This window comes from Panicum hallii, chromosome 3 (assembly GCF_002211085.1).
Source record: "Panicum hallii strain FIL2 chromosome 3, PHallii_v3.1, whole genome shotgun sequence".
Taxonomy (NCBI): domain Eukaryota; kingdom Viridiplantae; phylum Streptophyta; class Magnoliopsida; order Poales; family Poaceae; genus Panicum; species Panicum hallii.
The window spans coordinates 52149321-52280796 of record NC_038044.1 but is presented as its reverse complement, the minus strand read 5'-3'; the positions used below and the strand labels follow the sequence as shown (position 1 = coordinate 52280796).

Genomic DNA, 131476 nt, shown 5'->3' with positions numbered 1-131476 from the left:
CGATGGCTATCAGACTAACTAGTGGGGTTAGGCCAAGCCGTTGCCCATACAACGGTCAAGTGGTTTGCACGACAGGAAGCTAGGTGAGATGTCACAACAACTCGGTCCTTAGGGGTGACAGGACGGACATCTCCCTTCCACGCTCAACCACACAGGTACGAGCACACCATCGGCAATTCACACAGAAATGCCATCCATCCCGTCGGACTCACTTTTCAAAACCACACTTTATCCTTTCCCACACACACGCATTTTCTTTATAATTCAGGCGGTCCAAGTATGGGTATTTCAAGCAAGGGTGGCTATCCTACCGGTTTCCAGCACGCAAAACCATGCAATTTTATAAAATAGGCCACTGGGTTGTGTTTATAAAACTAGGGCAGAAACATGCATCAAAGGGCGGAATTGAACTTGCCATCGTCAAATCCTTGCGGGAAGTCCTGATCGAAACACTGTCCTTCAGGTTCGGGGTCGCAGAACTGGTCCTCAGTTGCTTGGTCGCAGTCGGGAGCCTCGTCGTTCACTCCGTGTCCTACGACGCAAACAAAACAGACACACGATCAAGCGAAGGAACTAAAAGCTTTTATCGTTGAGCTTGAATCGGAAATAATTTAGTTACGGAGTTAGGGATGATATCTTTAGGTGGTTTCTTAATGGCATGACTAAAACTATACTAGAAAGGGCGTGGTAAAATTTCGGGTCGATCGGAGGTCGTTTCGCACATAAAATGACGAGGTAAAGGAAGGTCTATGGGTTAAACAGGGTTACCGGGGCTTATTCGTAAGTTTCCCTAAAAAGGGAAGGGCTTATTTGTAAATCCTAGAAATGTTAGGGGGCAGTGAAAAGTGTGAGGGGCCTATTTGGAAATAAAATTACATAGTGGGGGGACTTAGTTTGAAAGAAATAAAATAACAGGGGCTTTTCTGCAATGCATACAAGGGGAGGGGCTCTTAACTAAATGGAAAGGAAGGGGGGGGCTAAGGGCAAAATTGCCCCTTCTTCTTCCTCCCCTCACCCGTGAAACAGAGGAGGGAGGGGGAGCTCGGGCCGGCCCCAAATCCGGCGGCCTAGGGCTCAATCGCGGCCAGGGAGTGGGGGAAGAGGGAGAGGGGGAGGAGGGGGGCCCATTCCCGGCCTCACCTCGGGCGGGGTTGCGCGAGGCGGCGGGCCGGCGTGGGGCAGGCGGCGGCGGCCGTGCGGCTCGGCGGGGGCAGCGGTGGAGCGCGGGGGAGAGGCAGGGGCGGCGGTGGAGGCCTGTGGGGGATGAGAGGCCGCGGCCGGCCTACTTATAGGCGGCCGAGCGGCACGGGGAGGCGGTGACCGGCGGGCGGCTCCACGGGCGGCCATTAATGGCGCCCGTGGCTTGCGGCGGGGCACGGCCGTGCACAGCCGTGCACGTGGGGGGGGGCCGGGCGGCGGTGTGCGGGCACAGGGGCGGCACGGCGGGCGAGGTGGGGTGCAGCGGCGGGCGGCGCGTCGCCACGGCTCGGCCGTGCGCGGTCGGCACGGCGGGCGGCGCGGCACGCGGTGCACGCGCACGCGCGCGCGTGGGTACGGGCAGCCGGGCACAGGGCGGGGCCAGCGCGCGGGGAGGGGGTTCGGGCATGCGCTTGCGCGTGGGGGGGCCGTGGTGCTCGGCCAGGGGGGGGAGGCGTGCGGCCTCGGGGCAGGGAAAGCCAGGAAAGAGAGAAGGAAGAAGAGGAAAAGAAAGAAGAAAGGAAAAGAAGGAAAAGGAAAAGAGAAAGAAAAGAAATGGGAGAGGGAGGAAAAAGAAAAGGAGAGAGAAAAAGAAAAGAGAGGAGGCGCGTGTCGGCGCCGGTCGCGGCGGCGACCGCGGCCGGTCGGCCACGCGCGCGCGGAATCCGCGCTTTGCGCGGGAAGTGACTTGCGCCGGCGCTATTCGCGGCGGTGACCGCGCGCGGACGGCAGACCTCCGGGCGGCGCGGAATGGAACAGCGATACGGTCAGGGGTTAGGGCTAGGGTTTAACGACGAGTGGTTTTTAATCGAAACCTTCTAACGCGTGATTTGACTTGGTAAATTTTTAGGGCGTCACACCTGGGAATGACATCGACACTTATTTCAGTCCTTTGGTTGACGATATGAAGTTGCTGTGGTGTAAAGGAGTGGAGGTCTGGGATGAGTACAAGCGTGAGTACTTTCAGCTTCGAGCCATTTTGTTCGCAACTATCAGTGACTCTCCAGCAGCACAGAACTTGTCCGGACAGAGCAAGAAAGTAGGTTGCGGGTGCCCACATTGTTTGAGAGAGACAGACTCTGAGTACTTGAGTGAGTCAAAAAAAATAGTGTACATAGGACATAGACGCTACCTTGGAATGAAACACCCGTTTCAGAACATGTGTGATCACTTCAACGGTAAGGCCGAGAAGAGGCGTCCTCCACTGCATTTCTCAGGTCATGATGTCTATGAAATGGTTAAGAATGTCCATGTTGTCCTCGGTAAGCGGAAAGGAGAGAAGAAAGGCAAGAAGGGCAAGAAGGTCGTTGTTGAAGAAGATGACATGTGGAAGAAGCAGTCGATTTTCTGGGAGCTACCGTATTGGAAGGACTTAGACGTCCGTCATTCTATTGATGTGATGCACGTGGAGAAGAATGTCTGCGAGAGCCTTCTCGGCACATTGCTTAACATGGACAGAAAAACGAAAGATCACGCACATGCACGAGCTGATCTGAAGAAAATGAAAATTAGAGAAGAGTTGTGGCTCAATGATGACTCCGTTAAAGGAATGGAGCTGGCCACATCATGCATCACCCTTTCAAAGAATGAGAAGAAGGAGTTTTGCGAGTTCTTGAAAAGTGTGAAAGTTCCAACTGGCTACTCAACCAAACGTCTCGAAGCTTGTATCAATGCCTGATCTAAAGCTATCTCCCCGCATAAAGTCTCATGATTACCATGTATTGCTGACACAGATGATTGCCGTAGGAATTCGGAATATCCTACCGGTCAATGCTCGGGAGGCTATTATGAACCTTTGCTTTTTCTTTAATGCAATTGGTCAAAAGGTTCTAAGTGAAGAAGATCTTGAGTCATTGGAAAAGAAGCACTATGAAACTTTGTGCGTTCTTGAGATGTATTTTTCACCTGCCTTTTTCGATATCAGCCTTCATTTCACGGGCCATCTTATCAAGGAGATAAAGCTACTTGGTCCTGTGTTCCTTCACCAGATGTATGCGTACGAGAGATTCAACGGCATCTTGAAGTCACTAGTAAGAAATCGAGCTTTCCCCGAGGGCAGCATGGTACAAGGATATTGTACAGAGGAAGCCATTGAGTGGGCCCTAAACTACGCTGACCCGAGTAACCCGATTGGTGTTCCCAAGTCTCCTCATGAGGGGAGGCTCACAGGCACGGGGACGATCGGGAAGAAGGCTATAATTCCAGATCGAGATTTATTTCATAGGGCTCATTTCCACGTGTTGCAACAAATGGACATTGTGCCTGAGTACTTTGATGAGCATAAGGAGCTGTTGCTTAGAGAGAATCCTCTACACAGTGAATCATGGTTAGCAAAGGAACACATGAACAAATTCTGTGGTTGGCTCCGGAATCGAATTTCACGATCAGATACTCCTATAAGTGAACAACTCAAAAGGTTGGCTCTTGGTCCTATATTCACCGTTATGACATACCAAGGGTATGACATAAATGGATACACGTTCTACACCGTACGACAAGATAAGAAAAGCATGTATCAGAATAGTGGTGTACATGTTGATGCTTACGATGTTAACGGAGAGGACAAAACCGCGTACTATGGTCAAATACAAGAGATATGGGAGCTTGACTTTCACGGTTTTAAAATTGCTCTTTTCCGTTGCAATTGGGTTGATGCAAATAGAGGTGTACAAAAAGACAAGTACGGGTTCGTTAGTGTCGATCTTAGCCGTCACGGATACAAGACGGACCCTTTCGTCCTCGCACAACATGTGGCTCAAGTGTTCTATGTTTCTGACACAACAAACAAAAGACTCAAGGTGGTTATACCTGGAAAACGGCGAATCGTCGGTGTTGAGAATGCAGTCGAGGAGGAAGAGTTTGATCAGTTTGATGAGATACTTCCTTTCGCCACCTCAATGATCAAGCCAAGAATACCATCGGCCAACGAAACTCCCTACTTGCGCAACGACCATAAATAAAAAGTCAAGAATTTCAAAAAACCAAGGGAACAACGGAAAGTAGCAAAATGATTGGGCACACAATGTATATTAATTGTTCCTTTGTCAAGTATGGGAATTGTGTGACTTTAATTGTTCCTTTGTGAAATATGGTAATTGTGTGACTTTAATTGTGCCTTTGTGAGATATGATAATGTGTGAATATTTGTGAAATACGAATTCAGTTCTATAACTGAATTTTCAGTTCCAGAACTGAACCATTCAGTTCTGGAACTGAACAAATACAGGCAACCAGCACGGGGCATGAAAGGCGAGACGCGCGTTACCTACGGCGCGTCGCTCATATAACAATGTGCGACGAGCCGTAGGTAACGCGCGTCGCGCATTCCCCATGGTGGGGGCATATCTGCAATTATTTTTTCTGTTCTAAGGGGGTCCGGGCAAAATCTAGGGGGTCCGGGCAAAACCTAGAGGGTCCGGGCGGAACCCAGGGATCCTGGGGTCCATGATGTAAAAAACACTTGTGCCTAAAAAGAGAAAACAAAAAAAAGTTACCCGGGGGTAGTTGGGGTCCGGGGCCACCGGGCTCAACCCGCAGGGTACCACGAACAGATTGAACGGGTTCGACCCGCAGGGAGCCCTCGGGGCCCAGACCCACACCGCCAGCATGGGCAAAGAGACGAAACAGTGGCTCAAAGGTACATGTATCGTAATTTCGAAACGGCAAGGACCGCCCAAGCTTATAAGCTGGACGCACTCGCCTTGCATTGGCGAGGTGGGACAAAATCCCCTCCCCACGCGCGCCTGATCAGGCAACCAGCTCGGGGGCATCAAAGGCGAGACGCGCGTTACCTACGGCGCGTCGCGCATATCACAATGCGCGACGAGCCGTAGGTAACGCGTGTCGCGCATGGAGATGCGCGACGCGCCTTAGGTAAAGCACGTCGCGCATTTAGAACGCGCCCCTCGGCCTTCTTGGGACTTAGGTCATATTTTCGAATCGAAACCGCCGTCCTCTCGCGCCGCCCGTCGTCGAATCGCCAAATTTTCACACCCGTTCTCTGCTCCCCGCCGCCGCCGTCCTCTCGCGCCGCCCGTCGTCCTTGAGCCACACCGTCACTCCCTCGCGGCCGTCGCCCCCGGCCCCGCAGCGCCGCTCCGCGCTCTCGACGCCCCCCGGGCCCGAGCTCCCGTCCCCGCGAGTGCCGATGCCGTCGAGCCTTCCCCGAGCCATCGCGCCGTCGTCCCCGGCCCCGCGGCGCCACCCCATGCCACCGTAGCGTCGTCCATTGCCGCCGTAGGTGAGCTTTCCCCCTTTCTAATTAGTCAGTGTTCATACCCTATATACGGATGTATGAGGCAAGAAACATCTTCCATGGACACACATAATGTGCAAACTGCTCCAGGCATTGTAGCTTCTTGTGGTTGCAGGACAAGATCATATTTATGTTAAATCAACTTAACCAGCGAGGCAGCAACAATATGTTTTGCTACAAAGAATTCAAAACAAATCAAATTATCAAGAGCAAAAAGAGACCAACCTAGCCAAATTTAAAAAAAAGAGCGGTTAATGACCAAAGATTAAGTCATATATTTCAAAAAATGGAGATTACTTTGCGAGAATATGTATCACTAAAGCATTAAGCATGTCTAGGCCTAGGTATGGGATTCATGCGGTTACTCTATGGTTGTATCTGATTCGGAGCGGTTACTCTATGGTTGTATCTGATTTTTTTTCTTTCTCGTGTACACGATGTCCAGTGGTCCGGACAGTGTGCAGCAAGCTGCAGGCGGTGAGGACAGTGTGCAGCAACCTATAGATGATAGAGCATCATCAGGACGGCCGTCACGGTCACAGTCAGGAGCTAGCACGTCTGGTGCTGGCAGAAAGAAAAGGTCACAGACAACGTGGCCATCAGATGTGAAAAGTTGTGGCCGGGTCAATTCTGAGGCAGCAGCCGAAGACCCGTCAATCTTGGTGAGATTAGGACGGGTTTGTGGCCTCGCTGCCCGGCAAAGGGTGCCACTCACCTTGGAACATTTCGATGACTTGTCTTGGGATGACAAAAAGAGAATCTTCGAAAACGATATTCAACCCTATGTTGAATATCCGATAGAGTTGCACGATAAGGCTACGAAGCATGCTATGAAGATCATCTCTAAAGCCTAGAGGAGCTACAAGAACAAGTAAAGTGTTGTCACTTACTATTGTCATTTACTAACATTTTTTCATTATCTACTGTCACTTATGCAGATTTATTGTTTTGTCGGGCAGGCTTTTAAAGTGTTGGAAGAAGAAAGAGAACCCTTTTGACAAGTATGCGGAGTTGACCAAAGAAGCCTGGGACGAGCTTGTTCAAAAGTGGAATACTCCCGAGTTCCAACAGTCAAGTGAGTATTTTCGGGGTCTCCGAGCGCGGAACGAGCTTGACCACCACCTTGGCTCAGCGGGATATGCTGGAAAGCAACGCAAGTGGGAGCAGGAGGATGAGATGCTGGCAGAGAGGGGCATTAAGAATCCCTATGAATCATTTGAGGGACGGCTGGCACCATTTATGCGTGCTAGGTCAAAGCTCACGGAGGATGGCAATATCAATTTCTACAGCACGAGCGTTGAGGAAGTTTCTCAAAGGGCTTTGATGGAGAGCAGCCAAGGTTCAAATAAAGGAGTGAGGGAGTTTGATGCGCTCACCAGGGTTTTGGGAACCCGTGAGCAACGGGGTCGTGTCCGTGGTGTATCCAGTCAGTTGACCTGGAAGGAGGGGTTCCCTGAACACAAAGGCAGATACCGGAAGCGGACTCGAGACTCCTCATCAAAGGTTGACATAGATGAGATCAAAAAGCAGGTGAAGATGGAGATGTTTGGAGAGCTGAAGACCATCTTCGAGTCTCAGGGATTGTCATTCCCTGATTTGCCGGCGAGTAGGATGAGTGAAGAGAGAAGGGACAGCTTCGCTTCTACTGCAGCGGGTGCTTCTCAGAGTAGAGGGACAGAGAGGCCATCAGTGCCTACATCAGTGGAGCCGGATACGATAGATGGCTTGGCTCGTCCGACCCGATGCAGTCTTCTCGTGCAGCTGGTCGGAGATTCATCTCGATTGGAGGTCGGGAAAGGGCTTGTGTATCCCGGTATGTCCCAGCTTGAAGGTATCCAGGTCAGTGCATTGGTCTTTGCCTCTCTTTTCTTTTCTCCTATTTCTTTTTGTTTTTTTATTTTGGTTTGTACAACTTGCTTGAGATTTAAAGGCTTTGTTGTTGTTGTTGTTGCAGGTTAGGGCTGATTGTGCTGTGGTCAAGATTGACTTACTACATGAGTTTGCTAAGAATATCAAGCTGGATGTGCCACCAGATGACATGACGACCACTTTGCGGGATGCAGTTGCGAGAAGGGTTAAGTGGCGGAGAGCTGGTATTGATATTGATCCAGCAGATGCAGATTCAGTACCGACCACTGAACCTCAGCCACAGAGTTTTGCAGTGCCACCGACGTTTTCTGAGCCATGGCCACAGCTGCCGGATACATGGGAAGCGTTACCGGATCCGCATCCTCCTGTCCCTACTCAGCCTCAGATTACCCCCCCTCCACCTATTCCGACAGAACCAGCTACCGCTCCCAAGAAACCAAGCAAGGCTAATCCTGTGAGGAAGAAGCAGAGTAGGCCGATGGCGACGAAGCGGGAGATCTCAGAGGGTAAGAAAAAGGTGGAGCGGATAAAACACCCGGTTACAGGGGCTTACACTTCTGAGAATCCAAAGTACAGGGTTGGAATGTCCTTGCTTAGTGTCCCTGAGCTTCGGACAGCAGGTCAATATTGTGTGGACCTGCACAACTACTACATGCGCAATGTCAATGAAGCCCAGGAAATCATTGTGTCATACGAAGAGCGGTACTTTCTGCAGCTTGAGGGCAGTGGTAACATCTTTATTGTTGCCTTCTGCGATTTGTTCGACCTTTTCAACCTCGACGCTTTGGATCTTTCTCTCATTTGGTGCTTTGCATTGTAAGTCGATTAAGACTTGTTTCCATTTCAATGCATTTGATATACGTTCAACAATTTAAGTCGTTTCTATTTCAATTCATATGGATCGTGTAGGCACATGCAACAAGAGACAAGGCGTCGAACCGGAAAGAAGTGTGGGTACATTGACCCACAGATGATGACGGTGACAGTAATGAATTTAGATAGAGATAGCTTGGTCAGGTACGCACATGCAACAGTTAAACTTGTTTTCATTTCAACTTGTAGCCACATGTAGTCACTTGTTTCCATTTAACACATGTAACCGCTTGTTTCCATTTCAACTTGGTTAGGTACATGGTGAAGTGCATGCGAGTACATGCTGACAAGGAGCACATTGTGGTGCCGTACAACCCAGGCAACCATTGGGTTACACTCATCATCAATGTCAAGAGCAAGCAAGTCTTCTACCTTGACTCGAGCATTCCATCAGATGAGTCGGGCGCGCCTCAGATACGTGATTATTCTCTAGTCATCTGAATCCTTGACGAGTAAGTTTGTTGTTTGCTTTAGTTTTTTATCATTTGCCCATTTCAGAAGCATTTGTAATATAACATCCGGATGTCTGTATTTAGGTCTCTTGACAGGCATCTTAGTGCCGAAAAAGGATACAAAGAGCAACGTCAAGTTGCGTTTACACATCACACCGCGTGGACGGTAACTACTATAACTAAATCGCTTTACTATTACGATGTTTTCTTGGTTCTAAGTGTCGCAAAATACTAATTTCTATCTATCTTTGACATGTAGTGCACACGGCAACCCTCGGGTAACTCATGTGGGTTCTATGTTTGCCACAACATGCTTCTAGTTGCAGAGAAACCGGATTTCACGGTAAGAATTCTCACGTGTTCTAATTAAGTATATCTGTCTTCATCTTGTATTCTAACTGCTTGTAATTATATTTCGAAGGACGAAGATGATTATTTCAATCATACGATGCTTGGTAACGTGAAGGATATCCGAGAGAGGCTAGCAGGGTTCCTCACGATGGAGGTGATCAACCCAAAGGGGGAGTTCCATTTATCATAGCACGGCAGGCGACATTGAGCTAGATTGAGACTTGCTTTCCATGTCTTCTATTGTTCTTATCGAGTACATGGTGAAGTGCATGCGAGTACATGCTGACAAGGAGCACATTGTTGTGCCGTACAACCTAGGCAACCATTGGGTTACACTCATCATCAATGTCAAGAGCAAGCAAGTCTTCTACCTTGACTCGAGCATTCCATCAGATGAGTCGGGAAAGCCTCAAATACGTGATTATTCTCTAGTCATCTGAATCCTTGACGAGTAAGTTTGTTGTTTGCTTTAGTTTTTTGTCATTTGCCCATTTCACAATCATTTTTAATATAACATCCGGATGTCTGTGTTTAGGTCTCTTGACAGGCATCTTAGGGCCGAAGAAGGATACAAAGAGCAACGTCAAGTTGCGTTTACACATCACACCGCGTGGACGGTAACTACTATAACTAAATCGTTATACTATTACGATGTTTTCTTGGTTCTAAGTGTCGCAAAATGCTAATTTCTATCTATCTTTGACATGTAGTGCACACGGTAACCCTCGGGTAACTCATGTGGGTTCTATGTTTGGCACAACATGCTTCTAATTGCAGCGGAACCGGATTTCATGGTAAGAATTCTCACGTGTTTTAATTAAGTATATCTGTCTTCATCTTGTATTCTAACTGCTTGTAATAATATTTCGAAGGACGAAGATGATTATTTCAATCATACGACGCTTGGTAACGTGAAGGATATCCGAGAGAGGCTAGCGGGGTTCCTCACGATGGAGGTGATCAACCCAAAGGGGGAGTTCCATTTATCATAGCACGGCAGGCGACATTGAGGTAGATTGAGAGACTTGCTTTGCATGTACTCTATTGTTCTTATCGATCATTGTTGTTTTGAGTTAGGTTAGCCTTGTTTTGAGTTTTGGACGAGGCTAATTGATTGTACATGTGTTATATAATACTATCTTTGCTTGTGTGTATCGCAATGTGTGAATTGTATGGATGCGTGCGATGATTGCGGTGAATTCTGTGAATTGAAATCTTTTGCAGGTATTTGATTGCAGCTGCCAAATCCTGGCTAGTTCCAGGATGAAGCTGGGGAAAAAAAGGCCCCTGTTGGGGGTAGACTAATGCAAGACGCGCCTCGCTTAGGGCGCGACTCTCATTTGGCTCCCAGGAGCGCCTGTGTGAAGCCAAGGCGAGACGAGCCGTAAGTGAGGCGCGTCTTTCATCTGCTTCTAATGCGAGACCCGCCTAGTCTAGAGCGCGTCTCGTATTTGGCTCCCAAGGGCGCCTGTGTGAAGCCAAGGCGAGACGCGCCGTAAGTGAGGCGCGTCTCTCATCTGTGACTAATGCGAGACCCGCCTAGCCTAGAGCACGTCTCGCATTTGGCTCCCAGGGAAGCCTGTTTGAATCCAAGGCGAGACGCGCCGTAAGAGAGGCGTGTCTCTCATCTTTGACTAATGCGAGACGCGCCTAGCCTAGAGTGCGTCTTGCATTTGGCTCCTAGGGAAGCCTGTGTGAAGCCAAGGTGAGACGCGCCGTAAGTGAGGCGCGTCTTGCATTTTGGTAATCTGAGACGTGTGTGAGGCGCGTCTCAGATTATTTTTTAATCTGCGACGCGGTAATGCGGGACGCGACCCCTGCTTGTCTAGCATTTTGCTTAGGGCGCGTCTCAGATTAGGGCTTCTGGTGTAGTGGATCCCGGGCAGCACTTAATTGCCTCCACGTTCAATGAACCATGACAAACCTTGCGAAATCACGAGATACAGCCATTACTAGTAACTCATCACGCACCAAAATTGCCCTTACTTTCCGAACAGCCTTTCCCCACCGACGTGTACCGGCTGCGCCCCTCCGACAAACCCAGCAGGGAGCTCAGCTCAGCTCAGCTCTGCCCTGCCAGGAAGGACCTCAGCTTTGGGGCCATGTGCTGGAAGCATTGAGCGTTGAGATCCATCTTGCTACCCTTGTACACGAGCGAGTACAGAATCGAAACGTTTTGCTCTGCTCCTCCGTGCAGACGGGCCCATCTTCTCCTTTCTGCTCCCGGTCTTTCCCTACGCGGTACGGGCAACTTTCTCTCGACACCGATGGTTGGTTCATCAAAGCTTTCATCCAAAGCGCGTACGGTAAGCATCTATCATCGTTCATGAAAGGTGGTGTTCAAAGCGCCGTGTCACGTTGCATTCGAGTGAGGCAAGGCAGGGCTCGTAGGAGCAAAGACTTGACAGAGATGACAGAGAGAGACATCCGGGTAGCGCGGATGGCGACATGAAGAAAACAAGAACGACCCAAGAAACAAGTCGACAAACAAAGAAAACTTGTATGAGGTGGTTCGAGACTGATGAGAAGCAAGAAGGTTCTATCTTAGTACATCCGAGTTACAGTACCACTACTGACTACTACCAAGCGACTTGCCACTTTCCTAAACCCCATGCCATGACAAAGATGCTGCAACCCACACGCAGTTGCACACGCATCCCGTTGAGGTCGGAAGATCAATGCCATTTCTTGGCAACTGGCATGGCAAGCAAACAAGAACAGAGCACAGCTACTACTACTACTACTAGTTTAATCATAACCAGCGCTCCAGCTGATTCCATACGCCATCGCTCTGGGTGTTCGTCTTTCATTCGGGGCGACGCCATTGGTGTTTCTTCAGGTTCAGGCGACGCAGTTGAAGCCGCCCAAGCAACCCATCCAGAGGCTCCTCGCCGCCCTCTTCTGCAAAGCAGAAAAACAGCATGAGAATTCTAGCAACTGTTTTGCAAGAAGAAAGAAGATTGTCCTGAACAAAGACATGAGCTTTCGTTAGCAGTCGCTGTGTGCTCACCCGTCTCGGCCGGCTGGAGACGGCGGTGTCGTCCGGCGGCGGCACCCGGTACAGGTCGGCGTCGACGGGCCTCACCACCCTGCGGGCGGCGCCCTTGGCCGGCGCCGCCACGGCGCGGGACGCCCTCGCCCTTGCCTCCGTCGCCGGTACGCCCCCGTTCCCGGCGCCGTTGCTGTAGTTGCAGCACGCCGGCAGCTTCTGCTCAGCCGGCGCCGGGGCCGTCACCGGCCTCCGCGCCTTCTTGGGCGCCGGCGGCCTGCGCGGGGGCGGCGAGTACCGGAACCAGGCGTCGCTGCAGGCCTCCGGCTCCGCCGCCGCGTACCACCAGGCGGAGTCCCCCGCCGCCGCGGGGGCGCCGGAGTACGGCAGCTGCGGCTCCTCCGGGGACGAGGAGTAGTAGTAGTAATTCCACTCCCCGAACGCCGGCACGTGCCGCCGCCTCGCCTTGTGCTCCATGGCTTCTCTGCTCCGGTCTCTCTCACAAGCACACGCCGCCGCAGGCAAACGAGAAGTAGCTAGAAGCCGATGAAAGCTTGGGGTGTCTGATGCTAAGCTAGCAGCAGCAGAGAAGCTATGGCGGTGGCGGTGGCGGTGGCGGTGGTGCCGTGGTGGTGGGAGAAGGCCAGTGGCTGGATGCGCGTATATCTATAGTATCAGGAACCGGAGGAAGAAGCTGCTCCGGTCTGGAGACCAGCTTGGAGGAGAAGGGAGTGGGAAAAAGGAATGAGGGAGGGAGGCAGTGGTGGCTGGCTTCGGCAGTACTCCTCGCAGGGCCGCCGCGCTCGGGCTCGGCTCGCCAGCGAGCGACCGGCAAGGAGGAAAGGAAACAGTGGCGCGGCAGGGACGGGGTTTGACGGGGACGCGTTTATGAGGGAGGGGTGCATGGGGGCTCGGGTCTATCCTCCTGCGGGCAATTCATGGAAGCCTGTGGCCTGTGGGTGCGGGCCTCGTGTACCGCCCCGGCATGCCTCTGCGCAGCAGCAATGGCGCTGCCGCGGGCGCAGGCTTTCCGGCGGGGGCCCTGCCGGTGCCCTTGCGGCGGTGCCGGTGGCATGTATGATTTGGGCATGAGTGGGGGCTGATTACTACTAGGAGCACTAGCTAATAAAGCGATTAAACAATGCGCCGTCGCCTCCTACGCATGCGTGCAGACCCTCTTCCTCTTGGCACTGATTGATTTGAATCCCTTGCTCACGAATGTCTACGGCGCAGCTACCCAGGCTAGGATCAGTGGCTTCACTGGCTTGCTTGGCAAGGAAAAGAAACACTAATCTTTTTGAAAACTAGAAGAAATACTAATCCCTAATCCTCTTGAAAAGAGGAGGAAATACCTGTACAACTTTTTGATGCTGTAGGACTGGACTCCTGTGCTAACTTGACACCTGCATTTTGGAGTGGCATGGTGGTGAGTACCACAGCCAACTCCAAGACGAGTGGGCCAAGATAAAAAGGGTTTGAAATCAAAGGTGAAGATTTTGCCAATGCAAAAGTTGACATTTGGTGCTGGTAACCTGGTACTCGTATAAATCTTTTGTTTTTTGAAAAGAAAGCAGTGGCCGAGAAAAAAAAAGCAGGTTGCTGTTGACTTCGTCACGAGGAGCGGTCATAAACTACTGACCGGGTGGGGCCCGGGCAGAGGGCGCATCGGGACGCTACCCGCTCCACCGGGCGCGTGACGGGCCCGAGGAGCAAAACGGTTGGCCGAAGCCCGCGCGTCAGAAACGCAAATGGGGAGCAGTGGTAGACGGTGGTCCGCTGATCAGTCGGCCAATTTACTCCTGCTGCTGCTAGTAATTGCTGTTGGAGGGAGAGGAATTGGGCGTCTACGAGTAGTGATCAGCAGGGACAAACACGAAAAGGCGTCGCAGGACGCGCAACAGGGCAGGAGGAGGGGAGGACGCCACGCGCCGCTACAGTGGGCCGGCGGTGGACCAGCGGTTTTTAATCGCGACGAGATGGAGCAGGGCAGGCGCGAGCCCAGGGCAATAAACGCGGCCCATCCCATTCTCCTCATCTCTCGTGGTGGTCGTGGGAGAGGAGGAGGAGGAGGAAATGCGTGGCTCGGTCAGCTCGGCTCGCCGTCGATCGTGGGGGCATCAATGGCCGGCCGGCCGCCCCGGCGCTGCGACCGCAACAGCCAGAGCTGCGCTGACGTGACGGTGATGGCCGGCCCAGCGGCTGCGCGCAGCGAATGCGAGCCGCAGGCATCGCCATGCCGCGCGCACAGTGCACAGTGCAGCGCGCGGCTCGGCTCGCGTCGCGTCGCGTGTACCGGTCATCGGCGACGACCACCGCTCTCTCTCTCTCTCTCTCTCTCCAGCCGATTGATGGCCCTGGCAATGGCAATGTGGGCATGCATCCGCTGCCAATCTGCCTCGCGCGCATTGAACACCGGCCTGCCTGTCAGTGTCAGGGGGGCTCGATGCTCACACTGCATCGGGCTTGGAGAGGCTAGAAGCAGTAGCATCTCCCAGTGCTAGAAGAAGACGCATTCACTCACCCCCAATGACCACGCGCGCAGCACGGCGGCACGGGGGCCTTGTCCTCTAGCTGCTGCCTGCTCAGCTTCGCACTTGGTTGCATTGACGAGCACTCGAGCAAAAAGGGGACGCAGGGATGGGTCCGCAAAGCCGGCGGGCGGCGAGCACGGCCGCGGGCGAAACGGGGAACGAAGACTGCGTAGAGTAGAGTACGAGACCGACCGAGACGCGCGGCTAAGCTGCGAGCAGATAGATGATGGTGCCTTGCGTACGTGCATGCTAAACTATGCTGCTAGTGAAAAGTTCCTGTTTTTACCGCCCCTCAAGTAGTGTTCACTCGAGTGTTGTGCCACCCGAAACAACTTGGTTTCTCTTCTGCCGCTCCTTTGTTCGTGATGATTTCTCTCGTGACGTTAGGGTCAGCAGGTCAATGCAAGTAAAGGGCCTCCTTCCCTCCGTGACGTTTCCGATGGCTTTGAGATTGGTGATCAGATGTATTGTATTGTATTGTATTGTATTGTATGGTCCTTTTTTAATAAGAGTTGCTAATCGGTTGGGTTTTTTTCCGGAGTGTCAGTCAAACTACTGGATCTTCTGGGTGCTGAGAGTCTGCAAAACCTTATGCTGGCCCAGTTGCATGAGGCACATTAGCAGCTTCACCCTACTGTTTTTAAACTACCTTCCTTCCATATTGTTTTCTCCCAAGTGTGACGTATGACATAGATCGAGCAAGAGAGTCGCACGCAGAGAGGACCAGCTGCTGTGTACTTGTGTCAGATCTTTTTTTTCCTCATCGTGACATTTCTTTTTGTCATCTATGTTTTTTTAACTAATTTTTTGTTGTTGTATATATTATTTTATTCTCATATTTCTATAGATCGATTTTGTGACTGCTCTTGACCTTATTTAATAATACATGTTCTACTTAGGACCTAGGTGAGAATCAAGTTTGCAATAACTATATCGTTTTAGTTGGTTTGTCTATTTATTTGATTGAGCTGAATAAGTGCATTCGTTTTTAATTGCACTCACTTGGCTCGTAAAGTTTTTTCTTAGAACTCTCACTGTTCTGTGTACAAGAGAGTCCTGAAATTTATATTGCTACATTTCCAAAAATACCACTGAAATTTTCGTTCTCTTCTTCTATCTTGAGACGAACCTATTAGAGATGCACTAGCGCTAGCCATGCATCGTCTTGTGTGCCGTGGTTTCTGTTCCGCACAAAAAAAAAAGATTCAGCACACGAAAGGAAGAATCGTTTTTAGATTAGTGGGGAAAGTAGGAAATTAAGAATCAAAATCAGTAGGGCGATTATATATAATGCCTACTAGAAAAAAGCAGAAACACGATCTGGAAGTGATCCTTTCCGTGACCGTTTTGCATGTTTCCTAGTAACTCTAAGGAGAACCGAAACCAATTCACGCGTCCAAATGGGACGTATGCAACAAGGAATTAGTCAGCTACTGTCAGACCTGGGGTCACCGAGCTGGGCACATAACGTAGTTTAAAGAGGTCTAAGAGATTAAATCCGTCTTATCTCTTATTCATTTTGTTTATCTCTTATTTATCTCTTTTAAATAGGAGATAGAGCTAACCAACACGGAGGGGATCTACTCGAAAATATGTTCTGGTATGATCCCTCAGCAGAGGTTGGTTAGCATCTTTGTAACTCTGGCCTCTCGGGTATATAAGGGAGGTCAGGGACCCCTCTTAAAACAGAAGATCACTAGATCATTCTACATCAAAGGCAATACAAACGACCATACAGGACGTAGAGTGTTATGCTTCTTGCTGCCCGAACCTGTCTAAGCTTTATGTTCCTTGCACCTTCGAGTTCCTGATCTCGGCGTCCCTTAACCCAAAACTTACCACCTTGGGTATATCCCACGGTGGGCAGCCGGTTAAACACCGACAGCTAGCGCGCCAGATAAGGGAGCGTGTCGAAAATCCACCGGTGAGCTCGATGGCATCTTTCAATTTCATCAGGTCAGGGTACGACATTCGTTTTTGGCTCGTGGGTTTGCATCGCAGATGGTGCGGGCAACTTTCGGCGATTCCTCGTCGACATGAGGCCAAAAACCTTCGCTGCGGATCCTCGCAGCGGCCTCGACAAGTTCGTCGACGAGCTCGACAACTTGCCGCTCCGTACTTCCGCAGCACAGATCGAGATGGAGTCTGCTCCGGGCTCGACTTCTTCTGGTGTTGCGACAACTTCCCCTGGTTTGGACTTGTTCCAATTTAGGGATCCGCATGGCCGATCTCAACTCAGGTTATCATCAGATCGCGCTCAAGGAGGAGGACCAAATCAAGACTGCTTTCATCACCCCGTACGGGACTTACGCCTACAAAACAATGTCCTTTGGGTTGAAGAATGCAGGAGCAACCTATCAGCGTGCGATCCAGATGTGTTTCGCGGATCAGCTGCACCGGAATGTTGAGGCTTATGTGGATGACATCGTCATCAAGACCAGGGCATCCAGCGACTTAATTGCAGATTTGGAGGAAACATTCAGCAGTCTGCGCAGATTCCGGTGGAAACTCAATCCCACCAAGTGCGTCTTTGGAGTGCCTTCAGGGAAATTGCTCGGGTTCATCGTTAGCAACCGGGGCATTGAAGCCAATCCTGTAAAGATCACGGCCATCACTGATATGGAGGCTCCGGCCACAATCAAGGATGTGCAGAAGTTAACAGGTTTTATGGCGGCCCTGAACAGGTTCATCTCCCGACTCGGGGAGAGAGGACTACCTTTCTTCAAGCTCCTGAAACGCCAGGATAAGTTCCAATGGACGGAGGAGGCTGAGCGGGCCTTGCAGGATCTGAAACATTATCTTCAGTCACCTCCGATCCTTACAGCACCGTTGCCAGGGGAGGATCTACTACTTTACATCGCGGCAACATCTCATGTTGTCAGCAGTGCTATTGCAGTCGAGCGAGGCGAGGAAGGCCATGCGTTTGGAGTGCAGAGGCTTGTCTACTTCGTCAGCGAAGTCCTCTCCGAATCTAAGGTACGGTATCCAGCAGTTCAAAAGCTCTTGTATGCAATCTTAATCACATCAAGAAAGCTACGCCATTTCTTCGACGAGTACAAGATCACTGTGATCACGGACTTCCCGCTGGCGGATATTCTTCATAATCAAGATACCACGGGGCGCATATCCAAGTGGGCAGTGGAACTGGAGGCTTTGTCAATCGACTTCAAGCCACGCACTGCAATCAAGTCACAGGCTCTAGTCGACTTCATGGCTGAATGGAGGGAGAATCAAGTCCCAACCCCAGTGGACAAGACAGAGCACTGGACCATGTATTTTGATGGGTCCCTCAAGCTCGACGGCGGCGGCGCCGGTGTTCTGCTTATTTCTCCACGAGGTGAACAATTGAAATATGTCCTTCAGATCCTGTGGGCGGTATCCAACAATGAAGCCGAGTATGAAGCCTTGCTTCACGGTCTTCATTTGGCGATATCACTAGGGATCAAGTGCCTACTTGTATATGGCGACTCTCTTCTTTTTGTTCATCAGGTCAACAAGAAATGAGACTGTAACAAGGAGACAATGGAGGCTTATGTACAGGAAATGAGCAAATTGGAAAGCAATTTTTCCGGCCTGGAGGTTCATCATGTATTGCGGGAGCACAATGTTGCCGCAGATATCCTATCCAAACTGGGGTCCACGCACGCCCAGGTCCCGTCGGGAGTCTTCGTCCAGGAGCTCAAGCAGCCATCCATCAAGTCTTCTCCGCAGGTAACCATCGACGTGGGTCCCCAACAACCCGATCGAGAGGTTATGGTGCTCTAAGAGGATTGGCGAGAGGCTTTTATCGACTTCATTTGAGATCAACGGCTACCAGCGGGAATCGACGCCAAGAGCGCAGAGGCGGCACGCGTCTTATGAAGAAGCAAGGGCTTCGTCCTGGTCGACAGCAAGCTCTATCGGCGTGGCGCTCGGTCAGGAGTTCTCATGAAGTGCGTCACAAAGGAAGATGGTTACGACATACTGCGGGAGATCCACGAAGGCGTCTGCGGCAACCATGCGGCTTCAAGAACGCTGGTGGGGAAAGCATACAGGGCCGGTTTCTGGTGGCCCACCGCAGTGACCGATGCGGAGGATCTCGTGCGCAGGTGCCAAAATTGTCAATTCTTCGGCAAACAGACGCATGTTCCAGCTCACAGCCTCATCACCATACCGCCATCCTGGCCTTTTGCCTGTTGGAGTCTTGACATGATCGGGCCCTTTACGATGGCGCCAGGCGGTTTCACCCATGTTCTGGTGGCTATCGACAAGTTTACTAAGTGGATCGAGTACAAGCCGATAGCCAAGCTCATGCCAGATCGGGTCGTCGACTTCATCTCAGATATTTTGCATCGTTTCGGCTTCCCCAACACCATCATCACGGACTTGGGATCAAACTTCATGGCGAACCAGTTCTGGGAGTTCTGCGAGAATGCTTGCATCGAAGTTAAATATGTCTCAGTCGCACACCCAAGGGCCAATGGACAAGTCAAAAGGGCGAACGGCTTGATAATTGACGGTCTCAAGAAGAGATTATATGATGAAAACAGCAAAAAGGGAGGCAAGTGGGTACATGAGTTGCCGCTTGTCGTCTGGGGGCTTCGGACCCAACCGTCCAAAGCCATAGGGCAAACGCCTTTCTTCCTCGTATACGGATCTAAGGCTATTTTACCAGCCGACATCATGTGGAAGTCTGTGGAAGTTAGAGCTCGATTCTGTGGAAGAAGTCCGCTGCACCGCTCTCGTTCAGTCAGCCCGATACTTGCAGGGGATCCGTCGATATCATGATCGCAACGTCAGGGAGCGGTCGTTCAGCATTGGTGATTTGGTTTTGCGTCGCATTCAGGACGAATCCGGCTTGCACAAGCTCAACTCAAGATGGGAAGGACCGTTGGTCGTCAAGCAGGTCACCCGACCAGGGTCATATCGACTACAATGTCCCGAGGGGTATGACATCCCGAATTCCTGGAACATTCAGAACATGCGCAAGTTCTACCCATAAGAAAATGCCCGGTGATGTCCCAATCCCCGGGGGCGTGGAAGATCTCTTTTCCTCGAAACAATTTGGAGGCTGTATGCCACAATGTTCGGGTTATACTCTCCTTCACAGGCGCACGATGGCCGTTGTCACGTGAAAACATTTGTGTGCATCGACTACTTGTCGTGAATGATACGAAGGTTATGGCCACATTCATAACTTATCGACTTCATCTCTCGACGGAAACCTCCGCCCCGATCAAATCTGCTCCATGTCAGTTTTCGCCGCGACCCTGGATGGTCGCACGCGACAGCAGTCACATTTTCCCAACACAATCGATCCGTTCGACTGGTTCATACCCAGGTTGTTGGATAAGCTCATATAAGGAGCTACCTCGACTACATCCTGTGTACCAGAGTAGTCTCGGTTCTGCCAAGAGCACGGCACAACAGCGGCGATGCCCGCATTTGCTCCCAACAAGTCCGATCTGTCCGTCCGGATCCCACTTAACTTGCGGAGCACGCCCATATAAGGAGCGACCCTGACTACGTCCAGAGTCAATGCACTCGGAGTAGTTTTGCCTTAAAACCTGGCAATTGTGTGATGATGCTCGCGTTCTTTTCTAACAGTTTTAGACCCACGAGTTCGGGTTGTGGACAACTTGTTAGATAAGTTTCTACAGGAGCTACGGCTACCTTCAGGGTCGTTGCATCCAGGGTAGCATCTACTACTTACGCCTTGTAAGCTTGGATATCAATTCAGCACAGGCACATACACAAGTAGAGACATCAAAGGAAACCATATATACAAGGGAGTGAATACTTGTTTTCAGTACCCTAATCCTGCATTACACTTTGAACTATGTGTTCTGATACAGGTTGGGCCTCTAGGAGGCATCTGTCGAATTGCTCCTCGGTGCAGTCCGCCACCATGCCTTGAGCAAATATCTCCAGCTTCGCGCTCGGCAAGAAGGACTTCACGATTGCGAGGGCATTGTTGACGCACGTGACAGGTGCCTCGAAAAGGAACTTCATCACTTTCTTCGGGGCCTCACGGAGACGCTCTAGCAGGGGCTGGGGGTTCGCTTCGCCTTCTTCTGGTGGGTCCACCATGTCCACCAGCTTCCGGGCGGCCCCCTGATGCTCTCGAGTTCTTCGCCCAGCGTCTTGATTCGCTGAAGGCTATCGACGAACTGTTGCTCAGTGTCACCGATCACCTTCTGCAGCCTCTCGACGTCATCTGTACAGCGATAGAGCAGGTTCTTCACGTCAGTAAGTAGCTCTTCTTTACTGATTAAATTTCTCCTAAGCTCTATGGTGGAAAGCTTTTCAGAACCTAGGGTGAGTCATACAGAGCAAAATACCCGAGGGAGGCAACGGTTTACCTTGGTGCGCCTTCTTTTGCTCCCTGAGCTGCTCCTTATGCGCCTCGAGCTCCTTCTTCTGTTCCTCGAATTGTTGCTGGAGCTCGGCGTTGACTTTCTCAAGATGTACATTCTCCATCTTCTCGTCGTCAAGGCGCTTCCTCAGGGCATCGAGTTCCTTGCGGTCGCGGGCAAGGGTCTTCAATTCTTCTGCCTGCTTCCGGGAGCAGGCGATCACACTCTACATAAAAAGGGAAAAGCCAGATTAGCAACTCGACTTAGCCACTGTCAGAAAATGCTCTCAGGACTTACCATGGTAAAGTCATACGCCTTCTTGAGGATATCGACATTGTCATCCGTCAGTAGCAGGTCGTCTGTCAGGTCGGTGGCAACGGCTTCCTGACTACCCGATCCGGCCAGCAGTAGCTCATCGGGTCTCCCGGAGGTTCCCACGGCTTCTTCAGTAGTCAGCTGCTGGGCACCTGCAATCACAAGTGCTCTCAGCATACAGCATGCGGATCCCGGTAGCTAGCCGGGGCGGTCAGACACTCACCTGCGCCATCTGTTGGAGCGGCGTCAGGGGCCTCGACCTATTTCTTGCCACCGGCCCCGGCCTCGACTTGTTGGAGCTCGGGAGGCGGCAGGTCGGGCAGCGCGGTGTCGGCCCCGGGGGCTGGCTCCGTGGGCGTCGACCCTTCGAGGGCCGATGCCTCGGGGGCTAACACAGCGGCGACTGGCCCAGCACTTGATGATTCCTCCCGGGTCGAAGACCCGGGGGCTGGGGCAGTCGAAGTTGGCGTCAGCTAGAGGTCCGCGGCACTTGCAGCACTAATAAAGTCGAAGTTAGTCAACACATAAGCCGAAAGATCAAATCATTTGCAGTGCAACAAGAGGCAGACTTACAGTACAGATTTTTTCTTAATGGCTCTCTTCATCCGCACGGCCTGACGCGGCGTCTCCCTTGCCGGCGGCGGGGTTTCACCGGCTTGTGGCGCGGTCCCCGCCACGGCGATGGTGACAGCGGCGGCAGTCGCCGGGCTCGCCCTTTCTCCTTCGGGCTTGGCCCGGGCGGAGGATGCGGAAGGACTATAGGTGGATGTTATACGTACAACTCAGCATCAAGGTAACACATTACAACAAACAAGTAGGCTCTTACCCGGTGGACTCGAGTTCCTGCGCCTTGCGCTTGCGCACCAGTCGATGGCCTTGCGGCACCGGCGGCAAAGCGCCGGTCAACTCCACGCTCTGTTCGGAGGAGTTGTCCCGGCGCGTTTCTCCTTCTGTTCCTTCTCCAGCCTGTGAGCTCACGCCTTCGGTGGACTCGCTGCTGCCTTGAGCTGCAGCAAGGCGAGCACTCTTGGCTTTAGCGGCAGCAGAGGGGAGGAGGTGGTCCGGTCGGGGGACGTCAGGTCGCGGCGGGTAGCTGCGGTACACCTCCGTGTGTCCCTGCAGAGAGTTCTTCGGTTACGTAACGAAGCAAAAGCGGTTATCTTCAGCAAAAAGAAGTCGAATACTTACTGGTTTGGGCGGATTCCGTGCGGAAAACAATGTGGGCACGTATGGCACGGCGTCCATGTCTAGCAGCACCCGCTGAACTCGCTGCAGCGCGACTTCATCCGGCAAATCCTCTGCGCACATGCGAGAAGGATCAGCGGGTCCTGTGTACTCGAATCCCAGGCGATGTCGCTGCTGGATGGGTTGGACGCGACGTTTGTAAAGTGCGAACATGACGGAGGCGCCGGTCACTCCCTCCTTCTTCTGTGCCTCAATGACGCCCAGCAGCTCTTTGACTTGGTCCATCTCCCCGCCGGAGGGTTCAAGGTTCCATTCTCCCCTGATTACAGGTGGTCTGTTCGACTTCGTTGGCAGATGGGGAGCATGGTTTTCGATGTAAAACCAATGGTTTTTCCATCCAGGAAGGTTGGAGGGGAATTTGTATGTGAGGTATTTGTCACCGGCCCGCTGACGCAGTTGGATGCCGGCGCCCCCTACAACGGAAAGGTTCTTGGAGGTGGGCTGTGGTTTGATACGGAAGAGGAAGTGGAAAAGATCCCGGAAAGGTTCTTGGAGGTGGGCTGTGGTTTGATACGGAAGAGGAAGCGGAAAAGATCCCAGTGGGGTTCGATTCCAAGAAAAGCCTCGTAGTAATAGATGAAAATTGAAATGTGGCAAATAGAATTTGGGTTGAGATGGTGAAGTTCAAGCCCGTAGTAATACAGAAGGCCTCGAAAGAAGGAACAAGAGGGGAGGGCCAATCCCCGTTCGGCAAAATGGAGAAATGTGACGATTTCGTCAACATTTTCCATGGGAAAAGGTTCACGGTAAGAGGGGCGCCAATTGACAAGGGTCTTTTCTTGCAGCAACCCCTCGGAAACTAGGTTCTTAAGGTAGTTGAGGGAGCACTTACTGTGTGACCACTCTGCGGTTGAAGGCTGCGCCTCCTCCATCTTCTTCTCTTCGATCTCTGCTTTCTTGGGCGCCATCTCCGATACGCTGGCCACGAGATGCTCGGGGGCTGCGGGGAGAGTGGCGGGGAGGTTGGAGCGGGAGGATCTCCTCGGGGGGATGGCAGCGGCGCTTGGCTCAGATTGGGGATTTTGGTGGCTTTTGGCGGAATGCGAATTGAAAGCGCGGTTTTTTCCTACTGTTGTCGCGGGGTTAAATAACCAGCGGGGTGGGGAAAAGTTACTGTTTCGAAATTCAGGAGTCACTTCCGAGAATATTCCGAAGTCGAGGGGTCGTTTGGTGGATTGTTTGGATTAAATATTTGATTAACCATTTTTTCAAGGTTTGTTAGCCCGAAAAAAGGGGTTTTTGAATTTATAATCTAATACCCATCATCTGGACCATCATTTTGGTAATTTCGCAAGTTGTCATTTTTTGTCTGCATGCCATGGTTGTTGGATCCTTATCTCCAAATTTTGTGGGATTTGGATTCAAGGCTCGGGGGCTGCGGGATACGTGGCATCGACTACTTATTTTCACATTTTTTGAAGGATAAGCAGGATTGCAGATTAATGGGACCCTTAGCCTGATTCCCTGATTCAACCTAAGGCTCGGGGGCTACTCCGTATGGAGTGCGATTTTTTCAATCGCACACCATAGTAGAAATAAAATTCGGGGCATGAGCACCTCATAGCTTCGATGCAGCCAGGCATGTACTCGAAGAAGGTTTTAAAGATGAAGCTTCAGAAGAAGTCGAAGACTGCTTCGAAAGTACTCAATAAGCCTGCAGTACTCAGCTACGAAGAGCTCAGGGGCTTGTCAGACCCGGGGCCACCGGGCTGGGCACATAACGTAGTTTAAAGAGGTCTAAGAGATTAAGTCCGTCTTATCTCTTATTCATTTTGTTTATCTCTTGTTTATCTCGTTTAAATAGGAGATAGAGCTAACCAACACGGAGGGGATCTACTCGAAGATATGTTCTGGTATGATCCCTCAGCGGAGGTTGGTTAGCATCTTTGTAACTCTGGCCTCTCGGGTATATAAGGGAGGTCAGGGACCCCTCTCAAAACAGAAGATCACTAGGTCATTCTACATCGAAGGCAATACAAACCACCATACAGGACGTAGGGTGTTACGCTTCTTGCGGCCTGAACCTGTCTAAGCTTTGTGTTCCTTACACCTTCGAGTTCCTGATCTCGGCGTCCCTTAACCCAAAACTTACCACCTTGGGTATATCCCACGGTGGGCAGCCGGTTAAACACCGACAGCTACTAATGAACTCTCAAAAAACGCCTACATAGAAACAAGTTTCAAGTTTTGAAGCGCCCCCCCCATCAGGGAAGACTTAAAAGTGTCACTTTATCAGTCCCAGGAGGCTGATAACACTTTTATTACATCAGATGGTACATCACCGTACAACTCTTCGCGGTAATGGGCAGTGAAGCGCCACTATCGCGAGGATTACAACAAAAACCCATACTACTACACTAACTACAAACAGGGGATCATCAGAGTCTTGCGCCATGCGGAGCTCCAACGGTGACCTCACCCACAGGCAAGACTGGGTGCAGGACGGGACCCTACTCGTCGTTCTCGGGATATAGTCGGGATCCTCCACTGTAACGTAAGAACGGGGTGAGTACAAACGTACTCAGCAAGTCCAATCACACCCACGGGGGGGGGGGGGTTATAACAGGATTAAATGCACAGGATAATCCAAGGATAAAGTTACGGTTCTTTTGCGGAAACACAATTATATGTAAGGGTTCGTTTTTCAAAAACAAGTTTTCGAGTGTCTAAGAACTCACGATGTTGATCCACACGGATCCCAGTTTCCATCCGCTACCGGACTCCCCGTCCGTCGTAGCACACGGCACCATTGCCGAATACTTTCCAAACAACTCACACCAGTTCAACCCTTCCCAAGAAGAAACACTAGTTATGTGACCACACCGTAAACTTGCCCAATACCGTGGGCACGGCTATTCGAATAGATTTTTAACTCTGCAGAGGTGTGCAACTTTGCCCACAGGCGGGGTACCACATCACGAACACCTTAGTGCCGGTGCAGATCCCATCGAAGCCCTTACCCACCTTAGCTAGACCTGACTAGCCACCACGGGTTCTATCTAGGGGTCATTCGACCTGTCACTGAGGTTTAATCGGGGCATAAGTCACACAGAGCTTATCCCGTCCCCTTGATCACCCGTTGCTCCCAGCTCTCCGATGGCTATCAGACTAACTAGTGGGGTTAGGCCAAGCCGTTGCCCATACAACGGTCAAGTGGTTTGCACGACAGGAAGCTAGGTGAGATGTCACAACAACTCGGTCCTTAGGGGTGACAGGACGGACATCTCCCTTCCACGCTCAACCACACAGGTACGAGCACACCAACGGCAATTCACACAGAAATGCCATCCGTCCTGTCGGACTCACTTTTCAAAACCACACTTTATCCCTCCCACACACACGCATTTTCTTTATAATCCAGGCGGTCCAAGTATGGGTATTTCAAGCAAGGGTGGCTATCCTACCAGGTTTCTAGCACGCAAAACCATGCAATTTTATAAAATAGGCCACTGGGTTGTGTTTATAAAACTAGGACAGAAACATGCATCAAAGGGCGGAATTGAACTTGCCATCGTCAAACTCTTGCGAGAAGTCCTGATCGAAGCACTGTCCTTCGGGTTCGGGGTCGCAGTACTGGTCCTCAGTTGCTTGGTCGCGGTCGGGAACCTCGTCGTTCACTCCGTGTCCTACGACGCAAACAAACAGACACACAATCAAGCGAAAGAACTAAAGCTTTTACCGATAGGCTTGAATCGGAAATAATTTAGTTACGGAGTTAGGGGTGGTATCTCTAGGTGGTTTCTTAATGGCATGGCTAAAACTATACTAGAAAGGGTGTGGTAAAGTTTCGGATCAATCGGAGGTTGTTTCGCACATAAATGACGAGCCAAAGATGGTTTCAGTGGTTAAACAGGGGTTCGAGGCTTGTTCGTAAATATCCAGAAAGAGTGTGGACCTATTTGTAAATTCTAGAAATATTAGGGGGGCAGTGAAAAGTGTGAGGGGCCTATTTGGAAATAAAATACATAGTGGGGGGGGACTTAGTTTGAAAGAATAAAATAACAGGGGCTTTTCTGCAATGCATACAAGGGTGGAGGGGCTCTTAACTAAATGGAAAGGAAGGGGGGGGCTAAGGGCAAATTGCCCCTTCTTCTTCCTCCCTCACCCGTGAAACAGAGGAGGGAGGGGGAGCTCGGGCCGGCCCCAAATCCGGCGGCCTAGGCTCGGGCGGCTCGGGCACATGGGGGAAAAGGGAGAGGGGAGCGAGGGGGTCCGTTCCTACCCTCTCCTTGGGCGGGGGCGGCGCGTAGCGGCGGGCCGGCGTGGGGCAGGCGGCGGCGGCCGTGCGGCTCGGGTGGCGGCGGTCTGGGCGCGGGAGAGGAGGTAGGCAGGGGCGGCGCAGCTTGTGGGGAGCGGGGGGCTGCGGCCGGGCCTATTATAGGCGGCCGGCAGTAGGGGAGGCGGTGGCCGGCGGGCGGCTCCACGGGCGGCCATTAATGGCGCCCGTGGGCTTGCGGCGGGGCACGGCCGTGCACAGCCGTGCACGTGGGGGGGGGGGGGCCGGGCGGCGGTGTGCAGCACAGAGGGGGGGGCGCGAGCGGCGAGGCGGCACAGGGGAGGCGCGGGCGGCGAGGCGGCACAGCGGGCGGCGGCGTGTGCGCCACGGCGGCCGTGCGGCCGCGCGCGTGCGCCAGCGACGGGCGGCACGGCGGCGGCGCGGCACGTGGTGCACGCGCGGGTACGGGCGGCCGGGCACTGGCGCGCGCGAGGGGAGGGGGGGCCGGTGGCCGGCGCGGCGGGTGCGGCCGGCACGCGCGCGGGAGCAGGGGCTCGGGAGCAGAGACAGGGGAAAGAGAGGGGAGAAGAAAAGAAGAGGGAAAAAGAAAAGAAAGAGGGGAAAAAAGAAAAAGGAAGAAGGGAGAGGGAAAGAAAGGAAGAGAGAGAGGTTGGGAACAAGAAAGAAAAGAAAAGAAAGAATGGGAGGGAGAGAAGGAGAGAGAGGGGGAAGGGCGTGTCGGCGCCGGTCGCGGCGGCAACCGCGGCCGGTCGGCCACGCGCGCGCAGGGATTCGCGCGCGGCACGAGGAGCGCCGGCGCAATTGCGGCAGCGGTCGCGGCCGGTCGGCCACGCGTGCGGGATTCGCGCGCCGCGCGAGAAAGGTCTTGTGCCGGCGCAAATTGTGGGAAGCGGTCGCGCGTGATCGTCGTGACACGATAGCGAGGGTCGAGGCGGTGCGCGTGGGGGAAGCCGTGCGTTGTGTGGCACAGGGCGGGGGACGTAACGCGCGCGTGTGCAAAGGGGGTCAGGTGTTACGGTGAATCCATTTTTAATCGGAACCTTTAACGCGTAGCTTAGGCTTGAAATTCTTAGGGCGTTACAAACCTACCCCACTTAAATGAATCTCGTCCTCGAGATTCGGCTGGCTTCTAAACAGATGGGGAAATTCTTTCTTTAGGGCCTCCTCGCGCTCCCAGGTTGCTTCCTCTACTCCGTGTCTGCTCCATTGAACCCTGCATATCTGCACCTCAGAGTTTCTTGTCCTCCTAGTGACAGTGTCCAGAATTTTGACCGGCACTTCCTGGTACCGGCAGATCCGGTTGCAGGTCTATTGTTTCCACCGGCACGTGTTCTCCCTCGGGTACTCTCAGACACCTTCTTAATTGCGAGACATGAAATACTGGGTGTATATCCGACATTTCTTCTGGTAACTCCAGTCGGTACGCCACGGCTCCGACTTTCTTTAGAACTCGATACGGCCCAATGTATCGAGGGGCTAATTTTCCTTGTACCTGAAATCTTCGTGTCCCTCGAATGGGTGAGACTTTGAGATAGACAAAATCTCCCGGATTGAAACTTATTTCCCGTCTCTTCTTGTCTGCGTAGCTCTTTTGTCGGGACTGAGCCGCTTTCAATTTCTCGCGGATTTCCGCTACTTTCTCCTCTGCTTCTTTTATGAGTGCGGGCCCTACTAGCGCACGTTCTCCAACTTCCGACCACATTAAGGGAGTTTTGCACTTTCTCCCATAGAGAGCTTCGAATGGCGACATGCCCAGGCTGGCTTGGTAACTATTGTTGTACGAGAATTCCGCATAGGGCAGACTCTGTTCCCAATCATTTCCATAAGTCAGGACACATGCTCTCAGCATATCTTCCATAATTTGATTTACCCTCTCGGTTTGACCGTCAGTCTGTGGATGATATGCGGAACTGAAATCTAACTTGGTGCCCATGGCTTGATGCAAGCTTTTCCAGAACCTAGAGGTAAATTGGGTCCCTCTATCTGAGACAATTCTGCTAGGCACTCCGTGTAACTTTACTATGTTTTCCACATAAAGTTTTGCCAGCTTTTCTCCGCCATAAGTGGTCCTTACGGGTATGAAATGTGCCGATTTAGTGAGTCGATCCACAATTACCCATATGGAATCGTGTCCCTTCTGTGTTCGGGGCAGTCCCACTACAAAGTCCATCCCTATCTCATCCCACTTCCACATCGGAATAGGTAAGGGTTGCAATAATCCTGCCGGCTTTTGATGCTCGGCCTTTATCCTTTGACAAGTGTCACAATGAGCCACGAATCTTGCAATATCCGCCTTCATTCCGTTCCACCAATATTTTGCTTTATGTCCATATACATTTTGGTGGATCCCGGGTGGATAGAGTAGGCCGAGTTGTGGGCTTCGTCCATGATCAATTTCCGGAAATCTTCATTCTGGGGTACGCAAATCCTATTCTCGTACCATAACGTTCCTTTATCGTCTACCCTGAAGCCCGGTGCTTTGTTTTCTCCAGTTTGTTTGCAAATTTTTACTAACTCTCGATCCGAGCTTTGGGCTTGTCTAATCTTATCTTCTAATGTCGATTGGACATTTAGCACCTGGCTGGAACCTCGAGGAACGATGTGCACATTTAATCGTGCCATTTCCTCGCATAGGTGGTCATCCTTGGGTCCATAGGGTTTCCGGCTTAAGGCGTCGGCTACAACATTTGCCTTTCCAGGGTGGTAATGGATCTCTAAATTGTAGTCCTTAACCAACTCCAACCATCTCCTCTGCCTTAGGTTCAAATCCGGTTGGGTGAAGATATATTTTAAACTCTTATGGTCGGTGTAAATCTCACACTTATTTCCAATCAAGTAATGTCTCCAAATCTTAAGGGCATGCACCACGGCTGCAAGTTCCAAATCATGGGTCGGATAGTTCTGCTCATGGGTCCGGAGTTGGCGGGAAGCATATGCAACAACTTTCCCATCCTGCATCAGCACGCACCCTAACCCTTGTCGGGATGCGTCACAATAAATGACAAAGTCCCGATGGTTGTCCGGTAGGGTCAGCACTGGGGCGGTTGTCAACCTTTGCTTCAGTTCTTGAAAACTTCTTTCACAATTTTCCGTCCAGGCGAACTTCCTCTCCTTCTTAAGAAGTTCCGTCATGGGTCGGGCTATTTTGGAGAATCCCTCAATAAATCTCCGATAGTACCCAGCTAATCCAAGGAAGCTCCTGATTTCACTAACGTTAGTTGGCTGCTGCCAATTGGACACGGCTTCTACCTTCTCTGGGTCCACTGCTACGCCCTCCGCGGTCAGGATGTGACCAAGGAAAGCTACTCTCTCCAGCCAGAATTCGCACTTGCTGAACTTGGCATATAACCTATGTGCCCTCAGCTTTTCCAATACTACCCGCAGATGTTGCTCATGTTCCTGAATACTCTTAGAGTAATGTCGTCGATAAAAACTACGACAAACTTATCCAGCTCGTCCATAAATACTTTGTTCATGAGGTTCATAAAATAGGCAGGGGCATTGGTTAGTCCGAAGGACATTACAGTGAACTCAAACTGCCCGTAGCGGGTGACAAAAGCTGTTTTAGGGATGTCACTTTCTCTAATCTTGAGCTGGAAGTACCCTGACCTTAAATCGATCTTGGAAAAGTACTTGGCCCCCTTTAGCTGATCGAACAGGTCATCAATCCTGGGAAGAGGGTACTTGTTCTTAATGGTAACCTCATTCAGTGCTCGGTAGTCTACGCACAACCTCATGCTCCCATCTTTCTTCTTGACAAACAGTACTGGGGCTCCCCATGGCGACGAGCTTGGTCTGATGAAGCCAATCCTCTGCAGTTCTTCTAGTTGTTTCTTCAATTCTATCAATTCAGAGGCTGCCATCCTGTAGGGTCTTTTGGCTATAGGGAGGTTCCAGGGATGAGGTCAATGACAAATTCTATATCCCTATCCGGTGGCATCCCGGGAAGCTCTTCGGGGAATACGTCTGGGTATTCGTTTACTACCGGAACTTCTTCTAAGGGCTTGGCTTCCATGCTAAACACCATTGGGTCAAACTTACTGTCTCGGGTATGACAGATCACTTGTATTCCTTCGGGGTTTGTTAGGTGTACTACTTGTCAGTGCAGCCTATGAGACCATTGTGTCGGCTTAACCAATCCATCCCAAGGATCACGTCTATTCCCCCAGGCTTAAGTACTACCAAATCTGCTAGAAAGTCTACCCCACTTAAATTGATCCTTACCCGGGGACAACCTAATTGACAATTGATGTCGCCTCCAGGCGTCCGGGTTAATAGGGGCGTTTTTAGTAGTACTGTAGGTATTTTGTGTTTCTCCACATAGCTCGAGGATATAAACGAGTGTGATGCTCCAGAATCAAATAATACTGTCGCCAGAGCCGAGTTGACTAGGTACTCACCGAGCACTACTCCTTGGGCCTCTTGGGCCTCCTGCGCATCGATGTGATTGACGCGGGCTCGTCCAAACGATTGCTGCTTCACCTGCTGGCTGTTGTCGTTGTTGCGGACGGGCACTCGGTTGGCACCGGTCAGGGCTGGTCTGGGCCCATTCACCGTGTTGGAGAAGGCTGACGTGGCCGGCTTATTCTTGGCGTAGGGGCAATTGGCGATAAAGTGCCCCGTCTCACGGCAGTTGAAACAGGCCCTAACATTGTTGTTGTCGGAGGCGGCCAGACTGGTGTTTCTCTGCGGGGCCCTCATGGTGTTCTGACTCTTGGGCTGTGCTTCAGAGGCTCGTGACCCGGTCACTTGGGACTGAGTCCTATACTGCATTGGGGCCTGGGATCTTGGTGCAGTGTAGTTGGAGTTCCTCGGCTTTTGGAAGCGGTCCTGCTGGCGAGCCTTACTTTCCAAGAATTTGCGTTTATTGTCCTTTCTTTCTTCGGCCTTGGCCCTTTCTGTGAGGATGGCCTTGTTCATCAGGGTGTTGAAGTCTGGATAGATCTGGGGAGTAAGCAAGGTCCGGAGCTCTGGGCTTAACCCCTTCTTGAACATGTCTTGCTTTTTATCATCGTCGTTCACCTCTTCCGGCGCATATCGGGCCAATTCTATGAACCGGTGGGTGTATTCTTCCACCGTCATACTCCCTTGTTGTAGTGCGCGGAATTCATCCGCCTTGCGTTTCATGGTGGCAGAAGGGATGTGGTAGTGGCGGAACTCCCTTACAAATTCTCCCCAGGTGATGGTGGAGGCATCTTCGGCTGCGGCACAATAGTTTTCCCACCAGGATAATACCGTTCCGGTGAGCTGGTGGGCTGCCAGTAGGACTTTATCCCGGTCCTGGCATTCGAATGGTTCGAGCTTCCTCTGAATTACTCGCAACCAGTCGTCAGCATCCAACGGGTTGCAGGATCCGGCGAAGGTAGGTGGCTTGGTCCTTAAGAAGGCCGTCAGCTTGTCGTTCATATTCTGCCCTCGTGGCTGCCGGTTAATGAGGGCATTTGCCAGTGTCTCCAGAATGAGGGTTTGGTTATGGATTATCTGCGCCAGGTCTCCGAGGGGTGGAGGTGGTGGTAGTTGTTCTCCTTCTTGACTTCCCCCTCGGTTCTGGCTTACTTCTTGTTCCCCTTGGGGAAGATCTTGTTCAACAGGATGTGCTCTGACACTAGCGGCTACGGGGTTCCGGCCGCGGGAGGCCCTCGCGATGTTCCGGGGAGTCACCTGTTGATTGGGTAAATTGGGGTCACGGTTATGTGATGTTTAAGTTGTTTAATTCGTATATATAAGGCAGAATCTACCTTCTGCCGATATCTATATAATTAAGCAGCACACAACACATCAGCACCCGACATCACAAGTAACAATCACCAAGTATTTTATTAAGCAGGGAGGGTACAACCTAGGGGTAGGACTAAGTCTCGTGCTACTCGGCCAGGGTCTGGCAAAAGGGCACGTCTTAAACAGAAAGGCTGGGGCATCACTGGGATGGCGTCGATCATTCTACTTGCGTGGTGTGTCTTCTTCCAGGGCGGACAGGGTGAGAGGTTCTCGCTCGCTGTCTTCTGGGTTCCCATCGGTCAGGGGTTGCATTGCCGCATCCCCTTCGTCGGTGGCGGCAGAACTTCCAGGATTCTCGGGTGGGGCTCGTGTGCTCCCAAAGAGTGATCCCCACCCTATGACGGGTGTCCCCAGTAAAACATGGTCTTCCCCTATCGCCGGGACGGGTGTTCCACTTTGGGTCCAATCTTGCATACGCCGGTCTCGGGCCTGCCTGAGGCTTTCTTGGGCGACAGCTTCGCTACTGACCGCGGCTGCGGCTCTTGCCTCGGCATGGGCGGCTCGGATCTGCTGTATCCTCACCGCGAGCTCTGCTTGCTCGGCTCGATGGGTCTGTTCCCTTAGGAGGTTGGCTTGCTCATCAAAGAGTTGGTCCAGGGCGGCTAGGTAAGTGGCCACTTGGTACAGGGGGCCTTCTTCGTGGCGTCGTCGCTCCAGGTTTCTCATGCGTGCTTCCCAGACTGGGGTTCTGATGGCCGGCGGAAAGAACTTCGCTGGTGTAGGGGCGAGGTGTTCTTCAAAAATCCGGCACAAGTAACGGAGTGCTTTTCTGATGGCCAGGGGGTAGGTATCTTGGTGTCTAAATCCTGTGGCGGTCGCTCGCCAAGGCTGGATGTCGGGGTAGCGGTTGCTCCTGGCGATGACCAGGATCACCCTGCAGCGGAGGGTACCATGGTGCTCGTACTCTCGGCTGTAGTACCTTGGGCGCTCCGTAACGCCAAGGTCTTCCAGGGTGTTGATCAAGAGGCTGGGGAATCCAGGCGCAGCTTGGCAATCGCCCTGGGTCCATCCTTCCTCAGCCATCTGAAACAGAAGTAGGGTAAACAACCTGGTACAGGTGCAAAAGCGAGTAGATGATATTTATTATTACAACAAAGGTGGTACAGTTTTCATGGATACGTGGTCACTAAGGTAGGGTTTTTGCTAGGGGTGCTAATCCTATCATGGGGATTCTTCCTCGGTCCTGATAGAGCGCTTCTTTATTGGAAGGAACCGATCCATCTCGTTTTCGGTCTGAGTACCCTTATCCCAGTGGGTCTCCATGGGTTCTTCTTCTTCTTCTTCGATCCATCCACCTATCCCGTTGCGGTTCTCGTATTCTTGCATTTGGGCTTGGAGGGCGGCTAAGGAATACTCGGCGCTTGCGGCTCTTGTCCGTTGTTCCTCCAGCTCCTGGGTTAACTTTTCAACCCCATGGATTAGCTGCTTCAGTTGTGCTGCCTGTTCGCGGTAGAGTGCATCCAAGCCAGTGAGGTAGATGGACAGGTGGGAAACCGTATCTTCGAGATCCTCTTCTTCTCGTCCAAGGCCCCTCATTCGGGCAATCCAAGTGCGTCCTCGTCCCTCAGCGGGTGGGAAAAACCCCATAGTAGTCCGCTGAAGATGGTGCCTGTAGAGCACACGCAGCCGTCGCAGGGCTTTGCGGGCGGCCTTTCGATAGGTGTCGGGGAAGCGAAAGCCAGTGGTGGAGATGAACCAAGGGTCCACATCAGGGTAGCGGGTGCTTTTCTCCACAAAAACCATTATGTCGCACCGAAGGGTGCCTCCGGCGATGTACTCACGGTAGGCATACTCCGGTGGTTCCATAACCCCGACGCGTTCCAGGCTGAGCAATAGCAACTTGGGGAGGCCGGGCTCTGCGTGGCAGACTCCGCTAGCCCATCCATTGCCAGCCATCTGGAACAAGGCAAAAACCAGTGGTGAGTGTTTGTGCAGAAAATTTCTGAATCGGGATAAGTTCTAGGGCCTGAAAAGGGGTCTCGCTCCTAGGGTCACGTCCTACGGCCAGCCTACGGCTCTGATACCACCTGAAGCGCCCCCCCCCATCAGGGAAGACTTAAAAGTGTCACTTTATCAGTCCCAGGAGGCTGATAACACTTTTATTACATCAGATGGTACATCACCGTACAACTCTTCGCGGTAATGGGCAGTGAAGCGCCACTATCGCGAGGATTACAACAAAAACCCATACTACTACACTAACTACAAACAGGGGATCATCAGAGTCTTGCGCCATGCGGAGCTCCAACGGTGACCTCACCCACAGGCAAGACTGGGTGCAGGACGGGACCCTACTCGTCGTTCTCGGGGATATAGTCGGGATCCTCCACTGTAACGTAAGAACGGGGTGAGTACAAACGTACTCAGCAAGTCCAATCACACCCACGGGGGGGGGGGGGGGTTATAACAGGATTAAATGCACAGGATAATCCAAGGATAAAGTTACGGTTCTTTTGCGGAAACACAATTATATGTAAGGGTTCGTTTTTAAAAGCATTTTTCAAAAACAAGTTTTCGAGTGTCTAAGAACTCACGATGTTGATCCACACGGATCCCAGTTTCCATCCGCTACCGGACTCCCCGTCCGTCGTAGCACACGGCACCATTGCCGAATACTTTCCAAACAACTCACACCAGTTCAACCCTTCCCAAGAAGAAACACTAGTTATGTGACCACACCGTAACTTGCCCAATACCGTGGGCACGGCTATTCGAATAGATTTTTAACTCTGCAGAGGTGTGCAACTTTGCCCACAGGCGGGGTACCACATCACGAACACCTTAGTGCCGGTGCAGATCCCATCGAAGCCCTTACCCACCTTAGCTAGACCTGACTAGCCACCACGGGTTCTATCTAGGGGTCATTCGACCTGTCACTGAGGTTTAATCGGGGCATAAGTCACACAGAGCTTATCCCGTCCCCTTGATCACCCGTTGCTCCCAGCTCTCCCGATGGCTATCAGACTAACTAGTGGGGTTAGGCCAAGCCGTTGCCCATACAACGGTCAAGTGGTTTGCACGACAGGAAGCTAGGTGAGATGTCACAACAACTCGGTCCTTAGGGGTGACAGGACGGACATCTCCCTTCCACGCTCAACCACACAGGTACGAGCACACCAACGGCAATTCACACAGAAATGCCATCCGTCCTGTCGGACTCACTTTTCAAAACCACACTTTATCCCTCCCCACACACACGCATTTTCTTTATAATCCAGGCGGTCCAAGTATGGGTATTTCAAGCAAGGGTGGCTATCCTACCAGGTTTCTAGCACGCAAAACCATGCAATTTTATAAAATAGGCCACTGGGTTGTGTTTATAAAACTAGGACAGAAACATGCATCAAAGGGCGGAATTGAACTTGCCATCGTCAAACTCTTGCGAGAAGTCCTGATCGAAGCACTGTCCTTCGGGTTCGGGGTCGCAGTACTGGTCCTCAGTTGCTTGGTCGCGGTCGGGAACCTCGTCGTTCACTCCGTGTCCTACGACGCAAACAAACAGACACACAATCAAGCGAAAGAACTAAAAGCTTTTACCGATAGGCTTGAATCGGAAATAATTTAGTTACGGAGTTAGGGGTGGTATCTCTAGGTGGTTTCTTAATGGCATGGCTAAAACTATACTAGAAAGGGTGTGGTAAAGTTTCGGATCAATCGGAGGTTGTTTCGCACATAAAATGACGAGCCAAAGATGGTTTCAGTGGTTAAACAGGGGTTCGAGGGCTTGTTCGTAAATATCCAGAAAGAGTGTGGACCTATTTGTAAATTCTAGAAATATTAGGGGGGCAGTGAAAAGTGTGAGGGGCCTATTTGGAAATAAAATTACATAGTGGGGGGGGACTTAGTTTGAAAGAAATAAAATAACAGGGGCTTTTCTGCAATGCATACAAGGGTGGAGGGGCTCTTAACTAAATGGAAAGGAAGGGGGGGGCTAAGGGCAAAATTGCCCCTTCTTCTTCCTCCCCTCACCCGTGAAACAGAGGAGGGAGGGGGAGCTCGGGCCGGCCCCAAATCCGGCGGCCTAGGGCTCGGGCGGCTCGGGCACATGGGGGAAAAGGGAGAGGGGAGCGAGGGGGTCCCGTTCCTACCCTCTCCTTGGGCGGGGGCGGCGCGTAGCGGCGGGCCGGCGTGGGGCAGGCGGCGGCGGCCGTGCGGCTCGGGTGGCGGCGGTCTGGGCGCGGGAGAGGAGGTAGGCAGGGGCGGCGCAGCTTGTGGGGAGCGGGGGGCTGCGGCCGGGCCTATTTATAGGCGGCCGGCAGTAGGGGGAGGCGGTGGCCGGCGGGCGGCTCCACGGGCGGCCATTAATGGCGCCCGTGGCTTGCGGCGGGGCACGGCCGTGCACAGCCGTGCACGTGGGGGGGGGGGCCGGGCGGCGGTGTGCAGCACAGAGGGGGGGGCGCGAGCGGCGAGGCGGCACAGGGGAGGCGCGGGCGGCGAGGCGGCACAGCGGGCGGCGGCGTGTGCGCCACGGCGGCCGTGCGGCCGCGCGCGTGCGCCAGCGACGGGCGGCACGGCGGGCGGCGCGGCACGTGGTGCACGCGCGGGTACGGGCGGCCGGGCACTGGCGCGCGCGAGGGGAGGGGGGCCGGTGGCCGGCGCGGCGGGTGCGGCCGGGCATGCGCGCGGGAGCAGGGGCTCGGGAGCAGAGACAGGGGAAAGAGAGGGGAGAAGAAAAGAAGAGGGAAAAAGAAAAGAAAGAGGGGAAAAAAGAAAAAGGAAGAAGGGAGAGGGGAAAGAAAGGAAGAGAGAGAGGTTGGGAACAAGAAAAGAAAAGAAAAGAAAGAATGGGAGGGAGAGAAAGGAGAGAGAGGGGGAAGGGCGTGTCGGCGCCGGTCGCGGCGGCAACCGCGGCCGGTCGGCCACGCGCGCGCGGGGATTCGCGCGCGGCACGAGGAGCGCCGGCGCAATTGCGGCAGCGGTCGCGGCCGGTCGGCCACGCGTGCGGGATTCGCGCGCCGCGCGAGAAAGGTCTTGTGCCGGCGCAAATTGTGGGAAGCGGTCGCGCGTGATCGTCGTGACACGATAGCGAGGGTCGAGGCGGTGCGCGTGGGGGAAGCCGTGCGTTGTGTGGCACAGGGCGGGGGACGTAACGCGCGCGTGTGCAAAGGGGGTCAGGGTGTTACGGTGAATCCATTTTTAATCGGAACCTTTAACGCGTAGCTTAGGCTTGAAATTCTTAGGGCGTTACAAGTTTGAACCAAATCTTGACAGCCCTGTGTGTGTCTTTTTGATATTTGTAAAAGAAAAAACTCAAACCCGGTCGAGACCCCATTGTGCAATGTTTAACAAAGGGTATGCCTTGCTCCGAAAGCTGATCGGTCAATGTTGTAATTTGTAAGCCCCATCACTATTGTACGACTGCTATAGGTGCAGGCAAGATTGAATGCGGACAATAGTAAGTTCAAGGTTTCTTGGTGTTCTTCCGGTACTTCAAGTGTAATTTTGGTCTTGTCGAAGGACTAGAAAGCACATGAGACCATGCGGGTGCCGCTCTCCCAGGCGACTAGGAGGGCGACGCTCGCCGCCGCCCACTTCCCCCCTCCACGCCGCCGCCGGTGACCGTCTGGGCGGAAGCGGTGGCCTACGGCTGACCTGGCCGCCTCCTTCCGAGTTGGGGAAGGGGTGGGGGAGCTCGCCACCTCCCCCTCGCTCTCTCTTCCCCCCACCTCCCTCCCCCGTCCTCCAAACCTGGCTGCTTTTTGATGCTCACAGCCGGCCGTCAAAGCCGAATCAGGCCTCCCTCTCACCGAATCTGGAGCCCCCCGAACCGGATCTGGCTGTCCCCGACCGTCTTCGGCGGGCACCGTTGGGGAGGGGGGCGCCGCTACCCTCACGTCGGCTCGCCTGCTCGTGGTGCACGGCCGCCACCGCCACCGCGGCCCTCGCACCGGGCTATCTCACGGCGGCCCTTCCTCTCCATCCCGCCTGCTGGGTTGGGGGTGTGGGTGGTTTGGGGTGTGTCTTGGGTGCGCCGCCGCCTCCCTAGTGGCCGGTTCTGCGCATTCGGGTGTGCGTGCTGCGCCTCCTCCGGTGATCCCTCGCCCCCTTCTGCCGCTTGGTGGGTTGGTGGCGTGGTCTTGGCGCGCCCTTGCGGTCGTGCCCTTGGGGGGGGGGATTGTGGCGCTCCGATGGATCCTTCTGCTCTGGGGTGGGAGTGGTGGGGCGAAGGCGAAAGCCTAGGGACTGCTTGCAGGCCAATGATGGCGACGCCCTCGGGCGCCGTTTACGTTATTGATGGCGTTATTTTTTTCCACTTCCCTCCTCTCCGGTGTGCTTTTTCAGGTGAAAAGCTTTACAACATTGGTCGGACAACGAAGGCGCCTATGGTGTCGCTCCCTCCTTTGAGGCGATCTTGGAAGCTCTACTAGTTGCCGATGGATTCGATTCACCTAATCCTGGTGGTGGTCGTCACCTCCTCTCAGGGAGATCCTGCTTTTGTGCCTGCCTTCACCATTTTTCATCCACCTCATCCGGATTGTGTAGGTCATCGTGTGGCGGATGCTTTGCCGCCTCTCTTCACTGGCGGATGCTTTGCTGTTGTCGTTGTACTGGTTGTTGATCGTTTCGGGCGGATACTTTGCGGCCTTAGTTTGTTGGTCAGGTGGATGCTTTGCCACCTTCAAGTTTGGAGACCCTTGCATCCCTGACGTTGGTGCATCGTTTAGCAGGTTCATTTGTCTGGTCACGTCTAGGTTTGTCTGTTCGCGTGTGTCCCCTCCTACGTTGCTCTTGTCGTTCTTGTTTTGGTGTTGGGATCGTCTGTCACTTGCTTTGTGATGCTTTGTAACCGCTTTAATAGCCTTGCGTGTTAAGGTTTGTATCGGTCGTATTGCTTTTCTCTTAGGCCCCGTTTGGATCGCTTTATTTTAAGGAATTAGAATCTACTTAACAGAGTAGGCTATTTGTCTAGGAATGTGGCATTCCACAACTTTCCAAAATAGATATATATATAAGCTTATCTTAAATTCACGGGATGGGAGATAGAAATTGATTATGTATATCCTCATGTTATGTTTATAAGTACAACTTATAGCACACTCTTCGATTTGCTTCTCTATAATAGAAGTGCACTACATAAGTATCTCTCCGATATGGCCAACAATAATATACAAATATATTACACATACAACTATATTAGCTTAATTAATTTATATCTAAATTATGATTATTAGAATGGAATTCAATTCCAAGGATCCAAACAATGTCTTAATGAAATACGTGCTTAGGTACGTTCGCGATTTTTTTTTATTTTGTCAACATCATTTTAATTTTGTAATTCTACTTTTTTACTTTTCACAAATCAATACGATTTTGCCATTAATATTTGCGGATTTAACTTTATTTTAATCGTTAACTAGGTAAAATTGTATTGACGTGCGAACAGTAAGAGGTAAAATGATAAAATTAAGAAAACGAGAGTAGAACCCCAATTACAGTTCAGAGTTAGGACAAACCAAAAGATAGGGTCATTAACGCAGGAAAGCAGCTTCTTGCGAGGAAGTGCCCTTGCTCGTGAATCATAAATGGCGGCAACAGTGCCGACGCGACGGCACAGCCTCGCGCGCCACAACGAACGCACGCGCAGGCCCTCGCCATGCCGAGCACAGTGGCTTCGCGCGAGCACGGCCGCGCCTGCTGCCTGCACGCGCGGTCACGTACCTACTCCCGCCATGGCACGCCGCAGCGGCGCGGCCGGTCGTCATGGACCTCATGGCATGGGCGTCGACGAGCAGCGAAAGGTGGCGCGCCGCGCGTCAAGGCGAGTTGCTGCAGCTCACTGCGTGGCACAGTGCAGCGCGGTCGGCCGCGGTTGATTTTAAGGCCCTGTGGGCTGTGGCCACCTGCCAATCTGCCCCGGCCCCGCGTGCTGCTCGTCCGACCCGCGCATGCATGCACAGGTACAGCGACTGTGGCGCGCGTCAGGGGGTGCTGAGGGCTCGGCAGCTCTTGCTCGGGCTCGGGGGAGCTAAGCAGCAGTAACTGTGTCCCGACCCGAAGCCCCCACCGTCCTCTGGCTGACGACGGGGCCGGGGTGGCTTGTCTCGTAGCTGTAATGGCGTTGGTGCGTGAGAGGCTCTCGCCGTGGGCGTGCCTGCAATGCACTCTATCTCAATGCAAGGCCGCGCAGGCGGAGGAGCAAAACGAAGGGTGCAGGGGATCGGAACGGGACCATGGGCCATGGGGTGGGCGAACGGCCTGGCACGGCACCACTCTTATCTCCACGCAAGCTGCCAAGCTGTTGTGTGTAACACGAGAGAGTGAAGAGACCTGCGTCGCTGCGTGGTCTCGTTACTTTAAAGGAGCTTCGATCGGACAGTAGCCGAAGGAAGGAAAGGTAGGTCGTAGGTGCCAATGCGGCTCTGTTCCGTCAGTGGGCCATCACTGCGTGCCACGCACTGATGGCGTATCCCTTTCACGGGCGCTCGTACCATCGATCAGCGAAAAACGCATGGCCTGCTGGTTCTCGGGCGCGCGTGCTACGGTAATCGGTACGAGTCCGTCAGCTGCAACTAAATACTGATCAGAAGCAAGCAGATGATCCCAATCAGTAGAAGCCTCAACGCGGCAGCTCGCATGGCGCACTGCTGCTGGGGGGCCTGCTAGCTGCGTGCGATGCACATGCATGCGCGCTGACACTGCTCGACGCGCACCGCGCTGCCACTATCTAGAACTGAAACACGCTGCACGCACGCTCCTGGCCCGCGTGCAGCCAACCGTGTGGCACGCGCCGCCGCCGCCGGCATGGATGCGCAAGTGATGATGCCGAAGAGTCGGAGCACTACACGTTCACGGGATTCGCCAAGAACGAACTTGCAAGTTTATTTTTGTCATCAGCCGCGCAAACACCACATGCGTGACAGCACGTTCGATTGATTCCGTAATTTTACAAATGCTCGAAGTGATATAAAGACTTCGAAATTACACATTCAGTAGCTTGATCTCAGATGAGCGTGAAGCACCAGCACCAACGAAAAAGGCAAACAAAAGTTTTCAAATAAAGAAGACAAAAGGGCAGCAAAGAAGAGTTCTGAGAAAATAACACACGACGGAATGCTGCTACTGCTACCACTAGTACTCCAGGTTATATGCCAAGGGTAGTCTTGATCTCTCGTCCGCTTCAGGCGATGCAGCCGAGGCCTCCCAGGCAACCCATCCACAGGCTCCTCGCCGCTCTCTTCTGCACGCATCAATTTTCAGTTAGACATGACCACATGACATCGATCGTTGCAAAGAAGAGTACTACTTGCTTCGGTACGAGCACGTACCTGCCGCGGGCGGCGGGTGGAAACGACGAACTCCGGCGACGTCACCTGGTACAGGTCCTCGTCCACGGGCCGGACCACCCTGCGGGAGGCCCTGGCCGCCGGGCGCGCCACCACCACCAAGTCAGCCCCGGCGGGCTCCTCCCTCACCCGCGCCGCCACGGCCACGCCGCCCCCCTTCCCGCTGCAGTACTGCGGCCGCTTCTCCTGCGTCCTCCTGGCCTTCCTGGGCGCCGGCCTGCGCGGCGGGGGCGGCGAGTAGCGGAACCAGGCGTCGCTGCGGGCCTCCGCCGGCTCCGGCGAGCACCACCACTCGGCCGCCCGGGCCGGCTCCAGCGGGGCATCGTCCGGGGAGGAGGGCGAGCAGTGGTAGTTCCACTCCCCGAACGCCGGCACGTGCCGCCGCCTCGCCCTGCGCTCCATGACTTTGCTTGCTTGTCGCTGCGCTGGGTGGCTGCTGGTGGTGGTTGTGGCTGTGGTGGGGAGTGGAGGACGGCCGGTGTCTGGACGCGCGTATTTATAGCAAGAATCGAAGCATCGGCGCAGGGAGGAACAACGCATGCATGGCAAGTGGAAGCTACACCGGAGAAAGAAGAGGAGAGGAAGCATTGGCAATGCCAACGAGCTAGCTAGCTGGGGGCCGTGGAGTTATAGCGGAAGTGGGAAAAAGGAATGAGAGGGTGCAGTGCCGTGCAGTGGTAGCTCCTACCACCGCTGTGGCGGTGGCACAGTGAACAGTGTGTGCGGCGTGGTAGCAGCTCTGCCGAGCACCATGCCTCCATCACTGGGCATGGCGGGACAGTGCCGCCTGCCGCGGCCGGCCGGCAGCGGAGACCAGAGACGAGCTGAGCTCGCGCTAATGGAGGCATGGCCGCATGGGCTCGTGCCTCCTGCTGCGTGCACTGCGCGCGGGCACCTCATGGTCGTGGAGGACGATCGACCGGCCGGGCCGGCAGGCTTTTCGGCGGGGGCGTAGGGGCCCTGCCCTGCCATGCTGCTTCTTGGGAGCAGCACGTATTATTTGGGCATGATTACATAAAAAAAAAGGTTAAAAATTGCTTCTGGTCAGAAAGTGTTCGACTACTCACCACTGTGCGCAGCCTGTAGGTATGTAGTACGACTTGGCACTGTGCAAGTGTAACCACGCACGGGGTCTCTAGGAAGCATGACAAAGCCTGCACCCACGTGCCCGTTTGGCTGCCTGCAGAAGTTGTAGTCAAGTAGAGGATTGCGCTGCAAGTGTGAGGATGGCCACAGTGCGATTGTTTTTTAAGGACAGAGAAGGTCCTTCGCGGCTTTTTGCCAGCTAATAAGGGCTCACAAGTAGTCCAACTTGAGGAAATGCTAAGATTAGCTTGAGGGCTCATGTGTGAAAGATAGTGCGTCAGGTTTCAGAAACGGCGTGGAGGGGCCGCGGCCGGGGTGGTCCACAGGAATACTTTCTGCTCCCACGGTTTCGGTTTCGGTTTCGGTTGGTCGGAATAATACGTCCTTTTCGGTTTGGGTTTCTCTCTCTATATGGGAGTACACTACTCTTTCTCACACATGCTTGGCTGGGTGGGATTTCTGAGGCAACATTCAGACGACCAGGCACACCAGTACACCTTCTCACGTACTTATCGTTAACAGCGGAGGAGGTTAGCGAGCACTCGAATCCCGTCCAAGTCTGCAACGTCACTCCATCCATTGTTGTACGCACGCTCACGAGGTCAGAAAACATTAGCATTCTTTCACTCGCAGAAAAAGAAACATTAACATTCTTCGTAATGCATTTCGAAGTGGATGATGTGGCAGATCGATCGTGCAGCTCGATACGCCATTGGCGCAAAATGAGAGTAATGCTTAGAGGCTGTTTGGATCCCTGTGCTTAATTTTAATCCCATCACATCGAATCCAAACAGCTCCTTAACCTTTTTTTTCTCAGGCGAGGCATTGCAAGCCGACCCGGACATTATTGATGCTTGGACAGTCCCGACGTACGTGATGCCCCCAGGGCGGGCCTAGGATTTTGAACATGGTATTCAAAATCTCAATGGGGTAAAAAGTTTTTTTTCTGCAATCTAAACCCACTACAACACGAAATACCCTATAGCTACGAATGTCCTGCAACACAGGACCTATGCGTTGCTCGGTTCTAGGACCCAACCTCCCACCTCGTTGCCTTAGATATTTAGACGTGCAAATAACTCCTCTTCGTCTTAATCGGATCAGATACGCAGGGCCTGGGGCGTGAAACCACCTCATCGTCCTCCAGAGTCCAGCCGCCGAGTAGATGCGAGCACTCTGCTGCCTAATGTGATGAGGTCCCGGCCCTATCCCTTCTCTTCCAGCCACGGTGCCATCGTCTCACTTCGATCGGCAGCACCTTCCCTCTCCGTGATCAACACTGAGGCAGGATCTTGCAGATCCGAAGGTGGTGGCTACAGCTAAAGGCGGCGGCGGCGAGCTCCTTCTGTCGCTCGCCATCAACACTGAGGCAGGGAGGCGGCGCGGTCAAGAAGCACAGTGCAGCGGCGGCCGGATGTATGGAATTGATGGCCTCACCAAGTCGTCATGCCCCTCTGCCGTCACCCAATCCAGGTTGGTGCCCTATTCCTCTTCCGATCTGCATGATTAGTCAACCTAATAATGAAGGCGGCAGTCAGAAAAGGGATGGCTCGATGCATTCAGCCTCCTTCCTGATTCCCTCTTATATCCGATCTTATCAGCCCCTGGCCCCTGCAGAAGCACATTGGGCACTTCAGCATGAATGTGTTTGTATAGAATTTTTTCCCTACTTAGCATTATCAATTCTCAGAAGTATGTATGAACTTACAGTGATGCTGTAGCAGATCTAATTACCTCATTTCATTTGTTTTATTTCTATACTGTACCTTTGCATGATAATTACAGTACACATGGTTCAGCCTTTCCTTTTACTGAGATTCATGGAAAAGTGTAGTGACTAGGTGAAAGCATTAATATATTGCTTGACTGAACAACAAAACTAATTTACAGACTGATCTTTATTTTCTCAACTCGAATTTAGATGCTTACAATTTTTCTAGTTTACTTCTTAACTCAATACCAGCAGTTTACTGTTTGACATACTAGGTTGAACAACTTTATCTTGGCTTGCCTACATAGCACTAGTCAGAATATTGAAGTAATCACACAGACTAAGAGTGTTTTCTTATGCAGTGGTGCAGGAACTGAGGCTTATCTAACCTGTATTTAAGTAACCATATGTGTGAGTGTGACCTCCTATTCTCCTGGTTATCTCTTCCATAGTTTTTTGTTATATTCAAATATGCAATCCCCTGTTTGATGCTCTGCAATCTTTAAATTATAGTTCCACAGAATCAGTACCACTTTAATGTATAATCTCAGTGTGTCATTCTTAATTAGAAATTAGAACAAAATACTAATACATGAAGTCTGTTTTTCTAGCATTATAGTTCAATAGTCACATGCAACTAACTTGTACTACTTACTAAGCATATTGTCATTGCAGGTCCAAAAGTCAGTTGATTGTTTCTTATTTATGGATATCAAGAAAAATATTATTTGGCAGATTGATTGCAGTAGCAAGATGTTATGATTAATAAATGGCTGAATGTTTCTAGAGTTTCACTTTTGAGCTGCATATGTGCACCGTGTGACTTGTGTGCACAACATATCTTCTATTGTAATATACTGGAAATCATGTTATTAATGGAATATATATGCTCTTTTGTTATCTTATTGTTCTCTCTTGTTATGTGAATGCAAATTTAGATGTCTCTGAAAAAGTAATTTGGGTAAACCGAGTACAACAACAGGACTAAGACTCTGCGAAAAGTATTTGCTCTATTATGACTACCAATGCATATAAGCGTTGTAGTATTCCAATGTTATCCGTTACTACTTTCCAACACTTATGGTTATGAGTTAACAATGCATATGTATGTGTTGCGATAGACCCTTGCAACGCCACTTCTTGTAACACATATTAAAAGCGTTGGTATAGACCCGACCAACGTTTATTTGGACATCTTGCAACATATATATGCGTTGCAAAAGGGGTGGTTCTGTTGTAGTGACCTTGATTTTGGCCTGTATAATTGATTATAGCGTCAGATAGTGCAAATTGACTAATTGTGTAATATATAGAAGTACTGCCAATTATATCTAGGAAGTTTATTCTTCTGCCTTATGAATCTGACATTTTTAGACCAATAAACGAGTAACGAAGCATATCTAAATTTTAGAACGACAACAAACTTGAAAAGAAGGAAGAAGAGCAAACCTTAATCATTCCTTTTATTTTCTTTTCATGAAGATGCCCCTAGCTACTGCCACTATAAAGCTAGAAAACCAAACAAAAACCTTGCAATCATGGTGGACTATAACCATGAAGAGCTGAATATGCTACTAAAAATAAGAGAAAGAGAACGAGTTATCTTAGATGGATCAGCCGCAACGACCAAACCAAACTAATTAAAATGGCAGGCTTCACAATCTCATCTCTACTATTCCAATCGGAGCAGACAACTGAACAAATGAAACAGGATTCAAATCGGAAGCAGCGAATTAGTGCTTTTGTTGAGACGCGCTGGCTCGCTCGCGGCTCGCAGTTAGGCTGCCGCCGGCCACCGCGGAGGTGCGGAGCTCCCGCGTGCCTAATGCGCTCGCTGCTCGGCTGCCGCCGGCCCCGGGAGGTGCGGAGCCCCTGCTGGCATAGCGTGCGTGCGTGCGCTGGGTGCTTGAAGCTCGCCAGCGTTGCTCGGCTGCCGCCGGCCACCGCCTCCCGGCGTGCCTAGCGCGTGCACGCGCTGGAGTTGCTCGGCCTCCGCCGGCCGCCCTGCTCTGGGAGACTGGGAGCCGTCCTGGCTCTTGGTTTGGACCCTAGCGCTGAATTGGGCCATTGGGCCGTCGGGTACTCGGGTAGAGGCGGGGGAGATGGGACAGTATCGTTTTTGGGCTGAAGGAGAGAACGAGATTGACAGGCCTGCTATTACGTGTCTTTTTCCATTTTTTGAATACATACACATGTTGTGCATTATATGTATAACTTTTTTTGCTAAAATAATAGGTATTCAACTGAATACCCTGAATTGAAGTTCAAGTGGGCCCGTCATGCGCCCCAAGGACCAGCACTGTGTACAACGGCAGCATGCGGAGCGTACACAGGTGCAGGCCTCGCCATGCCGCGCTGCGGTTAGAGCACGGGCGTGGCCGTTGGCTGGCGCCAGCAGCAGCTAGCACCTCCCCGCCGCCGACCAAAGATCCTGCGCGTCAAGGGAGGAGCTGTACGTGACGGGCCGAGCGAGCAATGGAGCCGGGATTTATGCCCCCGCAGGCAGGCATCGGCTGATCGGCCAACCAATCTGCTGCTGCTGCTGCCGAAAGCATTGGCTGTCCGAAGCCGAACGCATGCACGGCTGCACGCACGCATTTACTCCTGCTCCTGGTCCGCGCGCGGCGCCGCGGCAGCACCTGTGCCGGCGGCCAGTGTGCCTCCGCCTTGGGCTTGGTGAGGCTAAGCAGTAGATCTCCCCAGTCCCCAGTCCCTACCGATGGTGGAACCGGCCGTGGGCGCAGCGGCGTCCCTGCCGCGCCCGCGTGGGCCTCGCCGCCGGCGTGCTTTTCGGTTTTGGAGAGCACGGTGACGCACGCGGTGCAGGCGAGCAGGAAGAAGATGCAGGGGACGGGGACTCTTGCAATTTCTTCCCGGCCGTTGTCCTACTCCTAGCTAGTACAGCGGATAGCCTCACGCCCTCACGTATCCCGACGGCGCGGGCGGACGAGTCCAATGCAACGAACGCTGCAGCCTGGGTCGCCATAAATTTGGAGCGATATTTATTTCCAAAAAAAATTGACCGGTAGAGTAAAAGCGCACGCTGCAGGCGCGCACGACCTCTGGTCGCGCTCCTCTCTGGTTCCGGCCGGCGCGCACTGTGCGCCTCAAAGCCGGCCTCCGGGCCGGGCGCGGGCACGCGCTGCTAGTGCTACTCAGAACGGCAGCGGCCTCTGGTTCTTCTATTTCTTTACAGCACTGGTTTTTTTTTGGGGGGGGAGGGGGGGGGGGACTTGTACGGCCTCTGCTTTTTTTCTCAGGGGTTCAGATTTGTTGCACATCTCTTACCTCTTACCTTGTACCTCCTAAAAGGTAAAAAGTGTACCATGGTAGATTTAAAAAAGTACTTATTTGTCTTGTTTCAAACTAAGTACATTTTTCAAAAAGTACTTATTTGTTATATTATTTATACATATGAGGTGGGCGATCTTACCTATTTATTAACATTTTCATGAACTTTACTCTCCTATGTACACCCTCAAACAAGGAATTACACTCAGAATGGTGAAACAGATGAATCAGCCCCATAGCATCTTCTCTGTAAGAGGGCAACAAAGACGAAGTTAGATTTGGGTAATCAACTCTTTTCTTCCTCCTTGCAACAAAATAATAAAAAACTCTCTCGTTTTCACAAAAACTTACAAGCTACTGGCTAGCTGCCAAACTGAATTTCCTGCCGTTTCCAATGGCTCCGGAAATCTTCATGCTAATAAAGCACACAAAATATTCTTCATATGCCAGCTAATAAAAGACGAGCTTATACATAGGGAAAAGAATGGACCTACCAACCAATGATTGTGCACTTTGCAGCTGTTAGCTAGGTAATTGAAACCTTATAGCATCTATTAGTTCGTTGTGATTTTACAAGAGACTTTTGGAACTACCAGCAGGGTTGCAAAGTGCTATATTATTGGGATAATTCTTTGGAGATCTTACAATCATTTTAGATACATCTCCGTGTGTCCCCTTCTTCATGGATATTATAACCTTTACGGTGGATAATACTATTTAGATAGTGCAGAATAACTATATCTTCGACAACATAGCAGCCGGTGCGGTGAAGGTGGAAGAAGAGGTGGCGAGCTAGGGCGCTGGAGATGAAGTACCGGTACCAGACATGGATGGAGAACTAGGAGAAGGTGAATGCAGGAGGGGGTTGCCTAGTTTTTGAAGTGCATAAGAGACGGCCGGGTGGGTGGCTCAGGTGGTGGAGCGGTGGCGAGATAGGTAATGGAAGGAGCGGAGGGGTTACATATAGTGGTAGGGTGGTAGTGCGGGTTAGGTATATAATGGCTATATTCTATCTTCTCTTATCAGTACCGAAAGCTCTCACTTTACTGAAGTTGTATTAATTGCCTGACAAGATCATGTTGAACTTCAAGTGGCCTAAAAAGTGGTATTTTGCCACAACTGATGAGTTGTTTCCTTTATATGCTCTTTGCCTAGTATGGGCACCTCTAATAATTCCAAATCTGTTAGCAATACGAGTGCATCTTATCATTTAGTCCTATGTATATGGTCCTTACATACTAATGGATTAAGACACACTCTACCATGCCATGGTCAAGTTCTCTTGTGTTGAGTATTTGTTGACCTTGCCTATTTTTCTTTCTTAGTAGTTGGAGTAGGGTTAACCTCGACAAAATGGTCATCAATTTAACATTGCCATGCATATGAAAGTATGTACCATGACAAATCTAATAACGTCAAAACCATGCTATCGAATCTATAACTTTTTAGTTAGTATCAATTTCACGCTATCAATTTATAACTTTTTAGTTCTTGAATTGATGGGTCAGAGCAAAAAAAAAGTTCAACTTAGGATAAATGGATCAACATTTGCGGTTGAAGGGAGTAGCAAAGATAGCTACATTACCGGAGACAATCTAAGGGATCAATTTAGCTGGCAAATTGGAATATAAGGCTGTGTTTGGTTGAGAAATTTAGACGGTAACTGTAATGTTATAAAAAACGGCGGGATCTGATAAAATGTAACCCAATACGGTTTTTGTTTGGTTCTGACGAACTGTCGATCAAGGTAACAGCATGGGACTACTGGAGCAAATGTGCTGATCTCCTAGCTTCGCCTGGAGTTCGCGGCTTCCCAAGCCGTGGTGCTGGAGGAGGTTGCCGATGCCGTGGGAACTCGCCGCACTCCTCAGCCGTGTCGGCCAGCTCCTTGGGTGGTAGAGACAACTCCGCGAGCAGGACGATGACCACGTGCGCCGTGCAGAGAGAGAGAGAGAGGGGCTGATGGGATGGCGGCATGGTGCCCTCGCGGTCAACCATGGTTCTGAATGAAGACAACTTTTGTCATGGGATCCAGACTGAGGGTGCTAATTCGCGAATTACCCTCAGGGTGCCTTCATTTTCTAACATCTAAAATTTAGACCCGTCACATCAAAGAGAATCTTATTATTTACAAGTATTAAATAAAATCTAATTACAAAACTTTTTGCACAGATAAGTGCTAATTCGCGAGATAAATTTAATGAGCCTAATTAATCCATAATTTGCCGCAGTGGTGCTACAGTAATCATCCGCTAATCATGGACTAATATACCTCATTAGATTCGTCTCGCGAATTAGCCCTGATGTTCTGCAATTAGTTTTGTAATTAGACTTTATTTAATACTTTTAAATAACAAGATTCTATTTGATGTGATGGATCTATAGACCTGTGGAAACAAACGCACCCTGATTTGCAGAAGGGAGAGGGTAGCGATCTCCATCTACCGTGAGGTTCAAAAATCTAGACCATCTTGACAAGAAAGGGTTGCTGCCTTCCTCAATGGTGATGGTCCCGCTGCAGAGCGCGGTCGCGGCGTCCTTCCTGCGTGCGCGCCAATGGTCGAGGAGCGACACCAGCAACCAGATTGCAGCGATGCTGTCGAGCGGGTGCCGATTGCTGGCGAAGGCATGAAGCTCGTATCAGGGAAGGATGGAACATGGAGGAGCCAGGGACGGAGTCGTCGTCGTCCTCGCGAGCGCCTTCTTTTTTTTCCCTCTTTTTATCGAAGAAGCCGTGGCGTTATCTGTTTATGGTGGAAGGAGAGGGATCGAGACTGAACTGGACCATATCGGATACGCGGAAACGGATTATGGAGCTCATGAAACAAACAAATTTAACGGGATACGATCGCTGTGTGATCGGATTACCCCAAAAATCATCGAACCAAACAACACCTAAATGGGAATAAGTAGTTGATCATACATGCGCGTAGAAATGACACCGTGGACAACTCAGAGCAACTGATCATCAACCGCACGGTACAACATGCAATTTACATGTACGAGTATTGGCATCCGGATCCGAGTGCATCACACAGACTAGCTGTTCCGTTGTCCACAAGGTGCAACACGGACCTGCTGCATCCCTGTGCACGACGAAACAGGTAGCAAGAGCACGGCAGCAGAAAGGTGACGGTGGAAAGCCTTGTGGATGTGGTGGTGCTCCGGTCGTCATCTCTTCTTTCCATACGCGGAAAAGCAGGACGAAAAGGCTACATGACAAGACAAGAGGATACGATGGTGCATGCCGCGGGGCAGGGCACCGGATACCCGCTGCCGACTGTCTCTTCACGTCAGGCGACGCAGTTGAGCCCCACGCAGCCCATCCACAGGCTCCTCACATGCTTCCTCTGCGAACAAGGAAAAAAAAAAGAAAATTAAGGAGATGCATCGAGCTATAGAGTCAAACTACTTGTCTCTTGGCCGTTTGGCACCAACGGCAAGATCAAACTCGAGAATCGATGCTATTGCAATTTTGTTGCTTCGACCTAACATTGTAGGAATATTTAAAAACTTGAAGAAAGTTCAATCGATCTCCAGATGCAAGCATGAAGCTGGACTGGAGCATGTAATCTGTTCCTACTTCCTAGTTTACTATCCCAGTCTAAAGCGACATGCTTTGAATGAAACATGTGAAGTGCACAAGCATTTCACATTTGCAGTTCTGCGTAAAATCTATACTTGATCGAGTGAACAAGGGCCAGCTTCAAAAGTGAAGTGTTGATCGTGAACTGTTCGAGTAGCTAGAGAAGAAGAAAGTGCAGAATAGAGAGAAGTGAGCCGTCGTACCCCTTTGCCCTTCTTGGGGAGCAGATCGGGATGGACCTTGTACAGGTCCTCGTCCACCGACCGAACCACCCGGGGCCTCCTCGGCGCGCGGGCCCCGCCGTCAGCCACCAACGGCGCCCCCTGCTGCCGCCTCCTGCTCACCGCGTTGACGACCTGCTGCTGCTGGTGGTGGTGGCGGCTCTCCATCGCGCTGCGCACCTGAGAAAAGATGGAGCCATCAGCACATCACATTAAGAAAGGCAACAAAACAAGGGTCAGAGTGTCAGACTCAGAGCCGGGGCACTGAGATCGTGAGATCACGGGTGCCCACTAACGTACCTTCTTGGCCGGCTTGTGCGGAGGCGGCGAGCCGGACGACGACCTGCTGGAGAGCGCCGCCTCGCCGCCGCCGGTGGCGTCGTGGAAGCAGCAGCGACCGCCCGCCCTGACGACGAGCCCGGCCTGCATCGCCGACTCGAAGTACTGCGTCATGGGCAGCTCCTCGCACTGCTGCAGCTGCTGGTTCCACTCCCCGAACACCGGGATCTGCCGTCTCCTTCCTCGCTGCTGCATGCATCGTTGAAAAGGGCAAGTGAATTGGAGAACTTTAAACCGCAGCTCGTCATCGCGAATCTAGTTGAAAATAGAAGAAGGCTATGACTATATGAAAGATCTCGGCAGGATCGATCGAGGTCCAAAGCAGCAGATCTGATCGATGGAATGTTGAAGCTAGCTAGCTTACCTCCATGTCTTCTCGTCGTGAAGCAAAGATGGAAGGATGGATGTATGCGACGGTTCTGATAATCTCGGTGAAGGAAGACGAGTGAGAAGAGGGGCAAGTGATGGGTTGCGTCTCTTCTGAAGGAGCGAAGAAACCTTTTGGGGCGCTTTTTAACGGATTGGGCCGTCAGGCTGCTGCATCTGCATGCACCAGGACCAATGAACTAGGCATGCATTAATTATTGCAACAGCTCAGCTAGGCAGAATGTGTCTGCATTGCTCGAAAAAATCCTACGTAAATATCGTAAGCGTATAAAGTTTTACACGAACAGATGCATATCTTTTAATACGACATCGGTAGTAAATGTATATGTATATGTATATATATATATGTAACGCCCGTGTTTTATTTTATTTAAATTGCATTACCAATCACTCGATTAAAAATATTTTAAACATTTTCCGCCGCTCAAGCTCCCGAAACCCACCTCCCAATTTTCCGACGTCCTGACATTGCGCAGTCTCTTCCTCTTTTTCCACGGAGCCGCCCGTCCCTTTTCCTTTTCCATCGGTCCTGCCGTCCCGTTGCATCCCTATTGTGTCGCAATCGGCCGCGTGTGCCTGCCCAGCCGCGATCGTCGGTGCCATGCGCGTGTCCTCTCTTTTCTTTTCTCATATTTTGTCCAAATCCATTTTATTTCTCTCTTCTAATTCTCCCGCTTGCTTATTTAAATTGTTGAGTAACGCAACAATTTAAATTTCATATCTTTGCTTATTTAAATTGTTGAGCTACTGAGTGAAAATTTAAAATAAAAAAATAGTAATAAAAAATAAATTTTTTATTTATTTAAATAAGCACGCGTTGCTGACTGTGCACGCTGCCCCCGTTGCTGGCTGTGCACGCGCGCTCGTATCGCGCCGCCCGTGTCACGCCACGGCCGCTGCTGTTCGCTGTGCCACTGTGTGCTTGCTGCACGTGCACGCCAAGCCGGCGTGCGACCCGCTGCTGTGCCGGTTCGTCTCCGTCCCGTCCCCTCGCCCTCGCAGCCTGCGCCTTGTCCCCGAGCATCCCGGCCGCCATTAATGGCGAGATTCCTGCGCTGCCCGTGACCCTCCCATGCCGGCCATCTCCCCTCTCCCTCTCGGCCTATAAATCGGCCTCCGAGTCGCCCCACACTCTCCCACGCCGCCCCAACACCTCCCCTCCTCTACCTCGTGCTGCAGCTCGCTGCCGCCGCTCACCATTGCCGACCATCACCCATCTCCGTGGACAACCCTCCGTAGGCCGTCTCCGCACGAGGTAAGGGCCGGAATCGGACCCCCTCGGCCTCCTCTCCGTTTTTCCCTCCTCCCCGGGCGTCGCCATGCACCAGGGGGCCGGCGCCTATAGCCTGGCCCCCCCATCCTACCGTTCCCCTCCCCCTCCTGTTCTGTCTCGAGGAAGAAGAAAGGCAGACTTGTGCATGACCCCCTCCACTTTTCCTTCTTATGCAGTCCGCAGCCCTCCACCTTCCTCTCTCAAATATTTAATCAAAACCCCTTCTATCTCTTTATTTCATTACAAATAGGTCCTCATCCTTTTAAACTACTCCCTAAATGACCTTTAACTTATCAGTTCATGCAACATTTTGTTCTGAATCGATTCCAAACTCCACCACGCATCATCTCCAAATATTTTCTCCAAGTCTCATGATCCACATCCGACAAATATAATAGTCTTCTCTATTTTTTAATCGAAACTCTCTATTTTCCTTTTTTAAAGCTCGTCGGCGAACTTTATTTTTATTGTGTGATTGTTTGTGTGTCATAGCCGACGGTGTGACCGAGGAGGAGCAGTACCGTGAGCCGGAGCCCGAAGACCCGTACCTCGAGGAGGAGCTTCCGGAAGGCTTTGAGGACGGCAAGTCCAATCCCATCCTTTAATGCATATTTATCCCAGTTTTATAAGCACAACCTATTGTCCTGTTTTATAAAATGCATTGTATTATTGCAAGACATGATTGGATAGCCACCCCTTGATTGCTATGACTATTCCTTGATGACCTAGTTAATGTCTATATGGGATTTGCTCTGTTGGACGTTAACTACTGCTAGAGATGCTTAGGATCTTTTATTTCCTTTTATTATATCTTAATCATGACCACAACGCGCTTTATCGAGAATAAAGGTGTGAGTATTTTAAAAGATAAAACGGGATTTCGGGAAAATAAAAGAAAGATATAACTTGATGAGATGGATAGTGTTTCCTGTGTGAAATGCCACTGGTGAGCTTGTACCTTTGTGGTTAAGCATGGTTGGGAGATGTCCGTCTTCTCAATGTAAGGATGAGCTGAGGTGTCATCTTGCCTAACCCACTTCTCGTACAACCACTCGACCGTTGTGTGGGCAACGGCTTAGTATAAATCCCACTAGTTGTTCTGCTAGCCAAAAGGAGAGCTGATGAGCGACGGGAGATCATGGAGAAGGAATACGATATGTGTGATTTATGTCCCGATTATGACTTTGTTGATAGGTCATTAATCCCATGGTTGCTTCTCTGTTGGCTAGTTAGATTCAGCTAAGGTGGGTAATGGCTTTGTTAGGATCCGTAGCGACACTAAGGTGTTCGTAGTGCGGTACCCTACTTGTGGGTAAAGTGTACAACCTCTGCAGAGTGTAAAATCTATTCGAATAGCCGTGTCCACGGTATTGGACGAGTTACAGCTTGGTCACTTCAATAGACATTTTGGGATGGTTGGTCATGTGGCGTGAGTCGTTTTGAAAGTGTCCGGCAGTTGTGCCGTGAGCTACTGTGGATGTGGAGTCCGGTAGCATTAAAACTTGGATCCTTTGTGTAGGATCAACCCTACTTATTATTCGATTACTACAGAAATATTTTGAGAAAACTCTTTTATTAAATGAGCCCTTGCATGTGTAAAACCTTGCTTTATCGCAAACGAACCCTAGCCTTATCCTTGATATATTCTGTGCATGATCTTTATTATCCCCCTCCGTGGGTGTGGTTGGACTTGTTGAGTACGTATGTACTCACTCTTGCTTAGTTTTTACAGAGGAGGATCTTAACTTCGTTCCTAAAGACGTCGAGTAGGTCACCGTCCTGCACCCAACCTTACTTGTGGTTCAGGATCTCCACAGGAAGCTTACCATGGCACAAGACTCTGATGTTATCTTAAATTTCGTTGGCACTTTAGTTTGTCTTTTAGTCCTTATGTTGTCCCTCGTGATAGTGGTGCTTCAGTGCCTGCTACCTCGACGGTTTGTATGGTAATGAACCATCTGATTTAATAAATGTGTTATCTGCCTTCTAGGACTGATATTTGTATCACATTTAGTCACCTCTAACGAGGGGATGCTTCGGTATCTCTAAGGAACTTTGAAAATCTTAATACGCCTCAAATACGAACGGAGCGAGTAATATATTTGCAATATAGGCACTGTTTGTCTACGTGATCATCCATTTAACCCGTGTACACTCTATGTACACGCTACGCAATGACTAGTCGTGTCCGTTTAATTAACCTAGTAACCGTTTAAATGATTATTTAGTTTGAATAAATAGCTAAATGGTAGCCGTTTAGGCTAACACTGGTGTCTAGAATACTCATTGCCAACTTGTAGACCAGCGTTACCCTTGTCACACACTCTTTGGCCAAACCGTAAAATGGGTAGCACTTGTCCCTGTCCATCAGCTTTCAGATGGCCTTTGATTAGGTCCCTGCGTGTCAGTCGGTCTAAAAGCCTGTCTTTTGGGCAGCCCAACGTGCACTCTGTCACTCATACCGCAGAAAGGGCATCACAAAATGTGAGGCAATTCCGTGCAATCTTCCTGATTTTTTTTCTCACACTGAACTGCTTATTATTAGCGGAGAACAAAAAAAAACATGAGGCAGGAGTCCAGCACCCGAGGAGAGCATCCAGCCCCCTCTGACTTGGCCATCTCCCTCTCTTTTGCGGGGCGTCCCGAACAAGCGTGCGTTTGGTTCGGCTGTGAGCTGTGAAAAAGCTGCTGTGAGAAAGCTGCTGTGAGAAAGCTGCTGTGAAAAAGCTGAACGCCGTTTGGTTCAATCTGCTGTGAAACTGTGAATTGCTGTAAAATGTCCGTAATGCCCCTGAGATCCTGATATGCTGTATATATATATATATGTAAAATGAGCGTAATGATGTAAACTTTGCATTGACGACATGTTTTTCACGAAATTATATTACATATATAAATAAGTGCATTGTTAATTTCAAAAGAGTTGTGAGCTACATAGCAATCTCATATTCCCCTTGCATTTCCTGACGGTTGATATTAAACCATAAAAAGCAAAATATATAATTGACTTGAAGTATTTTTCCTTAAGATTTTTTTGTTTTGTTTTCAATGAACAAACGTTTTGCTCAATTTTTCGGTCATGTATCTGATCAATATCATAACAAAACGTTATCTCGAACTGCCAAGATATTATGGAAAAAATACATGAATATAAGATTTTCGAATGGCTACACAGCGTAAACTCAGAATTTAGAACACAGCAGGAATCTGAAGAAAGCAGAATACATTTCTCAAAATTCAGACTTAAAACAAAATTGATAGGCGATTATCTTCTCCACAAGGGAGTACCATTACACTACAGGATCATAGGTCCAAGACATCACTTCCAACATTACACTTTTCAAACTCAAGCTTCATAATTCATTCAAACAAAACTCAAGCTCCAAGCGCACGGCAGTGCCACCACGGCCCGGTCGTGAGTCACGACCGGGAGGAGACGGCGGCGGCGGCGTTGAGCCCGCGGGCGAGGCCGTGGATGGCGCCGTAGCTGCGGTGGCCGAGCCCGATGCAGCCGAAGAGGAGCGGGGGCTGCGGTGGCCGAGCCCGGTGCGCGGGGGCGCGCGGCCGCCGGGGGAGCGGGGGGCGCGGCCGTCGGGGGTGCAGGGGGGCGCGGCCGCTGGTGCGCGGGCGCGGGCGTCGGGGGGGCGGGGGCGGGGCCGCCGGTGCGCGGGGGCGCGCGGTCGCCGGGGGAGCAGGGGGGCGGGGCCGCCGGGGCAGCAGGGGCGCGGCCGCCGGGGGAGCAGGGGGCGGGGCCGCCGGGGCAGCAGGGGCGCGACCGCCGGGGGAGCAGGGGGGCGTGGCCGCCGGGGGAGCAGTGGGGCGCGGCCGCGGGATGGGGAAGCGAGAGGAGAACGAACGAAAAAAAGAATCGAACCGGTACGCTGTAACCGATGGCAGGCGGGTAAATAACTCCATCTTCCCGCCGCAACGCTACGGAAAGCTGGGGCTGACCGGCTGTGGGAGCTCAACGCAAAAACGCAGCTGCGTTAGGAAAAGCAGCGCGCAAACGCAGGGCGTTTGGTTCGGCTTTTGATGTTCCCACCGCAAACAAACGCAGGTTGTGAACGCTGAACCAAACAGACCCCAAAGCAACGTTCACCGTTCTGTCCCTCTTGTTTGTCTTCCGCCGCTACCTTACCTCCCCCAGGCACAAGCTGCCAATGCAAGCCGGAGCGCGCGCGCGCAGAGGCGCGCGGTCCGCCGGCGTGGCGTCGTCGCGACGCTAGCTGAGCCCGCCGCCCGCGGTCGTCGCGCGTGGAACGTGCTGCGCCTAGGGGCGTTGAACTTTTACCCGCACGGCCGGCGATGGCAGGCTAGGGCGCCCGGCGCCCTCGTTGGCCGTCTGCCGGCCGGGAGGGCCGGCGCCAATCCGCGGCGGCCAGGTCCGTCGGCGCCGCGCGCGTCCCCAGGCGAGGCGCGGCGCGGCACGGGGGCGCCGGGCGAGAGCCACGCCCAATGCCAATGGCCGCTGGACACTGCGCGGCCGGGGCCGAGGGCCGAGGCGTAGTGCTTTGGTCGTCGCTGCGGGCGGTTCCGTGGATTGGCCGCAGCGAGCGAGCGAGCGAGCGTGCACATGCCGACGCGCGTCAGTACTCAGTAGCTTCCATGCACGTACTACTGGTGCCTAGTTTAGCTGGGAAAAAACAATCGGAATCCGAGGCGGGTACGGGGCCTGGATTCTTCACCTGCTTCGAAGTCAAAGGAGTGCCTCGGCCGCTGCAGCTCCTGTCGCGAGAAAATTAGGATGTCGGAGGGAGATGGGTGTATCTTTCAGATTGGTACTGCGAATACTCTAATTTTCTGATCCGGAGACACATTGCTTCGTGAACACGGGAAGCCATAGCATGTAGGGAGATGGGTGTCTCCGGGTCAGATGTTCCTGGAATAGCCACCGTTGAAGCTCCGAGGAAGAGACCTGTACTGTCTCCCGCTACCGAAGCCGAGCTTGAATTCTTGGAAGTGGCAGCATCAGCGTTGATCCTTCGCCAAGACCCGAGGGAGGAGGAATCCACAAGACCAACAACAACAACAATAACAACTTACCTTTTATCCCAAATAAGTTGGGGTAGACTAGAGATAAAATCCACGGACAATAAGAATAAGAAACATAAAAAGGGCACAAGCTAAAGAAAAAGTTAGGGGTTTAAACAAAAAGTAACAAAGGTCACGGTTCAGGTACGTTAATTGCTAATCTCCAAGCGCTCCTATCCATAACTAATTCCTTAGCTATATTATACTCCTTAAGATCTCTCTTAACCGTCTCGTTCTAAATTAGTTTAGGTCTACCTCTACCTCTCTTTACATTATCACCCCGCTTTAAAACTCCATTACGCACCGGCACCTCGGAAGGCCTCCGTTGTACATGTCCAAACCATCTCGACCGATGTTGAATCAACTTCTCCTTGATAGGTGCCATCCCGACCCTATCTTGAATCTCTTCGTTCCGGACTCTATCCCTTCTTGTATGCCCGCAGAACCAACGCAGCATACGCATCTCTGCTATACTCAGTTGCTGGACATGTCGCCTTTTTGTAGGCCAACATTCAGCACCGTATATCATCGCCGGGCGAATCGCCGTCCTATAGAACTTACCTTTTAGCCTCTATGGCACCTTCTTGTCACAGAGGACGCCAGAAGGCTGCCGCCACTTCAGCCAACCGGCTGAAATTCTATGTCTAATATCTTCATCAATTTCTCCATCTTTCTGAAGCATTAATTCTAGATACCGAAAAGTATCCTTCTTGGCTACCACTTGACCTTCGAGGCTAACGTCCCCATCATCATGCCTAGTCAGCCTAAAGTCGCACATCATATACTCGGTCTTGGTTCTACTCAGTCTGAACCCCCTGGACTCCACCAGACCAAGCTCAGCAATAAACCGGTTCACAAAGCAATGCGTTGATAGCGGGCTTTGCAAGATGTTTTCATGAAAATCGATCTCCTGTTCGGCCCACCCCTGATGGGCCTGGGCTGTGGCCGAGCTTGCTTGTTGTCGCCTCCGTCGTCTACCCTTGTTGGACCCTATTGATTACATTCATTGTGTTATTCTCTACATAAAGAAAGGTATAGACACGCAAAGTGTTGGTTGAAATTTCCAGAAATAATTAATTGCATATACATCGTTCCTCCTCTGTATTGGATTCACGTGGTTCTTCGCTTTATGCCACATCCTATTCCAGCAGCTTTCCCATTCCTCTATTTCTCATTCTTCATGTGTTCCAAAACAGGGACTTAACATCTTCGAGCACCGTTAGCTAGTTGGAGAATGTGCCACGATAATCTTGACCGTGACATTCATCAGTTCATTCACATTAGCAGCCGCATAGTTGGAGAATAAAGGAGAGATGTTTTTTTATCCAGGCTAACATGGTTCTGCTCATAGCTCTTCTCTATTGGCTGGTCTGGAGGGGGTGGATGGCATAGAACATATATGTTCTTTATTGTTTGCTCAGCCCAACACGGTCCAGTTTATTAATGAAGCCCAGTAACACCAATTGTTCTTCATTGTTGGGGTGCGCCTTAAGCTATCACCTAGGACTCCTTTTATGTAAAAGAGACTAAGCTAGAGATCTAAAGGTTTATTTGTGGGGCCTAAGGACTTAGTTGAAGCGTCCAGAGATCTATTTGTAAGTTCCAGGAAGTCCTTTATAAATTCTAGAGACCTTCTTATAATATTAGACCCCACTAATGGAATAAATATAAATAACCGCATCCTCCTCTCTATGAATAGAGCCCTAGGGCTTACTTGCTCACATGGCTTGCTTTCCCTCTTACTCTATTTCATCTTTCGTCTATCCGGGTGCAACCCCAACATTCATCCTTGTTGAACCTTCTCTGCATATGGCTTCTCGCTACATGCTAACATTGCCGAAATGGCACATATTGCTTGTCATAGTTGGCTGGTAATATGGAAAAACCAAACATTAGTTCGAAACCTAATTCTATACTAAACATATTCAGTCCCTCTACACCGGTCACCTTCATGGGGGATAGGTAATTTTAAGGATTCTATTGTTATAAAACAACCGGACTTGGAGTATAACAGGAAAGGAGGGTAAGTAGTCATAGTTCTACTCCGGTTGTTGATGGGCTCTTACCAAAATTATAGAACTAGTTCGGAGTATATATAAGGGAAGACTTTATTGTAAATTATCAATATTCAGAGAATAAAGAATAATCCCTCGTATTTGTGTCTTCTATTTTGTTCTTGTGCTTGTCGTGAGAGGTGAGAGAAGGAGAGGATTCAACCGCTAACGACGTGTTTTATAACACCCATCACCATTGAGAATGAGTGTTGCACCTCATCCTACCGGCTAAGATATGATCCAGTATGTTAGGAACTCAAGAACAGATATAACGGAAACTTGAAAAGCAATCAAGATACCACGTTTACTCTAATAATAAGGTACATAGGGTTCAAGTATTAGAAATTTAGAAGGTAGTCAGCAACTATAACTTGGCAGTAGAATAAAAAAGGCCTTTATGAATAATGGTGCCACAGTGACAACATAAGTGATTACAATGATTATATTCAATCTAGCAAGAAAAGCAGCAACCGTCCGACGCTAGCGCTGCACGAACACGCTGAACGATCTCAATTGCTCCCTGATGTCTGAGATGAAGAATCTGTCTTGTGGGCACTAACCCTCTCCTGCAGCTGCTTCTCCAACCGGGCGTTCCGCGCCACCTCCTCCTCCACCTCCGTGCCGAGCTCCTCCACCCTGTGCTCCAGCTGCCGCACGTACCCGAGCAGCATCTCCTCCCCTGGATTAGAAGCTGCCATGCCGCCGCATCCATTAATGCCGTCGGCGACGTGGCAGCTGCCGTTCTCCAGCACGTGCATCACCATGCCCCTCTGCATCTCCAGGCTCGCCAAGATGGTCATCAGCTGCGGAACCACCACCTCCTTAAATGTCGCCGCCGCCTTCTCGTCGTGGCTCCCTCGCGTCGTCGTCGCCGTCGCCCGGCTATCCTCGTTGCCATCTCCGGCGGAGTTGCTCTCCAGCTCGGCAGGGTCGTCGTCCTCCTCCTCGTGGAACGGAAGGCCGCACCTCTTCTCCGCCGCCCCCGCCTCGGCCGGGTCGAACTCGAGGTTCTCCTCGTTGAAGTTCCAGCCGCTGATCCGCCGGTTCTTGACGACGCTGCCCGCGGCGTGGCGGCACGGCGAGACGCAGCGCGCGCCCCTGGCGCAGCCGCAGAGATTGGCGTCCTTGCACCGCTCCTCGATGCTCGGGACGGCGGCGAGGACGTTGCGGACGAGGTAGTCGTTTGATCGGCAGCCCCTGAAGAATGGGTGGCGGAGGAGCTTCTCCGCCGACGGCCTCTTGGCCGGCTCCTGGCAGAGGCAGGAGGACACCATGTCCTTGAACGCCTTGGAGAACTTCTTCCTCTTGGCGGAGGCGGAGGTCGTCGCCTCGGCGTCCTCGAGGCGAACGCGGCTGGTGATCCGCATCAGCATGGACTTGGACGGCGGCAGGTGGGAGAGCGGCGGCCTGCCGTGCGCGAGCTCCAGCGCCGTGATGCCGAACGACCAGATGTCGGCCTTGATCCCGTAGCCGACGTGGGAGTGGATGACCTCGGGCGCCATCCAGTAGGGCGTCCCCGCCAGGTCGTTGAAGCAGGACGAGCCGAGGGCGGCCGGCGGCGGCGCGTGGATGGGCCCGGAGGACGCCGCCGGCCCGGTCTCGTAGATGGAGGCCGAGACGCCGAAGTCGGCGAGCTTGACGGAGCCGTCGGAGTCGACGAGGATGTTCCCAGCCTTGATGTCACGGTGGATGCGGCCCTGCTCGTGGAGGTAGCAGAGCGCGCGGAGTGTGTCCTTGAGCACGACGGCGACGCAGGGCTCCGGGAGGCCGTCGGGGAAGCCGTGGGAGAGGATGGAGTGGAGCGAGCCGGCGCCCATGAAGGGCATGACCACCCAGAGGTGGCTCCCGACGGTGAAGGAGCAGTGGGCGCGGAGCACGTTGCGGTGGGAGAGCAGCGCCATGGCCTTGGCCTCCCGCCACACGTCGTCGAGGTTGGCGCGGGAGCGCTCCAGGTCGATCGCCTTGATGGCCACCACCGCCGACGAGCCCAGCGGCAGGCACACCGCCTTGTACACCACCGCGCTCACGCCGCTGCCGATCTTGCACAGGAGGCGGTACGACTCCGCGTCCAGCGGGTACTTCACCTCGCCGCCGGGATCGCCCGCCATTGCTGATGGCGGCCGGAGCAGAGCGAGTAGCTGTAGCATCGATCGATCTCGCGCAGAACAAACTGGGAGACGACGACGACGACAATATATGGCCGGAACGGAAAGCGCGCGAGCGAGATGGTTGGAGCGAATTGGGTCACGTACGCGATCGATCGATCCATATAATGTGCTCGATCTCGTGAACATTGGTGATGACTGATGATGATGCTTCAGGTGATCAGAAGCTAATGTGGTGGCGTGGTCTGGTTAGCCGCATGTGAAGAGAGGAGGAAAGGGGGAGGAAAAGCAAGGGTGGCAGGAGCGTTGGGCGTTGTTGTCGGACGCAGAGCAGGGTTTCTCGTGAAGCAAGCAATGCAGCAGGCTCATTTCGGATGGAGGTTGGTGTCTATCTCATTTGTGACGGAGGCCAGGGCACCAGTGCTCACCACTTTGCCATCAACAAAATGGAGGTGTTTGGTTTAATTTGAAGATCACATCAAGCCAACAAAAGGATCACCCAGTTGAAGATCAGTAGATCACATCAAGCCAGACTGCAAGTTTCATGCTCATACACACGTTGATTCCATAGTTTGAAGTGTAGATTTTACTTACAGCATGGGCATGCATGCTATACGTGAAACATCCAATCTGATATTCTGATGGCTGTTGTGATACAAACAGTTTGGATATAAAGAAAAAAGGAAACCCCACAACCAACCTTTTACATTTATCTCTCGTCCATGGCGATCGAATGAATAGTGGTCAAAGGATTTGTGATGTTGGTAAGTAGTAACATCACATGTATGCATTATGTACAGCTGTAGCCTATACCTTAAATCCTACGTCACACTATAATTTTTATGTATGCACAATTTTACCGTGCAACAAACCGTTAGTTCTCTGATGTAGGAAATGGAGGTTTTCCAGTTAAATGGCCTTGCAGTAACTGAACCGACATGAGTTCTGCACACACCGAGTGAAAGTTAACCGCAGTGAAGTAACAGGTGTAGCACATAGGTAATAACGGAACAGAATCAGTGAAGCTAAGAAATCAATTGTCCCTTGCAAAAGGAAAAAAAAACTTACTGATAACATGGAGTCTTTCCAATTTTCCACTCTCTGTTCCAACTTTAATTGCTTCAACGATGTCCTATTCAATGCCTACAAATAGAAAAAAATCGCAAGATAGAAAATCACTATTCTTTGAATAGACCTAAAATTCAATTTCGGCTGCAATCTATTCCCTAATAGTGATCCTGCAAATAGAATTCATGACTTGCACGTCTCATCACCCTTTTTCAACAGGGAATGCCAAGGTGAAGCCGTACATATCTTTTGTGAATGCATTGTGCACTCGCAGAGTCTAGTACGGGACGTTTCAGATTGGTTGCAAATGAATTGAAACAAACTCAACGACAGGAGTGTGATTGACAAAACTCAAAGAATGCAGGGAAATTATAGCTGAGTAGACAACAAGATAGACCAATGATGAAATATGTGTCGTGAAGTTACTTACGCGTTGAGTCTTCTTTATATCACACTCAATGGATCTAATCCGCCTCATTGACTCCTCTATCAGGTCTTCCTTTTCTGGAGGAATTCTTGGAGATCGCTGGTTCAGCTCCATGACCATGTGCTCTAGCCTTTTTAGTCTCTCTAAGCATGGGGCCGTGCAATCTTTGTCAATGGGACCACTTGACTTCATGCCTGGCATATGTACATGTTCACCTGTGGAACTTGTTTTAATGCAGTGAGAGGCTACCCTCCTTAGAGCAGAGAACAGTGGAGCCAGTGAAAGGAGCCTCCATAGAAATACGAAGATAACTTTAATCACATCTACAAGCAACTTCAGCAATCGGTGATACCAAACAGAATGACACAACTGAAAACCTGCAAAGGATAGTATAATCAGATGTGGTCCCCAGAAAGAAAACAACAAAAACAACGTTAGCAACAAAAAGGGAATTAAAGAAAAAATTTAAAAAACGAAGAGCAGTGCTTCTGCTACTGCCACCACCACCAACTCCTCAAAAAAACAAAAAAAAGAGAAAGGGCCTAAACCAACCTAGGAGGATGCAGGTGGCTTTATATTATTATATTAATATTAAGAAGAAAATAGGCACCCAAATTCGCCTCGGCAAGGACTTGAACCTGGGTAGACTAGGTGAACATCCACACCCTCAACCAACCGAGGCTCAGCTTCCTACCAACAGCTACTCTTTTTAATATAAACCAACAGTTCCACACATATAACATTTCTTGAGATCCTGACACAGTGAGCTGCTAACAGTTAATAAAAGGTATAACCAAATGCATGCTTCCACCTATCAACATTTACAAACCAAACAAATATCTTAATAAACTGTTACAGAAAAAATCATTTGCAGTGGTACTCAGAAGGCTCCTTAGCAGAACAAAAAACTTTTGCTATGACACAAGTAAACAAATGAAGATGGCATTTATCTCCTCAATGACACCAAATGTGAAAAGGCAGTGCAAGGAAACAAAGGCTATTGCAGTATTAGGAAAATAATCAAGCACTACCTCCAGAAGCAGAGATACTAAATGCTTTCAGACATCAGCTATAAATACTAAACAAAACTTCAATAATATGCAAATCACAGATTTGAGCGATCTCAAAACGTACATGTCACTGTTGAACTGACTGTAATTAGCCTTGGAGTGACCACATTTTCCTTCCTAGTGACCTGGAGAGTGCATCATAAGGTGATTACATGTTATGGTTATAACTGGCTGGAAAGAAACAAATACCTGGAAATTCAAATTGAACATGAAAATCTTTCAATTTCTACATTTTTATGTAATTAATATGCTTAATTTGATTACTTAATATACAATATTCACTGGGCTCATATTAATGCAGACATAACTTACATTTGAAACAGCATACCTATTTTAAACATCTATTTACATTTTAGAGTTTATTTATTTATTTATTTTGCATATGCCCCAAACTGTTATTGCCAAGCCAGTTGGTAAAATCTGTTGTTTTGTGATACATTGACACCCTTCAACTTTGTAAACATATAAGTTTGCAAATCTAGCTGTAGTTTTGTAAAAATTTTACTCTAAATTTTCTGAAGGTCAATATGTTATTGAGGACATGTTCAGCCTACCAAAGATAAACATGGCTTATGTATGTGTTATAAATGAAAGGTACCAAACCAAGGTCATTTTCTTAGTGCTTAGTTTATGTGCTCAAAGCAGCATGACCTAATTTGTATTGGAAGTAGCATAATTCTCGGGGCACAAATGTGTTATTCTCACATTCAAGCAACACGTTTGGTGTTCATTTAGGTACATTCAACTACAGCATGCCTACTCAATAACAATAAGACAAAAGGTAACTTTAACAGCAGCCTAGCTTTGTGTGTGCACATGAGTATTATTGTGCATGTGCGTGTTGGAATGGATTTGAGAATGGAAATGGGGGAATTGGATCATAATACTAACAGGGGTATTAGGGGAGGATAGCATCTTGAGTGGAATGCTGGATGAACCAGATGACTGGGAGTTCTCCAACTTCATTTGCACATCTGGCTCCATGTCCTGCAGGCACAAAACATGATGATAATTAGTAGTTATGATTTGTCATCATTGCAATAACTTGCAGAAACTGCATAACCTGACAAACCAAATTCTCACTGGAGAGATGTCCAGTTTCCATTGGTGCTGCTTCTGAAAGGTTATCTGACTAAAAAAAAAGTTTATTAATGACTTGTATATACAATGCCATATTACTAATAGAACATGTTCAAATAATCATACAGTCATCATCTGATTCCAGGGTCCTTTGTTCGACCTAAGACAGCCTCCCTCACACGAGCAAGAGCAGGAGCCACCAAGAAAATCCGGCAGTTGACTGCACTTTATTAAAAAAAAAAGAAATGTGGACTAATGACCTCATTCCACAAAAAACTGTGCCATTGCGAAATGGTCAAAATAACAAAAATATATATGTCAACCAATATCTATATTAAAACTAGTATATATGTAAACCAGTATCTATATTAAAACTAGTACAAAGAGAGGCATGAAAAAATGTCAGGCCATCACATATTGCCCTACCATTAGTTCCAGCGTGAGATTAACAAAATGTAGGGAGGGAGGGGCAGTTGCCAGCCAGGCCGCCAGAGAGTTTAGGGTTTTACCCCCTCCACTCCTGCTTTTCCCTTTATTGATAGACTACCTCTTATAGGCTAACTTGATGCCTAAGTAATCTACTACAGTCTGGAATAATCTAAAAGGCACAGCTATACTTTTTGTAACACCCTAATGTAAATTTCCTAAATTATAATAAATTTATTTTGGCATAAATAAAATTTCTAAGGTTTTTCTTGATTTATCTTGCATTTAAATTAATTTTGTATCACAAGTAATTAAAATTTATTTTAGGGTCAACATGTTTATGCATTCATGCTGGTGCATCTCTTTTGTTTGTTTGAATAGTTGAGTTTGAATTCAAATCTCATTTGAATTCAAATTGAATTGAGTTGTTTGAAAAAGAAATAGGAAAGGGAAAGGAAAAAGAGAAGCCAGCCAAGGCCACAGCCCGGCCTGCCCTTTTTCCCCCTCCTCTCTCTTGGGCCGGCCCTTTTTCCCCGGCAGCCCATCTCCCTCTCCCCTCTCCCTCCTTTGGCCCAGCCGCCAGCTTCCCAGCCCGAGCTGCTCACTCTCCCTTTCTTCTCTCTCTGACCCGGCGGTCCCACTGGTCAGGCTCATCTCCCTCCTCGCGCCCCTCCCCTGTTTCTTCCTCGCCGGCCCGGCCGCCCCGTCGCTGGCCGTGGCCCCGCTCCGCCGCACCCCTGGGCCCTCTCCCCCGCGCCGCATCTGACCCGAGCCGCACGTCGGTTCCGCCCCACACCTAGGCCCTTCTAGAAGCGCGCCTGCGCTCGGATTGGGACGAGCCGCAACGACCCCGTGAGAAGCGGGAGCTTCGTTGCTCGGCTGACCCGCACGCCGAGGCTGCCAGCCCCCTCTTCTTATCCGCAGCCGCCCCTTGGGGCCACCCTAAGCCGCCGCACCTCCTCCAGCGCACCCCGAGCCCCTGCACTGCCACTCCGCCGCTCGGATTGGAGTAAGCCGCCGACGTTGCCCGAGCCTCTGCGCCGCCGCATCTTCGGCCCCTCCGACCCCGGCACGACCTTCACCGCCTGCGTGCGCCGCTGACTGAGGTGCTAGGAGCCCTGCAGCGCACCCCGAGGCCTTTCCCCACGAGCGCCGGCCTTCCTTGCCGCCAGGCCCCGCCGAGGTCACCTTGCCGCCGCGTCCCAGCCTGTCCCGAGCCCTCGGTGAGCACCGCGTTACCTCCCTGGTCCTTTTGAGCTAGTTCCAGTAGACCGTAGGTCGTTCCTGCAGCCGGAACGCTGCATGCCGGCGAGCGCCGCCGCGCAGAGCCGCCACCACCATCGCATCCGTGTCCCAGGGCATTCCCAAGCCCAGTTTAGTGCTCAGGTGAATCACACGTGGCGTGATGAACCTCCCGGACCCAAAACCCGGTTGATTTGACCCCCGGAGCATCGGATACGATGAACTCCGGCGAGCCCCGAGCCGCGCCGCCACGGAGTTAGGTCGCCGGCGACCAAGCGCTGCCGCCCCGCGCGCCCAAACCTCGTGAGCCGCCCGATCCGTGCTCAACGCGCAGGATTAGATCTAGAACAAGTAGGGGTCCGGATCGTTGGATCTAGATCCGACGGCCTACGACCGAAGATACCGGTCAGCGCTCGTGCTTTTGCTAAAGAGTCCCTGGAGTTCTTAGGAATCAACCCGCAGTCCATTCCAGTTCAAAAGAAATTCCAGATAAGCCCTAGTTTTTACGCTGAAGCCCCTGAGCTTTCCAGAAATAGGGTCCGCCGTCGCTGAAGCGCAGTTCTACATGTTAGACCCTGCGTCTATAGTTTAATTACGTTTAGGTCCCTGGTTTTTGCCCAGAACCCCCTGGAAGTTCTGTTTTCTCGCAGAAAAGCCCCTGGACCTTGTTTTAGCTCTAGCTTTCGAGTCTTAGCTCCGTTTTAGTTGGTTTTCGCGCTGACGCGATCGTTGTAACGCGTAGAACAGTTCTATCATAGTTTTGTGTGCTGTTTTTATGTAATGTTGTACTGTTTCTTATCTTTTGTCTTTGTTTGCATGTATGTGTATGTGCTGGACCATATTTTGGCGGTGCGATCGTGAGTAGACGCTGAGCCTTTGGACGAGTACCAGGAACCCCTTTCTGCAGAACAGTTTGAGCAGCAGCAGGAGAACTTTGAGGAAGGCAAATATAACGTGAACATCCTATCACTTTTAAATACAATTTCATACTGCATTTTAATACTGTATGCCTATAAGGATTTCCTAGCCACTGTTATCCTTTATATAATACCTTGGGTTGCATTGTGGTTAGTTGTGCTAGGTGCTGCGCTCTCACATATAATGGTCATTTTTAATTAAACTTGATTAATGGTATATGCAACTTGATCCTGAGAGTGGCGCTCTGTGCTGTGTGCTTGAGTGGCTCACGTCTCGTTAAAAATATGTTTTTGTTAGAAACATGGTTTAGGGGGCCAGCACGGTGCTTAGTGCTTGGTTGGCCACTCTCCATAAGGACCGGTTCATAGAGCGACAACCTGGGATAACCGCGCAACCACAAGACTAGAATGGGATGGTCTTGACTTACTAATTAGGTCATTTTGCTTTGGGAGTAACTTACCTGCGGGGCAAGAGGGGTGGTAAGCTTCAATGGTCCCTGCTCCTCCGGCTTGGTCTGTGTTGTGTGTCTTGTACCCCCGTGAGGTGGACCCCATTGTCGCTGATCCAGAATCCTTAGCGGTTACACCTTACTAACGTGATCCTTTGTAACGGTCTCGTAGTGAGCTTGCTAGTCATCTCACCTAAGGAAGTGTGATGAACAACTAGCGTAGCTCACGACTTGTGGGTAAAGTTGTGCAACTTCTTGAGAGTGTAAAACTGGTATACTAGCCGTGCTCATGGTCATGAGCGACCCAGATCCTCCGTCTGATTAGGGGGGTTTATCTTTGGTGGTTTGGCTTGGTTGTCAGTAGACTCATAATTAAATTTGATTAATTACTATGTAACTTGGGTTATGGTAATTCATCCACTAGTAGTAAATAGCTTTAATAAAATTTGCCAAGATTAAAAGCTAGTGCAGTTGAGTCAGCTAACCTTAGAGCCTCATAATTCGTGTTATACTTGTTGAGTACAAGTTGTGTGCTCACACTTGCCTTCTCTACTCTTCTGTTCTCTTGGGAATATCTTCGACTGCTGCTCAGTACCAGGCGACGTGGAGGATTACATCAGCGGACTCGACGATTTCTAGGCGTTGTCTCCCAGCCGACGTCCCTGTGGCGCCCTATTCTTCTTGTATTTATTTTTTTTACGCTTCCGCATTCCTTAAACTGATTCTTGATTCAGTTGTAATAAAGATATTCATTTATGATTTATATGCTTTTATTTCGAGATACGTGTTGTGATATCTTGATGATTCTGCTGTATATATGAGTGACTTGATTTTGACGCATATATGATTGCTCGGTTTATGTCCTTATAAATCGGGTGTGACACTTTTCATATAGGGGAATATCCTAATCTACTAAACGGCCAAGTAATATGTTGACGTGAACAGTGCTGTGCCCTGTCTGAGCCTATTGGGTGCATGTGGGCCTTGGGCCAAATATGCACCATTAAATAGATCCATTACATAGATCCTACCTCATTCTCAGAAAGAAAAGAACTGAAAAGACATATAAATTTGTCTTTCACTGGGTTCTTAGATAAATAACTAAGATGCTCAACATCAACATCTATTCAGTTGTTGACAATCCCATATTTAAAAAGGAGAAAAATATTATTACGGAAACACGTGGACTAAATTCCAATAACCTTTATAGCACAGCGATTAGTGGTTATAAAATTTGTAACAAAGAATATATATATACATCAGAAAGAAAGGTGTCAAACCTCTTATCAATTTGTTCAAGCAGTCTGCATCGGTATGTTTCTCCCAATACCTGCAAATTATGGAATCAAAGTATTAAGAATTCCATAACCTGGATTTGCAAGCATTCTTGCAAGTTCCTTTTCTATCTAACCTCTATCTTTTCAGCTGTATTTGGATCAATTAAACCTCTCAAAGCACCCCACAATAATCTAAAACCACTGCCAGCATTAACAATGAACATCCTATGCAAAATCTGCACAAGCAAACTTATTAGATGAATTTCAGAAAATCCGTATGTTAAAATAGATAGGTATTAAATTACCTCAGGATAATTGTCTCCATCTATTTTGTTTATATGAAGTACAACCTCACGGGCCAATTTGCTGACTTTCATCCAGTTCTGCATTATCAAATGTCATCACCAAGAAACTGAAAATGGTATCTGTAGCATCATCAAAATAATCAACAACGTACCACTCCTTTCACATCAAGTATTGTTGTTATGGTATCAACATGCTTCTTTGATGCTACAGAACATGCTGGATACTTCTCAGCAAAGAGCCTCTCAAGTGATTGAACATGATATTTTAAGAATCTCTCCACTGTTGTCACATTCAAGAGCTTATTTGGGTCGACCTTCCCAAGTATCTCAATGTAAATAGGTCTACCATCTCTATCCACTCCATGGAAGCCATGTGGATAATAAAGAAGAACATCTTCTAGTTCATCAAATACAAAATCCTGAAATATCTCCACTATTATCACACAATCTTCAGAATAATAGGTGATGAAGTTGATTAGAAATTTAGAATAGTTGGAATATATATTGCAATAAGTGACCAAGGTCGCCACAGGAAGCTTATGCAATGAAGCAAGAAATTTAGCACACAGAGATGCAGCAAAAAGGTGTAGTGAACCAGGCAAAAGTTGCAATGTGCAACCTCCCAAAAGTCCCAGCTGTATATATGAGAAAGCCTCAATTCTAAAAACAATAATGACAAATCTTTAAAACTTCAGATCTTTCAATTTAAAAAATGAATAAATAATAAGTGTCTATGAAATATTGCCTCTTTTCTTTCAGTTGACCGGAAAATGTGCAGGTTACGGGGGCAACTGAAATAAATCACTGAATGTTGCAGTTTCTTTTAATAGAATATTTTGCATCTTGGTATTTATCATAGTTGGGGCCAATAATCTTGTAGTGTAGCAGTAACTGTGTTGAGGGAGACGAGCCAAGGTTCAACTGGCCTAGGTTCAAATCCTGGTGGAACCAAAAAAAAAATCCCCTCGCTAGCAACCCAGGCCTGCGGCACCTGTGGTTGGTTTGGGGCCTCCTGGGGATACTTGCAATGGTGACCCCTTGTGGTCGGCAGGTTACGATTCCGCCCTATTGGGTGAAGCTGGGGTTCAGGGGTTTTCTCGTCCGGTTTGACTGAGGTTCCTTCTTAGTAAACAAACAAACTCTGAAGGCGGCCTTCCCCCACTGGCCTAGTTTTTATTTAGCATAATTGGATGAGAACATACAGTAAGAGTCGAATTGCCAAAACAAATCAGAGTATGCATTGATCAGATAAAAGTGCAAAAAATTTTGCAAGAGGATCTGCTTTCATTTAATCCTTTGTTATCAATAATGTTGCAAGAGGAACATAATTAAATCTGGATTCATGGAGGAAGATAGCCACCATGGCTTTCCTTAATGGTTGAGAAAAGGCCCTAAAAGGTGGCTGCACATGACTCATATCATATATCTCTGGAAGCAGTTATCTCAGCAAGGGGCCTTTTATTATGAGAAGAACATAAATGGAAGCTATAAATATCAGCCATTTTAACCATGGATTTTGTACATGAAACATTGGTGTCTTAATCAGATCAGCAGTGATCCATCTGACAGAAAACTGTAATTTGAAACTAATTTTTCTATAGAACTATCGCAATCAGTATGAGAGAATATCTAATAGTAGCAATTTGATTGAGGTATAATTACACCTATAAACCAGACAGATAACTCTTTAGTGTTTTGGCACATTTCTTTTGATTGAACCTTTTGACAACATAGCTAGAATGTATATACATGCAAATACGCTTAGAAAACAAAACTTGATGGATAAATCCTTGCTGCTGGTCTTTGTGGTCCTTAGCAGCAGTTAGCATCTTGGACTGCAGGCATCTTGGACTGTAGGACAGCAGTTAGTGTCCTCTCTAGTACAGCAGTTAGTGTCCTCTCTAGGACAGCAGTTAGACTAGTGTTAGACTAGCATTATTGGCTTCGTTTGCTGCCCAGCAGCCTGCTGTATATATACGTGGCCACCCCTCCCGTTGGAAGGCATGGCATTGTGAGTGTGAATGAAGAAAAAAACCCAGAAAACTTCCCCAACTTGAGTGTCATCCTCTCAGCTCAATGAGAGTGAAAATTGAGCTACTAACATCTGGTATTAGAGCCGTACTTTCCTGTAGGTTGGATATCTCTTGCTCCTCCCCCTCCGAAGCCGCTGTAGCAGCGCAGCCAACACCAGCAGCTAGTGCAGCAGTAGCAGCAGCTGCACCAGCCGCTGCAACAGCAGCAGCTGCACCAGCCGCTGCAACAGCAGCAGCAGCTCCGGCTGCCTCTTCTCCCCCGTTCCCTTCCCCCTCTCCACGCAGCAGCCCCTTGGAGGCCCGCCATGTCCGACGCACCGTCTCAGCGCTCGGTCGCCTCGAGCGCACGGCGCCAGCAAGACGCCGAGCTCGCCGTGGCAGAGGAGCGCAGCCGAGCGACGGCTCAAGCTGCTGCAGCAGCGGCGAGGGCGGCCAGGCTGGCTGCAGCGGAGCTGGCAGCTGCCCGGGCGGAGGTGGAAGCAGCGGAGGCGGAGGATGCAGCGCGTGCGGTGGAGGTCGAGGTTGAGACCTTGCGCGGCAGCCTCAGCGGCTCCATCGCCGGCGACACCACCGCCGACGGGGACCTTGAGGGGTTGGCAAGGGAGAGGGCGCAGCAGCGGACCGCGCGGTGGGCAGCAGCCCACCCCCACGGCGGCGGCCCGGAGGCCGGCGCGCCCGGCGGCGGTCCAGGGGGCCGCGCGCCTGGCGGCGGAGGCGGCGCCTCTGGTGGCGGCGCTCCTGGCTGGGGTGCGCGCGGCGGCGCCCCCGGCTACCACGGCCTCCAGGCGGTGGTCAGGGACGTCAGTCCCGGCGGTGGGTGGCCCACCCTCACCAAGACCAACTACGTCGAGTGGGCCGCGGTTATGGAGGTGAAGCTCCAGGTGCGGCATATGTGGGAGGCAGTCCGGTACGGCGATGTCGACTACGATGCGGATCGACGGGCGCTGGATGCTCTCATCACAGCAGCCCCGCCCGAGATGCAGTTCACGCTTTCCAAGAAGCGAACTACCAAGGAGGCCTGGGACTCCATCGCTGCGGCACGTATCGGCAGCGACCGCGCCCGCAAGACCACTCTCCAGGCACTTCGCAAGGAGTGGGAGAACCTGGCCTTCAAGCCAGGTGAGGATGTTGATGACTTCGCACTTCGTCTCAACACTCTGCTGCAGAAGGTGGTGCAGTTCGGCGACGACACCTACGACGAGGAGAGAGCCGTCGAGAAGCTCTTCCGCTGCGTCCCCGAGAGGTATAGGCAGACCGCTCGCTCAATCGAGTCTCTGCTGGACCTCTCCACCATGACGATCGAGGAGGTGATAGGTCGCCTCAAGGTCGTCGACAGCGACGAGCCACAGCCTCCCTCGAGAGGCATCTCCATCGGTGGGAAGCTCCACCTCACTCAGGAGCAGTGGGAGGCTCGGCGCGGTGACCGGAGGGGGGGGGGGACCCCTCTCCCTCGACCGGTGGCCGCAAGCGCGGCAAGCCGCGAAAGGGACGCGGAGGTGCCTAAGCCGGGGCACGAGGGCGCACCGAGGGTGGCGCCCGCGGAGATGCTCAAGGCGGCGCCGCTGACAGGCCCAAGGCGGCACGAGACGACGCCTGCCACAACTGTGGCAGGCCCGGCCACTGGGCCAGGGACTGCCCGCAGCGGAGGCGTGGGGTCCAAGCCCACGTCGCGGAGGCCCAGCCGGATGACGAGCCGGCACTGTTCCTACTCCACGGGGACATGGGGCCGCATCCGGCAGCACCGCCTGCCACCGCTCTACTCCACCTCGACGAGCCGCGTGCCCGAGTCCTCCTCGGCGACAGCTCTGACGACGACAGGGTCGATGGCTGGTACCTCGACTCCGGCGCCACGCACCACATGACCGGGCGGCGGGAGTTCTTCTCCGACCTGGACGTCGACGTAGGTGGCTCCGTCAGGTTCGGGGACTCCTCCGCTGTGGAGATCAAGGGCGTGGGCTCCGTGATCCTCACCGCCAAGTCCGGAGAGCACCGGATGCTCACCGGAGTCTACTACATCCCGGCGCTGCGAAACTCCATCATCAGCCTTGGGCAGCTCGATGAGAGCGGCTCCCGCGTGGTGATCGACAGCGGGGTCCTTCGCATCTGGGACCACCGTCGCCAGCTTCTCGCCAGGGTGGTTCGAGGGAAGAATCGCCTCTACATCCTCCATGTCAGGGTGGCCCAGCCTCTTTGTCTTGCAGCTCACAGGGACGACGAGGCATGGCAGTGGCACGAGCGCTTTGGGCACCTCCACTTTGAGGCCCTGAAGCGGCTCGGCGCCAAGGAGATGGTGCGAGGCCTCCCGTGCCTCGACCACGTGGAGCACCTCTGCGATGCCTGCGTGCTGACGAAGCAGAGGCGGCACTCCTTCCCCCAGCAGGCGAGCTTCCGAGCCAAGGAGCGGCTCGAGCTCGTACACGGGGACTTGTGTGGCCCGGTGACACCGGTCACACCAGGAGGACGGCGCTACTTCCTGCTGCTCGTCGACGACCTCTCCCGCTTCATGTGGGTGATGATCCTCGGCAGCAAGGGAGAGGCTGCGGACGCCATCAGGCGTGCTCAGGCTGCTGCGGAGACGGAGAGCGGCCGCAAGTTGCGCGTGCTGCGCACCGACAACGGCGGTGAGTTCACGGCGGCCAAGTTCACGGCGTACTGCGCGGATGAGGGCATCCAGCGCCACTACTCTGCGCCGTACAGCCCGCAGCAGAATGGCGTCGTCGAGCGGCGCAACCAGACGGTGGTGGGGATGGCCCGGGCCCTCCTCAAGCAGAGGGGCATGCCGGCCGTCTTCTGGGGAGAGGCGGTGGTGACGGCCGTCTACATCCTCAACCGCTCGCCCACCAAGGCACTCGACGGCATGACGCCGTATGAGGCTTGGCATGGGCGTAAGCCGGCGGTCTCCCACCTGCGGGTCTTCGGTTGCCTCGCGTTCGCCAAGGAGCTTGGCCCCATAGGCAAGCTCGACGACAGGAGCACTCCGGGAGTGTTCATCGGCTACGCGGAGGGTTCGAAAGCCTACCGCATTCTCGACCCGGAGACACAGCGTGTGCGCACGGCGCGCGACGTTGTGTTCGACGAAGGGCGAGGATGGGCGTGGGACAAGGCGGTGGACGACGGCTCGGCTCCGACGTACGACGACTTCACCGTCGAGTACGTCCACTTCGAGGGAGCTGGGGGAGTAGACAGCTCTTCTTCGCCGAGCGTGCCTACCCCAGTCCCCGAGCCTCCACCAACGCCGGCGCCCGCCACACCGGCGGCACCACGCCCTTCAGCTACGACTCCGGCTGCGCCGAGTTCCTCGGCTGCACCACCACAGTCGGCGACGCCGCGATCTCCAGTACCGATAGCCACTCCTCCGGGCCCGTCTACTTCGACACCTGCTCGTGCTGAGCACAGTCCGGTGGAGTTCGCTACTCCGCTCTCTCACGACGAGGAGCGCGTCGACGCGTACCATGACGGCGAGCCGTTGCGGTATCGTACGATGGAGGACCTTCTCGGTGATCAGCCGGTGCCGGGACTGGTGCCTCACGACCTGGAGGCACAGTTGCACCTCGCATGCGACGACGGCGAGCCTCGGTCTTTCGCAGAGGCCGAGGGACACGCGGCATGGCGTGCCGCGATGCAGTCGGAGATGGACGTGATTGAGAAGAATCGCACTTGGGAGCTTGCTGATCTCCCTCGCGGTCACCGCGCGATCACCCTTAAGTGGGTGTTCAAGCTGAAGAGGGATGAGGCCGGCACCGTCGTCAAGCACAAAGCCCGCCTGGTGGCACGAGGTTTCGTGCAGCAAGAGGGCGTCGACTTCGACGATGCCTTCGCTCCCGTAGCATGGATGGAGTCCGTGCGACTCCTCCTTGCGCTAGCTGCCCAGGAGGGCTGGCGTGTCCATCACATGGACGTCAAGTCGGCGTTTCTCAACGGCGACTTGAAGGAGGAGGTCTACGTGCACCAGCCGCCGGGGTTTGCGATCCCCGGCAAGGAGGGTAAGGCGCTACGTCTGCGCAAGGCCCTCTATGGCTTGCGGCAGGCCCCGAGGGCGTGGAACGCCAAGCTGGATTCCACGCTCAAGGGGATGGGCTTCGAGCAAAGCCCACACGAGGCGGCCATCTACCGGCGGGGCAAAGGAGGCAATGCCCTGCTGGTGGGTGTCTACGTCGACGACTTGGTGATCACCGGCACCAAGACTGCGGAGGTGGCGGCGTTCAAGGAGGAGATGAAGGCCACCTTCCAGATGAGCGACCTGGGGCCTCTCTCATTCTACCTGGGGATCGAGGTGCACCAGGACAACTCCGGGATCACACTTCGACAGACCGCCTACGCCAAGCGCGTCGTCGAGCTTGCTGGGCTCATCGACTGCAACCCAGCTCTTACTCCGATGGAGGAAAGGCTGAAGCTGAGCCGTGACAGCACGGCGGAGGAGGTAGACGCAACTCAGTACCGGCGTCTTGTGGGGAGCCTCCGCTACCTCGCCCACACACGGCCGGACTTGGCGTTCTCCGTCGGCTACGTCAGTCGGTTCATGCAGCGACCGACGACGGAGCACCAGCAGGCCGTGAAGAAGATCATTCGCTATGTTGCGGGGACTCTCGACCATGGTCTCCACTACCCGAGGTGCCCTGGAGCGGCACACTTCGTCGGGTACAGCGACAGCGACCACGCCGGCGACATCGACACCAGCAAGAGCACGAGCGGGATCCTCTTCCTCCTCGGCAAGTGCCTCGTTAGCTGGCAGTCGGTCAAGCAGCAGGTGGTGGCCTTGTCCAGCTGCGAGGCCGAGTACATAGCGGCCTCCACCGCGTCGACTCAGGTGCTCTGGCTCGCTCGACTGCTTGGTGATCTACTCGGCAGAGACACTGGAGCAGTGGAGCTCAGGGTGGACAGCAAGTCCGCTCTGGCCTTGGCGAAGAACCCCGTTTTCCACGAACGGAGCAAGCACATCCGGGTGAGGTATCACTTCATCCGAGGTTGCTTGGAGGAAGGAAGCATCAAGGCGAGCTACATCAACACCAAGGATCAGCTTGCGGATCTGCTCACCAAGCCCCTTGGGAGGATCAAGTTCCTTGAGCTTTGCTCCAGGACTGGGATGATCCAATCTTCCTACAAGATGGTCCAATCTTCCCACAAGACGACGCACAAGACTTAGGCGGAGAATGATGGATAAGTCCTTGCTGCTGGTCTTTGTGGTCCTTAGCATCAGTTAGCATCTTGGACTGCAGGCATCTTGGACCGTAGGACAGCAGTTAGTGTCCTCTCTAGGACAGCAGTTAGTGTCCTCTCTAGGACAGCAGTTAGACTAGTGTTAGACTAGCATTATTGGCTTCGTTTGCTGCCCAGCAGCCTGCTGTATATATACGTGGCCACCCCTCCCGTTGGAAGGCATGGCATTGTGAGTGTGAATGAAGAAAAAAATCCAGAAAACTTCCCCAACTTGAGTGTCATCCTCTCAGCTCAATGAGAGTGAAAATTGAGCTACTAACAAAACTTACTGTCAGGATAGAATCTGCACCAAATTCTTTTCTCCATTTTAGCATTTCCGACCACATGTCTATTGTCTTGTCAATATCAAATCCCCTTGCCTTTAGAAATCTGCAATAACATAAGCCAGGTGAGTAAAAGAACTATACTGGTATAGTCTTGAGAAAGGTAAGAAACATAAATTGTAAATAAACTATATCTAGGGAACGAAACTATTATATGGTTGGTGTCACATTTTAATATTACCAAGTAAACGCAACTTTATGAGCAGGAACATTTGCCTAGAATCCCTAAAGTACAATGCTCAGGGGTTGCTGTTAGCATCATTGCAACCTTGTTTAGCTTCAAGAGGCTGATGGACTACCGAACTTTGAAAGACAGATTACAAAGACTTGTTGCATTTCTTCGTGCATGGTAGTATTACTAAACTCATTATTGGCTAACTTTTGTGCTTTTATCATTCTACTTCGTTTGGTCCAGTTGTCAAGTTTGTTAAATACTTTGGCTATGAGGCCCTAATCCAGTTGTCATTTCCCTGAATAACATAAGGGATATAAAAAGAGAATAGGATACTTTCTCAGCAAACATCGGATAACTTCAGCAGGGAAAGAAAGAAAACTCTTGATACATTATGACACTCTGTGATATACCCAGTATGGTAGATCCAGCACTACTCCTTTTGATGCCCAAGAAAGTGTCGATCAAAATCCAACACAAAATCCCAATCCAAATCCAACTCTCAACATCCCAAGTAGAAACTACATGTACTTCTCCTCCTGGTTAAGCTAGCAAAGGTAGCTATCTAGCATAGGAGCATGCACAGACACCCATCAGGCTCCAACTTCTAACCATGGTCATCTACCAGTGGCGTACCGCTACTTGGAGGTCAACTCGCCACTCATAGAGGCAGATGTTCTTGGTTTCTGCTTTCTAGCCCACTACCCACTGATCTCTTCCTCCTATGTGCATTTACTCATTTTGTGCTTCAATGTTGCATGTTCTTCTCTAGTAGACAGTACATTTAATTAGTTCATTTTTTTTCTCCCAAATACACAGGAGAATGGTATCCTTTTATCATGGAAGAGAAAAGTAGATAAGTGCAAACTAAACACAACATAACACCACACCACATATCACAAGAAATCAGTACATGCACACAACTGACTTTAGAAATAAACAACCCGACCTAAACCAAATAACCAATCTAAGAGCCTCGAGCACAGCCGATGCTAACTGCAAGAGGTGCTTTGCATCAGCAGCACACCACAAAACACCTTCCTCCACAATAGCCTTAACAACTCTATTTACATCCGGGGATGCTGCGTTGTAGATGCAGTCATTGCGGTGTTTCCAAATCTTCCAAGCAACAAGGCCACAAGGGTAACCAAAGAATTGAGGGCTTTTCCAGTTTGCTTTCCACCTGTTCGAGGGATCGGTTCCACAATCCTGAAAACTGCTAACATAAGGAGGTGGTGCCATCTGCCAAGAATTCAAGCCTCACTTGCTGGAGTATGAAGAACCAGACTTGCCACATGAACACACAAGAGAAGAGAAGGTGCTGCATGATCTCATCTCTTTGATCACAAAGAGGGCAGCAAGAAGGGTGAGGAAGGCCTCACTTGGGCAGCCTATCAGCCGTCCAGCAGCAATTCAGTAGAGCAAACCACAGGGAAAATTTGCCATGCACAGTGGCCAGGATGAAAACTCTCCAGCAAGCCACGAATCTGTTCATCTTTTATACCTAGGATGATATGTGGAGCTCTGAAATTCCTGATCTGCACAGACAGTAGCTGTAGGATTCCTCCCTGTTAAGCATCAACAGCTATTTCTCTACTGTCACCCCAGTTGCTCTTCTACCTTGCACACCATGTCTGTGTCAACCTCTTATTTCTCCAAACTTCTTCGTCAACCTGCCTCTTTTGCTGCTCTAGAGGGAGCCAGAAAATGATCTAGGCACTAGGACTAGGGTTGAAAACGGTCGGGATAAATCCCGTTCCGTTCCACCCCGATTTCTACATTTTACCCGCTCGTTTTCGTATTTTCGGACAAATTTGGAATTGGTATGAAATGTTAGTAGCAGAATTTTCACTCTCATTGAGAGTGAATATGACACTAGGAGTTGGGAATTTTTCTAGGTTTACTTCTCAAACTCTACCACAATGCCATGCCCTCTAAGAGGTTGGAGATACATACTTATAGACTCCTAGCCAGCCAAGGATATGCTAGTTGCTAGTCTAAAATGCCAAACTAGATGCTGTCCTAGATGCTGTCCTAAAAGCAGTCAAGATGCTGCTGTCCTAGCTGCTCTATAACTGCTGTCCTAGCTGCTCTAAAAGCAGTCTAAGATGCTAAGAAATGCTGAGAAAAACACCCTGCCCACAAAGACCAAGTACAGAGACTTATTCCCATCATTCTCCCCCTAAGTCTTGTGCGTCGTCTTGTGGGAGATCTGGACCATCCCGATCTTGGAGCAGAGCTCCAGGAACCTGATCCTCCCAAGAGGCTTGGTGAGCAGGTCTGCAAGTTGGTCCTTGGTGTTGATGTAGCCTGCCTTGATGCTCCCTTCCTCCAAATAGCCTCGGATGAAGTGGTACCTCACCCGGATGTGCTTGCTCCGTTCATGGAAAACGGGGTTCTTTGCCAGGGCCAGAGCGGACTTGCTGTCCACTCGGAGATCCACCGCTCTAGCGTCTCTGCCGAGGAGATCACCGAGCAGTCGAGCGAGCTAGATCGCCTGAGTCGAAGCGGTGGAGGCCGTGATGTACTCGGCCTCGCAGCTGGATAGAGCTACCACCTGCTGCTTGACCGACTGCCGGCTGACGAGGCACTTGCCAAGGAAGAAGAGGATCCCACTGGTGCTCTTGCTGGTGTCAATGTCGCCGGCGTGGTCGCTGTCACTGTACCCGACGAAGTGTGCCACTCCGGGGCACCTCGGGTAGTAGAGGCCGTGGTCGAGAGTCCCCGCAACATAGCGGATGATTCTCTTCACAGCCTGTTGGTGCTCCGTCGTCGGTCGCTGCATGAACCGACTAACGTAGCCGATAGAGAACGCCAAGTCCGGCCGTGTGTGGGCAAGGTAGCGAAGGCTCCCCACAAGACGCCGGTACTGGGTAGCGTCCACCTCCTCTGCCCTGCTATCACGGCTCAGCTTCAGCCTCTCCTCCATCGAAGTGAGAGCTGGGTTGCAGTCGGTGAGCCCAGCTAGCTCAACGACGCGCTTGGCGTAGGCGGTCTGCCGAAGTGTGATCCCAGAGTCGTCCTGGTGCACCTCGATCCCCAGGTAGAAGGAGAGAGGCCCCAGGTCACTCATCTGGAAGGTGGCCTTCATCTCTTCCTTGAACGCCGCCACCTCCGCAACCTTGGTGCCGGTGATCACCAAGTCGTCGACGTAGACGCCCACCAGCAGGACATTTCCTCCATTGCCCCGCCGGTAGACAGCCACCTCGTGCGGGCTTTGCTCGAAGCCCATCCTCCTGAGCGTGGAATCCAACTTGGCATTCCATGCCCTTGGTGCCTGCCGCAAGCCATAGAGGGCCTTGCGCAGGCGCAGCACCTTGCCCTCCTTGCTGGGGATCGCGAATCCCGGCGGCTGGTGCACGTAGACCTCCTCCTTCAAGTCGCCGTTAAGGAACGTCGACTTGACGTCCATGTGGTGGACACGCCAGCCCTCCTGGGCAGCCAGCGCAAGGAGGAGTCGCACGGACTCCATCCGTGCAACGGGAGCGAAGGCATCGTCGAAGTCGATCCCCTCCCGCTGCAAGAAACCTCGTGCCACCAAGCGAGCCTTGTGCTTGATGATGGCGCCGACTTCATCCCTCTTCAGCTTGAACACCCACTTAAGGGTGATCGCGCGGTGACCACAAGGGAGATCAACAAGCTCCCAGGTGCGGTTCTTCTCTACCGTTTCCATCTCCACTTTCATCGCGGCACGCCATGCCGCGTCTTTCTCGGCCACTGCGAAAGACCGAGGCTCGCCGTCGTCACACGCAAGATGCAACTGCCCCTCCAGGTCGTGAGGCACTAGACCTCCATCGTACGGTACCGCAACGGCTCGTCGTCGTAGCACGCGTTGATGCGCTCCTCATCGTGAGAAAGTGGGGTAGCGAACTCCACCGGGCTGGGCTCGACGTGAGCTAGTGCTGGAGTAGACATGCCCGGAGAAGTGGCTGTCGGTGCTGGAGTGCATGGCGTTGCCGACTGAGGTGGAGCCGACGAGGAACTTGTCTTAGCTGGAGTCGTGGCTGGAGAGCATGGTGTCGCCGGCTGTGGTGGAGTCGGCGAAGACGATCTCGTCGCAGCCCGAGTCCTGGCTGAAGAGCGTGGTGCTGCTGGGGTAGAAGGCGCCGGGGACGGTGAAGGCTCGGGGACTGGGGTAGGCACGCTCGTCGAAGAGGGGCTGCCTACTCCCCCAGCTCCCTCGAAGTGGAAGTACTGGACAGTGAAGTCGTCGTACGTCGGAGTCGAGCCGTCGTCCACCGCCTTGTCCCACGCCCATCCCCGGCCTTCGTTGAACACAACGTCGCGCACGGTGCGCACACACTGTGTCTTCGGGTCGAGGATGCGGTAGGCCTTCGAGCCCTCTGCGTAGCCGATGAACACTCCCGGAGTGCTCCTATCGTCGAGCTTGCTGACATGGCCAAGCTCCTTAGCGAACGCGAGGCAGCCAAAGACCCGCAGATGGGAGACCGCCGGCTTGCGCCCATGCCAAGCCTCGTATGGCGTCCTGCCATCGAGTGCCTTGGTAGGCGAGCGGTTGAGGATGTAGACGGCCGTCACCACGGCCTCTCCCCAGAAGACAGCCGGCATCCCCCTCTGCTTGAGGAGGGCCCGGGCCATCCCTACAACCGTCTGGTTGCGCCGCTCGATGACGCCGTTCTGCTGCGGGCTGTACGGCGCAGAGCAGTGGCGCTGAATGCCTTCTTCAGCGCAATACGACGCAATTCAGCCGTCGTGAATTCGCCGCCGTTGTCGGTGCGCAACACGCGCAGCTTGCGGCCACACTCCGCCTCCGTCGCAGCCTGCGTGCGCCTGATGGCGTCCGCAGCCTCTCCCTTGCTGCCGAGGACCATCACCCACATGTAGCGGGAGTGGTCGTCAACGAGCAGCAGGAAGTAACGTCGTCCTCCCGGTGTGGCCGGTGTCACCGGGCCACACAAGTCCCCGTGAACAAGCTCGAGCCGCTCCTTGGCTCGGAAGCTCGCCTGGTGGGGAAACGGGAGCCGTCTCTGCTTCGTCAACATGCATACGTCGTAGAACTGCTCCACATGGTCGAGGCACGGCAGGCCTCGCACCATCTCCTTGGCACTGAGCCACTTCAGGGCCTTGAAGTTGAAGTGCCCAAAGCGCTCGTGCCACTGCCACGCCTCGTCGTCCCGACGAGCAGTGAAGCAGAAGGGTTGTGCCACCTGCACATGGAGGACATAGAGACGATTTGCGCCCCTGGTTACCTTGGCAATAAGGCGACGCTGGCGATCCCAAATCCTCATGACTCCGTCCTCAACCATCACGCACGAGCCGTTCTCATCTAGCTGTCCCACGCTGATGATGGAGTTCCTCAACGCGGGAATGTAGTAGACTCCGGTGAGCAGCCTGTGCTCACCAGACTTGGCGGTGAAGACCACGGAACCGACGCCCTTGATCTCCACGCCGGAGGCATCTCCAAACCTGACGAGGCCTCGGACGCTGGAGTCAAGCTTGGTGAAGAACTCCCGTCGGTCAGTCATGTGGTGGGTGGCACCGGTGTCAAGGCACCACCCGTCGGTCTTGTCGTCGCCGGAGCCGTCGCCGAGAAGGGCGTGTGCCTTCGGCTCGTCAAGGAGGAGGAGAGCCGCTGCGGCCGATGCCGCTGGAGGTAGCTCGATGCTTGTGTGTTCCTGGAGCAGAGCTGGCTCCTCCTCCTCCGCCTGTGCGACGTAGGCCTGGCCGCGTCGTGGCTGTCGACAGTCCCTGGCCCAGTGGCTAGACTTGCCACAGTTGCGGCAAACATCGTCCTGTGTCGGCTTGCGCTTGCCGACGGCGCCACCCTGGGCGCCTCCCCGCGCGCCATCCTCGGCACGTCCTCGAGCCCCAGCCTAGGCGCCTCCTTGCGCCTTGTGCGGCTTGCCGCGCTTGCGGCCGTCTGTCGTGGAAGAAGGCTCCCCCTTCTTCCCGTCACCTCGGCAGACCTCCTACTGCTTCCCAGTGAAGTGGAGCTTGCCGCCAATGGTGACAGGATCTGAGGAAAGCTGTGGCTTGTCGGCGTCGACGACCTTGAGGCGACCAATCGCCTCCTCGATCGACATCGTGGAGAGGTCCACTAGAGACTCGACCGAGCAAACCATCTACTTGTACTTCGGGGGAGCGCAACGAAAGAGCTTCTCGATAGCTCTTTCCTCGTCGTAGGAGGCGTCGCCGAACTGCACCAGCTTCTGCCTCAGGGTGTTGAGACGGAGGGCGAAGTCGTCGAGGTCCTCACCCGGTCTGAATGCCAGGTTCTCCCACTTCTTGCGAAGTGTCAGCAGTGTGGACTTGCGGGCGCGGTCGCTGCCGCAGCGATGGCGTCCCCAGGCCTCCTTGGCAGTCTCCTTCTGTGTGAGCGAGAACTGCATCTCGGGCGGGACTGCAGCAATGAGGGCGTCCATCGCCCGTCGATCCTCGTCGAAATCGACGTCGCCGTAGTAGACCGCCTCCCACAAGTGCCGCACCTGGACCCTGATCCTCATGATCGCGGCCCATTCGACATAGTTGGTCTTGGTGAGGGTAGGCCACCCACCATCCCTGACGTCGGCCTGGACCCCGTAATGGCCTTGGCGCCGGTCTGGGGAGAGGGAGTCGTGCCGCCTGTGAGGGACGCGCTCTCCGTCGAGCCTGCCGTGTCGGCGGTCACGGGCCATCTCAGCCTCCAGCTGAGCAACCCTCTCCCGCAACCGCTGGGCCTCCAACGCGCGGCCATCAGGTGCACCTCCGCCCGGTGCGCCGCCGCCGTTTGCGCCTCCGCCCGGTGCGCCGCCGCCGTGCACGCCTCCGGCAGGAGTGCCGCCGCCGTGCTGGCCTCCTCCGGGAGCGCCGCCGGCACGCTGGCCTCCTCCAGGAGCGCCGCCGCTGTGCTGGCCTCCTCCGGGAGCGCCGCTATAGGCGTGCTCGGCTGCCCACCACGCCGCACGCTCTCGAGATGCATCCATGGCCAGCAGCTCGAGGTCTGTGTCGGCGCTGTCGTTAGCACAGACGGAGCTGCTGGCGTTGCTGCGCAGAGCATCGGCCTCTGCTGCCGCCGCACGTGCTGCAGCCGCCGCCGCTTCCGCCTCCACCTCCGCTCTGGCTGCAGCCAGCTCCGCTGCTGCCAGCCTCGACGCCCTTGCCGCTGCAGCAGCAGTTTCTGCTGCTGCCCGCTCGCGCTCCTCCGCTGCAGCGAGTTCGGCCTCCTGCTGGCGCCGGCCGTTCGAGGCGACCGAGTGCCGAGTGTCCTGCGGACATGGCGCGCTGCTGGGGGGCTGCTGCTGCTGCTGCTGCGTGGAGTGGATCCTCCATCAGACAAGCTGCTGCTTGTCTATACAGAGAAAGGGGGTTGAGCAGGAGCAGCCGGAACTGCTGCTGCTGCCGCTTCTGCTGCGGGCAGGGGCTACTGCGAGGCTATGGAAGGGGATGAGCAGGAGATGCTTAGGCTACAGGATAGTACGGCCCTGATACCACTTGTTAGTAGCAGAATTTTCACTCTCATTGAGAGTGAATATGACACTAGGAGTTGGGAATTTTTCTGAGTTTACTTCTCAAACTCTACCACAATGCCATACCATCTAAGGGGTTGGAGATACATACTTATAGGCTCCTAGCCAGCCAAGGATATGCTAGTTGCTAGTCTAAGATGCCAAACTAGATGCTGTCCTAGATGCTGTCCTAAAAGTAGTCAAGATGCTGCTGTCCTTGCTGCTCTAAAACTGCTGTCCTACCTGCTCTAAAAGCAGTCCAAGATGCTAAGAAATGCTGAGAAAAACACCCTGCCCACAAAGACCAAGTACAGAGACTTATTCCCATCACGAAATACAGGATGTCAAATTCAAAAACAGGACGGAAACGGTTTGGCTTGTATCCCAATTGTTTCCGTATTTCCCATATTTTGTCGGGATATCCCGTTTTTACTAATTTGGAATATACCTTTTTTGCAGCCCGTGTAAAGAAGCCCTCCAGGTCCGTTCCCAACCCCTCGACAGCCAGCCCAAAAGAACTAGGGCACCCCTCTCCGACTCCCCTGAGGCTCTGACCCCACCGCCTCCCTCCTCCACCGCTCGACCCTCTCCACTCACCAGCCGCCTCTCTCCCTCGAGGGCTCGAGGCCTTGGTCGCTCCACTTTCTTCCCGTCGTCCCCGAGAGTCCGAGACCCCCAGGCCCTCCTCCGGTCCTCCCCGAGACAGCCGGCGAGTTTGAGCTTGTGAGTTGTCAGTTGTGACTATGTATTGTACACTATTGTGTGGTTGTGAACTTGTGAGGTTGTGAATTATTATCATGGTTTACAATTACTTGAGTTATTATCATTTGTCTATGTGTTTTCATGTACTCATGTCAAGTTTGTTGGATGATTGAGTACGACCGTACGGGTCGGTGTTTCCATTTTGCCTTTTCGTAGACCTCTCGTTTTCGACATATATCTGTTCGAATCGGTTCGTTTTCGGTATCCCGTGAGTCCGTATTCGTTTTCGTGTTCGACTTGTTCGTTTTCGTATTAAAATGTAAAAGTGAAAACCGTAACGGGGTTATCCCGACCGATCCCGACCGTTTTCAACCCTAACTAGGACATTATATGGAATAATGAGGTAATTTTGGAGATAGTACTGGAGCAAGTGTGCAGTTCAGATGCAAGTATGCCTGGGAATACAGAGACAGCTATAGCAAAGTTAAATGAACCTTGCTTTAAATACCTTGAGTGTAATCAGTGTGTGCCGCATCCAAAATCTCCTTAAATCCCAACTCCCACATGGAATGAGCACAAATATGCATAGGCCCTCTCTTACATTTTCATCCTCGCTTCATGTAAAAAGCTTAACCTGGAGGTACTATGTTGGAACACAAAGCTGCCTCAGACCTATTTCGAACAAGGTGATACTAATCCCGCTACACCAGAACATAGGTGCCCCGGACCTATTTCGAACACAAATTAAAGTTGCAGTCGCTGAAGGAGATGAGTAGGCAGCATGGCCAATTTGGTAAGGAAGCAAGGAATATAGTTTCATCGAGGTAACTGAGTTCTCAATGTCTCCTAGATTCTCTTCATTCTTTCTGCAATTTTTAGAATATAAATACTTTCCTAACAACATGTTCCTGCTTTTAAAAACTGCATATGGTGATATAGCCATACCCGTAAGCTGTGTAACATAGGCCTTATGTGAACTTTGCATCTTAGGGGCTTTGATATATTTTCAGATGTTGGTATGTGGTTTATTCGAAAGTGCAGCTGGAACATGCTACAAACAGTTGAAATGTAGTGAATTGTTAATTAAAGACAATATGATGTAAATCTTGGTGAACGTAAGGAAACTGCCATGCAGAAGATATCCAATTGAGATGAGAGAATTTATAGAAAATTTTAGGAGTGTAAGCTCTGGGGAAGGTAATTTCTAGACAGCCTTACCCTTGCATATTTTGCAAGGAGACTCACCTCCAGTCGACAAGAATCAAACAGAACTAAAAAAAGAAACTAGATATACTCATGTTTAGTGTCAGTGATGCGGTGTCAAATGACACCACATTCAGTACCACGGATGAACACTAATTGCAATATAGTTCCTTTCATCGGATAAAGCACAAGTAACAAAAGTCCGAAACGATTCGGTTTGACCAAATTTAATTGCAATATAGTTCCTTTCACTGGTAACTTTCTTTGAAGAAATTCCACTAGTAATTTTGAACTGCTTTTTATAATTCCATAAAGTTCTTTCTATCAAGGAATCAGGACAGATATTTCTGTCTTAAAACCTTACGGTACGTTTGGTTCTTGTGTTAAAAGTTGGCCCATCCCCTGCGAATAAATTATTGTGAGACAATTTTGTCCCAACTTTTAGTGACACGGTTTTGGACTTTTGGTGGCGAAAACATAATCTCAGAACCCATTAAGAGTACAGTAACTCCAAATTTTGTTAAATTATATCAAGACAAAATGCTTGATATGACTCATGACTGGTCATGACAGTTTTTAAGAAGTTACAGATGTGTGCTTATTTTATTTTCCCAACCAAGTGTTGCATTCCTCGAGAAACAAATCTCATCTCTACAACCAGTGGGTTAGAAACATGAAAAAGACAGATGTAAAGAGTCACCACAGTGCAGCTAACAGGCTCGCCCACCCATTAAAAGCAAATTATTACTCTTGTTTTGGTAAAATTAATAAGCATCTAACTTGGTACACCTCCTCGTCCATTCTGGAGAAAAAAAAACGAACATGGCATGCATTCCCTTTTCTGAAAGGAGGGATCGGTATTAAGAATAACACCTCAGATCAGAGAGAAACGTAAGATTGTCAGTGAATTTGTCAGTGAATTAATTACCTTTACAAAAAGGTTAGTCACAATTGATTTCTTTTCAAATTAATTGCCAGTGAAAAACAGATTATCATATCAGAGAAAAATATATATAGAACCCTCGAGAGCCACCCCTTCGATCGTCTGTACTCAGTCGCCACAAAAATGACTGGTGGCCAACTCCATAGCAAACACAAGCCACCCATATCCCTTCATACTTTGTGCATTTTTTTGAACCAAACTCCGAGAGAATAACAAACATTCAGAAATGCCATGGAGCGACAACCGCATACCTCCTCATAGTGTGTTTGTCATCAAACTTGGGCGGCAGCAGATCGCGCGCGGCCAACGCCTGCCGGAGCTCCTCCACGGCCCTGGCCTCCTCCTCCGCCGCGCCTCCCCCCTCCATCCCGGTCCGCCCTCCCCTCTCCAACTCTTTCTCCTGCGCACAGATCAGCCAGCAAAGAGGTTACATGCGCAAATAATTTGAGAATGTTAGACCCGAACCTTGGGGAGAAGAACACTCCAGAAAAAGAGGAAAATTTTGATAAAGGAAGAGAAAGATCGGGACGCGCACGTACGCGGGTGAAGAAAGAGCCGGAAGGGGGGGATGCTGGGTCCTCCCTTTCGTGGTCGGTGCCGCGGCGGCCGGCGTGGTGGCCTCTGGGTGGATCCGGGAGGGGACGCGTCCAGATTTCATTGCTATAGGAGATGACTAGTCGGATGCCAAAAAAAGGCTGGGCGGGGAGAGGAGGGCGGCCGCCCAGGTCGGAGAAAGCCGCGAGCTTTCGGAAAGAAGGAACCAACCCAACGGTCTAATAACGGATGCGGAATTGCCATGCTGACGTGGCTGGGCCAGTTTAGATACAGCCCAAACACGAGAAATCGGCCTCACAGGCCCACTACAAAGTTGATCCTCCTAACTCAAAAAAAAAAACCGAAGTTGCAAAGGCTGCAGGTGAGGATAAATCAAAGGCAATCCATTGCCAGTGTCAACCAATGCAGATGCAGCTCTCTGGTTTTCCGATGAAGAAGCGGCTGCGATGTTCAGTAATTGAGAAAGTATTTGACATGGAAACTCCCCACAAATCGGATGCTTAATTGCAAGACACTGCTACTTTGGAGGTTTGCAATCTTGAACTGAGTAATTCACAATTGAACAACTAAGTCTAACCATTTCTATCTCTTTCAATATTGCAAGAAATCCATATTATGGAGAATCCTTCGAGTTTGCCGCAAACCGCAATCTTGGTGGTTTATGTTCCACCTAGTTTTAACAAAGATGAGAACGGTTTTGCTTAAGCAGGAAATGGTACATGTTGAGGGCTTGCTGGACCAGTTAAGACTTCAAAGAGTGTTCCCCCTGAAAAGGGAGTAGTTGCCATCTGGTCTGATGGGTGGACTCATGAATAGAGAAGGCCAGTCGTTAACTTCATTGCCAAAAAAGGGTGCCGGCCTCATTGTTCGGCAAAAGTATGATCGGATTCCTCCTTTTGTTTTCACACTCTTAATCTTGCATTGAAGAACATCTGTGCCGCGAAACTGCCACGAACTGAAGAGCATGTGGCAGTCTTTGATGGGGTGCATTGGAGCTAGGGACGCTAATATGATAAAAAAATATGATAAACCATGCATGAGGCCGTTGATGTTCAACCCAAGTTACCTGTTGTAGCTGAAACACGATTTGCCGGGCCAAACTATACATCACTTAAAGCGATCATAAAAAAAAAATCATCGCTCGCAGGACGGCCCAACACGACGGTCCAAGCAGCGTCATTGTCTTCCTCCCGACCGTCATCTTCCTCCCTCCCTTCCACGTCTTCTCTGCTTGCTCTAGCGCCTCTCCTCCGCCCCTGTGCTGCCGTCCTTCTTGTCTCCGGCGGCTTCCGCCGCCAAATCTACTGCCACCAAGCTTCATTGCCTTCTCCACCACCGGTGAAGCTTGCCATACTTCCCCGCCGCCTACCCCACCCACCGTATGTCCTCCGCCACCTATGGCCGGCGCCCACAACCTGTCGCCATCGCCCATCCGCTACCACCCAGGAGCCCTCCCTCCACAGCCGGGAACATCACCGACGAAACCCCTTGACCCGATCATGAAGCCCCCAAACCCCGACCCCAAAGCCCCCAACCCTAACCGCGGCGAGGAGGTCGGCGAGCACCGTGAGCTCAAGGAGGAAGAATGAAGTTGTTAGGCCGTTTGTGCCGGATTCATTTCGCTTCGGGTGATGGCTCGTGCATTTGTCGCGCGAGCGATGTATAATCACAGCGCGATTTGCCTTGATTGTTGTTTACGGTGAAGTGATTTGTGATGGTCAGGTGGACACTCCAGAGCATGGTGATTACTGATGCATGGGAGACTAATGATATACACTAAAGAAAAGAAGAAAGGAGATGAACATTTCGAGCTATTCTCTCGATTGTTTTTGACATCTTAGTTGATCGTGACAAAAAAAAAACACTCCGCTCCATGTCTTGCACATGAACGCAAGGATTTTTTTTTGGGTATGTGTTACATTCCATTCGTTGTTTCGTGCTGATCTCCGCTCCATTTTGTGCCAACTAAGCTCCAATCTTTGTTTTGTGCATAGCTCCTGTTTAAGATGGTCGATGACCGTGCAGTGGGTATCCCCATGTCTTTCTTTTCGAGTGAGCATTGCTGTTTACAAATTTTGCATCAACCAACCAAGTATATAAAGCCATAAAAATGAACAGAAAAGGAGAGGAAAGAAACAAGAAAGCATGGGTGTCGATTTATCATTATCCAGAGCCTACGTGGGCCAACGAAAGAAGGAAGAACTCCATACGTGGACCAACAAAGCAAGTGGGCGTGGCGAACTTTGTCCGTGGGCTAACACATCAGCTAATGTAATGGGCCAAGAGAGGAGGGAAAGAAAGGAAGAAAAAAAAAACGGGAAGAGAGGGAAGAAAGGCCTCTGTCGGCGACGACCGGCGGTCTTGTCTGTACAGTGGCCGCGGTGCGGACAAAGGGGGGGCGGGGGCAAATGAAATGCCAAGAAATCGCAAGGGAAAGTGAAGAGCGCAGGGCAGCCAGCAAATCGCCAATCCCAGAATCGCCACCGAGCCAAGCAAAGCTCCGCCTCCCCAGCTGCTGCTGCTCCCTTCACCAACCAGCCAAGCAAAGCAAGCTCCCTCCACCCACCTGCTGCCGCTGCTGCCGAGCCGAACCCTCCAAGCCCAGGCACAGGCAGGAGTCGCCGGCGGCGGCGGGAGCAAGTATCTCTGCCTCAGGATTGGATCTCCGCGTCCCGTCCATGGCGGATCAGGAGGCGGCGTGGCCCCCCTGGACCTCCCTCCTGCTGCGGGCGCTGAGCCGGCGGCGGACCTGGGTGGCGCTCTTCCTGGCCGTGTACGCCGCGCTGCTCTGCTCGTCCTGGAGCCTGCTGGCCTCCGTCCGCGCCTGGTACTACGACTCCGCCTCGGCCTCCTCTTCTTCCGCCTCCGCGTCGCCGCCGCCCCCGGCGTGGCCCGCGGCGCTGTACGCGTCCGTGATGTACGGCGCCGTGTTCGGCCTCCTGTCCATGGGCGCCGCGCTGGCCGTGGCGGCGCCCGCCATGCTGGTGACGTGGATCACCGTGCTGGTGCTGCTGGCGTTCGCGGGGCGGCCCCGGCGGTCGCTCGTCGCGGAGGGCCGCCGCGCCACGCGGGACATCGCGGGGCTCGCGCTCCGCGTGCTGCTGCGCGAGGGCAACGCCGTCGCCGCGCTCTGCGCCGCCGCCAGCTTCGCCGCGCTCCTCCTCGGCCGCCGCGACGATGGCGGCGGCTCCTGACCACTGCTCGATTCTCTGCCGCGCGCGACCCTGTTCTATATTCCCCCCAATTTCTTCTCTCTCTTTTTTCCTCCTCGCATCCTGTTCTTGCCGTGCGCTAATTTGTTGGTTACAGACTTACTACAGTTACTAGGGGTAAATATTTTTTATCACCACACGGAGTTGTTTTTAGTTTAGGGTTTAGCTTTTGCTTTGCGCGTCGGCGTGGCATCTTTGGTCGTCTGCCGAATTGCCGGACAGCTAGAAAGCGGAACGAGATCCTATAAAGTCGGCAAAAACCACCCCACCGGTTAGCATCTGACCCCTTACTTTCCTATCCAACCGTCAGTCCAGCCAACTCCAATCTCACAGGCCTGTTCTCGGCCCATATCAGCTCAGCCAGCGACTCCTTTCCGTGGCTCCTCGCGTCGCCGTTCCCCTTCGTAACAGGCCGCCGCCGCGACGCTTGGAGTTCCTCGCCGGAGCTACCCTCGCCTCCCTGATCCGGTGGCGTTCCTCACCTCAGCGTCGGAGACCTCGACCATCTGCAGCATCTGGCGCTCCTTCTCCATCTCCTACCGCATCCGCAGCGGCGCAGCAGCTCCACCTCGACGAAGACTGGCGGGTGTTGCCGAGCTCACGCTCCAGCTTGGCGTCGGCGGGCTCCGGCAGGAGGCGGTGCCGGTGCTCCTCCCTGAGGGTGGCAGCGGCCTCCAGCGTCCGGCGCCTATCGTCGGCCATCCTCCGCAGGAGGCGCTGCAGCCTCGTGGCCATGACGCGCCGCTCCTCCTCCGGCTCGCCGATGTGGCAGCACGTTTCTCCAGCTCCGCCTGCAAACTCATATGGCTGCACAAAAGAATGCATATTACTGCAAGTCTGCAATTTTCATATGGCTGATTACACAGAACTAGAAAACCAAAACTACCAGAACATGATGGCCAAGGACGCTGTCGAGCCATTCTCTTGAGTGCATATGGGATATAATCTATAATACTAGAAATCATCCAAAACAGCATCTGTGATTGCTCCCTGAGAATTAGAAAAACAATAATTCAACATAATGGGCCATCTATGATTGAGAGAAAAAGTGTATTACTTCGAAATATTACTAGAATTCAGCATCTATTCTCTGAAGCTCTCAAATTCAGCATCAAGATCATTGGTGAATGGTCCCTGGAAAAGAAAACAAAAGAAAAGTGAACTCTGTGTGTCATCAGTAGATTGATCACTGGAAAATAAAAGAAATCAAAGTGAACTCTGTGCAGATACCGTTAATAGTTGAGAGAATGTATTGATGGTCATGTATGCTTCAGACATCCCTTCCTTGGGTAGAGATGTACTAGTGAAAATATTTTGTACTGGTACACCATCAACAGATGGCACTTTTATATTTTCTTGTTCCTGCTAATAAAAGAGAACAAAAATTAGATACAACTAAGCCTTTTTCCACTAAATACAATTAAAGAGAATGAGATATATTTTTCTGCTGCTACAAACCATTGAGCCTTGTCCCTTTTTCTTACTTCCCTTCTTTGTAAATTTGCGTTTCTTATCAAGCCATGTTTTTTGGCGCTTCGAGGTTTTTGTTTGCACCTCTTTTTTCTTTAGACGTGCAGTGCTCACCGAATCACTTGGGGAAGCAACATTTATTGGAACAGTGACAGGTTCCACATTATCAGTGCAGCCATTGATTTCTTCTTCAACTCGCTTGCTAAGCACACCAAGGGTGTTGTTTACTAACAAAGTGCAACCTGGATTGCTGGCTGCTCGGAGTGCTAAATTGAGAAATCTGCGAGTCATATCTTTGTAACGAAGCATATCATCTAATTTTGTATTCTCTATTATGTTTCGACCTTCATTGTCTTGTACGATTCCACAACGTGCCTCACGTGTCCATCGCTTCAATACATATTGTGCAGGTATTGTGCAGGGAGTGATTTGATATTCATCAAATCAAGGAGTTTTAGAGCATGGCCACACAATATTCCAAATCTATTGAACTGCCCACGACTGCATGTACTGGTTTGCTTTAAAGGATCACCGGTAACTTTGTACTCCTTCTCAAAGCAAGTAAAATTTTCATCAAGGCTCCCAATTGCTACAAGATATTCATTATTGCCTTCCAATGTTGTGGTGCATGCTATCAGTGACCTTTCATATTCACCTTGAAAAGCTTCAAATATAATTGGTGTGTAAAGCTTGCTTGCTTGGAGTAGCATAAGTGTCTTCATTTTTATTCTAGGCTATTTTCTCCTTGATTCAAATTCAGCATCCAACTCTTTTTTTCTTTTATCTGCCACCACCCTTTCGAAATGCTTAAGAAATCTAATGATATCGAAGTCAGATTTGAAATGTCTCTTCAGCTCACTATTCAGACTCTCACTCAATTGCGTACTTCTCATCCCCAATGTGAAAACATCCTGCATATAGCATTCAGCCCATTTCTCTCTCACCTTGTATATACTATCCAACCAAGTTTGCTTGCTCGCCTTTGTCCTCATGAGCTGAAATGCATGTTCAAATGTAGCCTCATCCTCATACTCATACATACATGCACTAAAGTCGGAGAGAATACTTAGTTCTTCCTCACTGCCTTCGTCATCTACATGTTTGGGGTCTTTCTTGCTGCCTTTTTTCTTGCTGCCTTCATCTTCATCTTCGGGTTCAGCTAGATGTTTGACAGCATTTTGCATAATGTGAAAAGTACACAAGCCATGCCATGCTTCTAAAAACACTTCCTTAACTGCTTTTCCCATTGCAAAATCTTGGTCAGTATAAATTGTTTTTGGTTGCTTGCCATTATGTGCTTTGAGGAAAGTCTCAAATAACCACTTGAAGGACTCAAATGTCTCATCATATAAGAGAACGGCACCAAAAAACCACTGTTTCTCTAAACTGATTGAACCCAACAAATACACCAAAAGGTCTACTTTCCTTGTTTGTTCCAAAAGTAGTGTCAAAACTGACAACGTCACCAAAATATGTATAGTCAGTGAGCATTTTAGCATCAACCCAAAATATATTTGCTATTTGTTCTTCTATGTCCATCTGCAATGCATATTGAAATGAAGGGTTCTCAGTAATTTTATCTTGAAAATACATAAGCATGCTTCCTGCTTGATCATACGCCATCTCTCGCTGGCGCTTGGCCCGTAAATAATTCTTGTGATCACGAAGAGTATAACTGAGATTGGATGAACCACCAACTTGCACACACGCTAACTCATGTGCTGCTTTGGGCCCAATTCCTGCATCGTCAGCTGTTTCAATTTCAAAACCTTGTAACTCTAAAATTTTTCTTTGAGACACCATCAAGTGCGAGGTTTGTGGCAACTGAAGCATGTGATTATGTTCCAAAATCAAATCAGCAACTTTATAAGTTTCTTTCTCCCGATCCATTATAAGACCCATGCGAACCTGACAATCAGTTCTAGTTTCAGCTCTTGGACACTTTGTTAGATGATCCCTTTTATCTTTCTTTCTATGCCCCTCATTTGCACAAACATATCTGCAGGACCTAACTTTCCCATCTGACTTTCTTTTGTTTGTGTACATTTTTCTCACCTCAAAGCCTTTTTGACCCCCATAGCTAATCCAAAACATCCAGGCCTCATCTATAGTATTGAACTCCATGCCAACTTGAGGTAAAAGACTAGAAATCAAGCCTTCCCTACATGAAAAAAGAATAAAGATGGCATGATATTAGGCAGCGAATTGAACGACTCAAATCTATACCCTATGCAAATAAATAAAAAGAAACAACCATGGCATTACGCACCTATTTTGTTCCATCTTCGGTATGCAGATTTAATTTTGATGCAAGCGAGTTGATGTTTCCTTCAAGCTTCTATACCAGTCTTTATTCAATCGATCAGTTCGAGCACAATTCAACAAGGGAAGGACGAAAAACAATTAGAATAGAACAAGCACAGTATGCAGGGTACTAGCTAAAGAGATGGACACGGGAGCAGTTCAAGCACAATCCAAATATATTTTGGCACCAGTTTGCAGATGGATGGAGAGCACAAGCAGAAACCTGAGCCTGACGCACGGCCTTCATCGATCCGCGATCGCCGCGCGCACGACGTTCGCTGCTCGCGCCAAAAATGTGAGTCCGGCGCCAAAGCGGCGATTATTCGCGCCAGGAAACTTACAGTTCCCCACTAGCAGATATACGTACGCGTCGTCCCTGATGTTGGGCCGGCCCAGCAAGCCTAATGGGGCATCATCTGTGAGACAGGAGATGGAACATCTGACGGTTGGATAGGAAAGCAACGGGTCCGTTCCGAGATCCTCTAGAAAGCAGAGTACCGTGCTTGCTGTAATAGAAGCTGCTGGGCGTGCTGACATTGGTGAAGTCTAATGCCTTCCTCCTACCCGAATCTTGATGGGTGAAGAAGGTGTCAATTCGCTCACTTTGGTTTCCTTGTAAAACCCGTTCATGTTTGAATCTTCAGCAGGAATCTCTGCAAAAGCCGGATGCCTAGGCTGTTCAAATTGGAACGCGATTACGCGAGTGTTGCTTCGAAATGGTCTGTGCTGCCGTCCTCCGAAACTCTCGAGCGCGAGAAGTGAGATGAGACGGGAGACGGACGGGTGACAAGATTTGGTATGGAGGGGTGGTCCCACACGCATGGAATGGGAATTGGGGAAGAATAGCGTGTTGCGTTGCATCGACAGGAGAAGCTCGTATAGCGACCAAAAGTTGCCCCGGGAACTGTAAAACTAGGATACTTATACAAGCTTGGCAGTGCCGACTCAAAGCAAGCAAAGATGATCCTTGAAAAGAAAAGAAAAAACCATTATCCCTTAAAGCAAATCCGACAACCGCCTATTCCTGACCTGCACCCACGGAAGAGTCGTTGATGACGTGTCCGTTACACTTAACACTCCTCTTCCAAATCGACCAAGTAGTAAGAAACAACCAAGAAAAATAAAAATAAAAAACCCGTCTCGCTTTCTCTGTTCTTTGTCAACGCCAAGGCGATCACCAGAGGCGATGCTGTGTAGACCAATTGATTGCATGTAACATCCTATTTTTCAAATTATAAATCTAAATAAATTTTGCTAGAATATCTTCAGGATCCATAAAATTTTTATTCAAATTCTTCTAGTTTTAGAATATTTACCATGAGTTAACATTAATTTACTTAACCACAAAAAGAAATATAAGGAAATATAGATCTTGTGCATTTTATGCCGTATTGCATTGTTTCATTGCTTGTCTTCCATTTAAATTTCATATTCATATTCAAATGCATTTGAATTTGAATGCATTTCTTTTCCTTCCTCTCATTCTCTTTTGGTCCGGCCCATTTCCTTCTCTCCCTCCCTTCTCTCCTTTCTTTTTCTCCCCCGCTGATAAGACTTGGATTCCCGATCTTCCGAAAGGTTCAGATAACTATCGATTTGGGCAGATTCGAGACACACCAATCCGGCTTCAAATCCAAAGAAATGAACCCTGCAATCTTAGCACCACGAATCCTCTGGTTATCAACCTAGCTGCTGCTCGATTGACCTTGCCAAGAAGGCTTACTCTTGCCTGCGAATCGAAGAACACAAGCAAGTGCACGGAGAAGCAACCAAATCACAGAAAGCAATCGATTCAACTCACGAGTGGGGTTCCACAACCGAAGAACGGCGTCCTGTTCTTGACAGAAATGAACTAAGCAAAACCCAACCCTAGAGGAGGGGGGTGGCGGCTGGATAAGAGGAGTTTGGGGCGGCCAAGACCCCCTGGTCGCAACCCTAGTGGGCCAAGACAAGATACACGGCCCAAAGGACCAAAGACAGTGGCGCAACACTGAGACAGATTCTGGACACCAACTTGTGGAATATTTTCCCGTCGACTCCTGATGAATTTGGGCCTGGGACCAAAGCCATTTGAAAGGTTATCTTCTTAGCTTTCCATCCATGTAAAGATCACCCAAATCCGAGTCCATATGTGACCTGGGCGTCCATTTTAGCGCAGACTGCTCCTGGAGCCCAAAAACAGACCCGAGGCCAGTTGGTTTGGGCCTCCCTCTTGACTTGTATGTCCTTGCTGGTCCTCCACGCCTCCAAGCCCTTCTCCAAGTATTCCTTGGCCTTCTCCATGGTTCCTAATCACAATATAATCATTCGGTAGCAATCTATTCTCATAATCATATGAAGAGGCGTTTAGGAACGAGCTCACCTCTAGATTCAATTGTTGTGCTCGAGCTCTAGTGATTGGACCTTGAACATTCAGTGGAGGATTGTTGTTTGTATCCAAAGGAGTGATGTCCTCATCATCCTCCCCCTCTTGAATTGGAGTCTTCCTCGACTCAAACTCATCTTCTTCTCCCAAGTATGGCTTTAAATCTGAAATGTTAAAGGTGGGACTAACCCCAAACTCGGGAGGCAACTCAAGCTTATATGCATTGTCATTTATTTTCTCAATTATTTTGAAAGGACCGTCAGCCCTGGGCATCAACTTAGACTTTCTCAATTATGGAAATCTATCCTTTCTAAGGTGTAACCAAACTAAATCTCCTGGTTGAAGTTTAATTTCTTGTTTACCTTTACTACCAGTAATTCTATACTTTTCGTTCATCTTCTCAATGTTGTGCTTAGTTGTCTCATGCATTTGCAAAATAAATTCAGCACGTTTCTTGGCATCACTATGAATTCTCTCTCTAGCAGGTAAAGGCAATATACCAATTGGAGCAAGGGGGTTGAAACCATACACTACCTGAAAAGGACTTACCTTGGTGGTGGAATGTGTTGCCCGATTGTATGCAAACTCCACATGAGGCAAACATTCTTCCCACACCTTCAAATTTTTCTTCAAAACAGCCCTCAACATGGTGCCCAAGGTGCGGTTCACCACCTCTGTTTGTCCATCGGTTTGTGGGTGACATGTTGTAGAGAACAGCAGCTTTGTTCCCAACTTGTTCCACAGAGTGCGCCAAAAGTGACTCAAGAATTTAGCATCACGATCTGAAACAATAGTTGAAGGCATACCATGCAAACGAACAATCTCTTTGAAAAAGAGGTCAGCAATATGAACAGCATCATCACTCTTATGACATGGTATGAAGTGTGCCATCTTAGAAAAACGATCCACCACCACAAAGATGCTATCCCTCCCCCTCTTAGTTCGAGGCAATCCCAAAACAAAGTCCATTGAAATGTCTGTCCAAGGAATAGAAGGAACGGGAAGAGGAATGTATAAACCATGCGGATTCAAGCGTGACTTAGCTTTTTGACATGTGGTGCAGCGCGCCACGAATCGCTCAATATCTCTTCTCATCTTTGGCCAAAAGAAATGTGAGGCTAAAACATCCTCCGTCTTCTTAGCACCGAAATGTCCCATCAGCCCTCCTCCATGCGCTTCCTGTAACAACAAGTGACGAACGGAACCAACTGGAATGCATAGGCGGTTAGCTCTAAACAATAGCCCATCATTGATCACAAACTTATTCCATGTACGTCCCTCTCTACAATTCAGCAACACATCTTTAAAATCAGGATCAAGTGCATATTGTTCTTTTATCGATTCAAGTCCAAAAAGACGACAATCAAGTTGGGACAACAGGGTATATCGCCTAGACAAGGCATCCGCAATCACATTATCCTTCCCTTTCTTGTGTTTGATAACATAAGGGAAAGATTCAATCAGCTCTTTCCACTTTGCATGTCGACGGTTCAGATTATTTTGAGAGCGAAGATACTTAAGTGATTCATGATCGGAATGGATAACAAACTCCTTAGGCCACAAATAATGACGCCACGTTTCTAAAGAACGTACAAGAGCATACAATTCCTTATCATACGTGGAGTAATTTAAAATGGGACCATGCAGTTTTTCACTAAAGTATGCAACGGGTTTACCATCCTGCATTAAAACAGCCCCAATGCCAACTCCGCTAGCATCACATTCAAGCTCAAAAGTCTTACCAAAGTTCGGAAGTTGCAGCAATGGTGCGTGTGTAAGCTTGCCCTTCAAAGCATCAAAGGACTCATCATGTGCCTTTCCCCAATGGAACACCACCCCTTTCTTTGTCAACTCATGCAAGGGGGCTGCAATGGTGCTGAAATCTTTGACGAAACGGCGGTAGAATCCTGCAAGACCAAGAAAACTCCTCACCTGCGTGATGGTTTGGGGAACCGGCCAACTCTTGATTGCTTCAATTTTTGACTCATCCACCTCAATTCCCTGTGGAGTAACAACATAGCCAAGGAAAGAAACTCGATCCGTGCAAAAGATGCACTTCTCAAGGTTACCAAACAAACAAGCATCACGTAAAGCGTTAAAAACAGCACGTAGGTGATCCATGTGTTCATCCAAAGACTTGCTATAAATCAAGATATCATCAAAGTAAACTACCACAAATCGTCCAATGAAAGCCCTCAAAACCTCATTCATTAAGCGCATGAAAGTGCTAGGTGCATTAGTCAAACCGAAAGGCATTACTAACCACTCATACAACCCAAATTTGGTTTTAAAAGCTATTTTCCATTCATCTCCAAGTTTCATTCTAATCTGGTGGTAGCCACTTCGCAAATCAATCTTTGTGAAAATTATAGAACCGCACAACTCATCAAGCATGTCATCAAGCCTAGGAATAGGATGACGGTACCGAATTGTAATATTATTGATAGCTCTACAATCAACACACATACGCCAAGTACCATCTTTCTTTGGAACTAAAAGCACAGGAACAGCACAAGGACTAAGGCTCTCACGTACATACCCATGGTCCAAAAGTTCTTGGACTTGTCGCTGAATTTCCTTAGTCTCCTCGGGGTTGGTTCGGTAGGCTGCTCGGTTGGGCAAAGTTGCCCCCGGAATCAAGTCGATTTGATGTTCTATTCCTCTCACAGGTGGCAGCCCCGGTGGTACCTCAGCTGGAAAAACATCCTCGTACTCCTGCAAAAGGTTAGTGACAGTAGGAGGTATCGAGCTAGAGATATCATCAAGTGAAAACAAAGCTTGTTTGCAAAGGAAGGCATAGCAAACATCATCTACAGAAATTTCAGCAATGTCACATTTTGTTGCAAGCATAACTCCACCCTTCAATTTAATGCCCTCGTTCTTAGAATTAGGTGCAGGTTTATCCCTTTTATGTGGAAAATCAGATTTTGCTACTTGTTGATTTTCAGATTTTGTGTCATTCAAACTAGCAGCTCGCTCTTTCTCAGCTTGTACAATTTCAGCAGGGGTCAAAGGTAGCAAAGTATATTTCTTTCCTTTATGCACAAAGGTGTATTTGTTACTTCTACCATGGTGTGTGGCATCATTATCATGTTCCCAAGGCCTACCCAACAAAAGGGAACAAGCTTGCATAGGTACCACATCACAATCAACCGAATCTGAATATGACCCAATGGAAAAAGAAACTCTGCAAGTTTGTGTTACCTTAGCTTTTCCCGAATCATTTAGCCACTGAATATGGTATGGATGTCGGTGTGGCCGTGTGGTCAAGCCAAGCTTCTTGATCAACTCAGAACTTACCAAATTATTGCAACTATCTCCATCAATAATGACTCGCACACGTCGGTTGTTGATGACGAAGAAAATCTGAAATAGATTGTGGCGTTGCAGCTGGTCGGGCTGTTGCACTTGTGTGTTGAGCACCCGCTGAACAATGGCGCTCCTATAGGTCGCTGTATCCTCTCCGCCAAGGATCTCTTCTTCACCATCATCATTTTCTTTCTCTTCTTCATCTTCAATGTCAGAGGTGCTGATGTAGCCATCCTCTGTAGAAATGTATGCTCGCTGACTTGGGCAGTCCTTCTGCACATGGCCAAGCCCATGGCAACGGTGGCATTGGATGCCAGAGGTGCGCCCCGTTGATGCCATGGATGATGAACTCTTTGCGGGTACCTGCGCAGAATTTTTACCTAAATCGGAGGACCGTGTGGGCACTGCAGCAACTCCCGAAGCTGCTGGTCGCTTGCTAGCTGGTGGTGGTGGCATCCGGAAAGTTGCAGACTTGTTCAGCCCCGTTGATGTCGTTGTTCGTGGCGTGTAGGAGGTGGTGGACTTGCCCCTGCCTTGCTGCTCACGTCCCTGCAATTCCTTCTCTGCAAGCATAGCAAACTGAAACAACTGGTTGATAGTGTTAAATTCCTTATAATCAACAATGTCCTGAATCTCACGCCTTAGACCCGAATAAAAACGACAAATAGAATCCTCAGGCCCCTCCACAACACCACAACGCATCATGCCCTTTTGGAGCTCCCCATAGTAATCTTGGACAGATTTCTCTCCTTGCTCTAGGCGCATCAATTTCTTACGCAAGTCTCTATGGTAGGAAGGGGGAACAAAACGATCACGCATAGCTATCTTAAGTTGTTCCCATGTGGTTGGTAAAGCATTTTCTGCAGCTAACCCACTCCACCAAATGATTGCAAAATCCTTAAACTCACTAGAGGCTTGTCGAACTCTATGTCTTTCAGGAACAAGGTGGGCACTAAATTTCTGCTCTACTGTCATCTCCCAATCAAGATACCCCTCAGCATCATAATGGCCTGAAAAAGGTGGAATTGTGAACTTTACCTTAGCATAAGGATCATCGGGAGCATGTTGGGCATGACCTTGATGTCGATGACCTCCCATACCTCTCCTGTTCTCACGTAGACGATGTCGTAGCATCGCTGTTCGGGTGGCTGCAGCATCTATGTTTCCATCCTCATCAAAAATAGCATCTTCATTCGAGTTGTTTCCTCCCATATCTTCCTCATTTGGTAGACGGTTTTCTAACTCTGTAACCTTATCGGTTAAAGTAGATATCCGCCTATCCAACCTCTCTATGCTGCTACCAAGCTTGAGATCAATTAGTGCATCGGTGACAGCCTTCTTGATTGCATCATTCATCCCTCTCTGGGATTCCTCCATGGCAGCTTGAAGTTGAGCTCTACTAACACACTCATTGAAATCTTTGGGAGAGTTTGCCTGTTCATCCCCTGCCATTACAAACAACAACACGGCAGCAGGCAGTGAAGGTTATCCCTAATAAAAGACTACAAGCTGTAGTGGTGCCTCTCAATCATGCAAAATGGCAGCTCCTCCACAAGCACTTGCAAAAGTTCTTACCAATCACAAAACAAGAGTTGGTGCAATCGGCGGCTGGTTCGTGATGCTTGTGAGGAGGTGGCACCAAGATTGCAAGGGTCCTCTTTCTATACCGATCTGAAGGAATATGTGGAGCTTGGGAAGGCACAGAGATAAATATATATGTGGCACAAAAGTTAGTAACCGATAGCAATGCTGAATTATAGTCCCAAGTTGTTGTTCTTGTTGCTGGTCTAAAATGTTCCAAGTACCAGAGTTGTGATAACAAGGCAGAGAACAAATATGTTGATCAAAAAGGGCCACAAACAAAGCACAAGACATCACATGCCAACACAGCTCACTATGCCCTTCTCCATGTGCTCCTGCAGATGTTGTTCCTCTTTTGCCCTCTTTTTTTTCAATTTTTTTTTGGGCTGTTACTTTTTTCTCTTTGTTTCTTTTTTTGGATATTTTTTTCTTGATTCAGGAGCACACAAGAAGTAACATAGAAAACTGGAGCTGCAGCAAGTGAAAGACCAAATTTATTTGTGCTTTAAGATACACTCCGAATCGGAGGATAGAAAGGAAATAACGTGCACAAAAAATTGTGGTGGCAGCTAGGGTTTGATGCAAAAGGAGGGGAAAATACATAAACTGGACTCTAACACGACCCCAACCAGCAACAAGACTTTGACAAGGACACAAATTCAACACTACGAACTCTGAAACTAACAAATGCAGAGGCTATGGCGCGGAAGGTTCTAGGAAGGGGAAAAACAGTATGGTGTGGACTGTAGGTTGAAAAAAAGAACACTCGAACTAGGGGGAATTGATGCGAACCTGACGGTATACCTTTGCTCTGATTACCACATGATAAGACTTGGATTCCTGATCTTCCGAAAGGTTCAGATAACTATCGATTTGGGCAGATTCGAGACACACCAATCCGGCTTCAAATCCAAAGAAATGAACCCTGCAATCTTAGCACCACGAATCCTCTGGTTATCAACCTAGCTGCTGCTCGATTGACCTTGCCAAGAAGGCTTACTCTTGCCTGCGAATCGAAGAACACAAGCAAGTGCATGGAGAAGCAACCAAATCACAGAAAGCAATCGATTCAACTCACGAGTGGGGTTCCACAACCGAAGAACGGCGTCCTGTTCTTGACAGAAATGAACTAAGCAAAACCCAACCCTAGAGGAGGAGGGTGGCGGCTGGATAAGAGGAGTTTGGGGCGGCCAAGACCCCCTGGTCGCAACCCTAGTGGGCCAAGACAAGATACACGGCCCAAAGGACCAAAGACAGTGGCGCAACACTGAGACAGATTCTGGACACCAACTTGTGGAATATTTTCCCGTCGACTCCTGATGAATTTGGGCCTGGGACCAACGCCATTTGAAAGGTTATCTTCTTAGATTTCCATCCATGTAAAGATCACCCAAATCCGAGTCCATATGTGACCTGGGCATCCATTTTAGCGCAGACTGCTCCTGGAGCCCAAAAACAGACCCGAGGCCAGTTGGTTTGGGCCTCCCTCTTGACTTGTATGTCCTTGCTGGTCCTCCACGCCTCCAAGCCCTTCTCCAAGTATTCCTTGGCCTTCTCCATGGTTCCTAATCACAATATAATCATTCGGTAGCAATCTATTCTCATAATCATATGAAGAGGCGTTTAGGAACGAGCTCACCTCTAGATTCAATTGTTGTGCTCGAGCTCTAGTGATTGGACCTTGAACATTCAGTGGAGGATTGTTGTTTGTATCCAAAGGAGTGATGTCCTCATCACCCGCAACCCAGCCGGCCCACCCTCTCTTTTTCCCCTCTCTTCCTTTCCTCCCGCAAGGTCCGGCCAGCTGGCCTTTTTCCTCCTCCCCTGTGCGGCCTAGCCATTTTGCCCCTCCTTCCCAGCCCAACTCGGCGCTCCTCTCTCCCTCTCCCCCTCACCGCCAGGCCGTCGGGTCCATCCCTGACCTCGAGCCAGACTCGGCCTCGACCCCGAGTCCGGCCACGGCACGGGGCCGCCTCCGCCCGTGCGGCACCCCGGGCCCGCACATCGAGGTTTCCCCTTGGCCCAATTTAAGGCGCCGCCCCCGTGCCCTTGACCCCTCGTCAAGCCGCAACCGCCGCCCTCCCCTCGCAAACCCTAGCCGCGCAAGCCGGCCGCCGCCGGATCTCAGCCACCCGACGCCGTCGGCGCCTCGCCGCTCCTCTGTCGCCGCGAGTCGCCGCCGGAGCTTCGCCTCGGGGTAAGGATCCTCGCCGGCCTGTTTTCCCCCTTCCTCTCCCCTTCCCGCAGCGGCAATTGCTCATCGTCGCTGCCTCGCCACGCCTCGCTGTGGCCAGCTTGCTCCGGTCCCCATCTCGCCAATCCGAGCCCCTAGATACTTTACCCGTAGTGCCCGCGTTCTCCCCGTGTAGCCCGCGCTTGAAACCGCGTCCGAACGGCCGTTTTCGGCCAAGTCCGGCGAGTCCGCTGCCGCGTGCCGTCGCCGTCGGCGCCAGCGCCAGCGCCGCCCCAGCCCCGCGCAGCAGGATCCCGATCCGACAGGTTAGATCTAATCTAACCCGAGTCAAAACCAGCATACCGGTCAAATCCTAGGCCTTTTTGCAAAAGAAACCCTGAGTATTATCGAAATCAACTCGCGATCCATGGCACTTCAAAAGTATTCACAAACAGATCCTTTTTGTTCTATTTTAGCCCCTGTCTTTTTTTAAAATAGAACCCACCGTCCCTAACCCTCTGTTTTTCAAACTAAACCCTAGATTTCAGGTTTAATTATGTTTTAACCCTCGATTTCTTTGTCCAGAGTCCTTGTAGTTTTAAATCTTCTACAAATAAGCCCCTAGAATCATGTTTTCTCCATAACTTCTCCGTTTTAACTCCATTTTTATCGATTCTCGCGCTCACGCGATCCTTGCGACGAGTACAGTAGCTTTATAACGTTGTTTTGCTCTATTTATATTTTTGGTGTACTATTTCTTATTTATTGTACTTATCTGTTTGTATGTACTTGTATGTTACGATAGACGGTGCGTAGTTCACGGGTCCGCAAGAGCAAGGCTTTGAAGATGCAGCAGTGCTTTGAAGAAGGCAAGTTATTATTGATCATATTCGAGTCCTAATAACTTTCTAAATACACATCTTTACTTTATATGCATGCATGTGTCTATAATATGATGGATCCCAAAACTAAGGATCTGCCTAGTTTCTTTTGAACTTCCTTGATTAAACCTAGGTTGTTTACTTTATGTTATAGCTACGCTAGTGGCTTTTACTTAGAATTTGGTTGGATAACTTGAAAAATACGCTACACTTATTTTATTTCATGTTCTGGAATACTTTTATGGCAATAACTTTAAGATCATTGCATTAATTGGAATATGGAGAACCACCCAGAAAAACTGTGCAACCACAATACTACATGGCTCTGGTCTTAGCTAATTAATTAGAAACTTTAGCTTGTAATGGTCTTACCGAAAGGGCAAGAGGGAAGTGCGTTGATGGGGTATAGCTCGGCCCTCTTGAGGCGTAGATATGATACTGGGTAAGGCGTCTTCCTCATTAGGGAGGGTTATGACCACTGCGGTCTGAAACCTTAGCCGGCCGTTGCAAGTTAGGGAGTCTTTGTAAAGACCTCGTAGTGAATCTCTGCCACTCACCTCGGAAATGTTTAAGGGCCTTGCAAACCTAGGCATCAAGGGAAACACGAGTTGTGGGTAAAGTGTACAATCTCTGCAGAGTGAAAATTGATATATCAGCCGTGCTCACGGTTAAGAGCGGCTTGGACCCTCACATGATAATTGAACTTAAAGATGGTCTAAATTGATGTTTTTTTATTTATATTGTTATTTTTATCTCTTTTATTTATTTAAGGGTTGATATATACTTACACTTAGTTAATGCTTGCTAAATAAAACTTGGTCAACTAAAAATGCTTATCGCAGTCAAATCATGTCAGTTTTTTCCTTGATTTTGGCCTTGCATGTCATATAATTTACTCCACTTACTGAGTAACAACCATAAGTGTACTCACGCTTGCTTTATTAAAATCAATGCTGCTCAGAACAAGATAATTATCCGGAGTTCCTTGAAGATTTTAAGGAGTTCTAGTCGTATGTCTCCCACTCATCTGCCTGTAAAGTTAAAGTTCCGCTGCTAGTTATAAACATTTATTCATTCGCTTAAGATTAAGATTTTTAGTCATGTAATAAAGTATGATAATACTCTCTTTCGTTATGATATTGTTTCGGGTACACACTTGTATCATCTATCATATGTGTGTAAATTTGATCTTGGCACACATATGAGATGCATTCGATTCTATTTTTAAAACCGAGTGTGATAGAAGTGGTATCAGAGTAGTGTTGAGTGTAGGATGTTAGTCTAGTTAGTAATGATCGAATTTTAAGCCTTATCTTGCTTAATAACCTAGCTTCTGCTTGCTTGCTTTTGAAAATTGCTTATTTCTTGATTATATCACTATTATCTCATCCTTGTCTTCATGCTTGCCTCACAAGTGTGTTGCCGCTTTCCAAACTCCTTCTTGCTTTAAGGTCACCCATAGCATTTTCTAAATATTCTCTATCTTGCACTGTCCTTATTTTGCTACAGATGGCCAGGACCAGGGAGACCGCCTGCAAGAGCACTCATGGACCGCCTCGTCAGATCTAGCATCCTCAGGAGGAGCCCGCGCAGCCAAAGGACGCCCCCGTGTTCTTGGAGGTCGATGACGACTACAACGACTAATACGGAGGAGGCTGGGTCGACACCGACAATGAGGAGGAGCCCATGGAGCTGCCTGAGGACCACCCAGACGCTGCAGGAGACAGTGATGAGGGGGACGCTGCAGGAGGAGATGGTGCTGATCCAAGCGCCACAGGAGGAGATGATGCAGAAGATGGTGGTGATGATGACCCAGCTGTACCAGATGGCGGTGATGATGACCCAGAAGATGATCCAGAGCCAGCTGCTCCACCAGAGCCCCATTATGAGAAGCAACTACACTACTTGTACTTTGCTGAAGGTCCATTCCCAGCACTTCTATGGAGGGCCATGCAGAGAATTAGCTTTCCACTAATGGCACGCTATGAAGCCTCCTTGTTCAAGAATGCTCAGCAGGAGGAGGAGTGGTTAGTGGCAGTGGTGATCAGTGTTCCAGATGAGAGGTATGGCAACCGGATGGAATACTACAAGCACTTTGATGACGTGCCCAAGAAGACCTTGGACGCATGGACCAGTGAAGCTGCCAGGAGAGCTCTATACTATGTCTGCCATGCTTATCAGGATGAGCTCCAGGGTACCGAGTTTCAACAGTTCCCACGCCGCAGGAAGGGTGCCACCAGTGCACAGATTCCTGTTCCACCCCCTTGGGAAGGAAGCTTGCTCATGGACACCACGAAGGAGTTGGTCACCGCTCTCAACACTGACTTGGATGCTGCCGGAGCAGAGATCCAGGAGGTCAAGAGAAAGCTGAGGAAGACGCTCAGAGGAGAAGGCGATTCTTGAAGCTCAGCTGAGGGGAGATCAGGAGTTACCCCTGAAGTACGACAGCGACAAGTCCATCGACTAACTGCCAGAGTCACCTCTCAGCAAGCGCGTCCACTACGGAGAGCCCGGCTACCGCATCCACTACCGTTAGAGATGCTAGATCTAGGAGTCTATGTTAGGAGTGTCTTTAAGAGTCCTTTTTGTAATCGCTAGTTTGAACGGTCTTTGTAGTTTGTTTAGTCTTAGTTAATGTGCTTGTGTGCTTGGTTTTGTGAGAACAATTTGATTTGGATCTTTGTAATGATTGCGATGAATTGTGGATTGATGACCACAATTACATCAAGTTTTTAATAAAGATAGATAGTTTAGTAAAGCTTGGGGTTATCTATTTTAATTACTGTCTTGATCTTATCCTTGCTCCTATCCTTTTTCATGATTGATTTCATGAGTCTTATTTTTCTAACCGATCAGATGGTGAACACAAGGTCCAGGCTAGGGGTTGATCAGCCTGCAGTACCACATCACGAAAGAAGCAACAACACCAACCCCGATTCTCAGTAGAGTCAACAACACCAGGCGCCACCAGCAGGCATGGAACAGTTTCTCGCCGCCCAAATTTAGCTGCTAACCAACATGGTGAACACTATCGCCAACATGCAGGCTCAAATGAACCAAGCTCCACCACCGCCAGCTAGAGACAGGCACAGGGAATTCTTGAGCCACAAACCTCCATCATTTTCTCACTCACCTGATCCTCTACAAGCTGATGACTGGATCAAGACTGTGGAGAAGATGCTGAACATTATCCAGTGTACTGATAGGGAGAAGGTCCTGTATGCTTCAGGCAGACTGGAAGGAACCGCTGCAGATTGGTGGAATGCTTACAACGCAACTCATGACACCCCCAACACCATCACCTGGCAGAGTTTAGGAGCAAGTTCAGAGAGCAACACATACCCAAAGGTCTAATGAAGCTCAAGAAGCAAGAGTTTCTTGCACTGAAATAGGGAGCAATGTCTGTGAGTGAGTATCGAAACAAGTTCATCCAGTTGTCTCGCTACGCTCCTGCAGATGTAGCGGATGATGAAGAGAAGCAGGATTACTTTAGGGATGGACTGATTGGTCTTATTAAGTATCAACTAATGGTGCACGCCTTTGAAAACTTTCAGAAGATTGTGGACAATGCCATCTTGGTGGAGCATGCTCGCAAGGAGATGGGTGAGCAGAAGAGGAAGTTTGTGTTGCCAGGGAAGTTTAGCAACAACTCACGCCCTTGTTTCGCGCCCCCGCAAGGAATAGCTTTCCGCAGTGGAGGATAGGTAGAATCAATACCAGTGCCCCAACCAGCAGCAGCAGCAAGCTCAGCATGCTGGTCAGTCAGTGCAGCGCCCCAGCTTCCCGCAGAATCGCTAGAACACCCCTACTGGAACACCTGTGAGGAACAATACCCCTATTCCCACTGGTGGTAACACGTGCTTCAGATGTGGTGAGACTGGTCACTACGCCAATCGTTGCCCTAAGGGAAATGATCAGAACACTCCAGGCCAGTTCAACAACAGTGGATAGAGGCAGACTCCACAACAGCAACAGCCTAGAAACAATAACTAGACGCCATAGAACAACAAGGGTCAGTAGAACTACGTCCATGGGCGTGTGAATCATGTGGCCGCGGAGACCACTCAGGAGGCTCAGGACGTTGTGTTCGGTATGTTCCTAGTCAACTCAGCCCCTGCATCAATTTTATTTGATTCCGGAGCATCGCATTCTTTTATTTCTGCCGAGTATGTTGCCAAATACTCCATTACCCTATGCACCATACCTAGTTCCATGCTAGTAAATTTACCTGGGGGAAATATGAGGGCTATGTACCAGTGTCTTGGGGTGAAAATACAGATTATGGGAAGATACCTAGTTCCATGCTAGTAAATTCACCTGGGGGAAATATGAGGGCTATGTACCAGTGTCTTGGGGTGAAAATACAGATTATGGGAAGAGAATTCTGTGCCAATCCAATAGTCTTGGAGTCTAGTGGTATTGACATTATCCTCGGAATGGGATGGTTGACAAAGTACGATGTAGTTATTCACTGTTCCAAACGGTCAGTGCTTCTCGCTAGTTCAGAAGGTGAACGGTTTGAATTCATTGCAACACTTCCATCCGCAGCAGACTGTGCAGTGAATCAGCTGAAGGCAGATTTGATTGAGGACATCAAAGTGGTGTGTGAGTACCCGGATGTCTTTCCCGATGATTTGCTAGGTATGCTACCTGAACGCGACATTGAATTCCTCATAGATATTTTACCTGGTACTGCACCCATTGCTAAGAGACCATATAGAATGTCAGTTGGTGAATTAGAGGAACTTAAGAAATATCTAAAAGAATTGCTAGATAAGCGGTTCATTCGTCCTAGTTCTTCACCTTGGGGAGCACCCGTGATATTCATTGAAAAGAAGGATGGTACATAGAGGATGTGTGTTGATTATAGAGCTTTGAATGATGTTACCATAAAGAACAAATATCCGTTGCCTCATATAGAAGACCTGTTTGATCAGTTGAAGGGAGCCAGAGTATTCTCTAAGATTAACTTGAGGTGAGGGTATCATCAGCTGAGGATACGCCTCTCAGATATTGCCAAGACAGCTTTCACTACCAGATACGGGCTTTATGAATATACAGTAATGTCATTTGGGTTGACCAATGCTCCAGCTTATTTCATGTACTTGATGAATAAGGTGTTTATGGAGTATCTTGACAAGTTCGTGGTGGTATTCATTGATGATATTCTAGTGTACTCTAGGAATGAGGAGGAACATGAGGAACATTTGAGGCTTGTTCTGCAGAAACTCAGAGAAAATCAGTTGAATGCCAAACTCAGCAAGTGTGAATTCTGGTTGAGTGAGGTCATGTTTCTTGGTCATGTTATCGCAGACAGAGGTATTGCAGTGGATCTAGGGAAGGTCAGAGATGTGTTGAAGTGGGAACCGCCAACAACAGTGTTAGAGATCCGGAGTTTTCTAGGACTCGCAGGATACTACAGGAGGTTTATAGAAGGCTTCTCTAAGATAGTGAAACCCCTTACTTCACTACTAGAGAAAAAAAGAAGTTTATATGGTCAGAGGCATATCAGAATAGTTTCGATGAGTTGAGGAAATGGTCGACATCTATTGTGATGCTTCTAAACAAGGTCTTGGTTGTGTATTGATGCAAGACGTGATTGTGTATGCATCTCGCCAGTTGAGGAAACATGAGCAGAACTATCCTACACATGATCTGGAGTTAGCAGTAGTGGTACATGCTCTAAAGATATGGAGGCACTATTTGTTGGGTCACAGATGTTAGATATACACCGACCACAAGAGTCTGAAGTACATTTTCACTCAGAATGACCTCAACCTAAGACAGTGACAATGGTTGGAGCTCATAAAGGACTATGACCTGAAGATCCACTATCATCCAGGCAAGGCAAATATGGTTGCCGATGCCTTGAGTCGCAAGAGCTATGTGAATGCAACAATGGCTAGCCGGAGATATAGAAGGGTCAACTTTAGGATGCTAAGATTCAGGAGATAAAGGAGATGATAGAAGCAGGCAAGGCACCTGACTTCACTGAAGATGAATATGGAACTATGTGGTTTCGAAAGAGGATATGTGTGCCCGATGTGGATCATCTTCGTGAGAAAATTCTGTAGGAAGCTCATGACTCGGCTTATTCCATCCATCCCGGCAGTACCAAGATGTATCAGGATTTGAAGGAGAGATATTGGTGGTATGGCATAAAGCGTGATGTTGCAGCTCATGTGGCATTGTGTGATGTGTGTCAGAGAGTCAAGGCAGAACATCAGAGACCAGCCGGTTTGTTACAACCATTGAAGGTGCCAGAATGGAAATGGGAAGAAATTGGTATGGATTTCATCGTGGGATTGCCATGCACAAGAGATGGATATGATTCTGTATGAGTCATAGTGGATCGTTTGACCAAGGTACCTCACTTTATTTCGGTGAAGACTACCTACACAGGGGCACGATTAGCAGAGATATATATATATATATCTCCCAAATTGTGTGTTTGCATGGGTACCTAAGAAGATAGTGTTAGACAGAGGTACTCAGTTCACGTCTCGATTTTGGTAGAAGTTGCATGAGTCAATGGACACGAAGTTGAATTTCAGCTCTGCTTATCATCAGCAGACTGATGGGCAGACAGAAAGGATAAATCAGGTGTTAGAAGATATGCTTAGGGCCTGTGCCCTAAAACACGGAGGCAGCTGGGATAAGAGTTTGCCGTTTGCAGAGTTCTCTTACGACAACAGTTATCAGACCAGCTTGAAGATGGCACCATTTGAGGCATTGTATGGCAGGAAGTGCAGAACTCCATTGTATTGGAGTGGGACACGTGAAAGCTAGTTGTTCGGGATTGAGATCATTAAAGAGGCCGAACGACAGGTGCAAGTTGTCCGTGAGAATCTGAAAGTAGCTCAATCGAGGTAGAAAAGTTATGCAGATACTCGATGACAGGAGTTGACTTTTGAAGAAGGAGAATTTGTGTATCTGAAAGTGTCACGTATCAGAGGTTTGCGCAAATTCAAGGTCAAGGGGAAGTTGTCACCTCATTACATTGGCCCGTTCAGGATCTTGGAACGGAATGGCGAGGTAGCTTACCAGCTAGAGCTACCTGCGTGGCTGTCAGATGTGCACAACGTGTTCCACATATCACAGTTGAAAAAATGCTTGAGGGTACCAGAGGAACAGTTGCCACTAGAGGAGTTGGATGTGCAGGATGATTTGAGTTACAGAGAGTACCCGGTCAAAATCCTGGACACATTGGAGAGAATCACCCGGAGTAAGAGGATTCGGATGTGTAAGGTTCAATGGAGGCACCATGCAGAGGATGAGGTTACATGGGAATGAGAGGATGAGTTACAGGCAGAGTTTCCCCAGCTCTTTGATAGCCCAGCCGAATCTCGAGGACGAGATTCCTTTTAAGGGCAGTAGGTTTGTAACATCCTAATTTTCAAATTAGAAACCTAATAAACTTTGCTAGATTATCTTCAGGATCCATAAGGTTTTTATTCAAATTCTTTTAGTTTTAGAACATTTACGGTGAGTTAACAGTAATTTACTTAACCATAAAAAGAAATATAAGAAAATATAGATATTGTGCATTTCATGCCGCATTGCATTGTTTCATTGCTTGTTTTCTATTTGAAATTAAATTTCATATTTGAATTCAAATGCATTTGAATGCATTTCTTTTCCTCCCTCTCTTTCTCTTTTGGCCCGGCCCATTTCCTTCTCTTCCTCCCTTCTCTCCTTTCTTTTTCTCCCCCGCAGCCCAGCCAGCCCACCCTCTCTTTTTCCCCTCTCTTCCTTTCCTCTCGCAAGGCCCGGCCAGCTGGCCTTTTTCCTCCTCCCCTGCGCGGCCCAGCCGGCCCAGCCTTTTCGCCCCCTCCTTCCTAGCCCAACCCGGCGCTCCTCTCTCCCTCACCGCCAGGCTGTTGGGTCCATCCCCGACCTCGAGCTAGACTTGGGCTCGACCCCGAGTCCGGCCACGGCACGACGCCGCCTCCACCCGCGCGGCACCCCAGGCCTGCACGTCGAGGTTTCCCCTCGGCCCTATTTAAGGCGCCGCTCCTGTGCCCTTGACCCGTCGTCAAGCCGCAGCCGCCACCCTCGCCTTGCAAACCCTAGCCGCACAAGCCCGCCACCGCCGCATCTCGGCCGCCTGACGCCGTCGCCGCCTCGTCGCTCTTCTATCGCCGCGAGTCGCCGCTGGAGCTTCGCCTCGGGGTAAGGATCCTCGCTGGCCTGTTTTCCCCCCTTACTCTCTCCTTCCCGCCGCGACAATTGCTGACCATTGCCGCCTCGCCACGCCTCGCCATGGCCAGCCCGCTCGGGTCCCCATCTCACCAACCTGAGCCCCTAGATGCTTTACCCGTAGTGCCCGCGTTCTCCCCTTGTAGCCCGCGCTTGAAACTGAGCCCGGATGGCCATTTTCGGCCAAGTCCGGCGAGTCCGCCGGCGCTAGCGCCGCCGCCCGTGCCGCCCCAGCCCCGCGCAGCCGTCGGATCCCGATCCGACGGGTTAGATCTAATCTAACCGGAGGCAAAACTAGCGTACTGGTCAAACCCTAGGACTTTTTGCAAAAGAAACCCTGAGTATTATTGAAATCAACCCGCAATCCACGGCAGTTCAAAAGTATTCACAAACAGATCCTTTTTTTCTATTTTAGCCCCTGTCTTTTTTTAAAATGGAACCCGCCATCGCTAGCCCTCTATTTTTCAAACTAAATCCTAGATTTAAGGTTTAATTATATTTTAGCCCTCGGTCTCTTTATCCAGAGCCCTTCTAGTTTTAAATCTTCTACAAATAAGCCCCTAGAATTAGCCATAACTTCTCCGTTTTAACTTCATTTTCATTGATTCTCGCGCTCATGCGATCCTTGCGACAAGTACAGTAGCTTTATAACATTATTTTTCTCTATTTACATTATTTTGTGTGATGTTTCTTATTTATTGCACTTATCTGTTTGTATGTACCTGTGTGTTACGATAGACGGTGCGTACGAGGGTTCGCAAGAGCAAGGCTTTGAAGACGCCCTTGAGCAGCAACAGTGCTTTGACGAAGGCAAGTGGTCCTTGATCATATTCGGTCCTAATAACTTTCTAAATACACATCTTTACTTTATATGCATGCATGTATCTATAATATGATGGATCCCAAAACTAAGAATATGCCTAGTTTCTTTTGAACTTCCTTAATTAAACGTAGGTTGTTTACTTTATGTTGTAGCTACGCTAGTGGCTTTTACTTAGAATTTGGTTGGATAACTTGGAAGATACGCTACACTTGTTTTACTTCATGTTCTGGAATACTTTTATGGGAATAACTTTAAGATCATTGCATTAATTGGAATATGGAGAACCACCTAGAAAAATAGTGCAACCACAATACAACATGGCTCTGGTCTTGGCTAATTAATTAGAAACTTTAGCTTGTAATGGTCTTACCGAAAGAGCAAGAGGGGAGTGCGTTGATGGGGTAGAGCTCGGTCCTCTTGAGGCGTAGATATGATCCTGGGTAAGGCGTCTTCCTCATTAGGGAGGGTTATGACCACTGCGGCCTGAAATCTTAGCGGACCGTTGCAAGTTAGGAAATCTTTTTAAAGGCCTCATAGTGAATCTCTGCCACTCACCTTGGAAGTGTTTAAGGGTCTTGCAAACCTGGGCATCAAGGAAAACACGAGTTGTGGGTAAAGTGTACAACCTCTGCAGAGTGAAAACTGATATATCAGCTGTGCTCACCGTTAAGAGCGGCATGGACCCTCACATGATAATTGAACTTAAAGATGGTCTAAATTGATGTTCTTTATTTATGTTGTTGTTTTTATCTCTTTTATTTATTTAAGGGTTGGTATATACCTACACTTAATGCTTGCTAAATAAAACTTGGTCAACTAAAAATGCTTATCGTAGTCAAACTAGGTCAGCTTTTTCTTGATTTTGGCCTTGCATATCATATAATTTACTCCACTTGCTGAGTACCAATCATAATTGTACTCACGATTGCTTTATGAAAATTAATGCTGCTCAGAACAAGATAATTGTTTGGAGTTCCCTGAAGATTTTGAGGAGTTCTAGGCGTATGGCTCCTAGTCATCTGCCTGTGAAGTTGATGTTCCGCTGCTAGTTATAAATATTATTCATTCGCTTAAGATTAAGACTTTTGGTCATGTAATAAAGTACCATAATACTCTCTTTCGTTATGTATTGTTTTGGGTATATACTTGTATCGTCTATCATATGTGTGTGAACTTGATCCCGGAGCACATATGAGATGCATTCGGTTCTTTTCCAAAGGCGGGTGTGACATTGTAGCAGCCAGAGGCGGGGAACCACGCACTTCACGGCTGAAAACACATTATTGGATTTAGGGATGTAAACGGATCGGATGTGGACGGATATTATTGTTATTGTATTTGTTTTCACATTTTCGATCGGATTCGGATTCAAACATGGATAGACTCGGATATGTATACCAATGCGGATTGCTTCGGTCGAATAGATGTGTATCGAATACGGAGTGAACCGGATGCGGTTAATATCATATATAGATATTTCTTAGGATATCGAGTGAAGGCAACCTTTAGTCATATCATACATGTTGTAACATTCGAACATCCTATGTTGGTGTTTTACCCCCCACGCCCATCGAGGGATACCCCCGAGGTGCTGAATTTGTAGGTAGGGTGTTGCTGAGATTAGGAACTCGAAGGTGCAAGGAACACAAGGTTTAGATAGGTTCGGGCCGCTGAGAGCGTAATACCCTACGTCCTGTGTGGTTTGTGTTTCCTTAGATGGTGATCGGGTGATCTCCTAGGTGATTCCCCGCTTGGAGGGGGTCCCTGTCCACCCTTATATAGTCCAGAGGGACAGGTTTATATGGAAGTCCTAGTCGGATACAAACCCTTGAGTCCTACCCGAGTACTTTTTTGGTATATCCCTACTGCATCCGACTAGTTTTACTACTGTATGAGTAGTTCTACTAGGCTACGAGTAGTTAGAACTGGTGTAGGGTGTGGGCCATGCCCCATCCCTTATCGTAGGAAAAGTACACCACGTGCGCAGTCCCATGTGCCCGGGTCTGACAAGCCCCCGAGTTCTTCGTAGTCGAGTACTGCAGACGTCCGAGTATGTCTGAAGACGTCTTCGAGTTCTTCCGAACTTCATCTTGAAGTTGTCCTCCAAGTACTTCCTTGGCTGCGTCGAGGCTGTGAGGTGCTCATGCCCCAAGTAGTTGTCAAATCTTCTTTTATATGGGGTGCGATTAAACTCGCACTCCATATGGAGTAGCCCCCGAGCCTTTGGTTGACTCGTAGAATCAGGCTGAGGGTCAATTTAATCTTGAGTCTTCTATGCTTATCTTCCAACAGATTTGAAAAATAAGTCGCTGATGACACGTGTCCCGCAGCCCCCGAGCCTTGAATCCAAATCCCCAAGGATTGGAATAAAGGATTCAAAAAATTGTGGCATGCGATAGATGACGGTCTAGTAGTCGGTGGCACTAGCCCCCGAGCCTAGGTATTGGCCAAATTGCCGCTGAATCTTGTACTGTCGATGAAGCCGACTAGTCGGAGTCGATTCCGACTAGTTTTGTAGCTAAGACGAGTAGTCAAAGTAGTCGCCAGCATATCGCCGAGCAGAGGCGATTCCGACTAGCTTGTTAGCAAAATGAGTAGTCGAAGTAGTCGCCACCGTATCGCCGAGCAGAGTCAATTCCGACTAGCTTGTTAGTGAAACGAGTAGTCGATGTAGTCACCAGTGTGTCGCCGTGCATTATTCACGAAGTCCAGTAGTTGCTGATGGTTGTTGATAAACCCAACTAGTCGGAGTCGAATCCGACAAGTAGTCGTTGTAGCCAGAGACATGTAGTCGATCATTCTCGCAAAATCGGAGTAGTCGTTGGCGATTGTCGATGAAGCCAACTAATCAGAGTTGAATCCAACTCACCTAGAAGTATGGTCCAGAATCAGGTCCCCTGCTAGGTAAACATAATAAATATGTTGTAACTGATATATATGAAACCATGCTAGGAGCAATGCCCTTGAAGTAAACTCCATGTATAACTAGTTGAAAACTAGTAAGTAGAGTAATACTAAAAGTTTGGGAGCGAGGCCTCTTCAGTAACATAGAGTACTAGTCGGAGACTAGTAGTCTGAACGTTACTGGAAGTATGGGAATAAAACCCCTTCAGTAACATAGAATACTAGTCAGAAACTAGTAATCAGAGCATTACTGGAAGTATGGGAGCAAGGCCCCTTCAGTAAACCTGCGTGGATACCAGTCGTGAACCAGTAAACGGAGTTGTAATGGAAGTGTGGGAGCGAAGCTCGTTCAATAAAATAGAATACTAGTCAAAAACTAGTAATCTGTTACTGGAAGTATGGGAGCGAGGCCCCTTCAGTAAACTTGCATGTAATATCGGATGTAAACCAGTAGAACGGAGTTGTACTGGAAGTTAGGGAGCAAAGCCCCTTCAGTAACATAGAATACTAGTTGGAAACCAATAATCTGTTACTGAAAGTATGGGAGCGAGGTCCCTTCAGTAAACTTGCACGTAATACCAGACGTAAACCAGTAGAACGGAGTTGTACTGGAAATTTGGGAGCAAAGCTCCTTCAGTAACATAGAATACTAGTCGGAAACTAGTAATCTGTTACTGAAAGTATGAGAGCGAGGCCCCTTTAGTAAACTTGCACGGATACTAGTCATGAACCACTAAACGGAATTGTAATGGAAGTATGTGAAGGTGACTGGAAGTCAATTAACGAGGGAGAAATAAATCTTGCTTGTAGTTTCAGTCGAGTCCTTAGGCAAACCATGAGAATTCATATGTTGACTTATGGAAACATCACAGTTCGCCCGAAGGGATTGACGGCGAGGTCCTTCACGTGGGGTGATCTGTTCCTTGGGCGGGCATAGACAAGTCATATGTTGCCATGCAAAGATGTCTTGGTTGGCCCAAAGGATGTGACGATGAGGTCCCGCACTTGATATTGATCAGTTCCTTGGGCGGGACAAGACAAGCCGTATGTTGCCATGTGAAGATGTCTCGGTTAGCCCAAAGGAAGTGACAACGCAATGCTGCACATGCGTTGTTGCGAAAGTAGTCATTGTGCAAAGATGACTCGGCTAGCCCGAAGGAAATCCTTGGGCGGGCCAAAACAAGTCGTACGTTGCCATGTGAAGATGTCTCGGTTAGCCCGAAGGAATTCCTTGGGCGGGCCAAGACAAGTCGTACGGCGCTGAAATATGGATGAACGAACAAGCCCTATTTTGGGTGGACTCCTTGATCCCCTAACCGCGTGGTTGAACGAATTCTTTGGGAAAAACCACTTGTTTTGAGATAAAACTCAAGACAATGGTTAAAGAAATTCCCTAAAGATCTTCATAAAACCTCCTTGAATCGGGTCTCAGTCTTCACGTGGGCAGCTGCCTTGTTGCGCCCAGCTCCAGAGCGTAGAAACCAGATGAGCATGGATAGTTGTCGATTCTTGATTCGTGGATAATTGCCGACGAAGCCGTGTCACTTGTTGATGAAGCTGCGCCAGTTTGTTGATGATCCCGACTAGTCGGAATCAATTCCAACTGGTCACTAGTGGTGTGAGTCCCGCTCCCAACTAGTTGTGTAGTCGAAGTAGTCATCGGCGGGTCGCCGGTTGCCCTCGTGAGGGCGAAGTAGTCATCGAGGAATCGAGGGTCCTGCCTTCTTGGAATAGTTCTAGGCCCGATGGGTTGTCGAGGTTGGTGGCGCAGAAAAGTGGGCTAGGATCAGGTAGCTTGGAGGGCTCCATGCCCATCCGATGCCCGAGCCCGCCCGACCAAGTTGAAAACACAGAAAGGTGGGCTGAGCCAGGTAGCTTGGAGGACTCGTGCCCTTCCAATGCCCTGGCTCGCCCGACCAAGATGGAGGCGTAAAAAGGTGGGCTGAGCCAGGTAGCTTGGAGGACCCCGTGCCCATCCGATGTCCTGGCCCGCTCGACCAAGATGGAGGTGCAAAAAGGTGGGCTGAGTCGGGTAGCTTGGAGGACTCATGCCCTTCTAATTGTGGCAGAACCAACCTGAATTATACCGGCTCAAGTACGCGAGTCCATTCCTGAGGGCTCCAGCGTGCTTCAAACGGTATAATCCCTTGGCCTGTCGGGTAACGTCCCGATAAACCACCGATACACAGGATCAAATAAGGTTACCTCACACGAAGGTGAGTCCAGAGATACAATCACCATCATATTTTACATCACAAGAAATTACATTATAAGAGTTTTCAAAAGCAGTACATTACAAACCGCTAAAGTCATGGTTTTTGGCAGCGGAAAATATACGCGATGATTTACAGCACGTCATCAGGACGGATGTCATGCTAAGCCCAGGCACGACATCACTCGGTATCACCAATGTTGGTCGGAGACGGATCCCATTTCACGGACCAACCTTCTGGAAAAGCACAGGGCCAAGGTAGGGGAAGAGTAGGGTCTTCAAGGACTATACCTGAAAAACATGGAACTAGCAAGACTGAGTATACTAATACTCAGCAAGGCTTACCCAGTTATGGTATACTTAGCCATGTAACTAGACTTATGAAGGCTTTTAGCTCCGGGTAGAGTTTTCAGCTGAAAAGCATCAAAGAGTAGATCCTTAATGTCAACTTTTAGTTTTCAAATTCTAGGTGATTATTCAATCTAGATGAGCACCTATAGCTATTCAAGCATGGTAAAATCTTTAGTCAAACATCATCTTCGATAATCATAACATTGCTCTTGTTACTCAATGTGGTAAAGGGGATAAGCAGTCTCATTCATTGTGAGAGGCGGACGATTCCTGAATCGAGATTCAACCTTGCAAGGTAAACCTAACTCACACGCTTGGAACACCAAAGGGTCGTTCCGAAGCAACCGTTTACCTTTCATTCCAACTCGTGGATCAGATCCACCACAAGCGACTGCTGGACCATACGCACTTCCAAAGTGCAGGACGTACGTCTATAGCGCGACTACAAAACCCGTACTCCTGGTTGCCCTTGCAACACGTATTCCCACACGTCGAACATAAGTAACCAGAAGAAGCAAGACGAGTGGTGGGAGGTATGTCCACTCCTCGGGCCGATTGGCTACTAGGCTTACCGCTTACCATATTTCGCGGCATGTGGTTAGTACTTTCAAACGCTTAACCCACACTACCACACGCTGCGACCTTATCAAGTTCAACAACACAGACGGGTATCATCTCAATCATGATACCTCATGAAAACTTCCGTCCATCATCCTTATAGTGATAACAGGAATGTAAACATTACAACTCCTATATCGTGCGAGTGACAGGGAATCACCCGACTTCTACCGGTCCTATTAGCATAGCAGCTAGTCGGACTCAAGTGCTAACATTCAATACATTGGTTCCTAGGAAAATGCAACTAGGGTTTTTCATACAATTCCTAAGAACTTAATGCAGAGATAGATATAAATAACATAGGTTGCAGTGTAAATAAAGTAGGGTTTATGTCCGAGGCTTGCCTTTACTGGTGGGGCTGAAGTTAGAAATGTCAATATCTTCCGAACTTTGGTTCGGGGCTTGCGATATCCCTTGGTGACGTTCACTTGATCTTCAGACATATCCTTCGTAAAATCCTGGGAAAACTTGTAGGTACCGTCGCAGAAGTAGTCGTATCTACATGCAATGCAGCATTACACTCAAAGTGTGCATATGAACTATCTTACTTCACGACAAAGTTGCAATCCAACACTCATGTAACATATTACTCATATAACACTCAAAAAGATCTGAGCTAAACTTAGACAGAGCTTTAGGGGGACAACTAATTAGAATCGGCTATTTGTTAAAGATTACGGCAGAGCTGATTGGGACAACAAAGGTTTTAGCCGATAGATATACTTTGGTTGTGCCTAACAGAGACATGTCTACTATGCTATCTTACTGATCTAGGGTTGTGTACTTTGGTCTGGGTAGCCGATTGATAGGTGCACCGGTTTCCTGATTGATCGATGAAAACATCGATCACTTTAGCAGAGGGATTATTCCTAAAATAGTTGTGTCTTGACTGAGATGTGCTTAATTGTTATTCTAGGTAACTTGGTGTGGTTGTAACGACTCGATTACGTCAGCACAACTATTGAGTGATGTACAGCCGATTGGAGTGTGGTTAAGGGTATGTGACCAATAGATACACAGCCGATCTCTCAGTCGATAAATCGGCTGATAGAAGTGTGTGGATAAGGATAGGAAAACTAAGGGTTGATCGGCCATAACCGATATGGACAACAACTAGAATCGGCTTGGATCGGCCGATAGCAAGAGTCCTAAGATTATGTGTGCATCTCCGGTACATCGACTATGTGCAGCCGATGTAGGACAGAACAAAAGAGTTGTATCGGCGGTAGCTGATATTAGAAAGATAACAACCGTACCAGCTAATCAACCGATGGTAGAAACATATCAAAAGAAATGCATCGGTTGACAGTTGTTACACAGAAATATCATAGACTCAAAGGAAACGGATGCTTAGCGACGGGGCTGATAGCCGACGCTGAAGCATAGCTGCCGAGATGTATTAGCTGAGCAGCAGATACATACAAACTAACAGGGATCCTTTTACGAAAAGGATCTTAAGGAAACGGCAATCAAGACAAGGTTAAAGTCTTGATGGCAGGGATAAGAGCACTCATATGAAAGGATTAACTAAATATCACACATCTCTATTTAAGACATATATTCTATGGCTTACTTTTCAGCCATAATACAAGCATACAATATAAAGCACAATAAAACATTCATTCCCTAACATTTGACCTAGACCACACATCAAAGACTTTTAACTCATGATCATAACACACAACTTGTAGATTTTGACCTAGGGTTTCCAACAAAACTGATTTTGTATTTTTATGAACTCCTTACGAAAATCTATAAAAGGTAGAAGTTCATTGATTTGAAATAAAGAAAGTTCTGGAAATCTTACAGAAAACACCCTAGAACTTTCTAAACCAAAGCAATTAAGTCCCTGGTCGGGGAAAACAAAGAACGGAAAGATAACGATGATATTCCGGTAAAGGAGTTGCCGGCATTAAAAAGATTTAGTGGATTAGGGCAAACCTTCGGGTAGCCTTGGTTGTGGAGAAGAACAGACGGAAAGTGAATTTTCCGTGGGGAATAGGATTAGTGATGAGAAGAGCTCGACGGTGACGAAGAGTAGAAGTTGCTGGATGTCGTGGATCATGGGACGAGACGATGGAGCCGGATTGGTTCACTATGCCAACTCCTCTGCAAACCTCAGGGTTTTCTTGTTCACGGGTTGAACATCCTCTGCCCACGCAAGAAGAAACCCTCCTTGACCTGACTGCTCCGGTGCGTGCACTGCCGGCATACTTGCGCAACCATTCGCAAGGCCACCGCTCTCGTTCTGCTTCCACACCATCGGCCTCCAACTTGCTTGCGCGTGGTCTGTTGCTTGCATACGCACGCGCCTGCAGAAACGAGCCGAGTCGGTCACCGGTAGAACACTCTCGCTCGTATCCGCGGACGTGCTAGTCTAAATCCGTTCGAACCTTCGCTTTTGCTTCGCTGCGCCACACTCGCCCTCTCTGCCTTCGCGAGGGCCATGGTCTGCTCGCACCTGGCCACCTCCAAATCCTCCACGAATAGTTCCCAGTGCCGCCTGATCTCGTCCACTGCTTTCTCCTCAACGGCCTTCAACGTCTTCCACGCGTGGTCCCGCTGCTCCCATGCGAATTCGTTCGCAGCCGCCATACTGCATCTCCTTCCGCACGGCGTGTGTTCTCCCTGCACGCCGTTGCAACATCCGCCCGACGGCGTCCTGCACCCTTGATGCCTCGCCCAACAGCAGGACCCTCATGTTCTTCAGCACCGCGCGTATCGGCATTTCGTCGAACACCTGAGCTGCGTCTTCGATACGGCCATCGCGTTCCTGCATCTCGCATAACAGCTTTCCACCGCAACTCCTCCTGCGCGTGCTGTTGCTCGGCACGTTGCACTTCAGCACTGTCTGCTCGTGCCCATGGGCCCGCTCTGCTCCAGCCGCTCAACACTTGCCCACACCGCAACCTCCCGCGCGCCACCGCGCGCACGCTCGCGCCACTCGCTCGGCGCCGCCCACGTTCCTGCCGCTCCAGCACCTGCACCGGCTCTCCAGCACGCGAGCTCCTGCACCGCCTAAACCATGCCGCTCTAGCTCCCGTGCTCGCTTGACGCTAGCTCGCCTGCTTCGCGCTGCATCAGCTCACGCCTGAGCCGTTCGCGCGCTCTGCTCTCGCGCCGCCCTTCCACGTCGCCGCCTGCCTCCACTGCGCTGCGCCCCGCGCCTCCCGCTCGCGCTCCGCGCTTGCTCGCGCCACCTGGGCCTGCTTCCGAGCTGCACGCCAACGCCTGGCCTGCCTCCGCGCCCGAGCCAGCGCGCTCCAGCCTCAAGCCGCCGCCGCATCGAGCCAGCAACTACCGCTCGCGCCTCACGCGCCTCCGCTCGCCCGTGCGCGCCCCGCCAGCGCTCCGCCCGAGCCGCCGCCCTGCGCACGTGCTGCGCGCCTCCCCGCGCGCGCTCCGCTCACCGGCCCGCGCCACGCCTAGAGCCGCCCGCCGCTCGGGCTGGCCCCGCTCCGCGCACCCCCATGCCGCCGGTTAAGCCGCGCACGCGCCGCCAGGGGCCTGCCTGTGCTAGACTGGTTGGAGGAGAGGAAAAATGAGAGAGAGAAAGAGAGAGATGTCCCTGCCCGTGAAAGGAAGAGAAAACCAAATAGAAGAGGAACAGAGGGAGAAGAAGGAGGAATGGATTTCTCCAAGGACTTATGCGCAATTTCAGAAAACTGCAGGGACTTGTTTGTAAAGAAAATTTTTCCCATTGATTTAAAACCCTAATGAAGAAATGCCCAAAACGAAAGTTGGAGAGTTTTTCAAACTCTACAACATTGCTTTAGGGCCCAAGTTTAGAAACTCAAAAATTATATCTTTACACGTAAAATTTTGAACAAAAGTTGGATTTGAATTGCTTTTGTCCTAAAGAGTGAAACTTTATAAAATTCAGGACCTAAATGCAAGCATTTATGACACGTCATGATGACGGGATAGACTCGTCATAATGATTGGATAGACATGTCATGATGACTTGCACTTTTACACTTTAGTCCTGAGTAAATTTGAAAGTTACTTTTGTAAATCAAACATTTGCATAAAAGGACTTGTACTTTTATAAAATTACATAAACACCCTTATTTTCGCCACTTTACCCAAATTTTTTACACACTTCAACATACACATTTGAAATGAAACTTTCAAATAAACATACATTTTTACAAGGGATAACATAAGAAAAATATGTTTACAAAACCACCTTTCACTTATTTCGAAATTATCCTTCTCCAAATACATTTTACAAAAACAACCCTAGGTTTTTCTATAATTACAAAAATACCCTTTTTACTTGCACTTTAAATTTTCAAAAGCTTCACACCAACACACATGAGCTTTATACTAACAAACACATATTTCACACTAACAATATATATGTCTAGCATTACAAATACACGAACTGTCACACTAATGTCTTGGGCCGCCCGACCAAGATGGAGGCGCAAAAAGGTGAGCTGAGCCAGGTAGCTTGGAGGACTCATGCCCTTCTAATGCCCTGGCCCGCCTGACCAAGATGGAGGCGCGAAAAGATGGGCTGAGCCGGGTAGCTTGGAGGACTCATGCCCTTCTAATGCCTTGGCCCGCCCGACCAAGATGGAGGCGCGAAAAGGCGTCATTGATGAAGTCTGAGTAGTCGGCGGGGACGGGAGCCCTTCAATGGATGCTAGCTAGTCCTTCTCCGACTTGTAGTAAACAATCAAGATCCTCCTCTGAGTTGTAGTAGATGATCCAAATTCTCATCCGACTTGTCGTAGACGATCCAAATCCTCCTCCGTCTTGTCATAGACGATCCAAATCCTCCTCCGACTTGTGGTAGACGATCCAAATACTCCTCCAACTTGGCGAAGAACTTTTTGTACAGGACGTCCGATTGAGGCAGATTCGGTTCGAGGGGTTACAGGTTGTGGATCAAGTTGTGGATTGCACGGTTGGTTTCAATGCAGGTGGTATGGGTGCTTCAGGCTGCTTTAGGTTGGAAAAAATTGAATTCCGTCAAGACCGTTGGCGAGGTCGTATGGGAGCAAGGCCCCTTCAATAAACTACGCGTAATACTAGTTGGAAACTAGTTAATGGAGTGTTACTGGAAGTTTGGGAGCAAGACCCCTTCAGTAACATAGAAAACTAGTCGGGAACTAGTAATCTGGGGGTTACTGGTAGTTTGAGGGCGAGGTCCCTTCAGTAAAATAGAAAACTAGCCGTGGACTAGTAATCTGAGCATTACTGGAAGTATTGATAGATAATCACATAGGTGCTTTAATTGGCTAATTAACAGGTTCCACTAATCATTGCCAAACGAGGCGACCACTTTTGGCAGTCGCATGGTTTGGCTGTGATAGGGTTCCCTGAGTTTAGCGAGGGAGTCGTGATTAACCCGAGTAAATGAACATAAATAGCGACCCTGACTAAGTGATAAAAAAGGATGCTTTTAGGTGTGTGGAACCTCTTGTTTCGAGATATGGTCCCAAAACAATGGTTTAAACAAACAAAACACCAAAAAGACCCTCAGAAAACCTCCTTGAATTGGGTACGAAATTTATGAGTAAATCATTAGTCAGGTAGTCCCGTCGCCTTTCTTCGTAGACTTGGCGGAGCTCCCAGGGCCCTCCGAAGGGTTTGACATTCAAACGCAGAATGCTTGCTCTTCGGGTGCCACATGCATTGCCTGTGGAGGGCTTCGTCGAATCGTTTCTTTGAACTGAGAATCTTTTTTCTACGAGTGGATTGTTACCTGGCTTCTAGCTTGCGCTTCCGAGTTGTCTCCAGGTAGTCGAGAGGAAGTTGATAGCGGGTGGGGCTGTAGGCTTCCACTTCTTCGCGCTCTTGCTGCCTTGCAATGATGACATTGGGGGCATCCCTGCCAGTGTTGATGATGGCGCGAAGGTCACCCGTGGAGGAGTCATGGAGGTTATTGCTCCCCTGCTGGTTCTTCTCGAGTGCGTGGTGCCTGCGTTGGGCGCGCTTCGCATTGATGATCCTATGGCATTCCTTCTGGATGTCATCTACGTCTTCTGCCTTGATGTTGGCTGGGGATACACTGTCCATTGTTGCATCCTCATCTTCGTCGAGTGGATCAAGGAGGTAGTCATTGTAGTCATCTAGCTGGACCCGCTCTAGGCCTTCATAGTACTTGTCAGCGTGAATCATGAGTACTTCTCGATTGAGGGTGAAGCATGTGGCATTCCGCACCACCTGGCCCTCATCTTCGTCGTCAGAATGGGGGGAGGAGTTTGCCTTCTTGAAAAGGGAGTTCGCCGGGTGTGGCAATGAATCGTGGTGGACTTGATTTGAGAGACCTGGAGGGTTTCATGTCCTTTGGATACCCAAACCTGCCCAACCAATCTGATCCCCTTACCAGACCACAGGTCACATGAGTGGCTGCATCTGAGTAGCTGTTAGAAACAATAGCCCCCCGACAAGTGGTGGCTTCTCCTTCTCCGAGTGGTGGTAGATTTTCAAAGTTCTCTTCCAATGCGGAGAGGGTCCTGGGTTGGACCGCCTCGAACCAATTTTGATCCGTGTGCAATTTGTCAATGGAGCCAACTAGTCGAAGCTGATTCCGACTAGTTGTTGACCGTGCGGAGCTAGTCGCCGAGTCCTTTGCGCCTTCTTCCCGACTAGTTTCTAGTCGAGATGAGTTGTTGAAGTTGTCATTGGCGCTGCTAATTTGTTGAAGCAGTCGTGACTGCGGCATGAGTCGAGTAGTTGAGGTTGTCGCTGCAGCGCGTCGATGTTGTGACGCGCGATGAAGTTGAGCGGAGTAGTCAAAATCTGCCGGCTCCCTAGGGTCGATATGCCGAAGGGTGAATTCTGCCACAAGACAGGAGTCGTATTCGAGTAACTTGGAGGGCTCTAGACCCTTCCAGTACACAAAATGGCCTCGCAGCGTAGATGTTATGGTTAAACCTGGATGATTACTAGAGAATGACTTGGAGTAATCATCGGGTTGCGAGTGGTTGTCGAGAACTGGGGCCTCCCGACGAGCGGTGGCTCCTCGTCCTCGAGTCCTCCTCGGTCCAGACTTATAGTTAACGGGTACTCTTCATTTTCAGAGTCGTAGCCAGGAACGGGGGAGGGGGGGGGGGGCGACGGGTGGTGGCACCCTTGTCTGGAATCTTGAAGGGACGATCCAAGTCCTCCTCCAAGTCGAGAGGGACTTGGATCGCGAAGCCTTCTCAGATCAGTTTGAATCCGATCCGAGTAGTCCTGGTGCAGCACGAATTGAAGTCGCGTTGAAAACGGATATCCTTTCGATCAGCTTGGGAAGATCAGGGAGCAGCAACTCATCGAGATTGTCGATGAAGTAGTCGAGGTTGCTACGTCGAGTTGCTGCAGAGGCCTCCGGCTTCCTGAAGTCGACTAGGTGGCTATTGAAGCCACCCAAGCCGTTGGCGACGCAAATCCAGGAGCCAAATATGAAGATTGTGCCCTCGTCGAGCACAGTGCTAGTGAAGCTGAGAGATGCCATTGATTCTCAAGTGGATGCTTGATGAACACCCCTACCTGGCGCGCCAGCTGTCGGTGTTTTACCGTCATGTCCACCGAGGGATACCCCCGAGGTGGTGAATTTTTAGGTAGGGTGTCGCCGAGATCAGGTACTGGAAGGTGCAAGGAACACAAGGTTTAGACAGGTTCGGGCCGTCGAGAGCGTAATACCCTACGTCCTGTGTGGTTTGTATTTCCTTAGGTGGTGATCGGGTGATCTTCTAGGTGATTCCCCGCTTGGAGGGGGTCTCTGTCCACCCTTATATAGTCTGGGGGGACAGGTTTACATGGAAATCCTAGTCGGATACAAGCCCTAGAGTCATCTCTGAGTACTTTTCTGATAGATCACTACTGCATCCGACTAGTTTTAGTACTGTATGAGTAGTTCTATTAGGCTACAAGTAGTTACAACTGGTGTAGGGCGTGGGCCATGTTCCATCCCTTATCGTAGGAAAAGTACGCCACGTGCGCAGTCCGGTGTGCCCGGGTCTGACACCCTACAAGTCCAAATTTTAACTAGATTATGCTTAACAAAACAAATGCATGATATTTCTAACTTACCACGTAGATGAGAGAGATTCGATTACATGACATTCTAACTTGCAATATAGCTTAGATTGGAGACACTCAATTCACGACATTATAACTTATTATATTGATGATACTTCACAAATACTCGAATCAATTCATCTGTTCAAGGAGGCCAGATTCAAACTAAAATCGTGCTTGATTAAACAAATTATTAAAAGATTACATACCATTTTGGGCACTCAATTATACAATATTGACATTCTAAATTATAACATGCACAAATACGTAGAAACAGTCAAATTATTGCTAGAGTTTGAACTATTATACGATATTGAGTTTTTTAATAAAAAAGATGGAACAAGTCTATTTTTTATTGTTGAATTTTTGCAAGAGTTCAGTTTAATTCTCGAGCTAGGAATAAATAAGATTCAATTCCAATATAGTACCAATAGATAGAATATATTTTTAGAAAAATTCTGGTACTAATTTTATATTTTCTAATTAGAAATAAATTATATAGTACCAATAGATAGAATATATTTTTAGAGATTAAATTATATTTTTATTAATGTATATTTTTGGAATAATACGACTATCTGATCCGATATCCGGAACAGTACCCGGATATCCAAGAAAGACTATCCAAATTGATATCCGCCCCTCTCGGTCGGACGGTTGGTCGAAAAATATCCGTACAATTTACCTCCCTAGTTAGACTAATGGACTCCAACAAGAAGCTGAACTTTCTTTTAGTGATGCGTTTAAGGTCGGTCCCAGTGAAGTGTGTGTGTGTCAGGTCTAGAATAAGAATCTTCGTCTCTTTGTTATTATTAAATAGAAACGAGTCATCACAATACTACAAATAAATAAATAAATAAATGGAAGAAGTGAAGAAGTGAGCACCTATCCTCTAAATTTGCCATTTTGAATGTACTTCTAGCAAATCAGCAGAAGTACAATTACACATGGGTGCAATAGCATTGACCATAAAGTAAACCATGGGCAGTAAATGTAGCAAAAACAATGGTACGACAAGTACAATTGTAAAATAAAATGGATGTCTAAGTTTGCATATTATTGGTAGTCGGACACCTCATCCATAGGTTGCATCATCGAGATATCTCGGTCCTCATTGATGGTTTATGGTGGTGGAGGCAGGATTGAGCCCTAGAGGTCTCTTCTATTCTTCTATCTCCTCCCGCTTCTTCTTCCCTCCTTCCTTCTCAAATTTGTAGGGGGGCCTCCATAGAATTCCCGGCGGTAGGAGGGGCTCGAGGGCCCCCCCTCCCCACTCACCGCTGGATCCGCCCCTATTTATGCATCTGTCAGCTCAGGCTTAAGCTCGTCCATTGCCTCCGTGAAGATGCCAGTGTGGTCACATGTTCTTGGTGACCCACTGCAAGGAATTGCAGAGAACGAAGGAA

At 50.0% G+C, this 131476-nt stretch overlaps 7 protein-coding genes and 1 long non-coding RNA gene across 10 annotated transcripts; 1 reads left to right on the top strand and 7 right to left on the bottom strand.

Moving 5' to 3' along the window:
- Window positions 1–11509: 11509 nt before the first annotated feature.
- Window positions 11510–12702, bottom strand: LOC112887853 (transcription factor Sp5-like). Its single transcript, XM_025954138.1, has 2 exons — window positions 12008–12702; window positions 11510–11898 (listed from the first exon to the last, which is right to left on the bottom strand). The coding sequence occupies exons 1-2, from the start codon at window positions 12461–12463 to the stop codon at window positions 11839–11841; spliced, it is 516 nt and encodes a 171-aa protein (XP_025809923.1). The 5' UTR covers window positions 12464–12702; the 3' UTR covers window positions 11510–11838.
- A 28801-nt stretch (window positions 12703–41503) lies between these two features.
- LOC112883965 lies at window positions 41504–42113 on the bottom strand. Its single transcript, XM_025949241.1, has 3 exons — window positions 41845–42113; window positions 41694–41784; window positions 41504–41605 (listed from the first exon to the last, which is right to left on the bottom strand). The coding sequence occupies exons 1-3, from the start codon at window positions 42111–42113 to the stop codon at window positions 41546–41548; spliced, it is 420 nt and encodes a 139-aa protein (XP_025805026.1). The 3' UTR covers window positions 41504–41545.
- Window positions 42114–50695: 8582 nt separating this feature from the next.
- Window positions 50696–51750, bottom strand: LOC112887754. Its single transcript, XR_003227613.1, has 2 exons — window positions 51589–51750; window positions 50696–51149 (listed from the first exon to the last, which is right to left on the bottom strand). It is a non-coding gene; the product is annotated as an uncharacterized LOC112887754 (long non-coding RNA).
- A 147-nt stretch (window positions 51751–51897) lies between these two features.
- LOC112885460 lies at window positions 51898–52401 on the bottom strand. The gene is made up of 2 exons (XM_025951078.1): window positions 52310–52401; window positions 51898–52200 (listed from the first exon to the last, which is right to left on the bottom strand). The coding sequence occupies exons 1-2, from the start codon at window positions 52313–52315 to the stop codon at window positions 51898–51900; spliced, it is 309 nt and encodes a 102-aa protein (XP_025806863.1). The 5' UTR covers window positions 52316–52401.
- Window positions 52402–61068: 8667 nt separating this feature from the next.
- On the bottom strand, window positions 61069–62963 carry LOC112886423 (serine/threonine-protein kinase BLUS1). Its single transcript, XM_025952325.1, has one exon. It carries the CDS (start codon window positions 62835–62837, stop codon window positions 61200–61202), a length of 1638 nt encoding a protein of 545 aa, XP_025808110.1. The 5' UTR covers window positions 62838–62963; the 3' UTR covers window positions 61069–61199.
- A 400-nt stretch (window positions 62964–63363) lies between these two features.
- On the bottom strand, window positions 63364–89625 carry LOC112885418 (phosphatidylinositol/phosphatidylcholine transfer protein SFH9-like). 3 transcript variants are annotated; one of them, XM_025951039.1, is made up of 13 exons: window positions 89346–89623; window positions 78576–78675; window positions 71209–71475; window positions 71057–71134; window positions 70886–70987; window positions 70755–70804; window positions 66567–66660; window positions 66424–66492; window positions 66252–66347; window positions 65425–65485; window positions 64294–64667; window positions 63864–63938; window positions 63364–63740 (listed from the first exon to the last, which is right to left on the bottom strand). In XM_025951039.1, the coding sequence occupies exons 1-13, from the start codon at window positions 89459–89461 to the stop codon at window positions 63705–63707; spliced, it is 1518 nt and encodes a 505-aa protein (XP_025806824.1). In that variant the 5' UTR covers window positions 89462–89623; the 3' UTR covers window positions 63364–63704. The 3 variants fall into 3 exon arrangements, with proteins under 3 accessions (XP_025806824.1, XP_025806825.1, XP_025806826.1); XM_025951040.1 differs by having other exon boundaries at window positions 63675–63740; window positions 66433–66492; window positions 89346–89625; XM_025951041.1 differs by having other exon boundaries at window positions 63675–63740; window positions 66444–66488; window positions 89346–89625.
- Window positions 89626–91797: 2172 nt separating this feature from the next.
- LOC112884106 lies at window positions 91798–93014 on the top strand. The gene has a single exon (XM_025949435.1). The coding sequence runs from the start codon at window positions 92058–92060 to the stop codon at window positions 92841–92843; it is 786 nt and encodes a 261-aa protein (XP_025805220.1). The 5' UTR covers window positions 91798–92057; the 3' UTR covers window positions 92844–93014.
- A 330-nt stretch (window positions 93015–93344) lies between these two features.
- LOC112885459 lies at window positions 93345–103912 on the bottom strand. Its single transcript, XM_025951077.1, has 4 exons — window positions 103885–103912; window positions 102301–103754; window positions 94092–94223; window positions 93345–93668 (listed from the first exon to the last, which is right to left on the bottom strand). Exons 2-4 carry the CDS (start codon window positions 103684–103686, stop codon window positions 93345–93347), a joined length of 1842 nt encoding a protein of 613 aa, XP_025806862.1. The 5' UTR covers window positions 103687–103754; window positions 103885–103912.
- Window positions 103913–131476: the final 27564 nt, after the last annotated feature.

What these genes read in the sequence shown, in the direction of transcription:
- LOC112887853 (XM_025954138.1), bottom strand. Translation starts at nt 12,463, where the DNA reads ATGGAGCACAAGGCGAGGCGGCGGCACGTGCCGGCGTTCGGGGAGTGG. An exon ending in TCTCCAGCCGGCCGAGACGG is followed by an intron (nt 11,899 to 12,007) that starts GTGAGCACACAG and finishes TCTGCTTTGCAG; the next exon opens with AAGAGGGCGGCGAGGAGCCT.
- LOC112883965 (XM_025949241.1), bottom strand. Translation starts at nt 42,113, where the DNA reads ATGGAGCGCAGGGCGAGGCGGCGGCACGTGCCGGCGTTCGGGGAGTGG. An exon ending in GGCGGCGTGGCCGTGGCGGC is followed by an intron (nt 41,785 to 41,844) that starts GCGGGTGAGGGA and finishes CCCGGCGGCCAG; the next exon opens with GGCCTCCCGCAGGGTGGTCC. An exon ending in CCACCCGCCGCCCGCGGCAG is followed by an intron (nt 41,606 to 41,693) that starts GTACGTGCTCGT and finishes TGATGCGTGCAG; the next exon opens with AAGAGAGCGGCGAGGAGCCT.
- LOC112886423 (XM_025952325.1), bottom strand. Translation starts at nt 62,837, where the DNA reads ATGCTACAGCTACTCGCTCTGCTCCGGCCGCCATCAGCAATGGCGGGC.
- LOC112885418 (XM_025951039.1), bottom strand. Translation starts at nt 89,461, where the DNA reads ATGGAGGGGGGAGGCGCGGCGGAGGAGGAGGCCAGGGCCGTGGAGGAG. An exon ending in GACAAACACACTATGAGGAG is followed by an intron (nt 78,676 to 89,345) that starts GTATGCGGTTGT and finishes ATGTTATTGCAG; the next exon opens with ATTTCTAAAGGCAAGGGGAT. An exon ending in CCTGGAATCAGATGATGACT is followed by an intron (nt 66,493 to 66,566) that starts GTATGATTATTT and finishes CTTTTTTTTTAG; the next exon opens with TCAGATAACCTTTCAGAAGC.
- LOC112884106 (XM_025949435.1), top strand. Translation starts at nt 92,058, where the DNA reads ATGAAATGCCAAGAAATCGCAAGGGAAAGTGAAGAGCGCAGGGCAGCC.
- LOC112885459 (XM_025951077.1), bottom strand. Translation starts at nt 103,686, where the DNA reads ATGGAGGAATCCCAGAGAGGGATGAATGATGCAATCAAGAAGGCTGTC. An exon ending in GAGATAGTTGCAATAATTTG is followed by an intron (nt 94,224 to 102,300) that starts GTAAGTTCTGAG and finishes TTTTATTAGCAG; the next exon opens with GAACAAGAAAATATAAAAGT. An exon ending in CATTCTCTCAACTATTAACG is followed by an intron (nt 93,669 to 94,091) that starts GTATCTGCACAG and finishes TCTTTTGTGCAG; the next exon opens with CCATATGAGTTTGCAGGCGG.